Here is a 121,896-nt window from a genome sequence, read left to right as displayed (position 1 = left end):
GAAATATTGAGTGAAAAATCCTTTCCCCAATGTACTCTGGGCTCTTTGAACGGAAGAGACTTTAAAATATGTTTATAAATTGTAGAGATGCTATCTGAGTCTTCAAGACTGAATAGTAATTCTTCTGGAATAGAAACAAGGTGGAAGGTGAGGAAAATTGGGCAGGTTCTGTTTAGCAGTTTCTAGCTCGAAAATAGTGGAGGAATTGTGTTGATGAGAAGCTGCTTTTGAAGCATAATTGTTTGTAGGATGCAAAGTCATTATCTATGTACAAGTCTCTAAGTGTTTTAATCCCGGACATTTTCCCGACATTTAATAGTGTATATGTTTGAGAGGGTGGAAAAAGGTGATTGTTATATAGAGGTGCAACAGATAAAAGCTTTTCTGTCTTAAAGTGCTTCCTACGTTGGTTTCTATATTCTGAGGGAATGAAGGTTAATTGGGTTTTTAGTGTAATGACGGTAGTTTGTATTAACTGGGGCACAGAGCAGGGAATTTAAAGAAGTACTGCAAGATTTTATTTTTATTGCAGACCAGGCTTGTGGATATTCATCAATTTGTGTTGATGTCCAGGGGCCTCATGTATAAATGGTGTGTACGCACAGAAATCTTGCGTACGAACGTTTCCACGCTCAAATCATGATGTATAACACCTAAACTTGGCGTAAAGCCACGCACATTTCCACGGTACCTCATACCCTGGCGTACGCAATTTCTCCGCTCGGTTTTGCAGACTAGCGGCACCCAGCGTCAAAACAGTGCTACTGTTCCTGTGTGGTTACCCTTTCTTTCTTAGACCCACATTCCTGACTCGGCTTTATAAATACTCTGAAAATAACTGCATATTGTTTATTAGTGTAATGCATCTGATTGTAATTAACCTGTAGAAATATAATGGTGCGGGGAATAGCCATAGTATTCCAAATACCATAACTGCTTTAGCGTTGTTACTTTCACATCTTTTTCTTCTTTCAGCTGCTCCCGTTAAGGGTTGCCACAGCAGATCACCTTTTTCCATATTACTCTCACTGCACCACTCGGAGTATTTATATCACTGTATCTGAGTGGGGAATCACAGCAGCAGCTGATCGGAAAGAGAATTATCGGTATACAGTTTCAAGCACACGCTGCCTCAGCCACGGCAAAACGTGTCAAAGCCTTTCATGTATGGACCTCGCGTTTCAGAAACAGTTTTATCCCAAGAACTATAAACGCACTTAATCAAGTGCTCCTTGTAGTACTGTCTTTACTTATAAGTACAATTACCCCACTGTAAACTTGCACTACAGTTATAATATTGCACAACCTGCGCCACTTTATAAAACGCGTATGATGACAATATCATTTTTAAGATGAAATGCAGCAAAATATGTTGCTTATAGTATACAGATAAAACTTTAACTTCATTTAAATAATCTGTATTGTTAATAATTAAATATGTGAGGACACGGTGCTGCAGCGCTAGCTAGTTCATGGAAAGCTCCTGCCTTGCGCTGTATTATTGCTGGTGCTGACGCGACACTGGAAGGATAGATGGAGAGAATAATTAAACAGTACTACGAAGATATTTCAATGTTCCTTAAAAGTTTTGAAGAATCAGCGTTCTAAGCTTACAGATGGCTTAACGTCTATTACAGAGCTGATTGTGTGGCAATTGGGTATTTGGAGAAAGAAAAGTAAGGACAGGAATTGGAGGTTAGTATGTTTGAAAGAGACAGTACTTCTGTAATAAATTATTTCATCGAAGGTCACGCGTGGCGCAGCAAGCCTCATGCGTGAGATATGAACAATCACTGCGCCACCATGTTCCCAAGTTTAATAACATGCTTTCATTCCTATCATCATGAAAAAGATATCACGTATACATCTCATCTTTATTTATTCAGAGAGCTGTAAAATCACGAATGTAATGGATTCTGTGTCCTGTCGGAGAAAGAAAGAACGGAAGCACGTAGTGATTCACACACATAGAGCACATAGAAGTTCAAACATAGAACAAAGCATTTAATGTGCTACTTTAGTTACGATGGGATTTGAGAAACTAGTAAAATAAACGATTTTAAGATGAAGTTTATGATGTTCTACTTTAATGACAAAATAAACTACGTGATTAAAGTGGAAATTTCGAGATTAAAGTTGACATTTCGTGCTTTTTTCCCACTGTGTTCCTATTTTTTTTTCTCTGTACCCTAATAAGCTTTCATATGACACTCAGACGGTCCGCTACGAGTCGCCTTTTCACGTCGCGTTATACATGAGGCCCCAGGTCTTTATAGCTTGTATATTTGCTGCCCAGTAATAAAATTGAAAGTTGGGTAGTCCCCTTCTGCTTTAGGTCATTGTAGAGTCGCCCTTTGGATGTTTCAAATTCCAAACAAATGAAGTTATGATTTAGTCTAATTTCTTAAAAAATGATTTGTTAATGTATATGGGGATGCTCTGAAATAGCAAAAGCAGTTTGGGAAGGATCATTAGCTTAACAATATTGATTCTCCCCGCTAATGTAAGGGAGGGTAGACCATCTAGTCACGTCTTGTTTAATGTTTTCCATGCATACAGCAAAATGTTGTTGAAAAAGAGCTTTATATTTATTTGTGATATTTTCCCTTAGGCATTTAAACCTTATCTACTAAGATAAATGGGAAGGTATCCAGTCTGATATTACTTTCATCTAAATTGATTTTAAATCCAGATATCTTTTGAAAATCTGCTAATGCTTTTAGGACTGCTGGCATAAAATTGTGAGGGTCCAACATATACAGTACCATATAATCTGCATATAGTGACATTTTCTTTTCAAGTCCTTCTCTGAAAATCCTTTTTATTTCCAATATGTTTCAAAAGTATACAGCCAATGGTTCAATGGCAATTGCAAAGAGCAAAAGTGATAAGGGGCATCCTTGTCAAGTACCACGTTCTAGTTTGAAGTTATCTGAAATAATGTTGCTAATACAAACTGAGGCTTCTGGACTAGTATAAAGTAGTTTGATCCATGAACATACAGTATGTTTGGACCAAACCCAAATTTGTGCAATGCGGTGAATAGATAGTCCAATTCAACCATATGAAATGCTTTTTCTGCATCTAAAGATAATAGAATCTCTTGGGTGTTAGATATAATGGGTAAATATATTAAACAAACATCAAAGGTTAGAAAATAATTGTCTGCCTTTAATAAATCCTGTTTAGTCTTGTGATATTACAGAAGGAAGCACTTCCTCAATCCTTATGGCTAGAACTTTGGGCGAAAACTTTGAGGCAGAATTTTTTTGTCTTTAGCTTCTTTAAATGTTGCTAATAATAGTGGAGTTAACTTATTTGACATTTTTATATAAAATTCCACTGGGTAGCCATCAGGGCCGGCTGTTATTTAGCATCTAGTAATTCTGAAATTGTCAGGGATTTATCCAGTTTCTCAGCACTAAGAGTATTTAGCTGTGGTATCTTTAATGAATCAAAAAACTCATTAGATTGTGTCTTATCTTCTTTAAACTGAGTAGAATATAATGACTTATAGTACTCTCAAATTTTTGAATTATATTTCTATGGTCAATAATTTTATTTCAGTCTGTGATGTTAATTGCTGTTATTGCATTACAGACTTCCTACTTGCAGATTTCTTGTAATATCTTATTGGCCTTTTCTCTGTGTTCATAATAATGATCTCACGATTTAAAGATAAGTTAGTCCATTTATTTAGTAGTCAAGAGGTTAAATTGTGATTGCAAAACATGTCTTTTCCTATAGAGAGCCTCATTTGGACACCTGGCATATTCTAGATCTATTCTGATAATTTTGCTGATTAACTCATATGCCTTCTTGCTTTCCAGTTTATTTTTGTGAGAAAGATATGAAATAATATGTCCTATTAAAATGCCTTCAGAGTTTCCCAGAGTATACCTGCTGAAACCTCTGAGGATGCATTTGACTCAAGAAAATAATCAATTTGCTTGGATATGAATTCTGTACAGTTCTCATCAGCTAATGAAAGGGGGTTAAGATGCCAGCTGCGAGATGATTATGTGGGGCATAGTGATTTTAGCTCCATGATCAAAGGGGTGAGGTTGGAGATAACAATAGCGTCGTACTTACAAGATTTAATCATAGGCAAGAAATTGTTATCTGTAAAGAATTAGTCAGTTCTTCAGAAACAGTGATGCACTGGTGAGTAGAAGGAATATGCTCTTCAGTTTGGGTTTAGAAATCTCCACGGGTCTGAAAAGTTGTCATCGGTTAAAAACTGTCTAATTGTTTTTGCAGTGTTAGATGTCATTGCCCCTATAGCAGGATACCTATCTAGGTCTGGATTTAAAACACAATTAAAGTCACCAGCCATTGTGAGTGTTCACATTGGGAATCGATGCAAATACATTGTGGATGGAGTCCCTATAATCCACATTGGATGCATAGATATTTATTAAAATCACATTACGGTTAAATAAATTACCCAGGACAATCACATATCACCCTTCAGGATCAGATGCTACATCTGTTACTACGAATGAGATTGTTCTATGCATAAGAATACCCACATCTCTAGTTTTCTTTGTAAAGCTGGAATGGAATATTTGGCCAGTCCAGTCTCTGTGCAGCTGAAACTGATTCTTGCTTAATAAGTGGGTCTCCTGTAAAAATACAATTTTAGCATTTAGACCTGTTAGATGAGAGAATACTTATTTTCTTTTTCATTCATGATTGAGACCTTTAACATTCCAGCTCACAAAGTTAACTGTTTGGTCATGGAGACATTGCTTCTGAACTTTTGTTGGAATTTTGTATTCTTAATTTAAGATAGTACATTATTACATAAGACAGGTTTGACCAATGAAGCCTAATGTTATGTTGGCTCTTACAACTGTAAGGATTGAAAGGATAGTTTAGAAATAGCTTGATCTCTTTCTCTCCCCCTCTAGTCTCTCCGCCCCCCTCCCCCCACTTTGCCTCCACACGTGAGGCTAGACCACACTTCACAAAGTCCCAGTCCTCTGACATACCTAGAGACAGAGCACATACAAAACAATACAAGCCCCCCAGCAGCGACGCATAAGGATTAAAATATAGATATCTATTGATATTACAGAACCAAATACTATAAACAGAAAATATAAACTTAAACAGTATTGAGAGAGTAAACCCAGGGAATGATGTTAAAAAGTAGCCCTGGATAGGCAGATAGCATTTGATAGTAAGTCCTAATATAATACACCAAGGGTATGATGTTAAACAGTCCCCTTTGTGGGAAGAAAAAAAAATTACACATACATACACAAATACACGCATATAATTGTAATTAAAACATAAATAAAAAGTGGCTGAGAAGGAATCAGGATGTATAATTACGGTACCGGTATCATTGCCAGCAGATCAAACAGCAGATAAGGTTCTTCTTTGCCATGCCAGGACCCGATGCAACTCATGATCGTATTTCAAAAGGTTTCAGGATCATTTTTCTTAGCTCTTTTTCTGCTTCTTCTATAGAACTAAAAATGTTTAACTTGCTTTGGAATGTCCACTTTCAGTTTGGCGGGATACAAGAGACTGTATTTGATCTTGTCTTTCTGTAAGCGCTGCTTAATGTTGTAAAATGTGGCACGTTTAGCAGCTGTTGAGAGTGAGAAATTAGGGAAAATACGAATGTGGTTATTTTCAAATATAATCTCTTCTTATTGCCTGAGAAGTAGCATTACATATAATTTAAATTGTATTTTTTCAAATCACACAATGATAGTTCTAGGTTTTGAGGTATTTAATCCACGTATGCGGTAAGCTGTTGCTATCTTGATGTCTGATTTGAAGTCCTCTCAAATTAGTTTAGAGGATAGTTCAGCTATGAATTTCACAGGGTTTGGACTTTCATGGTTTTCAGAGAGACCTTTGATTCTGATATTGTTCCTTCTGTATCCATTTTCCTGTCAAGTTAGTCTGTCTCCAGTCATCAGAATTTGCAGCCATTGCTTTTCTGTCAGCGGTAGATTGTTCAGCTATTTCAATGCGAGTCGTGAACATTTGCTTAACATCTTCAAACTGAACACCGAGTGCAGACGCAATTTACTGTATCTTTCCTTTTTTTTCCAGCATATCTTTAAAGGTTGCCTTGAAGTGATTACTTAAATGTTTTCCTGGTCTTTAATATCCTGAAGCAGCTTCTCATTTCTCTTGTGTTTGTCCTTTACTTGTTTCATTTGTCTAAGATGAGACAAGAGCCACAAAAAAGAGTTAAAGAGACCTGTATAATTTTCCCTGGCTGCAAATGGATGAATTTTTAGTACAGATGTGTACAGGTTCGAGTCCAAAAAAGAACTGGTGAGGTTGTTTAAAGTATGGCAGAGGAATTGAGGTAATTATGACCAGAACCGGAAGTGACATCATCGGGCTTGTGACCGGAAGGGGTGTCTTCTGGACCAGAAGTGATGTCATGGAGGCCAGGCGGAATCTCCCATTTTAGGTCTGCAGTGGAAAAAAAGAAAGGATCAGTGCACCTTGCCACTTCCTGGTGTGGTGTGGAATTACCTTCCTTCGAGCTCTTTAGCTGCCTCCCATGCGCATGTGTGTGATATCTTATATTATTTATATCCTTCTTTATATTATTCCTGAGGTTCTTTATGTCTCCCCCAAGAACAGTGATCATTACCTTCATCTCTGACTGTTTGTTTTGGTCCTCTCCATGCTCTTCGGGTGAAGTAGCAAGCCCAGTTGGAGTCGGTGTTACGGGCTCGTGAGGGGTAGCTGACAGCGTGGAAGGTAAGGCCATTTTCAGTTTCACTGAACCTTGTGAAATCAGCGAGTACTCCTGGCCCCACTTGCTTCCACTTTCACTCTCAGCTGGAGACGATGCAGCGTCAGGTCATGGGAAATCTGTGCTTTCACCAATCTGTTCCAGGTCAGTCTCTGGCTGGCTGTACCTTGAGCTTGAACTTGAACTTGGTGCCTGTTTAGACTTGGATGAAGCCTTAGCTGTATTTTCCATTTCTTTCTGAGCCTTTTTTCTGTCACTCATGCTTATATATGCTTGCATATATTGTAATTGAGCCTCTCGAATTGAGTAAATACAGGATACTTCGGGATGCTAAAAAGTAAAGAAAAAATAACACCATAGCTAATGGAGTTCCGTCTCAGTTGTCCATCTCCTGTAACAGATGAGACCAACTTCTTGCAAATGTTTCATGTCTTTTTTTGCCACTTATCCCCTAGTCAGAGTAAGTCTGGACACCCGCATGACGCCAAAGGATACTCCTGAAGAAGAAGACGACAGTACATGCTTGGATGGATCAAGTGACAGTGATCTCGCCCTGTTGTCCACTCAGGAGAACTGCAGGACCTGCTCTGAGGACCCAGGGGAGGTACGAAGTAGAGGATGCTGCCATCTCCAGAAGATGTAACTTTGCAAAGGGTGGGAGAGGGCAGTAAGTGACCAAGCTGCACTCTTCATAGAAGGTAAGGAGTTGAGGTACATATTCCAAAACACCACCACAAAAGTAGGACAGGTGGAGCCAGCAGGCCTATTTGGAGGTGACCCCGACCTTCCTGATGGACCGTTCGAGTATGTGCCAGAGAGGCCCATGTCACCTGGCTTCCGGTTGGTGGGAAGGAAGAGCAAAATGCGAGTCTTCCGCCAGCCACCATATGTATTAATGGATTTAATGTATGGGAGATGGAGAGGGTCCTCCAACCCATACATTTCAGGTGCTCACTGATTTGAGAAACCTTAACAAGGAGCTGATGAAGAAAGTTGATGCCTACCTAAAGAGACATGGGATCGGACTCTTCATCCCAATAGATTGTCGGCACAAGTAAGTGTATTCTATACCATACAAAATACCGGAACTCTGTGAGAATTGTCTCTGGATGTGATGTCTGAAGGGAGGCGAGTAGCCGGAAGTCCAAGAGCAAGTGCTGGTGTGATGACTGATTGCTTGGCGGTGGGGAAGGATGAGCCGGAGTTGCGTTTTGTTGCCGGTGTGCAGATTGTTCAGTGCCTGACCAAATCAGCAGTGGTCACACACAAGTCTAAAGGAGTGCAAACAATACAGGGTCTCTCTTCTTGCCATAGAGAGACCCAGACTGTCACTGCAACCCAGAATAGAAGGAAGACCCAGAAAAAAAAGACTGGGTCTCCAAACAGTATAGCATGTGAGCCAGAACTGACCTCACCTGGGAGAAAGGTGGAGGACGGGTTCCCATCCTTTTCTCATTCCTGTAAGCCAGAAGAGGTATAACGATGCTTTGAGTGTCGTTGACTGGAATGCTCTCCCTATGCGTGGCAAGAAGATGCCAGAAAATGGTAGCGGTGCAGCGTCTTCCTGCCACTTTCTTGTTTATATCTTACAGGGTACCGCCGTTAACTGGCCGATGTGGATCAAGCCTCCTGGAAGAAGACAGCCCTTATGGGACAACAAGGCTCAGCTGAGGGAGGGGCTCTGTGATGGGCGGCTGTGGCTCCTGCCTACTGGAAGGAACAGGGAAGCAGATATGCACAGGACACTGTCTCCACTGGAGCTCTAGGGGGCAGCTCCCCTGGGTTGCTGTGGCTCCATGGATTCCCACAGGGATTCATGGGAGTTGGAGTTCAGGACAGCCCTGTTGGGTTCTGTGGGGGCTGCCAGGGGGAGCTGCAGAGCCCTACATTGGGCTTCCACCACACCTGGGAGAGATTTCAGATCTGGCTAACGAGCCACCTGGAACACTCCCAGGAGTAGCATAAAAGGAGCCACCTCACTTTACATGGGGAGCCAGAGTCAGGAGGAAGATGGACGAAATTTGCCAGAGAAGAAGTGGAGGCAGAACAAGGAAGAAGGAAGGACTGTGTGTTGTGATATTGCTGCTTCTACTGTGCTGTGCAGTGGGGAACGATAGTAAAGGCGCTTCCCCACAGTAATAAAGCCATGTTGTGTGGCAAGACTTGTGTCTGTGTCTGTCTCTGTTGGGGTTTGGGCAGCTGGAGCACCCTCTGGTGGCCACAATATGAATACTGCCATTGACTTGTGTCCTAAAAAGATTGGTTCTTTCTTTACATTCATTGCAGAGAGAAAAGGCATCGGCCCACTGCAATTCTAAAATTGATAAGTAGATTATAAAATAGATGGCTGGATTAATATCCACCTTAACAAAAATATAAGTGTCTGTGTGTCTGTCCAATTACTATGTCTCTGTCAATCCAAAAGAAGGTGCATCATAAACATTTGTAGTAATAAATACATTGCATTTATCATTCCACTAGATAGCACACCACAAACATTAACACTGCTTTTTACAAATACCATATGAAAAATCATATAACAGAGTCATATGTATTGCATGGTGCACTGCAAAGGTTAATGCAGAGGTTTATGTTAATTACTTAGATTTCAACCCATCTTGAAATAACAAAGCTAGTGTATGATTGATACTAAGATAGGTGGATTAGCAGATAATTTGGAACCTGTTATATCATTACAGAAGGACTTGGATAGCATACAGGATTGGGCAGATTTGTGGCAGATGAAATTTAATGTCAGTAAATGTAAAGTAGTACACATAGGAAGTAAAAATGTTAGGTTTGAATACACAATGGGCGGTCTGAAAATCAAGAGTACACCTTATGAGAGGGATTTAGGAGTCATAGTGGATCTAAGATATTCACTTCCTGACAGTACTCAGAAGCCATTAAGAAGGTTAACAGAATGTTAGGTTATATAGCATGATATGTGGAGTACAAGTCCAAGGAGATTATGCTCAACCTTTATAATGCACTGGTGAGGCCTCATCTGGAGTACTGTGTGCAGTTTTGGTCTCCAAGCTACAAAAAAGATATAGCAGCGCTAGAAAAGGTCCAGAGAAGAGCGACTAGGCTGATTCCAGGGCTACTGGGGTTGAATTATTAGGAAAGATTAAAAGAGCTGAGCCTATACAGTTTAAGCAAAAGAAGATTAAGAGGTGATATGATTGAAGTGTTTAAAATTATGACGGGAATTAGTACAGTGGATCGAGACTGTTATTTTAAAATGAGTTCATCAAGAACACTGGGACACAGTTGGAAACTTGTTAAGGGTAAATTTTGCACAAACATTAGGATGTTTTTCTTTACACAAAGAACGAAAGACACTTGGAATAAGCTACCAAGTAGTGTGGTAGACAGTAAGACTTTAGGGACTTTCAAAACTCGACTTGATGTTTATTTGGAAGAAATAAGTGGATAGGACTGTCGAGCTTTGTTGGACTGAATGGCCTGTTCTCGTCTATAGTGTTCTAATGTATACTGTACATACAAAAAAAGATGCTGCAAAAGCTAAATCTCAGTACATTGCCCTTGGATCAACGATAGTGTGCATTCATTGTAGTGTTGATCCCATGTTATTGTACTCTTGTAATATCACTAATTTCTTTTGCCATGTACATGCTAGCTGCCTACTAATATCACATTAATACAAATTGCGTACTAAAGCCTAGTCCCATAGAAATGTGAATCTTGGGACTCATGAGCTCCCACTACAGGGTGCTAAAGATTCACACTACAGCTATCAAGATGAAGGATTAATTGTGGTTACACAATTATTTAAGCAATACAGTGATCCCTTGCTATATCGCGCTTCGCCTTTCGTGGCTTCACTCTATCACGGATTTTATATGTAAGCATATTTAAATATATATCGCGGATTTTTTGCTGGTTCGCGGATTTCTGAGGACAATGGGTCTTTTAATTTCTGGTACATGCTTCCTCAGTTGGTTTGCCCAGTTAATTTCATACAAGGGACGCTATTGGCAGATGGCTGAGAAGCTTCCCAACTTACTTTTCTCTGTCTCTCTTGCGCTGACTTTCTCTGATCCTGACGTAGGGGGTGTGAGCAGGGGGGCTGTTCGCACACCTAGACGATACGGACGCTCGTCTAAAAATGCTGAAAGATTATCTTCACGTTGCTACCTTCTGTGTGCAGCTGCTTCCTGAAGCAACATGCTGCACGGTGCTTCGCATACTTAAAAGCTCAAAGGGCACGTATTGATTTTTGACTTTGTTTTTCTCTGTCTCTCTCTCTCTCTCTCTCTCCCTGCTCCTGACGGAGGGGGTGTGAGCTGCCGCCTTCAACAGCTTTGTGCCGCGGTGCTTCGCATACTTAAGCCAAACAGCCCTATTGATTTGTTTGCTTTCCTCTCTGTTTCCTTTGAAGAGGAAAATATGTTTGCATTCTTTTAATTGTGAGACAGAACTGTCATCTCTGTCTTGTCATGGAGCACAGCTTAAACTTTTGAAAAAGAGACAAATGTTTGTTTGCAGTGTTTGAATAACGTTCCTGTCTCTCTACAACCTCCTGTGTTTCTGCGCAAATCTGTGAACCAAGCATGACAATATAAAAATAACCATATAAACATATGGTTTCAACTTCGCGGATTTTCTTATTTCGCGGGTGGCTCTGGAACGCAACCCCCGCGATGGAGGAGGGATTACTGTATTCACATTGTTCTCTTGTATTATTTACACTATTTACACAAAATCTATTACATATGTGAAAAATCTTTTTCCATGCATAAAATTCATACATTCACAAAACATTCTGACATTACGCATTCTCATGAAAAACATTACAGGTAGCCAACTTTAAATGAATGGCATGCAGGTACTGTAAATAATTAAACATATGTTTACCTTCTTTATTTATACAAAACATTGCCACTGTATTTAGTCTGGTAATAAAAGCCACCTTGCCAATCTAGTTGTCAATTCTAGTAACTTTTCACTTTTTTTACCATGAGCTCAGTTTATCCGAATTGGTAAGTCATTTTTTCCTAGAGTTGTCAGATACCTTGCAAGTTTTCTTGGCCATTGCCATGACAAATAGATATTTGCATTGCCACTACCTCCTACATAAATGCTGTTATCTAATATGTGCCCTGAAGATGCTTTTACAGTATAGTTCCAATGAAAATAGCATGGCTCAACCTGACTAATCACACACACCATCAATTGTCAGGTGGTGCGTACTAACAATCTCTATATTCAGAACATTGTTGTGACGCTGTCTTGTGTCACAATAATTGAATATTTAAAAGCAGCAAGCAATAACAAAGCCATAAAGTTGGAGCCCTCATTGAACTAACAAGGAAATTGTTGGCATCACTACCTTCTGGCATCTGCAAAGTATCCAGCTACATTTTGCCATATTAGCAAAACAGAGCTATAATTGCAACCACAAAAGAGTTAACTGAAATGGCAACAGGTAATTTTGCACTGCTGAAACAGTGCCAAGAGCACTATCATGAACAGCTGCTGCCAAAGGATGGTATTCCTTGTCTTAATGAATGTAGTTCTCAAAGTAAATAAAAGGCAACAGAATGGAGAAAGGACACTGAACGGAAGCCCACTCATCTCCTTAGACCAGCAACTGGCAGTACAGATATACCATTTTAATCAGTTGAGAATTTGTGCCAAAAAGAGAAAGAAACCTATCTAAATGTTGCTTTGGGGGCCCCTTTTCATGGCAATTACAGGGAAAGGTAGGGCCTATAGTATAGGATTTTGATGATAATTATCATTAAGATGCTCACCGAGGAGGACACCATAATAATGTGGGATTTGAAAAAGTAATTTTAACTTGTTTAATTAATTATCAGTTTTGCTGTCAGCAATCCATATTACTAACCGAGAATGCTAAACCGGATGGACGCAGGGACATCCGGCCATGGGCCGTAGCCGCAAAAAGACGTACTGCGCAGGCGCAAGAAAGGGCCGCGAGAGGCGGACAAGACCACAGAAAAAAGGAGTGAGCAAAGAAAAAAGAGGACAAAGAAATGAGACGCCGCAAGCACAGAAAAAAGGAAAAGGCAAAGAAAAAAGTAGTCAAAGGCAGGCACCGCACGAAACCCATTGCACACGAAACTAGCACACAAAAAAGAAGAAGACGCTCGCGCACAACAGCAAGGCTCCCCCCCCTACAGGCACCGGACAGGATACACACCAAGAGGGGGATTTAACAAGCCCCTGGAACACAAAACCACCCCACACACCCTACAAGCAACGGACGGGACACACACAAAGAGGGGGAAGACGCTCGCGCAACAACAATCCTCACCCACACCCCCCCCCCCCCCCATCAATAAGAAGTGACACCCAAAGCCACATATCTAAAGGAAACGTCCATATTAAACATACGTCATCTCAAAACCTTCACACTAGGCAGCATAGGTGGATCTCCTTAAAATAAAGCACTATTAACCGTTCAACTGGAGAAAAGGCTCCATATTAACAGTGAGTGCGATCCTACTTATTAAATATCCATATTTCGCACGCTGAGGAACAAACAAGTCATGCATACACGGTCACGGGTGCAAAACGATTCGGATCGGATAACGGGACCAAACACACGAACACGAATGAAACCAAAAAAATACACGGCGGCGCATACAACGCGCTTCGGAAAATACGTGAGAAAAAATGTCTCGGATCAAAAAACGCAAAGCTCAAGTAACCCCGTTACAGAGACATGCCCAAATGGACAGACACATTGAACGTAGACGCATACAGCGCGCGTCTCAAAGTGCTGCATCGAAACAAGCACGATTTCAAAAGAAAGAGCTCGCGTCTCAGACATACAAAAAAGGGAGCAAAGCAACGCGCATATGACCGGCCAGAAAACAAGCAAGCAAGACTCCAAAAGCAGAAAGCTCAACTGACCGACATACAAAAACGGACAAGGCACGATACAAACAATGCACGACGTAGAGTGAAACGGACTTTGCGCAAAGCGGAGGCGGATCAATTAAAAATCAAAAATAGCGCGTGACAAATAATGGACATGCAACAACGCGGCACTCAAACACCACAAGCAAAACATGCCCGTCGCAGACATCAACGCCAGACGTCTGCTAAACGCTTACGCCAGTTGGCTGACAACGCTTTCAATAATGAGTCCACTATTGAGGGAAATTCATTGGGATTAATGAATGTCATTTGCAATCATTGTCATTCACTTAACTTCACAGAAGAAACAACTGGCAATATAAATAATGAATTTACACGTTGTTGTCAAAAGGGGCAGATTAGACTGCCTCCTTTACATTCATATCCTGAATATCTACAGAAGCTTCTAACTAACGATGTGCCTGAAAGTAAAAACTTTATGAACTGCATTAGATCCTACAATAGTTCATTTGCTTTTGCATCTACCGGAGTACATATCAGGCCACCAAAAGGCAATGGCCCATACTGCTTTCGCATATGTGGTTAACACAACGCACTATATTATGTCCAAAAAATATGAATGTTAATCACATTAATAACTAGGTCATTTCATTACTTCCTGGAGAGACACGGCTCTTTCTAAGCTCTGACAAAGTTGACTCTGATGACGACAATGAACATCTGAATTTCCCCTTAGAATATTTGAACACTATTAACCCGGACGGATGACCACAACACAACCTTACCCTTAAAAACGGAACAATAATCATGCTATTAAGAAACCTTAACACTAAACAGGGTTTATGCAATGGCACACGGTTAGTCGTCAACACCATAACACACGATGTTATTCAAGCAACAGTTCTTTCAGATTCACATGCTAACAATACTGTTCTCATTCTTGGAATTGACCTTACGAGTTCTGACCTAGAATTACCTTTTACATTGAAACACCGACAGTTCCCCATTAAACCTGCATTTGCCATGACCATCAACAAATCACAAGGACAAACCATGGACAAGGTTGGCATCTACCTCTCTGAACCCGTTTTTGGACATGGACAACTTTATGTTGCCTTCTCATGTGTTCGACGTTCATCTCACGTTAAAGTTAAAGTTAAAAATGATCCATGCCAAGGAAGACTCATTCAAAGACAAGACACCATCTTTACTACTAATGTTGTATACAAAGAAATATTCCAATAAAACATTACTCTATGCCAAACACTCTATTTTGTATTTATATAGGCATCATCCAAACCTGCACACTATTCTATATCTAATTCATACATCTCACTCTTTGTCATGCCCCAACGCCAGGGGTTGGAGAGCGAAGCGAGCAGGGGGCGGAGCCCCCTAGTACCAATAGCTAATCAAATAACTCAACAAGGCTCCTACTTTATTTACCTTTTCTTTTGTAGGAGGGCGGTCTCCAGACTTACAAGTGTGGCAGGCAGGACGCCCCTGCACTCTATATTCATGGGTAGCAGCCCTGGACGGTGCAATACCTCCCCCTGGATGCTAGATGGCCACCCCCCTGGGTTGGAGCGGTGCCTCGGTTTCCTGCAGGGCTCCATGGGAATTGAAGTTGGGTGCAGCCCTGTTGGGTCCTGGAGGCACCGCCAGGGGGTGCTGCAGCTGGGACTCCTAAGCCCGTATGGGCAGCGTATTCGCCACACCCGGAAGTGCAGCCGGAACTCAGCGATCAACCACCTAGAGCACTTCCGGGTGGACTATAAAAAGGCCCAGCAACCACCACTCAAGAGCTAGAATCGGGAGGAGGAGGACAAGGTTGCTTGGGAGGAGTGGTGGAGGAAGAAAAGTGTTTAATTGCGTTATATTTATGCTTGGGACTGTGTTGTGCCTATGGGGATTACGGGGAAGACGTGCCCCACAGGTGAAGAAAAAGAAATAGTTTATTTATTTTATGTGTGCCTCCGTGTCCAGTCTGTATCGGGTCGGGTACCTATATAGCGCCTTTTCACACAAGGTAAATGAAGCACACTTGTTTTAAGGAAGAGAATAAAACAATTCATTAAAAGACGCAAGGATTATTAGAATTTGATTAGTGCACTTTGTCCTATAAAGGGTAGTCTTACTTTTGTAAAAAAAAAAAAAATACCAGGCTAGAACTCCCTGACTCCATAGCCTCTATTAATGTTGACAGGCATGAACATGACTGAGAGAATAAAACTGAAAAAAACTAACTTTTACAAGTACCATAAATTTACACCCGATCTGATGCTGTTCGTTTTCAAATAATATTGCATTAGTGCAATGATGTTTTCTGATTGGTACTATTCAGGTCATCAAATGATTTCTTCAAAATGTAACATATATTTGTTTCATTCTTTTTTTTCCCAGTGCTGCATTGACATCATGCACCAGAAGGTGTGAGCTTATTCAGTGCGAACAGGAACAAGCAGGTGACCGGTTGCTGTGTGCTACAACATGCTTGACCTGGCGGCAATGAATGTACATGTACTGTACAAGGCATGCACAGGTCCACTGAGAAAAGGTGTTCTTTGCTCACCTTTCAGTGGAACTTCGTTGTCTCTTCTTACAAGAAAAGGCGATGGAAAAAGAAAAAGAGGATGCAAAATCGACAAGCTTCTATTCCAAGACCACCGCATCCCCCAGGAACGCAAACTCAGTCAGTATCAGGAGCCCCTTCAATGTATTGTGATCGTAACTGAGAGAAAAAAAGTGAAAAAAAAAACCCCGCTAACTTTTACAAGTACTATCAATTTACAGCTGTTACAGACACAAATGAAATGTATGTTTTTATTATATAACTAGGCTCACCCACGTTTTAAGGCGACCAACTTTTATCCTCAATTTGTGTGCGCTCAATCCTGACATCCGGCGCCGCCGAGAGTGGCAGCCTTTTCAGCAGCTCCATGTATGACTGTATGTGTATGTGTACTTTTCTACTTTTATTTTTCTATTTTTATTTATTGATCACTTTGTAAATTTCCCATTGGGATTAATAAAGTATCTATCTATCTATCTATCTATCTATCTATCTATCTATCTATCTATCTATCTATCTATCTATCTATCTATCTATCTATCTATCTATCTATCTATCTATCTATCTATCAATGTGTACATCAGGCATGTAAGTGTAGGGAATGAGAACATCAAAGTGCCCATTCATAACATCTCCCGAAAACCTAAGTTTTTTTATCCCCTCGAGTGCCTGTCCAAACTTGGAGTGTAGGACTCCATAATAATATACTTGAAACTCATAGGGAACAATTCTCCCGCTGCCATTAGCTCAGAAATGGTACCATAAGTTTGAGACTTTGACATTTCAGTGAGATACTGAAGCTCATTTGTATAAGAGATTCCTGACGGCATCCTTGTAAATGGCTGAAACCTTGACCAATTACTTAAAACATGTCATACAATGTCAGCGTGAATCTGTACCACTAAAGACGGAGTTTCATGCACTAAATAAGCTATAGATGAGAATAAGCAAGCACCATCTCCCCTGATATTTACTACGCGGTGAGGCATTTGTACTCAGTCAACATTAATTATTTCCAGAGACAAAATTTTGTCTATTTTTCCAGCGCATCGCGTACAAAAGCAAGGGAACGATGGGAGCACCAGAACTCTGCTTACATCGCGTCGCTTCGTACCGCAAGCCGCAAGTAGTAAGTCTGTGATAAGCAGAATACTGCTATGCTTTGCACGCACGGGACGGAAGAACAATCCCGACTGCTTTTATATAGTGTCTTGATATTAACAATAAGAGCAGCTCACTACTCAAAATGGTAAATTTGCGAGGCAGCCAGAACCGAACTGGTGGCCTTTTGATTACAAGTCAGCAGTTCTTACCGCTGCACCATGGAAGCTGTCGTATTATGCTTGCACATTTTGTGAAAGTGTTTATTTGATATTTGGACTTCAGGCTTCACACATTATACAGGTCATGTCTACATTTTGTCATTTATTACTAAAACATGAAAAATGTTTCTGTTTTAACAATGTGTTTACATAGATTGTTGTAGACTTGGAACACACATCAAATGTATGTGTTCCAAATAACAATCTATTATTTCCCCTCTAAAACTCCAGCACTTTCACTCCAACATAATCAAGACTTGAGCTGGGAGAACGTTTTGCCCTTTCTGTGGCAGTGGGGGCGATGGTATAGCAGGCTGCTTGCTGCTCATGTTGATCGACACATTTACAAGACAAAAGACACTGATGGAGAGGTGCAAAGGGATTTAAGGTGGGCCAGGATTACGTGTTTTTTTCGTAGGCTTTGGTAATTCTACTGTTAATTTAGGTAATTTGTGAGCAGATGAAGGAGTGCTTGCATTTATTATATTCTGTCAAATTTGCTGATCACAAAGGCACTTCAAAGAAGGAAGCAATGCCATTTGTAAATGATTGTCTTTGTTGGACTTGCTATAATTCCAAATGGAAATTGTAGTTAATGTAGTACCTGCAACAGGAGAAGATTGTGCTTGGTTATTAAAACACATGAAGGAAAAACATTAATATGTTTAGTTTTAAACTTAATAGTTTCAGAATCAGGCTGCATGCATTTTTCACCCATATCCCAAAGATGTGAAAGTTATGCTGACAACACCACACCTACACTGTCCAGGGCTGGCAAGTGAATTGCAGTGAATGCTGTCACAATAGGCTCCAGCTTCCTCTGGCTGTAACTGGATTAAACTGATTTGACAATGAATATATGGATAAGGATTTATGTACCAAAATATTATTTTACATACGGTACATTCATGTACAAGAAATTACATCCGTTTCAAATACTCCATTAAATCTTGAATCACAGAGGAAAAATAAGTAATATATTTTTATGTTTGCAGCCTCAAAATTCGGACCATCCATAGAGAGGTGTGGGGGCTATTTTTGGTCATGAAATACATTAGACGATGAAATGTAATAGGCACATTAGCACTCATTAAAATATCAGTACCAAGTATGCAAAATAATACTCCGAAGAGCCACAGCAGACTATTTTTAATATTATATTAACTTCACCATTGAGGGCAGTGAACTCACTATTTACATCCTCATAAACATAACTTCCTGTTAGTTCCTTTTAAGGGCGAGTACGTGGAATTTCTGCCTGTGAATTTGACGAGCGTTCACACAGTAAGCCAGGTCAAATAGAAGTCTGGTGAAATTAAAATGTGGATTTGAATCTTTCGAGTCATCGATTAGGTAATGACACGTGAATACCTTTAAAATACCGGATCTTCACGTCTTCAAAGACATGTACAAATAAGCTGCGAACTTTAGCCTCGTCAGAAATAAGCCTAAAAACATATGGCTGATTGACAACGAATGGGAGAACAGCAAAAACAACATTTAAAAGTGTTAATCCTAAAAACGTAATTTCGATGTTCAGCAAACTGAAACCACTTAATCCATGTCTTTAATCAATACCTATTTTAGCAGCATGCGGCATATGTCCGCTTTAAAAGAATTCGGCTAGATGCCAAAAGGACTCAAATTGCACTCTCGCTGCGCTAACACTGAAAGCAGATACCCGCTAAAAGCATAGTGAATGCTTTCAACATTTCCTTTACTGGGGTAGTGAGATGAAAAAGACACACTGCTCCCATGATTATATCATTAACGACGGAGATTTCAAAATAAAATAATAACGATGATCAGAAAAGAAAAGTAAGGTGGCGAAACAAGCCATTTGCAAATGAATTTCGAAACTTTTCAGCAACTAATAACTCAGGGAACACAGTACAGTAATGACAAGCGCACACCTCCTATTCCCAGAATGCATTTTACATACACACTGAAGCGGAAGTACTTAACCTTCCCATCGTGCATCTTGTTTTTGTAGGCTCGGCTTTATGTTGCTTTTTCAATTTTGACCATACTTTAAAGTCTATTCTGTATTTTTAAGTATAAAATAATCTGTCTGACGATCGTCATGGCTGTTGAACGCCAATTTCCTTATTCAGGCTGTTTCCTATGGATCTCTGTCTTAATTGTACTTGCTGCTTTTGGAGAATGCACCTCCGGTAGAAGGGTGAGTAAAACGTGTTGTCATTGAGACTAAGAAAAATAATAACATTTTAAATTATGCATGTAAATATTATATTTCCTTAATTAAATTACTTTCAGCAGGTTTTTCTGTTAATGTGAAAAAAACTTATTTTTAATATGCTACAGTAACACTTTCAGAAGAAAATTATCACCTTAATTGGGTGCTTTCTGCATACAATGCTATTGGATACTTTATTGATCTGCTGTGTGATCGAATCGTCCGGTTTTTTTTCGAGTACTTATTTGAAATCGGCATTCCAGTAAGAGAAAGGTCAATATTAGTAGCCTAGTAAATCACACATTTATTTATTATACAGTACTGTATATTTGTAGTTTTTTTTTTTTTAATCTAGTGTTCCTCGGTGAATTTTGGGGTAGCCCAAAGTAGTCCCGTTATTATTCATTAAGATTAATGAGAAAATTTTACAGAAAATAATTTTTATTTACAGTGACAATTTGCAAATGCTTATTAACTTAATCTAAATAGATAAATAGAAACATTTTGTAATTCCTGCAGTGCTTGAGCGTGGCAGAAAGAATTTTCATGAAATGGGACTTGCAAAGCTGTTTAGTTATGACATATGTTAGGGAATAACACTAGTGAAAGGCAACCCTTATTACAGCCACTGACCATTATGGATAGAAGAATGTGGCAAAATAGAATTTCAAAGCTTTCAAAGGGGAGGGGTGGGGGGGGTAAAAACTTTTAACAAATGAATGCATAGGAGCTGACACAGTCCTTGAATTGTAAACAAATAAATAGCAGTACTGTCTTTTTTTTCCCTCCCCTGCTGCTTAGTCATCCACGTGATGTTGTTCAAGTTCAGCACAAGTTCTTAATGAAGCTTTCCTCATTAGAGTTTTGACCATGTTATTTGTATACAGTATTACATTATTGGGGGGGGATGGTGTTTTTTGCCTCTTGGAATTAAAAAAAAAATATTGTAAATATATTGTAAAGATGCTTGTGTCAGCAGAGCAATGTTTTTATTAGATGGGCGGCCTGGTAAAACGGGGACATTTTGATATTCTTCAGATATTTATTGGGATTGTGACCATCACCTGGTTGTCTGGCACCCTAGTAAATTACAGTGTCAGTAAAAAAGTTAATCATTATAAACACATTAATGACAGGTTGTACTGGTCTTGGAACACAGAGAATCTATGTAAGAAAGGGCAGAGCAGGCTCTTTTTCCTTAGGAGACTGTGTCCCTTTAATGTGGGAAGAGATATTTTCTGTAACTCCGTGATGGCCAGTGCAATTTTGTACATTGTGGTCTGCTGGGGCAGTAGCATCATTTTAAGAGATGCCCACCAAATCAACAAGCTAATTTATAAGGGCAAGCTCAGGTATAGGATGCACTCTGGAATCCCTGGAGGAAGTGGCAAAGAGAGGGTTAAAAACTGAGCGACATTATGAACAGTGCCGCACATCTTCTCTGTGACAAAGTAACACTGAGTGCTTTCAGCCAATTAATTATTCAGCAGACGTATGTCAAAAAATGCTACTGGGGCTCATTTATACCAACAGCAATACATCTTCATAATGTCTCACTGTGACAGCCAAGTCAGAAGTTTTCTTTTTAATTTTCTTCTTTGTTCAGATCAAAGTATCCTATCTATCTATCTATCTATCTATCTATCTATCTATCTATCCATCCATCCATCCATCCATCCATCCATCCATCCATCCATCCATCCATCCATCCATCCATCCATCCATCCATCCATCCATCCATCCATCCATCCTGCAGGTAATGGAGCTTTTAGGTTGGTTTAGTGTAAGGTAAATGCTATGTAAATGTTTTTTTGCTCTCAGCTTACATGTCACAGTGTACTACATTCATTTTACACTTTTATAGTTAGGAGAATTATTTTATGAGGGGGGGGGGGGGGGAGAGAATAAGATGCTGGTGCACTGTTTCCATCCTGTTTGCAACTAACACACTTGGAAGACTTCATAAAGCAGAAATAACTTGTTAATGTATATATACATTAGGTTTCACCAAACGTCAATCTGACTTCATGATGGAGGACTGTAATCTCATGCTCAAGCAGCCAGCGAGACTTCCTATCTAGTGTGCACCTATCGGAGGTTAAAAAGAGGAAAATATACAAGTTGGTTTAGCCATTGTCAAGACAACATTAATACAGTAAAATAATTTGTAGTTGGAAGTTGCAATGAACCTTTTTCTGTTTTAAGATGTACAAGCTTGCAAATTCATCAGTGCTTTGAAAAGGGAGAGATCTGTTCAAGATATATTGATGTCTCGATAAATTTCCTGGATTTCAACAAAATTGGTCCACGGGGGGCTGAATTGTTTCAGACAGACAGACAGACAGGGGCTATTACAATAGGTGCTTCATAATGAATATGGACCTAAAAATGGATGAACAGATAAAACATATGACTTGGGGTGAAATAGGTATGTGGCAAATAGCTGTGCATATTCACTAGTTTCCAAGCTAGTAAAACCAGTTTATGAAAACTAGGAAGCTTAATTAAAATTTTGCTAATAGCTTTAAGTTACTTGTAATATATTAGAGAATATTATATATATCACCTATAATGTAATTCTTTGATCAGTTTCTGTTAATGTTAGCTGTTTGTGAAATTCAGGACCATTACATCTTGCAAATCACAGAAGGAGCAGGAGTTGAGTTTTCTATTCTGTTTATTACATTTTTCTGGGACAGTGCTGGTGGCATTAGGAATTGCTCGCAGATTTTAAGCTTATTTGAAGAGAACATTTCGGGGTGGGATGCTCCAGCTTTCTTGGTGCACTGTATGGTGTGTTTAATATCATAGTTTTCTGAACTTTTTCACTATACTTTTGTAGCTTTTAAAAATTGTTTTGTTAACATCTTAACTTTCATTTTTAGGGGTGAAACTAGCAACTGTTTTAATAATTGATTAACTGTTTAATAACTATTTCTAGTAGAGGGATATCCATCCATCCATTATCTAACCCGCTATATCCTAACTACATGGTCACAGGGGTCAGCAGGAACCAATCCCAGCCAACACAGGGTGCAAGGCAGAAAACAAACCCTGGGCAGGACACTAGCCCACCACAATTAGAGGGATATTTATCCCTAAAATGGTATTTTTTTGTGTTGCTTACACCTTTATATTGTTGGCAGAGAAAAACATGTAATGTTACGTTTTCATGCAGAATGGAAAGAAAGAAGTTTATGACATAACAGAAGTCAGTAGTGAACAGTGCTGTACAATGGCAAAATGTGAAAAATTAACAGAACAACAAAAATAAAATATTGTTTCTTGTGTCACATGATACACATGACTGTCATCCAGTTGCTTGCTCAAAACATGCAGTACAAATGCTTTTTTACTTTCTCATATACAAAATATAGGTAAAGTATTGTAATCATCCAAAAATTTGATGTTGAGATTTTGGTGAATCTCGATGTTTTAGACCACCCTGACTTTCTTGTATATAAAGTATAGGGAAAGTATTTGAATTCTCCGAAAATTCCATTTCGAGATTTTAACGAATATTGACGTTTTAGACCTCCATGAGTCCATAAATACCATTTTTGGAATTATGTCTGAGTGTCTGTCTGTCTGTCTGTCTGTCTGTGTGTGTATGTAAACACGATAACTTGAGTATGGTTTCACTTCAATAATATCCACTTGCGGAGCCACAGCACCATACGTCACCACAGTTGTAGACCCACAGTTACAGACCCGGAAGTGACGTCTCCATCTTTTCAGGGCTGACTTCGTAAAATTACTTTTGGAAGGTTTTGGCAGGTCTTGGCAAAGCCTGGAAAATAAAGTCGGGTCATGGACCCGTTCAGAAATGAAGCGATAAAAATTAGAAGGAAAAACAGTACATCAAACCTAATAATATACATCATTGTTAAGTTCATAGGGTTTCTGCCATCACATTGTGTCAAACATCAAACTAAACAATACAAATCATTTCTGTGAAATACATTATTAATGTTTACGTTGTGTTCGGGTCTGTGGGGTGCAGAACCATTTAACATGTCGACAAAATTAAAATCATCAAGATCTGTGTTAATTGAAATAGATTTTCATTTACATTCATGAAACGAAATATACATTATAATTACAATGTTTACACCACATTAGAGTTTAGTAAAACGTTAATAATAAAAGTGATTACGTTTTTTAAAATGTTCAATGCATTTGTGCAATATTGTTCTAAACCAATTTAGAATGAACATTTAAGTCAATCTAATATTTTTAAACATGTATGTGAAGAAAATGGCAATACATATTCTACACTGAATTATGCTATACTGTATATTAATTGCCTTATATAGAACTGCTCTAGTTTTTGTCACTTATTATTATAAACGATGGGCCATCAAAACAAAAAAAAAAGAAAAATACTAATAAGGACACAATTTATTTATATAGCACCCTTCCTATGCCCAAAATTCAGAAAGAACAACAGGATCTATATAACATTGGCTACAAATAATATCTTCACTAAATAAAGATAGATACAGGATATACAAAACATTCAAATAGAATAAAAGACAATAATTCAGACTAAAATACAACATATAATACTACAAAACAATCTTGAACAAATAACATAAATTGGGATAAAAATGCAAACCCAGAGTACCTGGACAGATAGAGGGGGTAAACTGAAAGAAGGGACAGAATGTCAGGTCTGTTTAATGTCTTCCTAAACAAATGAGTTAAAAACAAATGAATGGAGTTAGCTGATCTTATTAATTTCAAGAGGTGATTCCACAGTCAGGGCACTATACAGCTGATGGCCCTGTTGTCACCCACAGCGTGCAGGTTAGTGTGGGGCACAGAATCAGAGGACCTTAGAGGGCAGGTTAATAACAGAATTTTATATTCAATCCTGTAAGAAACGGGACAGTGAAGGTGCGGCAGGATGGCTGTGATGTGCTCGCTGTTGTTGGTTCTTGTCAGCACTCTTGCAGTTTTAAATCAGCTGGGGCCTCATGTATAAACGGTGCATACGCACAGAAATGTTGCGTTAAGGGTTGCCACTGCGGATCATCTTTTTCCATATTACTCTCACTGCACCACTCGGAGTATTTATATCACTGTATCTGAGTGTGAATCACAGCAGCAGTTGATCGGAAAGAGAATTATCGGTATACAGTTTCAAGTGCACACTACCTCAACCACAGCAAAAAGCGTCAAAAGCCTTTCCTGTACGGACCTCGCGTTTCAGAAACAGTTTCATCCCAAGAACTATAAACGCACCCAATCAGTCCATCAAGTGCTCCTTGTAGAACTGTTTGTACTTATAAGTACAATGACCTCACTTTAAACTGACACTACAGTTATAATATTGCACAACCTGCGCCACTTTATAAAGCGCGTATGATGACAATATCATTTTTAAGATGAAATGCAGCAAAATATGTTGCTTATAATATACAGATAAAACTTTAACTTCATTTAAATAATCTGTATTGCTAATAGTTAAACATGTGAAGACACGGTGCCGCAGCGCTAGCTAGTTCAGGGATTGTTCCTGCATTGCGTTGTATTCTTGCACTGACGCGACACTGGAAGGATAGACGGATAGAATAATTAAACATGTACTACGGAGATATTTCAATGTTCCTTAAAAGTTTTGAAGAATCAGCGTTCTAAGCTTACAGATGGCTTAACGTCTATTACAGAGCTGATTGTGTGGCAATTGGGTATTTGGAGAAAGAAAAGGAAGGACAGGAATTGGAGATTAGTACGTTTGAAAGAGACAGTACTGCTGTGATAAATTATTTCATCGAAGGTCGCACATGGCGCAGCAAGCCTCTTGCGTGAGATAGGAACAATCACTGCGCCACCGTGTTCTCATGTTTAATAACATGCTTTCATTCCTATCATCATGAAAATGATATCACGTATACATCTCAGTATTTTAATTATTCAGAGAGCTGTAATATCACGAATGTAATGGATTCTGTGTCCTGTCGGAGAAAGAGAAAGAACGGAAGCACGTAGTGATTCACACACATAGAGCACATAGAAGATCAAATACAGAACAAAGCATTTAACGTGCTACTTGAGAAACTAGTAAAATAAACGATTTTAAGATGAAGTTTATGATGTTCTAGATAGATAGATAGATAGATAGATACTTTATTAATCCCAATGGGAAATTCACACTACTTTAATGTCAAAATAAACTACGTGATTAAAGTGGAAATTTCGAGATTAAAGTTGACATTTCGTGCTTTTTTTTCCCCACTGTGTGCCTATTTTTTTTTTGTCTGTTCTCTAATAAGCTTTCATATGACACTAAGACGGTGGGCTACGACTTGCTTTTCACGGCGACTTTTATATGTGATTTCTTTTTTATTTCGGGCACTGTGCGACTTTGTGAGTTTGATCTTTCGAGCTTCTCTGACACTCTGTCACTCGATCAACTTTCTTTTGTTGATTATACCACTGTTTAAACCAACAAATAGTAGGTTTTTCCTTTGCCTCCACTTGGTATTCGCTGAAATTCTTATATTTTCCCCTGTGCTTTTCCCATTGTCTTTTCACAGAAGGCTATTTATATTGATTTCCATATTCAAAGAGGCGTAATTCTGGGAGGAGTTGGGGCGGGACAGAAGGCGCGTGCACGTGCGTTACTTTTCACGCTGATTGGGATTTATGTAGTGGAAGAACGTGAAATTTTGCGTGCGCACAGATTCCTGCATCTGGATTTTTCTGTGCGTACGCACAATCCTGCTTTTGTGCTTACGCCATGTTATAGTGTGAGTTCTACGCACGGCGTTAAACATGAGGCCCCTGGAGCTGTGATATAAGATTTTATTATTATAAAATTAAGATAACTTAATTATTGTATTATAAATTAAGGCATGAGGGTTACCTTGAACATGATTTAAGCTACATAGTGTCTGACAGTGTGTCCAAGGATTTCATCCTGATACCTAATAGCAGTCAAGGTGCCATTGTCTAGCCTGTAGAGGTCTGTGCGTCCCTCCATGGATATGCCTCCCCAGACCATCACTGACACACCACCAAACCGGTCATGCTAAACGATGTTACAGGCAGCATAATGTTCTTCACGGCTTCTCCAGACCCTTTCACGTCTGTCACATGTGCTCAGGGTGAACCTGCTCTCATCGGTGAAAAGCACAGGTTGCCAGTGGTGGACCTGGCAATTCTGATATTCTATGGCAAATGCCAATCAAGCTCCACGGTGCCCACTAGAGGATGCCGGGCCCTCAGGCCACCCTCATAAAGTCTGTTTCTTTTTGTCAGAGATCAGAGACATTCACACCAGTGGCCTGCCTGCTGGAGGTAATTTTGTAGGCTCTGGCAGTGCTCATCCTGTTCCTCCGGTCCTGCTGATGGGTTAAGGACCTTCTACGAGGGGCCCTGTCCAGCTCTCCTCGAGTAACTGCCTGTCTCCTGGAATCTCCTCAATGCCCTTGAGACTGTGTTGGGAGACACAGCAAACCTTCTGGCAATGGCACGTATAGTGCCATCCTGGAGAAGTTGGACTACCTGTGCCACCAACTTCTGTAGGATCCAGGTATCGCCTCATGCTACCAGTAGTGACACTGACTGTAGCCAAATGCAAAACTAGTGAAAAAACAGTCAGAGAAGATGAGGAGGGAAAAATGTCAGTGGCTTCCCTCCACCTGTTAAACCAGGGGTGGCGAACTCCATGCCTCGAGTGCCGCAGTGGCTGCAGGTTTTCATTCTTATCATCCTCTTAATTAGTGACCAGTTTTTGCTGCCGACTACTTCTTTTAATTAACTTGACTCAGGCCTCATAGTTGTTTCTTTTTCTTTAATTAGCAGCCAAACAATAATGGGACACAAAACAAGCCACCACATGACCATCTCCCCTGTGCCCATTACACAATATCTGAAATTAAAGAGAGATGATGGTCTTGGTAAGGTTGATCTCTCGGGTCACCAAAACATTTTGACGGTGCTCTTAGAAAGAACAGAAAAACAACAGTTTTCGAAATGTGTGCTGTGGCAGAATGAGAGCAGCAACAAGCCATGGAATTAAATAACGGGTTTAATTAACAGCAAGAATTGGCTTCTCATTAAGAAAGTAATTGGAGTGAAATTGGTTGGAGTTTGAAGCCCCAGTTTAGCTGGTCATCTGTTAGCTCGTTTCACATCTCATTTCTGCTTGGCTATCATTTAATGAACAAAGGAATTAATTCAGAGGGCTGAACTCTTCTAACAGGGCTATTAAAGTGATGGGGAAAAAGTTAATTAGCAGTGAAAACTGGTCACTGATTAGGAAAAGGGTTAGAATGAAAACCTGTAGCCACTGCAGCACTCCAGGCCAGCAGTTCGCCACCCCTGTGTTAAACCATTCATTCCTGTTCTGGGGGTCATCTCATTGTTGCCCCTCTGGTGCACCAAAGCAGCTGACACTGATGAACAAGCCCTTCTGCTACTTCACTGACCAAACCAATAGCCCACAAGTGCCATTGACTTGATGCTGTAATCGGATAAAAAAAAAAAAAAAAGTGTTCCTTTAATTTTTTTGAGCAGTATATTTTAATGTAATATTGTGGTTTTATAAATCACTACACAAATTACTGAAATACACTCAATGATAGTTTTGGATAGCCCCACACTTCAGTCTTTCACAAATGCAGTAGTTTACAAACATCATATTTTAATTTCTCTTTGAGAAGCATGAAAAATAATTGTGTTGAATCTCAACTTATGATTACATTTTTGCTACGTATGTACTATTGAGGGACTTTTTTTAAATCAGATGGTCACTTTATTTTAACAAGCAATGTAAATAACCTATTTATTCTTTACCCTCAGATCACATTTTATTTGTTTATCAAGCAGAACTGAATATTTTCATTTTCTACACAATACTGTAATAACTGTACAGGATAAAATAACACAGTGAGACACACAAACACACTCACTATGCATACATACTACAGGTGCTGTCATTGGTTCCCCTGTGGATTGGACTGTTGAATCTACACAATGGCTGTACATGCTGGGGTCTTTGGCACATGTCCCAGTAGAATGTGAGGTGTCACCAATGGTTTACCCTGCTCCTCAAGAAGGCTCTGTCTCCTTTTCCCTGTTCCAGTGTCAGCTCAAGGTTGTCGAGATGACAAAAGTATTTTTTCTGAGATGTTCAATATGTTTAAAAAATTGCCTGTGGTCAGCATCCAGCGTTAATGTTTTGTCTAAATTCTTCACTCCTCTTTTTGTAGCATTATAATCCATTATAATTTCTGGCCATGGCATCTCCTATCCCTGTGCAGATCACATTGTACACCAAGGATGTGTCATTTGTTTAGTCAAACTTCAATGTGTTCACTGGCCTGTTCTGTGTGGCCAGCAGTTGAGATGGAAGCTCTGGCTTATTTTTCCTTACTGTGCTAAGCATGGTTACCTTCCTCTTGAGGAGCTACTGTCCCAGTTTGTGTAAAAGTTATTGCATATGATGCTGTGGCCATGCAGCTTATGTCATGCCCAGGGCAACCCTCATGCCTTACTTTCTCACAGGATTTCCTCCATCTTAATTCCCTTTAATGAAATTACATCCTCTGCTCTTCTGTATTTCTATGCTTCCCCTTGAGCATGTTATTCATAGCTTTGGACTGGGTTATCATGCAGATGATTCTTAGATCTATTTCAGTGTTAAAAGTGACACTTCGTCACAGCTTTCTCAGCTCACAACTTGCCTCAGTGAAATTAAATTAAAATTAAAACCTGAACAAAGCACACTCTTTAAAATTAAATTGCAACATAATAGAACTCCTGCAAAGTGGCACTAAAGTGCAACTTAAGAAAACAAGCTCCTCTTCAACCATTCTTGGTGATGATCTCATCAGACCTTCTTTTACTGCAAAGAATCTTGGTGTCACTTTTATTCCTCCTTTTCTTATTTCACCCATGTAAACAATATTAAGAAACTTTCTTACTTCCACCTGTGTCACATTTCTTATGTTTGCTCATTCCTCTCCTTTTGTAATGCTGAGAATCTTGTGTCTGCTGTTAACAGTCTATAATTTGATTATGATTATTGTAAGTCACTGCTGGCAGGTGCCACTTCTAATCTTATATCACAGCTCCAGATGATTCAAAACTCAACTGCAAGAGTCCTGAAACGAACCAACAACAGTGAGCACATCACAGCCATCCTGCTGCACCTTCACTTCCCCCTGTGTCTTACAGGATTGAATATCAAATTCTGTTATTAACCTGCCCACTAAGGTCCTCTGATTCTGTGTCCCCCACTAACCTGCACTCTGTGGGTGACAGCAGGGCCTTCAGCTGTATAACACCCAGACTTTGGAATGACCTCCTGAAATTAATGAGATCAGCTGACTCCATTCATTTGTTTTTAACTCATTTGTTTAGGAAGACATTAAACAGTCCTGACGTTCTGCTCCTTCTTTCAGTTTATCCCCTCTATCTGTCCAGGTACTCAGGGTTTGCATTTTTATCACAATTTATGTTATTTGTTCAAGACTGTTTTGTAGTACTATATGTTGTATTTTAGTCTGAATTATTGTCTTTTATTCTATTTGAATGTTTTGTACAGTATATCCTGTATTTATCTTTATTTATTGAAGATATTATTTGTAGCCAATGTTATATAGGTCCTGTTGTTCTTTCTGATGGGCATAGGAAGGGTGCTATATAAATAAATTGTGTTCTTTCTTTTTTTTCTTTTGATGGCCCATCGTTTATAATAATAAGTGACAAAAACTAGAGCAGTTCTATATAAGGCAATTAATATATAGCATAATTCAGTGTAGAATATGTATTGCCGTTTTCTTCACGTTTAAAAATATTAGATTGACTTAAATGTTCATTCTAAATTGGTTTAGAACAATATTGCACACATGCATAGTACATTTTAAAAAACATAATTACTTTTGTTATTAACGTTTTACTAAACTCTAACGTGGTGTAAACATTATAATTATGTTGTACTAGACATTAAGCCCGTTACAATAACGGGCGCTAGAACAGTAGTGCATTCTCTTTGAGAATTTTCTTTACGCTCATTTTCCTGTTCCTCTATAGATCTATTTGCTCTTCTGAGTCTTTTTCTTTTAGCGTTTTTCTGACGCTCATTATCTTTTTCTTCTTTTTTGGGTGGCATGTTGTTAGTAGATAGTAACAGTAATATAGGCTTTTACGTCCGTAATATTTTCTCTCGCAGTAATACTGGTTTGTATTTCCGTAAAATGTCTGTAGTTTTCTCTGACAGTAATACTGGCTTTGATGCTCGTAATATGTGTTTAATTTTCTGTCACAACAGTGGGCAATCAGCAGATTCTCCCCAGCAACTGATGTAATGTGTGGCGTGTAGTTGATAATCGTGCTTGTGGCGTCTCTCCAGCAAGTACTGTGCAGTTCCCCAGCAAGTATTTTAATCTGCTGGCGTGCAGCTGATTATTGTATGTGTGGCATCTCCCCAGCAACGGATTTTATGTGTGCGAAAATAAATCTACTTTTAAAAGTCATCCTATTGTAATATCATGAAAATTCGTATATTTAAGAAAACCCCTTCAACGACTGACACTTTACTGGGCCAGGCTTCTTAATCACAAATCTGACATCCTCAGAGTGAACACTTGCACAACCACAAACACTAATCCTACCTCTTTGGGGAAGCTGGTCTCCGCGTCTCAGTACCCGATTGGATTTTTCGTGCCTTTTGTTTTAAGTCTTACCTCATTTCCAGAAATCGGATTGGATTGTCCGTGCGATATTTTATAGGTCCCGCCCTCTCTGTCTTGTGTGACGCGTCAGGCAGCCTTTGAAGCATCTGCTTTGAAGCATTACACCGTGCCCCATGCATGTGCACTTCACCAGAAGACATACACATACGGACACTGGACGCACACAGGGGTTTTATGAAAGAGGATACTTCATTTCATGAATGTAAACGAAAAACTATTTCAATTAACACAGATCTTGATGATTTTAATTTTGCCAACATATTAAATGGTTCCCACAGACCCGAACACAACGTAAATGTTAATAGTGTATTTCACAGAAATGATCTGTATTGTTTAGTTTGATGTATGACACAACTTGATGGCAGAAACCCTATGAACTTCACTATGATACATATGTATTTGGTTTGATGTACTGTTTTTCCTTCTCATTTTTATTGTTTAATTTCTGAACGGGTCCTTGACCGGACGTTGCTTTCTGGGCTTTGCCGAAACTTTCCAAAAGTAATTTTACGAAGTCAGTCCTGAAACGACGGAGACGTATGGTGCTGTGGCTCTGCAAGTGGATACTACTCTTTCACTTAGGTCAACCAAATTTTGCATACAAGTATTAGGTACAAAACGTACATTTCTATCAACTTTTGGGCATTTTCTGCTAACTGGAAGTGGTACTTTATCTTTTGTTCATGTTGCTGCACAGTCCAATTTATTTAAGTTTACTTCTATAATAATTGGTCAGTATATTATTCATTTGATTTGATTTGTTGTTGATTGTTGTTTAATGTACATAATGTAAAAATATAATCATTGTCTTGCAGTTTACTCCTCAAATATCTATCCCCATATCTGAGTATACAAGAAAGTCTAGGGGAGACCACTCCCATTTACAGTAAAATTTGTTAAATAGTTATGTTTTTGCAGTTATCAGCATGGACATAAACAGAAACCCTAAAGACTCATGGGAAGGACTTTTTGACTTTATAAAAACAATTTTAGCAATAATGTATTCATTTTACACGTGCATAGCATAATATCAATCTCTATATTACAGTTAGAGGTCCGTATGTTTTTGACAATGATACAGTTTTCATAAATTTGTCTCTGTGTGCCACCACAGTGGATTTGAAATGAAGCAATCAAGATGTGACTGAAATATAGACTTGCAGTTTTATTTTAAGGAATTTAACAAAAACATTGCATGAGCCACATTTTTAGAGTCTCAAACATATTTGGACAAAGTAACATAATCATGAATACAGTAATCCCTCCTCCATCGCGGGGGTTGCGTTCCAGAGCCACCCGCGAAATAGGAAAATCCGCGAAGTAGAAACCATATGTTTATATGGTTATTTTTAGAATGTCATGCTTGGGTCACAGATTTGCGCAGAAACACAGGAGGTTGTAGAGAGACAGGAACATTATTCAAACACTGCAAACAAACATTTGTCTCTTTTTCAAAAGTTTAAACTGTGCTCCATGACAAGACAGAGATGACAGTTCTGTCTCACAATTAAAAGAATGCAAACATATGTTCCTTTTCAAAGGAGTGCAAAGCAAGCAGTCAAAAAAAAAATCAATAGGGCTTTTTGGCTTTTAAGTATGCGAAGCACCGCCGGTACAAAGCTGTTGAAGGCGGCAGCTCACACCCCCTCTGTCAGGAGCAGGAAGAGAGAGAGAGAGAGAGATAGAGAGAGACAGATAAAAAAAATCAATACGTGCCCTTTGAGCTTTTAAGTATGCGATGCTCCGTGCAGCATGTCCTTCAGGAAGCAGCTGCACACAGCCCCCCTGCTCACACCCCCCTAGTCAGCGCAAGAGAGAGAGAGAGAGAGAGGGAGAGGGAAAGTAAGCTGGATAGCTTCTCAGCCATCTGCCAGTAGCGTCCCTTGTATGAAATCAACTGGGCAAACCAACTGAGGAAGCATTTACCAGAAATTAAAAGACCTATTGTCCGCAGAAACCCGCGAAGCAGCGAAAAATCCGCGATATATATTTAAATATGCTTACATATAAAATCCGCGATGGAGTGAAGCCGCGAAAGGCGAAGCGCGATATAGCGAGGGATCACTGTATAACATTCATTTTCATTACTTGATTGAAAATCTTTTGACTGCCTGGAACCCATGGTCTTCTCCAAGTGCTGGGTTTCCACCATAGTGTTGGCCTTGCCAGGCCTTTACTGCAGCTTTCTTCAGGTTCTGCTTGTTCATTGGACTTTCTGCCTTCAGTTTTGTCTTCAGCAAGTGAAATTCATGTACAATTGGGCTGAGATCTGTTGATTGACTCGGTTACTTCTTCGCCTTGTAAAATATTTGGTATGCTGTCAAAGTATGTTTTGGCTCATTGTCCATCTGTACTGTGAAGCGTACTCCTGTATTGGTTTTGCAGCATTTGTCTGAATCTGAGCAGTCAGTATAGCCCTGTACACTACACTACTGCATTTTTTGTCAGTAGTCATATCATCAATGAACACCAATGACCCCCTTCCATTGGCAGTTATGCATGTCCATGCCATAACTCTGCCTCCACCATGTTTTACAGATGATGTGGTATGCTTCAGATCATGAGTTATTTCTTCTCTTCTCCATATTCTTCTCTGTCCATCATTCTGGTACATATTGATCTTAATTTCATTTGTCCAAAGAAGTCTGTCACAAAACTGGAATTTTTAAAAATATTTTAAAGTCTAATCTGTCCTTCCAATGATTGAGGGTTACCAATAGTTTGCACCTTGTGGTAAACTCTCTGTCATTAATTTTGTAAAGTCTTTTCTCTTGATTATAGACAAAACAAAAATTACCAAAAAAAAGACCAAAAAACTATTCTACAGTAAGTAACTCGCTTGTGCAAAAAGGTTTTACCACAAAGATGGTTTCTAGCTCTTCTTTCTCCAGGTCAGAAAAAAAAGCTAAAAATGGATGCTTTTTGGTTAACTAAAGGAACAGCAGTATGTATATGTGTACTGGACATAATAAGGCACACATACTTTCACTTGCCAATAAATGGAAGACTACAGCAGTGACATTGGTGCTGACAGGGATCAATAATACAGTCAGGAAAAGCATACAAACAAAACATAAATTAATGTGCTGTGGAGGTTGACACACATGTACTGTACATGCAAAGTGGGTAGTTGACTTTACATAATATTTGCAACACGTGTAGGGCCCTATGATTTCCGCGATGTAGAAAACATGGACAGAATCGTGGAATTAACGCATAAAAATGGATTTTACACTTAAAAACAGAAATGTGTGGAGTTTATAGACTGAAGGGCTGACTCTTACAAAACTTCCCAATAAACTGAATGACAGAACTACAGATTATTCAATCATTCAGATACTATTTTTTTTACTATTTTGTTGTTTTTCAAGCAAAAGCAGTTCTTCGTAGACATTCAGTCGTGCATCTATTTGTGTGCATGTTTCCTGTATGATTTCTTGTTAAAGGCACGCAAATTAGTTAGCTGCACGAGACAGAAATGTCGAAGTGACCAGTATCAGATACCCTAACTACATAGAAAAAACTAAGAAACATGCGGTTAACTGCAAAATTGTGGGCACAGCAATATCCCAGCGACTTTTACGAATCTGAACAACTTTTCTGCAAGTTTTGCCAGCATACCGTAGACTGTACATGAAAAGATATCTGCAATGACCACATCAAATCAAAAATCCATCTCAAGAACAAGAAGAAGTTAAGATCAAAAGGTGTTCCCCTTCAGGTAACAATAGAGGAAATAAAATCATCAGATGCAAGATGCCAGTTTATCTAGGACTTTGTGGCCATGCGAGTCAGACATACCGCTCGAAAAAAATTACGAAAATGCATCCTTTCTTTATTAAGCACTGTAAACAAGGAGGCGCACTGCCAGAAAATGAGAGCAGTCTTTGTTAAACTCATTTACCCTGTGTCTTTAAACAACATATGGATGCCGTTCTTCGAAAGATTGGAGCAGTAAAATTTATGTTGTAGTTGATGAAACCACTGATCGCCAAGACCACATAGTTCTCAACAGTGACAGGTGAGTAAACATATTTAGCTGTATGGTAATTCTTTTATGTAGGCAGTTCTAATTGTACATGAAATTATATTTAACCAGTATTAACAGTCTTTCCCATAGAAAATATTATTGGTGAATGACACTGGTTGATAACGGGTTCCCTTTAAAAATTAACAACAATGTTTCTGACTCTAATAAAGTTTTGACTTGCGGAGACTGGGCATGTAAGGTCCACATTTGTCTCTACTATTATAAACTCTGCACCTACAAACCTGAGCAGAAGATCAGGCCCCTCCTCAGATGCAACGAGCCCTTAAAAGTGTGTCTCTCTTTTTTTTTCTGTTTAATTCCCGTATTTAGCATCTTGCAGATTAGTTTGCTTTTGCTTTGTAATTAATTAGTTTAAGATGTGCAGTAGATGAAGCTACAGATGTAATGATGCACGTTTTTAATCTGTAAACATTTAAGGTTTAAGAATCATTAGAAATAATTTACATAATTACAATTTCAGGTACTGAAGATCAGTACTTTTCCACCTTTACACAGGCAGCACTTCTGTCCCTACACAACAACCAGCTGAATCTTCATGACATTTTAGCAGTGGTTAGAGACAATGCATTATACTGTCTGAAAGCATACCAGGAAGTTTTAAAAGAGGTTATGCGTAACAGTGTACATTCAACCTGCTTGTGTCATGTCATCAGATTGGTGGGAGAGACCTGGCAGCAGTATAAATACTTTAGTGAGGCTGCATCACTAGTGATGTGGGTAAAGTCTGCCTTCTTCAAAAAGTCTGCCAGGAACCCCTGAGGCAGGAAACACCAGGTGGAATAGCTGGTTCGAATCAATAGGGTACCTCGCAGAACATATTCACCTCTACAAAAAGTTCTTTCTGGCCAAGAACACATCAGCTCAGGCTGTAACAAATATCCTAGACCCTAAAAGTGAAGTTAACCTTCATCACAGAAGGATGCATCAAACTCGTAACAGCTCTTACAATTCTGGAGGATCTGGGCTCCTACCTGATGAATGGAACTACAAAATAAGGTTTTGTTGTGCTAGTGTGCTGTTTCATTAAAAAGAATGTAAAGTGCCACTTCATTATTGTTTGTTTTGTTGCAGCTGTTCCTACTTACAGTAAAAACAAAAACCTCAAAAATCCAAATCAAGGAAAAATAAAATGGTGAAAACCGAAATTCAAAAAAAAAATAAAATGGAATTTGTGAAAGAGTAAAATGGATTCCATAGGGACCTACATGTGCAGTCGACATGGACACACAAAAAGTGGATTTGTGTAAATGGAAAGTATGAATTGGCACTCAAGCCTGCACCTGAGAAGAAGATTCACTCATGAGTACAGTGTACATAGTATGAAAGTTAAAGTGGGCTACCTTTTAAAGTGCCTCCTGGCTTGGCTTTCTCTGGATGAAATTCATAAGTCCATCTTGAGAGTAACAGAACAGATTCCAGATTTTGGCTGATGGTATTGGCTGCTGAAGGTCCTTAGCTTAAAACAGCAACTCATCATTTTAAAACATATTTTTCTCTGTGTAATGGAAAGTGGATAGAAGAGTGAAGGAAGCAGAGCTCAGCTGGCTCTCTTCTAAAACTGGTTCTGCATCATATTTTTAATATATAAAGTCTCTTGTTTAAACAGAGAAGGCCTTGTGTGCCATGTGAAAACCTTACTGAAAAGAACAGTACACACAGTGCTGTATAGTAATCTGCCTTACCATCGCAAGCAAACTGGTTTTGGGAGAGCTGAGGGCAACCTGACATCTCCAATATATTGAAGAACAGTACTGATACTGTCAGATCTACATTGCATTCAGTGAGACAGGAGATCCCTTGTTTGACAGCTGATGCCTATTCTGAGTATCTCGTTATCAGTTTGGGCTGGTTCAGAGTCTCAACACAAATCCGTTTTTTAAAACAAAATGATGCTAGATTTTCAACAATAGAAATAATATATGATCAATAAGTTTAGTCACCATTTGTTAACTAACATTTTTAACTAATAATTACTGTAAACCGCACCTTTCAAAGCATGTCCTGAAGATCATACATTTAATATATCTTATGTCTGTATTATCTTTTAATAGTGCTTATAATTGGATTGGCTTTAACTGCATTGATATGTTGTCCATCATTATACTTGCAATTTCAGACTGCATTTTGTGTGTGTGTGTGTGTGCACATATCGTCTGCATATGTATATGTGTATGCATGTATGCGTGTATGTATGCATATGTACAATAGTGTATGTACTGTATGTATGCACATCAGACTGGTTTGCCTTGTGGTTCCATTTTAAAACCACAGCATCATGAAGTAAATGACTTGTGAGTGGCCAGTGAGGAGGATTTGAAGCATCAGTTTGTAAACTTTGAAATAAGCACAACATATAAAGTGCTCATTTATACTATCAGGGAAATAATTAATAACACAGGATGTGAAGTATTGACCTAGAGGTGGACGTATGTTTATATTGAAGCCATGCCTAGTAAGTAGGATAATTCAAGTGGTCAAATAATCTTCAAGGATTACAACTGCTGGAGAACCCTGGACATTAGTTGGGCTTAGGGGTCAGAAACATACTCATACATTGACTCTGAATAGAAATGCATCTTCTGTATTTCAGTGGTTGGTAGATTGACCTGCTTAACGGTAGGAGTATGCAGTATGTATCATCTATGATAATATCTCAATTGTTGTTTTAACGATGTTCAAGCTAAAATTATCAAGTATGTCAATCACTTTGCAAAAAACAATCAAAAACATGCCTTGAGAGTACATGTATTCACCGTCTCATGTAACCTAACAGGATAGACTACTGTGTCTGCGCAAAGCAAGTGCAGAGGTGTGCACGCTCAGTGCACCACAAGTTAAGTTAGCATAGCTGCCTAAAATTGAGTGAGCAAAGAGCGCCAGGAGATAAAAGAGCTTTGCAATCTACGTCACTAGATTTAATTGCAAGACATGGATTATCCTCTCCACGTGAAGTTTGGTTTGGCTTTGAAGAGACTGATTTTGCTCAAAAGACGGCAATCTGCATACTATATTTGAAATTGGTTGCCGTTAAAGACAGCTTGACGACTAACTTGTTCTACCATCTGTGAACTAATCAATACACAGAATATCAAGAATACAAAAAGCTTCAGGAGTCAACTGTCCATGACAAGTCCAAATCTTCCAAAGTACAAGCACAAAAACACACTCAGCAAAATTTATCGGAATCATTCTGCAAAAAAAGTGCCATATGACAAGAAAAGCAACAGATGGCATGACATAACACACTGTCACCAATTACATCGCAAAATATGTGGTGCTAGTTCAAGTGGTTGACAGGGATGGTTTCAAACAACTTTTGAATACTTTAGACCCAAGATACACATTGCCTGGCTGTAAATATTTCAGTCAAACAGCTCTGCCTAAATTGTAGTATTCATGTTGCCAAGTTCTGATGCATAAACTGCAGAAGATTTCACATTTTGTTCCAACAACAGATTTATGGCCAAGCTGAACATCTGAGCCATATATCTTCTTGATGGTGCATTTCAACAATGAAACCTGACATCTGGAAAGCTACTGGCATTGTGATCGCTGCGAGAAGACCGCATGGTTTGCATGACAACAGCCAGCAGGGCCAGCATTGTCAGTGCACTACAGATTAGTAGCTGGTGGGGCTTCCTTTGTTTTGGACTTTAGGCTTCATATTTCCATTGGTGAGTAATTTGGGTTCCTCTGTAAAATGCATGGAGCCCCATAGATGTCGGGGGGGGGGGGGGGGGGGGGGGGTTGGGAGATCCATTTGGACGAATTACTTAATTCATCCCAACTGATTATTTTTATTTCCGTAAGAAGAATATGCATATTGGGTGTTAATACATTTGGATGAATTATGTAATTCATTCCATCTGATTATTTTTATTTCCATACGAAGCATATCCATATTGGGCACGTTTTATTTCACAGGCCGTCGTGGTTAGATGTCCTTGATTTCAAAGCGTTTTTTTTTTTCTTTTCCTTATTTAAAACACTTGCACAATTCCCCACCATCATTCTATCCCTGTGGTGGCAGAAGTTGTACCAGGTGATGACACAAAGGGTGGAGCAAAAAAGAAAAAGAAGAGTCTTTTGGCAGCTATCTCAAATGTGATATACTGTAAATCCTCTTGAGTGGGGGAAAACACAAGAAGTACATTTTCCCAAATTGGGGAAACCTGCAAAAAGCGACCCTACTGAGAGGGCTTTCAGCACTGGAGCAAATGTTGTAACATGTAACCATGTTGCTCTAAAGCCAGATGCTGTGTGGACAGTATGGTGTTTCTGTCACAAAACCTAATTATAAAATTCTACTGAGGAAACTATTTTATTTTTTTCTGATATCTTTGTGCAGTATATAACAGTTGTTTATAAATGATATACAGTGATCCCTTGCTATATCACGCTTCGACTTTAGCGGCTTCACTCTATTGTGATTTTTTTCTCATACATGCTTGCGTCACTACGCATGCGCTTTCTGAGAACTTTTATCTAAGCCCCACGATGGCTCCTAAACGTGCTGCTTTTTTCTAAGCCTTCTGACAATGAAACTAAGCGCCGGAGGAAGATGCTTACCATCCAGGAGAAGGTGAAACTCTTGGATATGATCAAAGATTGCAATACCCTTCAAAAGCCTCCTCACACATATGAAAAGACAGCGCCAGCAACTGCCTATCAAGATGTTCTTCAGCCGCGCACCTGGACACCCACTGCCTACTCCTAGTACTCCTTCAGCGGAAGAAGACAACGACGCACCTGCTGAAGATACTGCACCATCTGATGACTCTCCTAATGAGGTCATGCCTTCATAGGTTAGTGGTTGTGTGTAAGAACTGTGTGTGTGTGTAATTAAATGTACAGTACAATAATAATAATATGATATTTGTAACGTCTAATATGTCTTATTTTCTTTTATTTTGTCTAATATATTGGGTAATACGAGTGTAATGGTGACTAAAGGGTGTTATTTCATGTCTAGAGGGCTCTAATAATGTTAAAAAACGTATTTAGAAGTTCGTAAACAGGTTTTCTATAATCTAACTGCGAAAATATTCGATTTATAAATAAAGAATCCTACTTCGCAAAAATTCATTTATCACGGTTGAGTCTGGAACGGATTAACCGTGATAAACGAGGGTTCACTGTAGTTTTTTGTGTTTATTTTTCCCCTGTGTAATATTTGACAGACCTTTTTGGATTTTTACACTGTAGTATAGTATGTTCAATTTTTGTTCTTGCTTGTATTCACCTTACAGTGTTCACCTTACAGCAGAGCAGTTTGTTTATCCAGACTGTAATGTTTATGCCCTGTAGTAAAATTATAACTAGTATTTTATTCCCTTTGGATTTATATCCTTCTTACATTAGGAAAAGTGTCTATTTAAAATGCTCTCATTATAATAGTTTTGTTGGTCTTAGTGCAGTTTTTTGTGTGTAAATCTTGTAGTCCACATTGAAATGGTTTACTCATACTTGCACTGTTTAATCTCAGTAGGGCTAGCGATAGTTTTTATTTTTAAATTGATTTGAAAAATGCTTAAATCCTCTGTCACAAGTCCTCCTACTGAAGTCTGCATCTGTAATTCTCATAGTTGCCACAACTGGATGTTTGCGTTTGTTTCTCAGAGACCTCCAGGTCTGCACATGTACAGAGATCTACGTGTCAGACAAACACCGGTGAAGAGAAATGGCTGCTACTAATGAGCGCAAATGTAAGGCTGAAGAAGCCTCAATAATACTAAAACAAGAGCATGTTACTTCAGTCATATGGATATGGTTTGGTTTTGCAAGCTTAGACATGGAACAGACCACTGTGTGGTGCAAGGTTTGTAAAAATAAAATAAAATAAAATAAAAAATAGCTGTTAAAACAAAAACTAGCATCTGACATAATTGCATCCAGTGGAATGGGAGCAATGTGTTTCCTGCCAAAGTTCAGATTCTAGCTGTAATTGCCTTCCCAGAACTAATGTTAGAACACAGCCAGCTTTAGCTGCCTCATGGCCAGACAGGGCAGAGGTGGAAGGACATTACAGATGCGGTGGCATTTTGTATTGGTAAAGAAATGGTGCCTGTTTATACGGTAGAAATGCCTGGGTTTGTTAGAATGCTAAAAGTAATAATATTTAGCAGAGGTAGCATAGCCCCATTCATACAATGAAACACAGGGGGGAATTCACTGTGCAGTTGGAAAAAGCATTGTTTAACTCGGCAACAACGGATCTCTGGGTGAGCAGAATCATGCAGCCTTACGTGAGCCTGACAGTTCATTTTATTGATGAGGACTGGGCACTGAAAAGCATCTGCCTCCAGACGTCTTACTTCCCCGATGACCATACAGGGGAAATAATAGCTGAAGAGTTGAAAGAATCCCTTTTATCCTGGAAGCTCACAGAAGGCCAAATGGTTTGCATGACCGCCAATGCTGGGAAAAATATGATCAAGGCCTTGAAAGTCAAACCGTGGACTCGCCTTTAGTGCTTTGGACACAGGCTGCAAAACGCCATAGGTAAGTGGGTTGTATAGTCTACTGGGCCTATTGCCAATCACAATTAACACTAGAACCGCCAGTGTTCAGAACACCGGGACCGCCTTCAACCACCAGCAGTACGTATCACACCTTCCGTTTTTGTTAATGGGCCATCGCATCGGCATACCACTCACTCACCCATCAAGAAAACAATGAGATCGCCAGTAATCCTCACATCAGCAGAGTTGCTGTAACCCCCAAAACACCATAAAACACATAATACAGTCGTGTTTGTTGCATATTTTAGTGCTCATTTATTTAAGCATTGGTTTCCATGATCCCACACTGGTAATAAAATAAAAGCCTCTCTTTAATATAAATACCAAAAGAACTGATCACTTTAATCGCTATTAGAGTTGGGTATGGGTGGTCTTATTATTTTGAAAAAATATAAAATGTGTCATGTAATGTTTTTCTCGTGTTAATTTTATATTTCTCGGAGTAACAATGCAAATGGAATGACAAGCCACTTCAGTTGAAAACCGTGCATTTTACAGTTGTTTTCAAATAATACTCAGAGTTGCCAACTTTGATCAGCTGTCTGGAGTGAGAATTCTGCACACACACATTTGCATGTATATAACAGTTTTATTATCTTGTAAATAGTCTGTAGGGTTTGCAAAATACCTGAACGCTTTTGATGTAGCTAATATTAGGTTTATAATGGAATAATATAGATTTGCCGTAAGATTCCTTGCTTGAGCTTGAGAGTCTGAAAGCCAGAGTGTCACACTGGATGTGTGAAAGCTGGCAACCCTGAAGACGTCTGTTTTTTGTTTCACTTGACTTGATTTGTATAAAAAATATTACTTAGTACAGTTGTTAAAAAGCGTAAACTTTGACGAACATGAAATCACCAATAAACTATGTCCATTTATGTAACATTATATAAAAAACTTACTGCGTTTTGAAAACTTTTCAACTGTTCGATTTCAGGACAGAGCAACCACTCTGTTAGAAACATTATGGCTTTTTGATTGAGGGTGTTTGCTGCTGTTATTAATTAACACTAACTGCACATTAGCGCAACAAAAGGGCTGCACATGCCGAAACGCGTCTTGCTTTAGAGTTTGATGTTCATTGCCGTTGGAAATGGTGGTTCTAGTGTTAATCAGCCACAACTAGATAATTTAATCATTTTATATTCAAATAGCCTAAGTAATTCTAATTAATAATAATGTACTCTTCTTGTTACTATAGTGATTTAGTTTTTTTAAAACCATTTGTTTTTCTTTCCATTCACAGAGAATGCCGTGAAAGACAGGCGCATTGACCATGCCATTGAAGTGTGCAAGAAAGTCGTCAGCTCATTCTCCTTTAGCTGGAAAAAGTGGAGAGACATGGCAGCGGTACAAGCTGAACTTTGTCTACCTACCCACCACCTCATCTCTGAGTCTCCAACTCTGGGGGGTTCAAGACAACAAAGATTGAAAGAATGGTGGAACAAGAGAAGGCCATTGGGCAAGTGCTAGGCTCAGATAAAAAACAAAAACAAAAAAAGCAAGACACTTAGTACCCACATGGCAAGACATTGACGTGTTGTTAAATGGTGTGACTCAAACCACCTACAACTGAACACCAGCAAAACCAAGGAGCTGGTGGTGGATTTTAGGAGACCCAGGCCCCTCATGGACCCTGTGATCATCAGAGGTGACTGTATGCAGAGGGTACAGACCTATAAATACCTGGGAATGCAGCTGGACGATAAATTGGACTGGATTGCCAATACTGATGCTCTGTGTAAGAAAGGACAGAGCCGACTATACTTCCTTAGAAGGCTGGCGTCCTTCAACAACTGCAATAAGATGCTGCAGATGTTCTATCAGACGGTTGTGGTGAGCGCCCTCTTCTACACGGTGGTGTGCTGGGGAGGCAGCATAAAGAAGAGGGACACCTCACGCCTGGACAAACTGGTGAGGAAGACAGGCTCTATTGTAGGCATGGAGCTGAACAGTTTGACATCCGTGGCAGAGCGATGGGCACTGAGCAGGCTCCTGTCAATCATGGAGAATCCACTGCATCCACTGAACAGTATCATCTCAAGACAGAGGAGCAACTTCAGTGACAGACTGCTGTCACTGTCCTGCTCCACTGACAGACTGAGGAGATCATTCCTCCCCCACACTATGCGACTCTTCAATTCCACCCTGGGGGGTGGGGGGGTAAATGTTAAAATTATACAAAGTTATTGCCTGTCTGTTATACCTGCATTGTTATCACTGTTTAATTTAATATTGTTCTTTATCAGTATAATGCTGCTGGAGTATGTGAATTTCCCCTTGGGATTAAGAGAAAAGCCAAGCAAAATGACACCTTTTATTGGCTAACTAGAAAGATTACAATATGCAAGCTTTCGAGGCAACTCAGGCCCCTTCTTCAGGCAAGATGTAACATGATTGATTACATCTTGCCTGAAGAAGGGGCCTGAGTTGCCTCGAAAGCTTGCATATTGTAATCTTTCTAGTTAGCCAATAAAAGGTGTCATTTTGCTTGGCTTTTCTCTACATTCATAATGGCTAACACGGTACAACACCCTAGTACTACCCTTGGGATTAATAAAGTGTCTATCTGTCTATCTATCTATCTATGAACAGTGTCATTAAACCACTGCATGATTTTGTAGCGGGGCTACATAGTTAGTGTTGTCAAATGTTAGTACGGAGTGCGTCTTGTTTCCATTGTCCCGTTTGCTGTCTGTGTGTATCAGTAAATGCTGTCCCGATGATGGAAGAAGACCACAGCCTCAAACCTGAAAAACACCTGTTCACTATTAATCAATTACAGCCGTCACAGGACTATTTAAGCAATCAGGAGGGAATAGCCGGGAGAGGAGAGAAGGAGACTTTTCATTTTCACGATCACAAGCCATTTCTACCTGCTGTACTCCACATCGCGCATTTTCATCCAGTTTGTTTTTCAATCCGCCGGACTTACTTCAATACCCTCATCATGAGAGACCCCGGGGTTGGACTTCATCATCCACCACGCACCGAGGATTCACGGTGAGGCTGCTCCATTTTGTTCCGGAAAAATCAAACGACTCATTTATCGCTAGTTCAGTCAACCATATTCAGGACAGTTTTTATAACCGGACTCAAGTTCACGATCATTCCGTATATCATCATTTTTTGTTATTCGTGTTGTGTGTTATATGTTACAGGGGCAAGGGAGGGTTTTGTTATATTTATATATGGTGGTGTCTCATTGTTGATGTGGTGGAGGGATATTTATATTTATATATGTTTATCTTTCTATTTTTGCATTTGTCTTGTTGTTTGATTTAATACATTTAATCAGTATAATTTTACATACCTGCTTTTGTGTGTTTATATTTACACCGTCGATTGTGGGGAAAAGTGTAATTTGTTAGAGGTACGGCTTGATAGTTAGATTCATACTCAGTAAATTATCCAGGCCACAGGTCTTGGAGGTGTAGCTGCCAGCTGGGTAAGGGGTCGGTCGTTACAATTTCACTGTGCATTGTTTGCTAAAACCTACTTCAGCATCTCTTTCCTGAAACTGCTGCTCCACATGTTAAACAACAGTCTACTGAAGTCTGAGCAGGGAGAGACTCCGCTCACAAAAAAAATAAAAGCAACACACTAGATATCTGAACAAGAAATGCAGCAACCTGGCTACAGTTGATGTCTTTGACATGGCATGATTTGTAGACCACTGATTCCGGACAATGTATATAAAACATAAGGTAGGCAGAGTAAAGGAGAGGACTATTACAGAGCTACTGTCTTTGTTGGCCAGCAAGCCCCAACCCCTCCACCCCAAATCGTGCTGATCTGTGAGTGTACATCAAGAGGATCCTGAAGTTCAATGTGGAAGTTTGGAAAAGGTGCCCCAAGAAGATGCTGAGCCTGTGTCAGACGAAAAAAAATACCCTAGAGCTTCTTGAAGAACCCAGTGGCATTTGCCCTGACTTCTGAAGAAGACAAAATCAGAACTGAACTGTCAACTTACTTGCTGTGCCCTGACACAGACCCACTTCAATGGTGGAATGTACATGAAGCCAACTTCCCAAGGCTGAGTAATTTGGTTAGGAAATAACTTCTCGATCCCTACAACAAGTGCCCCTTCTGAGAGGGTCTTTAGTGCAGGTGGCAACATTGTGACATGCCAGAGGGCCAGAGTCTGTAGATAGACTTGTTTTACTGGCAAGAAACTTGAAACTTTAAATAAATCTGAGACAAAAAACAACAGGTAATTCATTGTATAGCTGTTTCACATATTTTATACAATAATCTTGTTTGGATCAAACACTGCCTCGGACATATGTTAGTCATTTGGTGCTGTTCTTGTTATTCTTCTGCACTTTAATGATTGAAGAATGTTTAACATTGTGTTATTGTTTCACTGCTACACAGTGTTGGGGGGGGGGGGGGTGCACACTGAAGACCTTTCTTATTTGTTATTTATAATTTAAGTTGTTATTGTTATATATATAATCAGGAGACGAGACAATTGCCAAGAGATTTTTTTTCCAAGTCCTGCCCTCCTCTCATCCATTTACGGTTAACAGCCCACGCCCATGGTCCTCTCACTTCTCATTCATGTGAATGCTTTTGTCAGACACAGTTCCTGCGCGCTCAGCTCTTATAAATTTTTACATTTTCCTCACATTAAGTTCCCAATAAAAGAAGACTTCTTATGTCCAATTCTTATTGAAGAATTTTATCCCGAAGGGTCACCAACAGAAGAAATGAGTACACGGTCAATCCTAGCACCGAGAAATGATGAAGTCAAATGAATTAATGCGAAAATTGTTGATCGGTTACATGGTAGATTGGTTAAATGCCTAACAATAGATTATTCTGAAACAGTTGGTGGTGATGGTGCGGAAGATGAAAACATCAACTTGCAATATCCCATTAGAATACCAGCCGAATTACTGTTGAAAGAAGGATGTATCGTTATTGCGTAATTTATGTATGAGTGATGGCTATGCAATAGGACAAAATTGGTTGTATTCAAAATTGGTCAAACAATTGTGACATGTAAAATTTTAACAGGCGACAAGAAAGGTAATGTAGTACATCTTCCGTGGATAACATTAGATACCAAAGGAGATCTTGATATGCCATTCATATTAAAACATTTACAGTGTCCTGTTAGAATAGCTTTTGCTATGACAATTAACAAATCACTGGGACAAACATTCAAAAAAGTCAGTTTATCTTTTAGAAAGAAAGAAACGATATTCACTCAGGGCAGTTACACGTGGCATTGTCACGATGTAACTCCAAACATGGAATCAAAATTCAATGCAATATTGACGAAAAGTTAATTCCAAATATTGTTTTTACTGAAGTTTTACAGTAAAAGTGTAAGTTTAAAAGTGTGTTAATTTCAAAGCCAAACAGAATGAAAATGTATAATTCAATGAATACCTGTAACGCAACATGAAACATAATTTTCTTTCAATTTTTTAGTCAGTCAGTCATTCAGCAACCTGCTATATCCTAACACAGGGTCACGGGGGGGTGGGCTGGAGCCAATCCCAGCCAGCAAAGGGCGCAAGGCAGGAACAAATCCCGGGCAAGGTGCCAGCCCACCGCAGGGCACACACACACCAAGCACACACTAGCGACAATTTAGGAACAATGCACCTAACCTGCATGTCTTTGGACTGTGGGAGGAAACTGGAGCACCCAGAGGAAACCCACGCAGACATGGGGAGAACATGCAAATCTAGTAAATTAAACATTGATTTTAGGATGAAGTTTAGTTTATGACATTCTACTTTAATGACAAAATAAACTATGAGAATAAAGTGGAAATGTCGATTTTAATCTCGACATAGTTTTTTTTTTCTTTTCTTCAGTGTTTCCGTATTTTTTTTTCTTCACTGTGGCCCTAATACGATTCCGTAGGGGTATACCACAAATAGCATTATAAATGCAAGTTGTAGTTTTATTATTTATGTATATAGCTGAGCTTGAAGCAAGGTTCATATTAATGCAGTTTGCCTTAATGATGGTTCAGTTGGTAAAGATCACCAAGTTGCACTTGTTTTATTTTATTTTAATTTGGTGAATACTGTGTAATGCACCTGGGCTTTGAAGTCTTGGAAGTAATAGTATTATTACTGGAAGTTGAAGTATTATTTATTGTATTGTTAATATTTATTAGTTTAAATATTATGCAGTTTAATGATGGTAAAGTTGTTTAAAAAGTCACTTTAACGTGTCAGTGGACAGAGATTGTTAACATTAACAAAGTGTAGTTGTCTTAGTAAATATTTTTTGTAAACCATGTTCAGTGCAATACAACTTTTGACAAGCACCTCTGGATATTTTACTAAGTCTAAATGCCTCTTTGGATGGTTGAAAATATGTTGTCAAAATTTTAGTTTAAGTTGTTTGCAAACTTTGTTCAATAAAAAGGTTCTATATTTTGACTGCATCTGTCATGCAATGTGATTCCTTCTCTTCATTAGTGACACCCCCTTGAAAACTATCACTTTATGGGGACAGGCAAACCTGTATTAATACTTGTGTGCACATTAAAATGTTTTTTTGTACAATGTACAATTCTCATGACAGTGGAATAAGTTATTCTTAGCCAGTAATTGCAGTGGAAAATGTGGTTAACATCTACTCATGCATGGGGAAAAACATACCATCCAATATCGTGAAACCGGTATAATTTTGAAAAATACCATAATATGGAATTTTGGTCATACCGCCCAGCACTACTACCCACTTAAAAAGTACTTTCATGTACTTTAGAGGAAAATGAGTTTTGAGATGGTCATATGCAAGGACAAAAGGAAGTTTTGACATTATTTATTTCAGTACTAAGTTTAAAAATGTACAAACTTATTAAACACAAAATCTGCTCCAATTTATTCTTAAACAGATACATTTTGTTCCTGTACAGTGTTGGCAAATTTTAGTATGTAATAATAGATTATTTTCCAAATGGGGACGTTTGGGGCTTTTCGAATGAATGATACACAACTTTACTTGTTGAGGAATTTGCAACCTAGCGCTAGGTATGATGATATAAAGTGCATTTGGCCCTGCAAACGGCCCTCCAACTTGCAGGGAAACCATAGGGGTTGGTGGCAGGATTGGCACTCCAACCACCATTTAAAAAAAAAAAAAAAATTCACACAGCTGTGAGACGACAGAAAGGACTGCTTTTTGCAATCTGCTCCCCTCGCATCAAGAAAGGGATGGGGGAAAAGCCCTCAGGAGCCCCATCCCCAGAAGAGTCAAAACTGTCAGAGAGCCAATGGGGTCAGGTCTGTTGGGGATCAGAACTGGCGTGGTCCTGAGGCGTCGCCCACTGTGCGGCAGCACTCTGGTCCCTATTTGTGATATGGAAATTTGCCAATCAAAAATGATTTTCCTAGCATCTGCTTTTCTAAGCTTTAATTTAGTAGTTGTGCTCTTTTACTTGAGGTATTATGGTAGTTGAGCTAGATTGTGTGTGGTTTTTTTTTTTTTCTTTTTTTTGTTGTCTGTAGGTTAAATATAAAAATACCAATTCTAACATTTTCATATAGAGCATAAGGCTTCTATGTGTCTGGTTATGCAGTGGCTTAGTGTAAAAAAAGTTTTGTGAAGAGATAAAAAAAAGTCAGTGTCGGGTTGGTGTTGCCCTAATGTAAATGACAATCCTTTGTTCAATCAACTTAGATAAGAGTTCAAAACTAAACCACATCAATTATATTTGATTTATGCTGCAAAAATTGTCTTGTTGCACTTTAACACCTAACAGACTTACTTTGAGACATATTGTTCATTTGCGATGATGGAAGTATTTGCCCCTTTCCTAATAATATAATTTTTGCATAGTTTTAAACAGTGAATGACTTCAGACTCTGTGACAAAATGCAACATTAGAGAAGGAAAATGTGAGTGAACACAAATACAGTTTTTACATCATTACTTACTTTCCTCAAGGAAGGTCTGTAGTGTCTCTGTCCATGTATGTCAGTTTCTTCCACCGGGTCTTCAATTCCATGTAGTAGCGGTACATTTCGGTGTCTTGTATGTCTGCCATACCCAGAGACAACCTTCTGGAATATAAAAACAAAGACAACAAGAACCGCATCCCCCTTGTTGTCACCTACAACCCACATCTTGAAACACTTAGAAAAATTATAAAAGAACTTCAGCCAATACTAAACAATGACCAAACACTGAAAAATGTATTTCCAGAACCTCCCCTCTTGGCATACAGACAGCCACCAAACCTGCAGCAACTAATTGTCTGAAGCTCCCTAAGTGAACCATCAGAAAATGGCACATCTCCCTGCCTACAGAAAATATGTAAAACATGTACGCAGATTTATAATACAGACCGTATATTTATACCACACTGCTGACTAGAACATCACATAAAGGGATCATTTTCCTGCAGATCATCTAATGTGGTCTACCTAATTATCTGCATGAAATGTCCTGACACTGCACTCTATGTGGGAGAAACTGGACAAACACTCCGCCAGAGAATGAATTTACACAGGTTCCACATTAAACGTAGCAACACAGATGTTCCTGTAGCGGCCCACTTCAACAGCCATGGACACTGTGAGAGGGACTTTAAAGTCACAGTGCTTATGGGCAACTTCAGAACACAGCAAGAGAGAAAAGAATGGGAAGTCAAACTCATGCTAAAATTTAATACATTAAAACATGGTTTGAATAGAGACAAGAGTTTTATGGCCAGGTAATGAGGATTGTTTGCATGTCTCAGACCGACACAGACAACCTGACTACAGATCCACATTGTATTGAAAAACTTATTAGAAACTTCAAAAGACTTTGTTGGACAGTTATCTTATCCAGAGATCTTGACCATACATTGTTCTTCTCTCTTGTTAAATGAACCCTAGCCTGAAGGAGTCTATTAATTTTTACATTTAAGATTTCTCACTTAAAGATTTACCAATGTTGTTTCTTGACCTAGTGCATATATAAACACAGGGAACTCCAGTTTCTATATTACATCTTGCCTGAAGAAGGGGCCTGAGTTGCCTCCAAAGCTTGCATATTGTAATCTTTTAGTTAGCCAATAAAAGGTGTCATTTTGCTTGACTTTTCACTACTTTTCTCAAGGAACAAAGTTATTCAGCACCCCATCACCCATGTTAAACCATAATTGTTCCTTGGATTCAGCTCTTGGTTGCAGCACCTTTATCAGCAATTATCACACCTAAACACTTCCTATAATATAATATTAGTCTTTCACATTGAAGACCTGCTTTAATTCTGACAAAACTGGTAGGTTTACAAGAATGAACTGCTCATATTGGGTCATGTCACATCATCTTTATTGGGTTCAAGGTAAGAATTTTACTAGGCCACTCCAAAATATTAATTTTGATTCTTCTGAGCCATTCAGTTGTACTTTTGCTTTTTCGTTTTAGGTGTTTGTTCTGGTGCATAAGCCAATTATGCTTCACTTTCAGATCATTGACAGATGAGCAGATACTCTCCTTACCCCTTTGAGCGTCTGATTCTTCAGCACCTCAGATCTGTCACATATTCCCTTCTCGGCCCACTAGTTTGCTTACCGAGCAAACAGGTCAGTTGAGGATGTAGTAAGCCTAGTTCTGCGCTACATCTTGTAGTATTTAGTCTCTCCAGCTACTTATATACATAATCTTATTGGTGTATTTTAGTTTTGCATTTAATATAATGGAGTTTCTCCATAGCAAGTATCTCAGTATGAAAGTGGACTATGCCACATGTCTCTGGATCTACGAGTTTCTAAGTAACAGATGTCAGGCATTGAAGATGGGCGGGTATCAGTCAGGGCCCCCTCAGGGCTTTATTCTGTTTACTCTTGCTTTAGTTCTAGTGACCCACCTGTTAAACTGCTGAATTTAGGTGATGACACCAATCTGATTGGCCTGATCACAAATAGGGGTGAAGTCCCATATCAGATGGAGGTGTATCAGCTTGCCAGTTGGTGCATCCTCAACAGTCTTAAATTGAATTCCATGAATAAAGTAGAAATGATTGTGGATTTTAGGAGAGACTTCTAGTTATAAAGGCTGTCACTGTGAACAGAGTGGAATCATTTAATTTTTTTGGCACAACTATCTCTCACAAACTAAACTGGGTGGAAAACATAACTGCTTTCATCAAAAAAGCAGCACAGAAAATGTTTTTTCTCCATCATCTTAAAGACCCTGACCCAAACAGTGCTAGTGCAGTTTTATCCTCCATAAGGTTGTGGTATGGCAATGCACATGCTGTTTCAAAACATAAACTGTGGCATGTTATTCTGACAGCAAAAAATATGGCAAGTCTGAAACTGGCCTCCACTGAGGTCCTCTATACATCACGAGTCAGGAAACCTGTTGGAAATGTAATCTAAGACACCCAGTCAACTGTCACTAAAATATGTTTGGTTTTCGGTTATTCAGTAAATCAGATCCCAAGGGGAAATTAACAAAGAATTTCATTTCCTTTCCATGTTCTTAGTTATTTATATAATGATTTTCTTGGTTTTAATTAATATTAATACCTGGATGGGGAACTTATTTTTCTTATTTTTCTTTTGTTAATTATTAGGTACTACTCTATTGGGTATACTTCAAAAACTGTTATATTTAAAGAAATTGAACAACAGTCACAGACACTCCACCATTGACACATATCAAACAATGTAATTTTTAGATCACTTGAATTGGAATCTGCTTAGTATGAAAGATATTGAGCCATCTACAAACCTATTTAGGCTACATTTTTAGCTACATGACATTGTAATGTACTATTTAAAAGCACATATTTAATGTAATCTACTAACAACTTGGTTTACAAAAATATTTAATATTTAAAATATTTAATAACCAACAATGTGATAACTAACTCTTGGATTCTGGTCACTCTAGCTAAGCTTAAACATACACATTATAACTCTAATTGCCACTCTTAACAGGTTCATACTTATTTTCCCAGAATTCCTGTCTATGTCTGTTTTGTATACACCCCAGAATTTTATCTAGTGCCAAATATGACATTCTTGGAAAACTGCCTTATGTATATTAGTGATCTACCGAGGTCATTTGTACCTGCCTGCTGTTTCAGTTACAGAACATACCTCACATGAGCTCTAAACTACAAATTAAGAGTTATCTAAATTCTGAAATAAAAACATGCTGAATTACAACACAGAAATATCAGGAGATACTGTATGTGTAGAATACTGTAAAAGCACATTTTTTAAGAGCATTACACCAGAGGTGCACTGATCAAAATTTTTGTGGGAAGTTCTGATCCACCAGTATTTCTGATTGGAAACCAGCCGATCTGAATCAGATTTCTGATTTGTTTTTTTTTTTTGCTGCTATGCTTATTCAAATATGTGATATGAACGATTTAAGCTGAGCCTGTGAATATTAGGATTCTGTTAAGTTCAGGTTGTTGTACAGTAGCCATTTAATTTATATAAAGACAAGATTACTTGCATCACATAAAAAACACCTTTTATTACGTATATGAAAATATATGAAATATTAAGTTTCAGCGCTGTAGTTTTTTTAAAGAAAATTTTTCTTTGAACGTGGCTGTATCTGAAAAAGTACCTTCAATTGCCATGAGTACACACATAAATGCATCATGCCATTAATTCATTTTTGATTCTGCTTGTATTTAGTATTTTATAGAAGCAAACTTATTAACACTTAACTACCAGAGGTCATTTAAAAAAATCACGCGAGATAGAAGTTCGCTCAATAACCGCTTACTTTGCTGTTCAGGCCTTTGAAAGCACCCCTGTAATATCATCACAGTGAACAACAAACAGCCAGAGCATATTCACTGCTTTTATTTTAAATTCACTTTTTTTTTTTCTTGAATGCATGTTAAATGTGATGATGTGTACTTTTAAGACACAACACTGAGCTAGTACCCACCCACAAGTGCCAAATCAAATTAGCTATGCCAAACATCCTTTATTTTAAATCCATCACGTCTTAACTTTTAACAAATTTTACAGATAGCAAGCCTGTTACTTTCAGACACTTTAAAATACTTATAGACATTTTAACAGATTCTACGTCACAAAACCAGCATTCTAACTGGACAATTTTTATTTAAAACTGATTGATTCATGCACCACTAATATTTTCATTTAAGCTATTTGACTCCCAATGTCCATTAATTGAATCAACGTGTGACATATATAATTTTTTTTTCCATTAGACAAATGGTGAAAACTTTATGTTCTTTAATGCCGTACAGCATGCATCATGGATAAATATTTTCCTACATATTTTATTAGTTAAATTATGTGTTTTAAGGGGGTCACTGAACAATAAGCCTACAGAATTTCATTTTGGTAATAGAAAAGGAACGGGTAAAACCTGTAGTCTGTAGTTTAATTATAAAAAATACCAAAGTTAATAATTGTTATGCAAGAGCTTAGTGTAAGACTTTTTTAGATTTGGCCGATCCAGTAACATGATATCAGTGATCAGTATCTGCATTAAAAAAATCCTGTTCGGAATCCTGTTCTGAACTGCACTGAAGGCACCTGATTGTTACACCATGTGTACAATTCCAACTTTTTGAAGTTTGCATATCTATTATGACAAATTTATGGATTCCACAATGTTTGAAAATTAGCCCGTAATCATTTTTGTTTTCTTTTTTTCCCCCAGTTAGGTGAACCTTTGGAAGTGGAAGTTGCTGGTCTTCAGATTCCTTTAGAACATTCCTTTGAGCTAGGTATGCTTATGGACATAATTTTGCTTTTTCTTTTTCTTGAGTCACATTTTTTAAAGATCGTTAAATAACAATAATCCAAAATCAACATGTTTAAATAACTTTCTATAACTCATTTTTAACCTGCATACAATGGGCAATGCAATCTCACTTTAGCCTTTTACAGTAATTTAATTTAAGACAGTAATACATCTCGACTAACATGGGCTTTTGAATAAATAATACCTAAAATCTGACACAAACAATAATTCTGGAGTGTATAGTTAATTACCAAGTAAAACTTTGCATCCTGGTGGTTGGAGACATTTGTTGTTGACTTACAGCTATCAGTCCCATCACTTTATGTCTTTTAAAAGCTGCTAGATATGACATGCCTTGCAAAAGCTTATATGCAATGCAGGGCTGGGTGATATGACCTATAAATAATTTCTCAATATTTTTAGGCAATTTTGCGATACGTGATATGTACCTCAGTATTCTGAAATCTCTTCTAAAGTACTTCAGAAACACTTGATTTAATTCCTGTAGTCCCTGCAGACTAGATAGATAGATAGATAGATAGATAGATAGATAGATAGATAGATAGATAGATAGATAGATAGATAGATAGATAGATAGATAGATAGATACTACTACAACATATGCCTGCATTAATCATTCTTGTTTATATTCAATAGTGATTTCTATTGGAACAATTTTAAACTTGTATTCAAAACAGGGGGATATCTCAACTAAGTTAAATGTAACAAAACGGTATTTACTCAAATCTGCTTAATTGCACACAACAAGAAACATTTCAAAACAACAAATTAAATTGCACTTTTTGTGCATAATGTTTGTGAAAACAAGTCATTTCACTTTTGAAAAAACATTCTGAAGAACAATAACAGTCATATCACATTACATGAATGGTAATATATTAAGACATACTGTTTTAACAATAGATCAATACTGTAGAACAAGCAGTATCACTTTCAGACTTGCAATTTTCATCATTTTTACTGTCCATTATAAGGACCTAATGCCAATACTGCACTTTTGAGTAATGTGCTTCAAAAGAGATTTTAGTGCCAGGAGCAATGTCACAATAACATTTCACATGATTTTCAAGGCCTTCCAATTAATTGGCCAGTTTCTCCCCTGGGGACAGTGACAGCTGGGGAGTTTGACTGGGACAATGTACCTATCACACCATAATAACAATGTCCTAAGGTGAGCTTGGGGAGGAAAGAAACCTCCTGTGGAGCAAAAGGGCAAAATCTCTCTTTGCCTGCTTCTACTTCTTTGCACACACTAAACGTCTATTGTTTCGAGTTGATCCCATGCTAACCTACAGCTTAATCCCTTTCTGTTTTTTTTTCCTCTTGAAATCTGCTAAAAAAAAAAAAAATAGTTTAACTTGCATAAGCAACATAACACCATACTAGGCAGCGGTATATTATGTGTGCAGTTTGATATAGCCGTTTGGGTTATGATGGCAGAGAGGTGTAGCGGCCTTTCAAGAATATGCATATATAGCAACGGACTGCAAGATTTAGAAAGTAGAGTAGCATAACAGCTATGCACACATTATTAAGGCCAGCAGGGTTATGATGATAGATAGGTGGGCTGTTATATCTGCCTTTCTGGTGTATATATACCGCAATGCGGCTAGCCCAAAAACTGGCCTGCCAGTATCAAAGTGTAAAAAGAAAAATTTTACAGCAATTTGTGCTCAATATATGCAATATTGTAATCTTACTACTTCCTACATAGCATAAGCTGCAATACATCAAATTTATATCTTTATATCGGCAGTCACTTGGCAACATTGGTATTTATACTGATTTAGAATTGTAGAACAATATTGATAGGACAATATTGTATGTAATAATAGTATGACAATATTGATGATAATAGGCCAATAAAGCTTCTTAATCCTATTCATCTTATTTCTCCAAAATAACAAGTAGAGATTTGTAGGTCCCTGTAGATCTACTATGTACAGTTCTACTTGGTAACTTATTCTGTATCTGCAGTTCTCTCTGTTATTGAAAAGAGCCTAAAGTCAATGCAACATTTACCCTTATCAAGTTACCGTCTGTGTCCTTTTGTTCTTGTTGAAGAATTCATTTAAAAAACAAAAGCTTCATCCACAATTACCCTTCATAATTCTGAACACTTCAGTTGCCATTTGTCATCTATGTTTGCTTAAATTGAAAAGGTTTAACTTCTTAAATATGTTCCGTTATCTCATGCTTTGTAGTACTGGAATCGGCCTAGTTGTTCTTTTCTGGACTTTCTCTAGTGATGCTGTGTCTCTTTTGTTATATGGAGAACAGAAAAACACCTGGTATTCTAGATGAGGCCTCTCTATTTCATTACATCTTATTGCTCAAGTAAGATCTCCCTTGATTTATAGTCCGCAGAGCAAGCTACATAATCTAATATTCTGTTAGTCTTCTTAGTCCATTCAGTACACTGCCTGGATGTAGAAAGAAAGAATCATGATTCCTCTGTACTTTCAGATTTCAGACTTCCCGTTTTGTACTCAAATCTCAGAGTTTTAATTCTTATGTGTAGTGTGATACATTTATTTGTATTAAATTTCTGCATCAAATTTCTCAGCCTGAATCCTGTCAAGAATTATCTTTAATGATTTGTCTAATTCAAGATTATCTGGCATTCCTCTTAGTTTGTCATCATCTGCAAATTTAACTAGCGTAAGGGCTTGAATTTCAGTGTGGAAATATGGGAATCACAACTGTGCTTTAAAAATCCTGCATGGTTCTAATGTCATAAGGGGGCGGGGGGGTTTCGGGGGGGGGGGGGGGGTCTGGGGCCTGCTTTTGTTTTTACCCTTTTATCTTATTATTGAATTACTCCAGAAGAATTACTGGCTGAAATCTATGACTTTTAAATGAAAATCAAATTACAATTCTGCTTTTTTTTCCCCTCACATAAACGCCATTATTAAAATGAATGTGATAAATGATCTGTTGTATCTTTGCAAACTGACCTTCTGTATGAAACACTTTACCACTGATTTATTTGCGTATGTTTTGACAGTTTTTTTATAGAAATATAAAAGGTAATTGACTTATTATATTCTTAATTTGTAATTTTATTGATTATTGACTGTTCCTTTACCTTTTTTTTTTAAAAAAGGAATATATATATATATATATATATATATATATATATATATATATATATATATATATATATATATATATAGATATATATATATATATATATATATACTGCTTAATCTGCTTTTGCAAGATGTCGTCTTTATGATCAAGCACTGAAAGAGCATAACCTGTACCTCTGCTTAAATCTGCTGGCCTGGGTACGTGGCTGCTGGCAAGCTTTGCAAAAGATCCTACCATGAATTGGCTCATAAAGTTGGAGTAAGTTAGTGCAGATTGTGTTGATTCTGACCCCAGCTGAGCTATATGATGTGTAGCCGGTGGCATAAATGTGCAGACAGGGGCTGTGGCAGAAAACCAATCCTACAGGCCGTATAGATTGAGCCGTGGAATATCAGAGCAATGGTAACAGTATTGGAGGGCAGCAAAAAAGGTGTCAGCCTTCATTAAACCTCATGTAAGGGAGCAATTGTCATACTGTAGAAACAAAAAAGGATATATTTAAAAAATATTGTAACATGGACATTAAATACTCAACATTGAAAGCAGAAATGCAAATGAATATTCATAAATTTCCAATATTTATTCAGTGGGTAAATTGTTAAATTGTATGTAAGTAATGATGACTACTTCAAAATAGTGAGATACACAAGTTCACACACTGTGGAATTAAATTGTAAATATATTAAGGAAGGAAATTTGTTCCTAAAATCTCTTTGAGTCTGAAAGCAGGTAGGAGGAAGATGTGCTTGTGTCTCTAATTTCTCTTTATTGAAAACAGAGCACCCCATTATAGCACTCTGCCAAGGGATAGCGCCTGAGAAGAGGTGTCCCGGAATGGTCACAGAACAATGAGAAAGTGTCACGCATTTATAGAAAATTGAAACCAGAGATTACTCTGAATGGTTCATTAGTTTACACACCCATACTCTAATTGGGTAGGAGATGTTTCCAGCAGAGAGTATAGCCAGCTTACATATTCACAATAAAAGTGTCATTCCACTATATCCTTGTCGTTCTCAAATATTTAAGTTTAGCTCCTGTCCTTCTTTTATGAAATTTTCTGTGTATGTGACAGCTGTCAAGTCTTACTGTGCACATGACACTTGTCACTTCTTAACCCATCTAGGACATTTATCTGTTTACCCAACCATTGCATCAGTCTCTTCATGCCTTTTCAAAAACAAACGCTTATATATTTTTAAATGTGCACCACAAACCAAAACACACCATGCATAATAATTAGGTTACCTTTAAATATATAAATTATTCTTTCACAACATCCTTAAACTTGCACCATAAAAATCAACCAACGAGTTGGTTAAAAAGACTCTATCTAGCCTTCATGTTCCAAAGTGGAGCTAAAAGGATCAGGCCGCACTTGTACACACATGAGCAAAAGTATACCTAAAACAGGGTCCAATGCTCTGCCCCAGAAAACTGGAAACAGGCTAGTAGCACCAGGAACAAAGAATATTTTACATACTCTAAAAAGAAATGTTTTTCTAGATAAGAAATTGCATTGAGAACATCATGGAAAACCTGAAAATGTGATTGTGATAACTAAATTGAGTTTATGATAAATATTTAGTTTGCTGAGGCATGTTTATTATTTCTTTGCAAACAGCACCAAGTATGGGGAAATTGGGGGTTATGGGCGGGGGGGGTATTCTTTAATCCAGATTGTTTATATATGTTAAAAAGAGCAGTGGTCCTTTATGGACATGACTATTAATATCAAGTTATTCAGAAAACAATCTTCTCACTATAAACTAATCAAGACAAATAATATCATTTGCACCTCTCTGATCATATGCATTTGATGGATAGATAGATAGATAGATACTTTATTAGTCCCAGGGGGAAATTCACATACTCCAGCAGCAAAAAAAAAAAAATTAAAGAGTAATAAAAAAATGCAGGTAAAAAACAGACAATAACTTGAATAATGTTCAACGTTTACCCCCTCTGGTGGAATTGAAGAGTCGCATAGTTTGGGGGAGGAATGATCTTCTCAGTCTGTCAGTGGAGCAGGACAGTGACAGCAGTCTGTCGCTGAAACTGCTCCTCTGTCTGGAGATGACACTGTTTAATGGATGTAGTGGATTCTCCATAATTGATAGGAGCCTGTTGAGTGCCCGTTGCTCTGCTACGGATGTCAAACCATCCAGCTCTATGCCAACAATAGAGCCTGCCTTCCTCACCAGTTTGTCCAGGCGTGAGGCATCCTTCTTCTTAATGCTGCCTCCCCAGCACACCACTGCGTAGAAGAGGGCACTCGCCACAACCATCTGATAGAACATCTGCAGCATCTTACTTTTTGTTATTTGTTTTTTTTGTTATTTGTTGCCTCTTTATAGAATTCCAACTTAATAGAGAAATAATATCTCCCAGTCTAAACCCATATCGACTGTTCACTAACATGTTATTCAGGATCACTTTATTGTTAGCATATGAAATGTACCAGAATTGAAATTGGTTAGGTGCATAGGTGCAAAACATGGAATACAAAACATAACCAACTTAAGACAACACAATTTCGACCCACCATTAACCTGACACTATGCAAACCAACAATTGACACTTGACACTATACAAATACAACAATTTCTTGAAAAAAACATTTACAAACTTCAGCAGTTAACTCAAATAGGACGAAAAACTATACAAAGTATTATAGATATCAATTAGTGCAAGCTGAGCAAGTCTTCTTCTATAATATGTTACTGTGGCTGTCTATTTTTAAATCACCTGTAGATCACAAAACCATTTGAACTATTGACCTGAAATTTGGTACACATATACTACGTGACCTCTACTGTCCACTTTCAGGTGATGATTTTTATTACTCTTCTTATTTTATTTTATTTTATTGTTGAATCAGCTCTTGGCAGTGGGCAGCAGGGTTGCCATGCAGAGCATCCCTACCACCTTCACCGTCACGTCCTCTACTTCTTCATATCTTAAGTCATTCTTGAGGCAGATTGAACCCTTAAGTGCCAGTTTAAGTGAAAAAATTAAGACAAACGTATGAAGTAATTGCAACACAAAAACTGACTTAATCAGTTTTAACGCGAAAAGATGCTGATGAAAGAAGAGAAGAAGCGGACCACTAGGGTGGAGAAAAGAAGAGCTGCTCAGGTAGCAGCAAGCGCATCAACCTCTGAGCAAAAGAATGCTAAACATACAGAGAGAGAGTAGGAAAACTATAAGTCAAGTGTATTCACTGCATGTTATCGTGCAGTCCGCCGTTACTGGTATGAAATATTTACAAATAGACAAACTGCACATTTACCAGTTATATGTTGCAAGAACTGTTAGGAGTAATGAACAAATGGCTACTTGGGTGGGTGGAGTCAGATGCAATCTTTTCTGCTCTCTTTTTCACTCTGGCGATGAACAGATCTTTTAATGTTGAAAGACAACAGTCAGTGATTTTCTCATCTGAACAGATAACCTGCTGCAACTGAGTCGTAGAAAGAGAGGAGGCAGAAGGAAACCAAACGGTGATGGAGGAGGTTCACAATACTTTCAATGATGGCCAAGTAAAAATTTAACAATATACGCCATGTTTCTTAAGATGGCATATAAGGAACAATTTCTCCCTGGCTTTCTTGATGATGGAGGTGATGTGCTTGGCCCATTTTAATGTATTAGTGAAAGTAGTCCCCAGGAATTTAAATGACTGAACCACAGACACAGTCTGGCCATTAATTTGTAAAGTTGGACAGTTGGTTACTTGTCAGTGAAACTCAATCTTCCTTTCCACTGAATAGCATTGAGATCCAAGTTGTTGCAAAAACACCTTTCTACAAGGCAGCCCAGTTTTCTTTGAAAGGAAGACTCATCATTATTGGAAATGAGACCCACTACGGGTGTGTCATCTGCAAACTTTAGGGTTTTTACTGATTTGTCCATGGATCTACAGTCATTTCTATAAAATGAAAACTGGAAAGGTGAAAGAACACAGCCTTGGGGGGAGCCTATACTAATTGACATTGGCTCTGATATATACGGGCCAGGTCTCACATATTGTTTTCCACCTGTCAAAAAACTCATAATCCACTGGTAGACACAATAGTCTAAAGCTAACTGGATTAGTTTACTCTGAAGCAACTCTGAAACAATGGTATTGAAGGCTGAGCAGAAATCCATAGGTGTTAGGCAAGTCTAGGTACTGAAGAATATAGTGGATGCATAAATTAACTGCATCCTCCACTGAACGATTTGCTCTGCACATGAACTGAAGTGAATCAAGGAGAGGATCATTACCTTAACAATTGTTTTCACTAATTTTCCCATGATGCTTGTTAAGCTTAAAGAGCCTAATAAGACCAGCTCTCTCTTTTTTTTTTTTTTTTAAATAAGTAAAATTAGAACACGTCCCATGTGCAATGATTTTTTGAAAGATATCCGGTGTGTGAGGGGTGTGTGTTTGTGTATATAAATATATATTAAAATATACTCACTAACCTCTGTAAGCACTCTAGGATAAATGTTATGTGGTCTCAGTGATTTGTTAGATTTTAGCTCTTTTAATCGAAACAAAATGTCTGTCTTGATAGTTTTTGAATTGCTGAATTCCTTAATAATCTCTGTAACTGCTGGAAGGTTATCTTCTTCACATGTGAATACATCAGATAAATGCAAACTTTAGAGCATTTGCTCTTTCATCTGTCAGTATATTTTAGTTTGTCCCTACCAGTCCTAATATACTTCACTCCCTCTCTGACCCTTTTTTACATTTAGTACTGTTTAGGTATATTGCCATCATTTAGCATTTAAAAACTTTTGCAAGTGTAATATCTATTATTTTATATCCCATCATTTCCTTACTGTATGCCGTTGAATCTGTCATTAGGCAACATTAGTTCCACTGTTCTTTGGCTTACCCTCTAATAACATATCAATATAAACTAACTGTGTCCCATGATATTCTTAACAATGGTTGCTATTATAATTTTTTTTAATACCAGTCATGATTTCTGTGACACAGTGGATAAAATATATAATTTTTCAAAGAAATATGTGGAACAATGTGCTGTCCGCATAGCCATCCCCTTGCACATCAGTGTATTTTATATTGGCTTATCTTTGGCAGAGTTGTGTTTTGATGACAGCAAGATACATACAATGCATCCGGAAAGTATTCACAGTGCATCACTTTTTCCACATTTTGTTATGTTACAGCCTTATTCCAAAATGGATTCAATTCATTTTTTTCCTCAGAATTCTACACACAACACCCCATAATGACAACGTGAAAAAAGTTTACTTGAGATTTTCGCAAATTTATTAAAAATAAAAAAATTGAGAAAGCACATGTACATACAGTCATGGCCAAAATTATTGGCACCCCTGGAATTTTCCCAGAAAATGCACCATTTCTCCCAGAAAATTGTTGCAGTTACAAATGTTTTGGTATACACATGTTTATTTCCTTTATATGCATTGGAACAACAGAAAAAAACAGGAAAAAAAGCCAAATCTGACATCATTTCACACAAAACTCAAAAACTGGGCTGGACAAAATTATTGGCACCCTCAACTTAATATTTGGTTGCACACGCTTTGGAAAAAATAACTGAAATCAAGCGCTTCCTATAACCATCAACAAGCTTGTTACACCTCTCAACTGGAATTTCCGACCACTCTTCTTTTGCAAACTGCTCAAGGTCTCTCAGATCCCAACAGCAATTTTGAGATCTCTCCATAAGTGTTCAATCGGATTTAGATCCGGACTCATTGCTGGCCACTTCAGAACTCTCCAGCGCTTTGTCTTCAACCATTTCTGGGTGCTTTTAGAGGTATGTTTGGGGTCATTGTCCTGCTGGAATGCCCATGACCTCTGACGCAGACCCAGCTTTCTGACACTTTGCGCCCCAATATCTTTTGGTAGTCTTAAGATTTCATGATGCCTTGCACACAGTCAAGGCAGCCAGTGCCAGAGGCAGCTAAACATCCCCAAAACATCTTAGAACCTCCACCATGTTTGACTGTAGGTGCTGCGTACTTTTCTTTGTAGGCCTCATTCCGTTTTCTGTAAACAGTAGAATGATAAACTTTACCAAAAAGCTCTACCTTGGTCTCATCTGTCCACAAGACGTTCGCCCAGAAGGATTTTGGCTTCCTCAAGTACATTTTGGCAAACTCCAGTCTGGCTTTTTTATGTTTCTGTGTCAGCAGTGGGGTCCTCCTGGCTCTCCTGCCATAGCGTTTCATTTCATTCAGATGTCGACGGATAGTTCGAGCTGACATTATTGCACCCTGAGTCTGCAGAACAGCTTGAATATGTTTTGAAGTTGATTGGGACTGTTTATCCACCATTCGGACTATCCTTCGTTGCAGTCTTTTATCAATTTTTCTCTCCCTTCCACGTCTAGGGAGATTAGCTACAGTGCCATGTGTTGTGAACTTCTTGATTTTGTTGCACACAGTGGACAAAGGAACATGAAGATCTCTGGAGATGGACTTGTAGCCTTGAGATTGTTGATATTTTTCCACGATTTTTGATCTCAAGTCCTCCGACAATTCTCTGCTCTTCTTTCTGTTCTCCATGCTTAGTATGGCACACTCAGACACACAACAAAAAGGTTGAGTCAACTTTTCTCCATTTTAACTGGCTTCAGGTGTGATTGCTATATTGCCAGCACCTGTTTCTTGCCACAGGTGAGTTCAAACGAGCATCATATGCTTGAAATAAAACGAATTACCCACAATTTTGAAAAGGTGCCAATAATTTTGTCCGGCCCATTTTTGGAGTTGTGTGTGACATGATGTCAGATTTGGCTTTTTTTCTGTTTTTTTGTGTTGTTCCAATGCACATAAAGGAAATAAACGTGAATATCAAAACATTTGTAATTGCAACAATTTTCTGGGAGAAATGGTGCATTTTCTGGGAAAATTCCAGGGGTGCCGATAATTTCAGCCATGACTGTAAGTATTCACAGCCTTTGCCATGAAGCTCAAAATTGAGCTCAGGTGCATCCTGTTTCCCCTGATCATCCTTGAGGTGTTTCTGCAGCTTAATTGGAGTCCACCTGTGGTAAATTCAGTTGATTGTACATGATTTGGAAAGGCACACACCTGCCTATATAAGGTCCCACAGTTGACAGTTCATGTCAGAGCTCAAACCAAGCAAGAAGTCAAAGGAATTGTCTGTAGACCTCCGAGACAGGATTGTCTCAAGGCACAAATCTGGGGAAGGTTACAGAAAAATTTCTGCTGCTTTGAAGGTCCCAATGAGCACAGTGGCATTGCATCATCCTTAAGTGGAAGAAGTTCGAAACCACCAGGACTCTTCCTAAAGCTGGCCGGCCATCTAAACTGAGCGATCGGGGGAGAAGGGTCAGGGAGGTGACCAAGAACCCGATGGTCACTTTGTCAGAGCTCCAGAGGTCCTCTGTGGAGAGCGGAGAACCTTCCAGAAGGACAACCATCTCTGCAGCAATCCACCAATCAGGCCTGTATGGTAGAGTGGCCAGACGGAAGCCACTCCTTATTAAAAGGCACATGGCAGCCCGCCTGGAGTTTGCCAAAAGGTACCTGAAGGACTCTCAGACCATGAGAAAGAAAATTCTCTGGTCTGATGAGACAAAGATTGAACTCATTGGTGTGAATGGCAGGCGTCACGTTTGAATGAAACCAGGCACCGCTCATCACCAGGCCAATACCATCCCTACAGTGAAGCATGGTGGTGGCAGAGTCATGCTGTGGGGATGTTTTTCAGCGGCAGGGACTGGGAGACTAGTCAGGATAAAGGGAAAGATGACTGCAGCAATGTACAGAGACATCCTGGATGAAAACCTGCTCCAGAGCACTCTTGACCATCTTTCAGCAGGGCAACGACCCTAAGCAAACAGCCAAGGTATCAAAGGAGTGGCTTCAGGACAACTCTGTGAATGTCCTTGAGTGGCCCAGCCAGAGCCCAGACTTGAATCCGATTGAACATCTCTGGAGAAATCTTAAAATGGCTATGCACAGACGCTTCCCATCCAACCTGATGGAGCTTGAGAGGTGCTGCAAAGAGGAATGGGCGAAACTGGCCAAGGATAGGTGTGCCAGGTTTGTGGCATCATATTCAAAAAGACTTGAGGCTGTAATATTGCTGCCAAAGGTGCATCGACAAAGTATTGAGCAAAGGCTGTGAATACTTATGTACATGTGATTTCTCAGTTTTTTTATTTTTAATAAATTTGCAAAAACCTCATGTACATTTTTTTTACATTGTCATTATGGGGTGTTGTGTGTAGAATTCTGAGGATAAAAATGAATTTAATCCATTTTAGAATAAGGCTGTAACATAACAAAATGTGGAAAAAGTGATGCGCTGTGAATACTTTCCGGATGCACTGTAGGCTGCATATTTTTAATTTGATTTCCAAGACTGGGTTCAACCACAACCAAGTTTAATCATCTGTTAGAATTTAGAGAGGATACTGAATGGTGCATTTTTGTACTAAAAATCACAGTTCCTTCTCTACCAAAGTTGTGAAGTTTTTATCATTGGTTTGTAAAATAAACAAAAAAAATACTAACAGTATGTAAAACTGGGCTTCCCCAGACGACTATAATGCTTTATCAGAAATTGATGAATGCATAATGTTTAACTTGTGCAATGATCTAAAATGATTAACATTGACTCTCAAAATGATATTAAAATATTTTTGTTTTCTTGTATCACTTAGATGACAGCATTGATTTCAAGAATCGAGCTGTGATCCAGCTGAAACCCAGTCGAGATACTGGTATCATTCAGTCTCAGAATCAGCTGACAGAGGAAGAGCGTAACAGACTGAGGGTAATGAAGTGAACTTTTAACTTGGCTACTACAAGAGTAGAATTTTTCACCTTTTCACTTTGGTAAAAGAAAAAAATAATAAAACAAGGATCTCGTACATTTAAAAGGAAGACCCACCATCTTTAATAATGGATTGATTTAACCAAGTTTTGAAAATGAATGAATAGGTGGATTGTATGGTATGAGTTTTGCATTTGCTCATTTTAAATGCATTTATTTCTATGCTGAGAGAAAGAAAAACATAACTTCTGGAATTTTTTTCAGTTACGTTTGGACATGTTAAATTTGCAAGCTGAATATAAGCTAGATTTTTTTTTTATTTCTTTTTTTATTAATCTTGTACATTTGTAATGTACATCAAAGTTATGGTTTTTTATGTTGTGTTTTTGTTTTGCTTTGAGATCAGAATCAAACTTTGTTTTGCTTTTTTCTAGGAAGTGGCCTCAGTAGATGGCTTATACAGAATTCGAGTCCCAAGATTTTCTGCTCAGAGTGGGATGACAGGTGGCTATGTTTCCTCATATGTTCGAGCTGTGAGTCCATTTTCTTTACTTTCCATTTTCTGACAAATTGAAAAGCTCCACGAAACCTCGGTTGTACATTCGTCTTTACTAGAATGAGGTTTCTCATGTGTAAAGTAAATATTGCCCTTAAAGTAAATGCTGGAAATGCAGTTGCATTTCAATAAATTATAATATCATCGAAAACTTAATTTATTCCAGTAATTCAGTTCAAAAAGTGAAACTCATATAGATTCATTACACGCAGAGTGATATATTTCAAGTGTTTATTTCTTTTTATCTTGCTGATTATGGCTTATAGTTGATGAAAACCCATAATTCAGTATCTCAGAAAATTAGAATATTGTGGAAAAGGTCAGTGTTGTGGACTTGTGGTGTCACACTCGACTTAGCTAATTAACCCAAAACACCTGCAAAGGTGTCCTGAGCCATTAAATGGTCTCTCAGTCTGGTTCAATAGGCCACACAATCATGGGGAAAACTGCTGATTTGACAGTTGTCCAGAAGTCCATGGACAACCCTGCACAAGGAGGGTAAGCCGCAAAAAGTCATTGCTAAAGAAGCTGTTCACAGAGTGCTGTATCCAAGCATATTAATGGAAAGTTGAGTAGAAGGAAAAAAGGTGGCAGAAAAATATGCACAAGCAACAGGGATTAACTGCAGCCTTGAGAGGATTGTGAAACACAGCCCATTCAATAATTTGGGGGAGATTCACATGGGCTACAACTGTTGCATTCCTTGTATCAAGCCACTCCTGAACCAGAGAACAATGTCAGAAGCATCTTACCCTGGCTAAGTAGAAAACAGACTGGACTATTGCTCAGTGGTCCAAAGTCCTCTTTTCAGATGAAAGTAAATTTGAAATCAAGGTCCCAGAGTCTGGAGGAAGAGTGAAGAGGCACAGAATCAAAGTTGCTTGAGGTCCAGTTTGAAGTTTCCATAGTCAGTTATGAGTTGGGGAGCCATGTCATCTGCTGGTGTTGGTCCACTGTGTTTTATCAAGTCCAAAGTCAGTGCAGCTGTCTACCAGGAAACTTTAGAGCACTTCATGCTTCGCTCTGCTGACGAGCTTCATGGAGATGCTGATTTCATTTTCCAGCAGGACTTGGCACCTGCCCACACTGCCAAAAGCACGAATACCTGGTTTAATGACCATGGTATCACTGTGCTTGATTGGCCAGTACACTCGCTTGACATAAGAGGAAGATGAGAGACACCAGACCCAACAATGCAGACGAGCTGAAGGCTGCTATCAAAGTGTCCTGGGCTTCCATAACGCCTCAATAGTGCCACAGGCTAATCGCCTCCATGCCACACCACATTGATACAGTAATTCATGCAAAAGGAGCCCCGACCAAGTATGGAGTGTGTACATGGACATACTTTTCAGTAGGCCAACATTTCTGTATTAAAAATTTTTTTTTTATTGGTCTTATGTAATATTCTAATTCTGAGATACTGAATTTTGAGTTTTTATTACCTGTAAACCATAATCATCAAAATGAAAAGAAATAAACACTTGAAATATATCACTCTGTGTGTAAAGAATCTATTTAATGTATGAGTTTCACTTTTTGAGTTGAATTACTGAAATAAATTAACTTTTCGATGATATCCTAATTATTGAGATGCATCTATATTAACAGAAGTGTCTTTTCTTGCTATCCTGTAGGATATGTTCTTTCTACCAAATAGCTTTAAAAAGTTCTGTATTTAATGTTATCTATTCTTTTTGTCTATGATAGCATCTGTTTTATTAATTCCTTTCTTATTGTCCATTAATTACTTGAGAAAATTTTCTAGCTACTCTGAATTTTTAGATTATAACTACAAGACAGTAATAATACAGGTTAGGTTATATGAATGAAAATTAGTACTTTTTTTTTTTCATCCTTCAATGACAAGATACTGCGGTGGGTTGGCGCCCTGCCCGGGATTGGTTCCCTGCCTTGTGCCCTGTGTTGGCTGGGATTGGCTCCAGCAGACCCCCGTGACCCTGTGTTCGGATTCAACGGGTTGGAAAATGGATGGATGGATGGATGGATGACAAGATACAAAGAGTTCCAGCAGAGATTTTACCTGAAATAATGATAAAAAGGCAGTATGTCTTTTGATAACTGATATTAGAGGCTGAAAAATAGCCCATCCCCTGCTCAAAAAAAAAATAACTCTGGTACAAAAACTTTCAAATAAATGTTTTACATTTACAAATAATATATAACAATAACAATATTAACTAAGCAATTACAACATTAATAAAATTATATATTAATTAGAAATATCAGTATAATTAAGACAATACTCAAAATTGAGAAACTAGTAAAATTATGTTTACAAAACCTTGAATTAAACAATAAAACAGTTATTGTATAATAGTAGCTAATATGAGTACAGTGAACCCTATTTTCGCGAAGTAGGATTCTTTATTTATAAATCGAATATTTTCGCAGTTACAGTATAGAAAACCTGTTTACGACCTTCTAAATACATTTTTTAACATTATTAGAGCCCTCTAGACATGAAATAACACCCTTTAGTTACCATTACACTCATATTACCCAATATATTAGACAAAATAAGAGAAAATAAGACATATTAGACGTTACAAATATCATATTATTATTATTGTACTGTACATTTAATTACATACACACACACAGTTCTTACACACAACCACTAACCTATGAAGGCACGAGCTCAGTAGGAGTCTCTTCAGGTTGTAAGCTGGAGCGCTGATCGCACCCTCAGAGGACACAGACGCCCCTGGGAAAACCCCTGAAACAGCTGACGGTCTACCTTCACATTGCTCCTTACCCTTTTTACTTGCGCTATAACGCGCGATAAACCTATCACGCGGTACTCCGCTTACTTAAAAGTATTGTGCAGTGCCTCTCAGCTTTGGAATTGGTTGTTTTGTTTCTCTCTCTCTCAGACATTCTCTGCTCCTGGCGGAACTGTCATCTCTGACTTGTCATGGAGCACGTTTAAACTTTTGAAAAGAGACAAATGTTTGTTTGCAGTGCTTTGAATAAAGTTCTTTTTTTCTACAACCTCCTGTGTCCCTGTGCAAATCTGTGACCCAAGCATGACAAGGTGGTGCAGTATCTTCAGCAGGTGCGTCGTTGTGTTCTTCCGCTGAAGGAGTACTAGGAGTAGGCAGTGGGTGTCTGGGTGCGTGGCTGAAGAACATCTTGATAGGCAGTTGCTGGCGCTGTCTTTTCATATGCGTGAGAAGGCTTTTGTAGGGTATTGCCATCTTTGATCATATCCAAGAGTTTCACCTTCTCCTGGATGGTAAGCATCTTCCTCTGGCACTTAGTTTTCATTGTCAGAAGGCTTAGAAAAAGCAGCACGTTTAGGAGCCATCGTGGGGCTTAGATAAAAATTCTCAGAAAGCGCATGCGTAGTGATGTAAGCGTGTATGAGAAATAATCCCGATAGAGTGAAGCCGCAAAAGTCGAAGCGTGATATAGCGAGGGATCACTGTAACTTGGTCAAATAAATAATCCAATTCCAGTAAAAGGAGGTTGTAATTAAGGAAGCACAACTTCTCTGCATTTATGCCATGGAGAGAGCTCCTCTTGTCCTCATAAATATAAAAAAAAAATAAAAACGCAATAAAATTCAGAGTTTCAACATTGTCTTTGTCCATCCATCCATCCATCCATTGTCTCCCGCTTATCCGAGGTCGGGTCGCGGGGGCAGCAGCTTGAGCAGAGATGCCCAGACTTCCCTCTCCCCGGCCACTTCTTCTAGCTCTTCCGGGAGAATCCCAAGGTGTTCCCAGGCCAGTCGAGAGACATAGTCCCTCCAGCGTGTCCTGGGTCTTCCCCGGGGCCTCCTCCTGGTTGGACGTGCCCGGAACACCTCACCAGGGAGGCGTCCAGGAGGCATCCTGATCAGATACCCGAGCCACCTCATCTGACTCCTCTCGATGCGGAGGAGCAGCGGCTCTACTCTGAGCCCCTCCCGGATGACTGAGCTTCTTACCCTATCTTTAAGGGAAAGCCCAGACACCCTGCGGAGGAAACTCATTTCAGCCGCTTGTATTCGCGATCTCGTTCTTTCGGTCACTACCCATAGCTCATGACCATAGGTGAGGGTAGGAACATAGATTGACTGGTAAACTGAGAGCTTTGCTTTTGGGCTCGGCTCCTTTTTCACCACGACAGACTGATGCAGAGCCCGCATTACTGCGGATGCCGCACCGATCCGCCTGTCGATCTCGCGCTCCATTCTTCCCTCACTCATGAACAAGACCCCAAGATACTTGAACTCCTCCACTTGGGGCAGGATCTCGCTACCAACCCTGAGGGGGCACTCCACCCTTTTCCAGCTGAGGACCATGGTCTCGGATTTGGAGGTGCTGATTCTCATCCCAGCCGCTTCACACTCGGCTGCGAACCGATCCAGAGAGAGCTGAAGATCACGGCCTGATGAAGCAAACAGGACAACATCATCTGCAAAAAGCAGTGACCCAATCCTGAGCCCACCAAACCGGACCCCCTCAACGCCCTGGCTGCGCCTAGAAATTCTGTCCATAAAAGTTATGAACAGAATCGGTGACAAAGGGCAGCCCTGGCGGAGTCCAACTCTCACTGGAAACGGGTTCGTCTTACTGCCGGCAATGCGGACCAGGCTCTGGCAACGATCGTACAGGGACCGAACAGCCCTTATCAGGGGGGCCGGTACCCCATACTCTCGGAGTACCCCCCACAGGATTCCCCGAGGGACACGGTCGAATGCCTTTTCCAAGTCCACAAAACACATGTAGACTGGTTGGGCAAACTCCCATGCACCCTCCAGGACCCTGCTAAGGGTATAGAGCTGGTCCACTGTTCCGCGACCAGGACGAAAACCACACTGTTCCTCCTGAAACTGAGGCTCGACTATCCGACGGACCCTCCTCTCCAGAACCCCCGAATAGACTTTTCCAGGGAGGCTGAGGAGTGTGATCCCTCTGTAGTTGGAACACACCCTCCGGTCCCCCTTCTTAAAGAGGGGGACCACCACCCCGGTCTGCCAATCCAGAGGCACTGTCCCTGATGTCCATGCGATGTTGCAGAGGCGTGTCAGCCAAGACAGTCCTACAACATCCAGAGCCTTGAGGAACTCCGGGCGTATCTCATCCACTCCCGGGGCCCTGCCACCAAGGAGTTTTTTGACCACCTCGGTGACCTCAGTCCCAGAGATGGGGGAGCCCACCTCTGAGTCCCCAGGCTCTGCTTCCTCATTGGAAGGCATGTTAATGGGATTGAGGAGGTCTTCGAAGTACTCCCCCCACCGACCCACAACGTCCCGAGTCGAGGTCAGCAGCGCACCATCCCCACCATATACAGTGTTGACACTACACTGCTTCCCCTTCCTGAGACGCCGGATGGTGGACCAGAATCTCCTCGAAGCCGTCCGAAAGTCGTTCTCCATGGCCTCCCCAAACTCCTCCCACGCCCGAGTTTTTGCCTCAGCAACCACCAAAGCCGCATTCCGCTTGGCTTGCCGGTACCTATCAGCTGCCTCCAGGGTCCCACAGGACAAAAGGGTCCTGTAGAACTCCTTCTTCAGCTTGACGGCATCCTTCACCGCCGGTGTCCACCAACGGGTTCGGGGATTGCCACCACGACAGGCACCAACCACCTTACGGCCACAGCTCCGGTCAGCTGCCTCAACAATAGAGGCACGGAACATGGCCCGTTCGGACTCAACGTCCCCCACCTCCCTCGGGATGTGGTTGAAGTTCTGCCGGAGGTGGGAGTTGAAGCTACTTCTGACAGGGGGCTCTGCCAGACGTTCCCAGCAGACCCTCACAACACGTTTGGGCCTACCACGCCTGACCGGCATCCTCCCCCACCATTGAAGCCAACTCACCACCAGGTGGTGATCAGTTGACAGCTCCGCCCCTCTCTTCACCCGAGTGTCCGAGACATGTGGCCGCAGGTCCGACGACACGACCACAAAGTCGATCATTGAACTGAGGCCTAGGGTGTCCTGGTGCCAAGTGCACATATGAACACCCCTATGCTTGAACATGGTGTTCGTTATGGACAATCCGTGACGAGCACAGAAGTCCAATAACAAAACACCGCTCGGGTTCAGATCAGGGGGGCCATTCCTCCCAATCACGCCCTTCCAGGTCTCACTGTCATTGCCCACGTGAGCATTGAAGTCTCCCAGCAGAACGAGGGAGTCCCCAGAAGGTATGCCCTCTAGCACACCCTCCAGGGACTCCAAAAAGGGTGGGTACTCCGAACTGCTGTTCGGTGCATACGCACAAACAACAGTTAGGACCCGTCCCCCCACCCGAAGGCGAAGGGAGGCTACCCTCTCATCCACCGGGGTAAACCCCAATGTACAGGCTCCAAGTTGGGGGGCAATAAGTATACCCACACCTGCTCGGCGCCTGTCACCGGGGGCAACTCCAGAGTGGCACAGAGTCCAGCCCCTCTCAAGGAGATTGGTTCCAGAGTCCAAGCTGTGCGTCGAGGTGAGTCCGACTATATCTAGCCGGAACCTCTCAACTTCGCGCACTAGCTCAGGCTCCTTCCCCTTCAGAGAGGTGACATTCCACGTCCCAAGAGCCAGCTTCTGTAGCCGAGGATCGGACCGCCAAGGTCCCCGCCTTCGGCTGCCACCCAACTCACACTGCACCCGACCTCCTTGGCCCCTCCCATAGGTGGTGAGCCCATGGGAAGGGGGACCCACGTTGCCTCTTCGGGCTGTGCCCGGCCGAGCCCCATGGGTGCAGGCCCGGCCACCAGGCGCTCGCCATCGAGCCCCACCTCCAGGCCTGGCTCCAGAGTGGGGCCCCGGTGACCCGCGTCCGGGCGAGGGAAAACGCTGTCCAAAATTGTTTTTCTTCATAGGAGGTTTGTTTAACCGCTCTTTGTCTCATCCCTCACCTAGGACCAGTTTGCCTTGGGTGGCCCTACCAGGGGCATAAAGCCCCGGACAACAAAGCTCCTAGGATCTTTGGGACACGCAAACCCCTCCACCACGATGAGGTGGCGATTAAAGGAGGGGACATTGTCTTTGTATTATTTTCAATTAAATATAGTGTGATATGGACACTGTATAGCGCTTGACCCGACACAGACTGACACTAGAGGCACATATAAAAACACTAAGACATTTATTTTTCTTTAGCTGGGGGGCACGTCTTCCCCGTGAACCCCACAGCCACAACACAGTCCCAAACCACAGTACAGTCACCAAGCACCTTCTTCTCTCACCACCACTCCTCCTCAGTAAGCTTCGTCCTCCACCTCCCGACTCTGGCCACCGAGTGGTGGTTGCTGGCTCGCTTTTATCAGGCACACGGAAGTGCTCCAGGTGGTTGATTGCTGACATCCAGCTGCACTTCCGGGTAAGGCGAAACAAGTGCCCAAAAGGGGCCAGCCGCTCCTGTTGCAGCACCTCCTGGTGGCGCCTGCGGAACCCCACAGAGCTGCACAGAACTCCAACACCCATGAAGCCCTGGGGGAGTCCGAGGCACCGCTGCAACCCAGGGGTGCTGCCATCTAGCAACCAGGGGAAGATATTGGGCTTCCCACCCTTCTCCCCCTGGCAGATGTGGTGAAGGGGCGAGCCCGGCCATCTGTCACAATAGGGTTTACATGATTTTCAAATTACTGCATTCCGTTTTATTTAAATTTTACGTAGCTTCCCAACTTTTTTGGAAACGGGGCTGTAAAACCGTTAAGCATTCATTGTAGCAAATAAAGACTGGTTTCCTTTCTTATTGAGCATCATTGAGAATAATTGCTCAATTTCTAATTTATATATTATTGTTATTACAGCAGCTTTTAAAATGCTGTATAAAATGGGGACTTTAGTGTAAAGAAAGTATAGGTGGCTACTCTGCCCTGAAAAAGCGCACTGCTGAGCAGAGGGCTGGAGGAGAAGCAGGCAGCTAAGGGTTAAACAAATATGTTTAGATAGATAGATAGTTTAATGTGTTTAGCTAATTACAAGCAGTTTTGTATGGGTTTCATATATACCTTAGTCATGTGAAATAATGCTTATTTCTTATAGTGTCACTTTCAATGTATAGAAAATTCCATTTTTGCGAAGAGCCATGTTTTTCAAGTAAAGACTGCATCACTGCACGAGTCATTAGCAAGTTTGCTTTGCAGATGTACCCTGTCACAAAAAGCAAAAATATTAATAATAAAGAAGTATCGAAAGGCCCATTAAAAATAAACATACACAGGGTTGCACACAAACAGTGTTTGAGTATATTAGAAAATGTACTTATTTTTAATATAGGTATTTAAACCCTAACTTTTGTATAATTTGATAGCTGTAATATAGACAGTCTTAGTAATAGGTCTTTCTTTGTTGCTAGAGCAGTGTTTCTCAAACTTTTTTGTCTGTTGGCACAGTAAAAAAACTAAAAAAATTTCGCGGCACACCAGGAAGAACAACAGTTGTTTTATAATAAAATGAAAAATTATTTTACCTGTTTTTAAGTATTACATTCAATGTGAAGGATGTGCCTGTTTTTGAGAGCAAATGCAATCTAATCGAGGCTCCAAAGTCGACAAACAAACTCGCATTTCAGCGTCTATTGTAAGAAGTCTCTCTCTTTTCTTAGACTTGATTTCAGTCAGTGCTGAAAATCCAAACTCACAAAACCATGAAGATGCAAATGGAAGAATTATTTTGATTGCTTTTAAACTGATTGCAGGATATAACTTGTTGATTGAAATCCAAAACACATCCAGGCTTTTCTCGGCAAAACTTGACTTAAGAACTGCATCGTTTTTTAAATCAATGAGCTGCTCTTCTTCTTCAGTTGTAAGATTTGTAGCTTCATTGTTTCCAAATGGATAGCTGACCCATCCATATTCATTACTTCCAACTGTTGGGAAGTAATGCTGCAATGCTGACTGCAGGTGTGTCAAAGTGTACAGAATTTCGGGGGTGATTTCTTTATTTGAAGCACATTCATTGTAAGTAGGAAAGCAGTCGAAGACTCCTTTCGAGATCTTACTTTGCCACAACGACAATTTTTCACCAAATGACTTCAGTTTTGAGGATGCAGTGATGATGTTTTCCGATGGTCCTTGAAGACTTAAATTCAGTGAATTTAATTTGTCAAATAAATCAGAGAGAAATGTCACCTTAACCCACCAGATCTCGTCATGAATAAAAAATCCAAAGTCTTTTTTTTCAGCCTCCAAGAATGAAATCAGCTCAGCCTTGAGTTGGACGACACACTTTAACACTTTTCCCCTGGAGAGCCAACGAACGTTGGTGTGATACAGGAGGCATTTGTAGTCTGAATCCATTGCTTCACAGAGCTGAGAGAAAAGTCGGGATGCAAGCGGTCGAGATTTGATGAAGTTTACAACTGTAATCACTTGATCCAGAACAGACATCAAATCTTTCGGCAAAGATTTGAAGTCAAGAGCTTCTCTGTGGATCATGCAGTGAACAACTAATACATTTGGATTTTCTTGACGCACAAGAGTGACGAATCCCTTTCTATTTCCCTGCATGGAAGGACAGCCATCGGTGCAAACGCTGACACAGTTTTTCCACTGTAGTTTGAAGAGCAAAATGTTTTCGTTCACCACATTGAAAATATCTTCGCCTTTGGTCGTAGTTTGTAAGTCTTTGCAAAATAAGAATTCGTTGACACATTTTTCATCCTTTATGAACCGAATAAAAGCTAGCAGCTGGGCTTTGCCGCTAACGTCAGTGGATTCATCAACTTGAAGAGACCACAACAGAGACACTTCATCGTCAGGCGCGTCAAAGTGTTCGCAGATTTGATCTTGTAAATCTGACGATAAGTCTTCAATTCTGCGCGAGATAGTATCATTTGACAAAGGAACTTTCTTAACTTTTTCGGCGGCATCGGGTCCAAGGATAGTTTCAACAGCTATTGCTAAAGCTGGTGCAATGACTGATTCAGCCTCTGTATGTGCTTTCTTGCGTTTTGCTAATAACTGAGCAACCTTATAACTTGCAATCAATCCCTTTTCTGGCAGCTTTAGGTAGTTCGTAAGTTTCTTAGCTTGTTTATTTTGTTGAGCCCTGATGTTTTCGAAGTATTCCTTCGGTTGCGCTTTTACAGCTGGATGTTTTGTTTCCAAGTGTCTCTTCAATTTGCTTGGAACAAGCGCCTCATTCGACAGAGCTGAATTGCAGATCAGACAGAGTGGCAATGGAGCATCTTCAGGTCCCGAAGATATGAAACCATATCCGATGTAATCTTCTTTGTACCTTCGTTTGGTTCCTTGCTTTTTTTTTAACGCTTTCGCAGTTTCATTCTTGCTAACGTATTTCTCCATGGATAACAATGAATAACACTTGATAATTTGTTATTATTAGCATACACCTAAAAAATTGAAATGAAACACATCGCTTATTATTATCGTTACCAATTCAAAAACTGCTGTGCGTCTGCTAGGGTGGCCTACATTTTAGTCATTATAATAATATATGTATAGTGGAAAATTCCATAACCTGAATAGCTAACACCCCTTTCCGTCAAAATGTAGCGTTCCGATTTAGCAGGGCAGAGAAAAGGGGAGAGTGCGGGCTACTATTACTGGTCGTTGCAAGTGGGGACGTCATCGCAACGTAGGATAAAAATTAAATTTTAATTTTTTTTTAATTTTGCACGTGTAGCGTTCTGAAAACCTGTATAAATTTCAAATATTTGTAGAAACTCCCGTGGCACATCTGCAAATCTTCCACGGCACACTAGTGTGCCGCGGCACACAGTTTGAGAAACACTGTGCTAGAGAAATACTATGTAAAATAAACAAAAATAGATCAACACCCTCTCCTTCCCCCTGAGTGAAGCTGTCTATCACATGTGTTTAGAATTGCAGGCTATAGTCTACTCAGACACAGAGTAATATATACTGTGAATGACTGCATTTCAAAAGTTGTTACGGATTATGTACATCTACCATAACACATTGCAAATTTGTCATGCGAACTGAATAGCTTTTTTGCTGTACTTGTAACATTTTTTTCAATATTTTTCAACTGTTTTATCAACTTTGATAAAAACAAGGACAAATTTATGTAGCCTATTCAGTTTGTTTATAAACTGGTTGCACTAACGCAGATTGCAGCCACTGAACTATTTTATGAAGAGATCTTTTTTTAATTTAAAGAATTCATGCAAAGGTAAAGTCGCATATTGTCTTAAGCATTTATATTTATTACCTGTGGCATAACCACTTTTGAAATCAAACAGTAGGATTACTCTTAGTAATTGTTAGTCTGTTAGTAATTATCACTCTAAGAACAATAAAATTCTTAAAAAAGAATGTCTTCTTGTTTCCAAAACAACCATTTGCGATATATTTTACTTGCTTAGATGCATGATTTTATATTAACATTAATTTCAAGTAGAATTTATCACTGAGTTTCTTTGTTATCAATGGCAAGTTATGTTGTTACTGTTGTATGGTATGTCTTAGAAAAGGATAAATCATTATACAATAATATGCAATGTTGATGCAAAAAATATTTATGAAAAGGATGGAATTTAGTTGTGTACATTTTAATTGAAAATATATCTACAGTTTTGATACTATTTTATGGTTTTATCTTGTAATTTGGCCTTGAATGACTTGAAAGGCATGATTAAATAAAATGTATGATTATTACTGTTCGCTATCCTAAATTCCATAATTTAAGAGATAATTGTTCCTGAGTCTTGAGGGAAGTCTTTACTGGTAGCATGCCATTTAAGGCTTTCACTGTTCCACTTGGTGGATTTTCAGTTTTAGCATGGCATTTATTTATTTGTTTATTTTTTTAACATTTTACTGAATTTATTAAAAGCAAGTAACATTCCATACAAGCAAGTCAAACTTCACAAAACAGAGTTCAAATCAAATCAACCCCGCACCCATAGAAAAAGAGAGAGGCCAACAGAGAGAGTAAAATTTTAAGAGTAGGAAAAAAAAAAAAATTTTAAATGCTTATTCTAAAATGTTTATCGATTAGATCCTGTCAGGTTTCAAAAAGGTTTTTCACAGATCTAAGTGAGAATTAGATTTTTTCCAATTTCAAATAGTATATAACATCAGTTACCCACTGACTTAAAAGAGGTGAGTTAGGATTCTTCCAGTTGAGTAAGATAAGTCTATGTGCCAATAGTGAAGCAGCATGCTATTTAACCTCCTAAGCATTATGTGTACCCCCAGAAAAACGAGCCACAAATGTTGATTTTTTTTCAACATGAAAACATGTTGCATGTAACAGAAACATATTAATACCAAAACATCAACATAAGTACAGGAGGAAAGGTATAGTATAGGTATAGTATAGTGTCCTCTGCTATACCGATGAAGATTTGTGTGATATGTTTTAAAATCGACACCAGTACATGCCTGATGTTGCAGGTGGAATAGCAGAAGCATGTTTCTTTGGTCACTTCTAATACATATACATACAGTGCATCTGGAAAGTATTCACAGCGTATCACTTTTTCCACATTTTGTTATGTTACAGCCTTATTCCATAATGGATTAAATTCATTTTTTTCCTCAGAATTCTACACACAACACCCCATAATGACAACGTGAAAAAAGTTTACTTGAGATTTTTGCAAATTTATTAAAAATAAAAAAATTGAGAAAGCAAATGTACATAAGTATTCACAGCCTTTGCCATGAAGCTCAAAATTGAGCTCAGGTGCATCCTGTTTCCCCTGATCATCCTTGAGATGATTCTGCAGCTTAATTGGAGTCCACCTGTGGTGAATTCAGTTGATTGGACATGATATGGAAAGGCACACACCTGTCTATTTAAGGTCCCACAGTTGACAGTTCATGTCAGAGCACAAACCAATTATGAAGTCAAAGGAATCGTCTGTAGACCTCTGAGACAGGATTGTCTCAAGGCACAAATCTGGGGAAGGTTACAGAAAAATTTCTGCTGCTTTGAAGATCCCAATGAGCACAGTGGCCTCCATCATCCGTAAGTGGAAGAAGTTCGAAACCACCAGGACTCTTCCTAGAACTGGCTGGTAATCTAAACTGAGCGATCGGGGGAGAAGGGCCTTAGTCAGGGAGGTGACTAAGAACCCGATGGTCACTCTGTCAGAGTTCCAGAGGTCCTCTGTGGAGAGAGGAGAACCTTCCAGAAGGACAACCATCTCTGCAGCAATCCACCAATCAGGCCTGTATGGTAGAGTGGCCAGACGGAAGCCACTCCTTAGTAAAAGGCACATGGCAGCCTGCCTGGAGTTTGCCAACAGGCACCTGAAGGACTCTCAGACCATGAGAAAGAAAATTCTCTGGTCTGATGAGACAAAGATTGAACTCTCTGGTGTGAATGCCAGGCGTCACGTTTGGAGGAAACCAGGCACCACTCATCACCAGGCCAATACCATCCCTACAGTGAAGCATGGTGGTGGCAGCATCATGCTGTGGGGATGTTTTTCAGCAGCAGGGACTGGGAGACTAGTCAGGATAAAGGGAAAGATGACTGCAGCAATGTACAGAGACATCCTGGATGAAAACCAGCTCCAGAGCGCTCTTGACCTCAGACTGGGGCGACGGTTCATCTTTCAGCAGGACAACGACCCTAAGCACACAGCCAAGATATCAAAGGAGTGGCTTCAGGACAACTCTGTGAATGTTCTTGAGTGGCCCAGCCAGAGCCCAGACTTGAATCCGATTGAACATCTCTGGAGAGATCTTAAAATGGCTGTGCACCGATGCTTCCCATCCAACCTGATGGATCTTGAAAGGTGCTGCAAAGAGGAATAGGCGAAACTGGCCAAGGATAGGTGTGCCAAGCTTGTGGCATCATATTTAAAAAGACTTGAGGCTGTAATTGCTGCCAAAGGTGCATCGACAAAGTATTGAGCAAAGGCTGTGAATACTTATATACATGTGATTTCTCAGTTTTTCTATTTTTAATAAATTTGCAAAAACCTCAAGTAAACTTTTTTCATGTTGTCATTATGGGATGTTGTGTGTAGAATTCTGAGGAAAAAAAATGAATTTAATCCATTTTGGAATAAGGCTGTAACATAACAAAATGTGGAAAAAGTGATGTGCTGTGAATACTTTCTGGATGCACTGTATATTATATATATACATATAGTAGAACGAGCCCCGGACACAGACAGGCAGACATGGTATTAAGCGCCACCACATGTTTATTTACAGTTCTAATATTTACAGTCAATAAGTGCACACACACACAAACCCCCAAGACTCCCCCAAAGTCCAGGCCAACACCACACTATGCCTCTTTCGCTCTTCAGGCCACCTCCTTGCCTCCTCCCAGACATCGTCCTTCTCCTCACCCGCGTGCAGCACTCGCCGCTGCGTCCGCTATTGGAGATCCCCTACTTGGTTCCGATCATTTATTTCACGGGCCTTTTCGGCGGGACCTCCCGTATGCTTTACGGGGTTGGCTCTACGTACCGTCCCCGCCGTACTGCTCCGGCCGAAGAATCCAGCGTCGCACTGTCCTGTCGTGGCTCGCAGCGATTGCACTGATGCGACTGCCTTCCTCTCCAGCTGCTGCAACTCTGCACGGAGGGCACTTAGCACATGCAATAATGACCCTGCAGACTGAAGGCACTCCTCCAGTACGCGCAGGGCCACAGGCAAGGACAGAAAGTCAGCCAACGGTGGGCTTACCTGTCCGTCAGCAACACACGTCGGCTGCTTCCTGTGGGCCTTTCCCTCCAGCCCAATCGGGTCTCTCCCCAGCACGTGATGGACATTCCTTCGTCCCGCCTCCATCCAATCATCAGGCGGAGCATCCTGCCGACTACGCCACTGTGAGAAGCAGCCCGGACACAGACAGGCGGACATCATTTTGTCACCCAACACACGTTTATTTACAATACTATGTACAGAAGTAAAGCACACAACCCAGTGCCGCCGCAGCACCAATCACCCCAAAGTCCAGGCCTTTTTCTTTGGTGCCTCTCTTCGCCGCCTCCACTCCTCTGCTCCAAGACTCTTGTCCACTTCCACCCGACTCCAGCCCTGAATGAAGGGAGGCGGCCCCTTTTATAGCCACCCAGATGTGCTCCAGGTGCTTCCTGGCAATCTTCCACTGGCAGTCCCCAGTGTGGCGGAAGTGCCGGCTGCATCCCCGGAAGCACTTCGGGTGTCCCTGCTTCTCTTCCCCCCAGTACTTCCGTGTGTGGCGGAAGTGCTGAGGTCAAGGGCTGCCAAGGCATCTGGGCGCCCCCTGGCGGTGACCACGGGCCCCTACAGGGTTGAGCTTCAAAGCTCTGTACCCGTGGCCCCCAAAGCAACCAGAGCGGTCGCCCCCTCATGGTCTGGAGGTGGCGCAAGTCCTCCTCCAGTCCTCCTGGGGGTCCCGGCTGGGTACAACCCCCAGCCACGTGCCACAATATATATATATATATATATATATATATATATATATATATATATATATATATATACATATAAAATAATTTTTTTTTTTTTTTGCTTGTGCATGAGAGGGTAAAATGTCAGTGCCTAATCTGCACGATCAACCCTGCTCATGTTGTCATTGTAGGGTACCACAACACAAGGCTTAGTAACTTAACACATTTCTCATGACATGAAGATTGACTGTTGATGCATTTTGGACAGTGCTTAGGAATTTAATGTCTGTCTTGTTGTTCCACTTGATTACAGCTATTTTACTGAAGCTTTACAAGGCCGAATTTACGTGACATATCATGGCAGTTTGATCATATCCGTACACTTTGTCATCACCATCGCTTGGTTTAACTAATGGTTCAATTTCAGTTTGTTGTAAAACTGGCTATATAGCTTTTTTGTTTACATGCTATGTTTTGGTTGAAAGCTCCACCCCACTCAGCAATATTGATGAGTTTCCTAAGAGTGGAAAAAAGCATTGAAATATTAATGACTTTTTAGCAGTGTGATGTTATTTTATCCATTAGATGGTAGCAGAATACTGTCCTGAGCTTTATTCAGGCTTAATACTATACATCAGATCATAACGCCTTAACCCAATAGAGACACTACGTTCTATAAAGTATTCTAAGAGAGAGACTCCAAGTAGGCTAAACCTTTCACTGCCCTACCTGCTGGATTTTCAAGCTAGTGCAATCACATTACTGAAAATGTCTGAAATAGTTTGATTGCCTGCAGGGTGATATAGACAGAGTAACACAAGATAAGAGTATTTATTCCTCTGCCATTATGTTTGGCTGCATCTGCGTAGTTAATGTGTTTCATTTCTTAAATTGAGATAACTCCTTGCCAGCCATATTATGTACCCAAAAGGCCAATATAACAGCCTGCCTAACTACCATCATATCCCTGCTGGTGTAAATAACGACCTGTGTACATATGGTACGCTACTCTACTGTTATGCTACTCTGCTGTCTAAATCTTGCTGTCCTTTGCCATCAAGGCATATTCCCAAAAGGTCGCTATACCTCTTAGCCATCATAACCCAGCTGAATGGAATACCATCCTTCGCTATATTAGATTATGCCTATAATATACCACGGTCTAGTTATGCTGTTATTCTACATATAAAAGTTGTTTTTTTTAGCTGCAGGTCAGTTTTGTTATGGAAATGATTTCAGAGCAACTCGAACCAATAGTTGTGAAATATGTGCAGAAAAGTACAAGCAGGAAAAGAAAGCTTTTGCCCTTCTGCTCCATGCAAGGTGTATTTACTCCCTGAGCTCACCTGAGGACATCTGCGTTACTGTGTGACAGGTGTACCGCCCTTGGCAAACCCACTCCTGTCCCTGGAGTGGGTTGCACTGTGCCTAATGTAGTGCTGGTGGCAGAAGTACAAAACCCACAGGTAAGGGGAGACGTGGGACAGATGATCACAAGGTGCATTGCTTCTAGCACTGACAACTGTTTTGAAGCATATTACGCAAAGGTGCAGTTTTGGCATTATATCTGTACAATAAATGGTAGAAAATTATGAAAATTGTGATACAGCTTATTCTATAGGATCACTCTGTAGTTCTAACATTGTTGTTTATTTTCATATAATAAATTTAACTTTTATAGATCCAGTTTTTTGTTTTTCAAAATTGTTGAAAATTACTGGGGAAGCCAGTGCATAAACGCTGGGGAGGGCAGGGTTTAAAGGGTTAATAAACTTTAGATCAAAATATTTTTTTCTTTCCATTTATAGTATGCTAGTTCAGTATGTGATCAATTGTATAAGTAGATTTTTTTTTACAGCAGTTGTCTTCATTTATATAGTATATGAAGTCCTAAAGTGTAAGTTTCAATAATATCTCTAGATTTGCTTTTTGACACAATTTGAATTTTCTTTCTTCTTGTAGTGCTCCATGATGGAATCTCATCTATCTGATGTCATAACAATAAACACTGATATTAGTGGAAACATCATTGGTGTTTCCATAGTTACATTGCCAGGATCATGCACAGGATCGGAAGTGGAGGATGTCGATTTAGAAATGTTCAATACCACATTGAGCATTATGGTTCCCTCATCTGCACCTGTGTGAGTTTCTGCCTTCATATTCATATTTTTTACTATTTAAATTGATTTTATGATTGAATCTCAGCAGACAACAGTTAGTGAATTTGAGCTTTGGTTTAAATAAATATTTCTTTCAGTCCTTACATTTATATATTTTGGGATTTGCTTGTCTAAATGTCCATGATTTTATAATGATTTGCCTGGAATGTATGTTTGTGACAAATTTCACTTATGAAGATTGTTTATGTTAATTAACTTTCGGGTTTCAATGCTGATAACTTGTGTTCTTTTAAACTGTCATGTTTTTTTACAGTCCAGAAACAGCTTTATTTATTGAACGTATGGAACAGGAACAAGCACAAAAAGCAAAAAATCCACAAGAGCAAAAATCATTTTTTGCTAAATATGTGAGTATTTATCCATCAGTGTTAGTCTGCTAAATAAGGTCAAGTAGGAGTAGCAACTAAGATGGTATGGAAAATTCACACTTAGTGCAAAGGTTAACTTTCAGTTTTCAGCTTGTATAACTGATTGCCAAATGTCTTTCTATTTATCTCCCTTGTATTTTTTGTCTGTTGTTCTAATCTCTTTGTACTTAGGTCTGGGACTGGAGTTGTCTGTGTTTTTTCCCCTATTTTATCCTTCTAATTTGTATATTCTCTTAAAATTTCTTGGTTTCTTTTTCCAGTGGCATTACATTTTGGGTGGGGCAGTATTTCTAATGGCCACGAACTCAGCAAAAGTGCCACGAAATTCTGGAGAGCGAGCTTAAAATTCAAGAGAAGTAATGATCTCTGTGTTCTGTTCACTTTGTATGTATTGTCAGATTTCTTCTTTATGGTGGTGGTTTTTTCTATTAATAGTTTGTGCATTTCCTGCAGCAGTAAGTAATCAGAGTTCCTAAAACCATGATTGTGCCCATAACAAGGTTAGTTTTTATAAAGTTTTACACATTTTATTCTTTGACAGATAAATTTCAAAGCATTGTGCAGATTTCCATCAGAATGTGAACTATGGGCTTGGGTGTTAACTACAGTTGCAGGATGTACAGACAACCTTTTCACCTTTCCTTTGCACACAATGAAATAAGAGTTTTCAAAGCAAACTGAAAATTATTGTGTAACATTTGGATGGGTTTTCTGGGTGATGTTTAGATTTTCAGTTTAAATCCAAACTTTCAAATATATTCCCACCTTCAGCATGGGCTAAGGCTGTATTGCTGCCTCGTCATACATTAAGGGTATATTAAATGCTTAGAGAAAGCCCTGTACATTTTCAAAACATCGTACTGTTCCAGTTGACAAACTAAGTATGGTTCAACAATTAGTTTTTTTGGTCAATTAATGGAAAAATTACCCAGTTGTATTCTTAATGAGTATTTATGGTCACAGGTTTTCATGTTCCTCTGCTTACTAGATTAGTGATTATATTCAGTTGTGTTACTTTGTGTTAAGCAGAAGGGGATGCTAAAGTATTAACTGGTCACTTCCACAACTATTATTGCAACAAAGAGAAAAAACTTCTCACAAACAATAAGGTTTATTAAGACAAAGGAAGTTTTGTGCAAATGAGAGAGAGTACAAAGTAAAACTGAAGGCTATTGTGCATGTCCATAATATAAAAGACAAAACATTACAGAGTTTTGAAACAGCAGCACTAAATCTTCAGTCACCTACAGTGCAAAGCTTGGAGGAAGGGACAGAAAGTAGGTGAGACCTAAAGAATGCAGATAACTTGATGGGTTATATAGCTGAATTAGAATACTGAGATGTGTAAGGACTAGACTTTGGAGAGATTTGACAATGACCAAAAGAATCTTGTACTGACTACTGCAGTTTCAAATTCAGGTAAATGCCAGAATGAAGCGATGCTTTGATAATATCAGCCACCAGAGGGCTGGGGGAAGACATAAAAGATTTAACCAATTATGTAGACATGGTGTCGAGCTGACAAGTATTAGCTCTTGAATTTGAAACAAGCATATTTATTAGGTCTGAATTTACTGGATCAAAAGCTAAAAAATACTTGGTAAAGTAGTACAGCATGGATACAGTAGATGGAGCAGGGAAAGTTACATCTGTAGAGAAACTGATTCCTTCATCTGATGAATAGACTGGATTTTGTTTTAAAAAATAATTGGATGTGCTTATAGATGCATCAAGTGGAACTATATTAGAAGGATGCAGTAGTTTGTTAATTATAGAAAAAACAGCTCTAGGGTTACCATTGGAGACAGCAACTACACCCATGTAATAAGTGATTTTAGCCTGGATAAGTGCCATTGTATAGCTGGCATCATGATCTTTACAGGCAGCAGCATGAACAGCTAGCCCTGTTTTCTTCCTTAAGCACTCCAGTTGACAATAACAGGTTTTACAGACTGAAGCTCTGCTTCAAACCAGGGCACAGGGTGATTAAAAAGAAACCATATATGTCTTTAGACAAGTCAAAAAATTTAAGGTATTTGTGAAAGAATTACTAGAATCTCAACCTAGACCCTGTACAGATGAAGTGGCTTGCTCTGTAGACTGTATGCTAAGCCATTCCATTATTAAAAAAAAAATAAATAAACTAACCACATTCAGATATCTGTATCTAATTGTATGAGAAGAATAGGGGGAGGCAAACAATTCGGCCCAGTGAATAACATGCCCATATGGCATGAAATACTGAGAGACCAACCAAATAAATGTGAATAAGAAAAACCAGAAGAACAAACAATATTATATGTGTGACTTTTAGAGTGAGTGCAAAATTGTTATATTAAATCAAAACACTAACAAAATATGGGTCTTAGAATCAACATGAATGTTTAAGTCATCTAATATGTGACCTTTTAGATCAGACAAAGAGCATGATAAATGATTAATGTAGGCAAACCACAAATTTAATTTCAGTACAAGATATAAGCCTTAGTTACATACTCAAAAATAAATGGCTATTACTCTGCTTATGTAATAAAGGAGCTGCAGATGTCTGAAGAGTAGTGAGTAAAATAATCCAAATTTGGAAAATAAAACGTATACTGTATTGTTAAAAATCATTGCGTACATCAACTTAAAAAACACTAAGCGTGTTGCTTTTGGAATTTCTGTCCAAACAACTGGATTTTACAGTACATAGCCAAAACATTTTATGATGCACAGCCCTGGAATTAGTTTTCTCTTGTGCCCCAATCTTGTGAGGTATCATTTCTGTTCGGTGCCATATTCTATAGCATTGCAAGCTTGTACTGCCTAGCAGGTTGTGTCACTTTTTGGAACGAAAGCAATATGTAATCTCTTACATATGAACAATCTCACACAACAAGTATTAAAGTTGCAGGTATATATATTTTTTTTTTATATTTTAGGAAAAAAATCACAAACACACTGTGCTAAGAGAAATGTATCCAGACTTTTCCAACACTGGACATACAATCGTCAAAGACCCCGCCTAAAGAATTTTAAGACCATTGTATTGTTCCAAAGGATTTCTTTTCAGCTGTATATATGTACAAATTATGTAATATAAAGCTGCATTTTAAAGTAAGTTAAATATACCTTTTCTGTTGTATCATATTTTTTTTCTCTTAATCTCTACCTTAGTTACTAGCCAAAATGACCGTAGTTTATTCCAAAACATTTGACCCATGCAATACAGGTGCTAGATGGCATTGTTCATGGTAAGGGGTCTCTTACCTGATATATTTGTAATTATTAACATTTTTTATTTTATTTTTGAAAAGAAAAACTTTGCAACAGCATACTGCATAATCAAACATTAATTGTAACAGATAAGACAATTTACTTCAAAATGAATCCTGAGAAAACAAAGGAAAAATAAAAATGGGGGGCAAAATTCAACCCACATCCAAGAGAAGTAGGGAAGAAAAGACACAAGCAGAAAACCTCATCTGACTTTTTACATTTAATGCAAACAATTGATCACCTTAGAGTTAATCATAGGCCCAACATGCTTAGTCTAAAATTTTGTTAATAAATTCTTGCCATTTTTTTTTTTTTTTTTTTTTTTTGGGACATATCTTCTACAGCCTATGTCACATTACACCTTTCCAGCGATTTCCAATCATAGCTTTCGTTTACATAATAGTGAGTCTGAGGCAGTTGCCTTGCGTTCCTGTGAAGCCGATTGCCTAATGTGAGATGCCCAACAACTGAGACGCTCAGTCTGCGACTTGCTTCAATCAATTTTAAAATGGGTTTGATTTTTCTCTTTAGTCTCTTTAGAGTGTTGGGCTGTGTGCAAATGAGAGCTGACAACTAGTGAATGCTTATCCGGAATTACAATGCATTGAATGCAGCAATGAGGAATAAGGAACATGTGTTTTGAATCTCTGATGTCTCATGTTTTATATACTAAAACAGAATTGAAAAAAGAAAAAACAGCAGAAACTGCACTTGAAATACCTGCAGCTTTTAACCCTATTGTACGGCGCCAAATCCATCAGACAGCACAGTGGCTATGAACCTCACAAACAGAAAAAAAAACTCCTCTGTCTAATATCTCATGTTTTATATACCACAAGAGAACAGGAAAAAAAAAGAAGTAAAGGGCCAAGATTGCTGCTGAACTCATTGCAGCTACAGTAATCCCTCCTCCATCGCGGGGGTTGCATTCCAGAACCCCCCGCGAAAGGTGAAAATCCGCGAAGTAGAAACCATATGTTCATATGGTTATTTTTATATATTTTAAGCCCTTATAAACTCTCCCACACTATTATAAACATTTCCCGCACAATTATACAGCATAAACCCTTTGTATTCTCTTAGATATTAGGTAAGATTCGTTGAAATTATGTATGTAAACACAGTTTATATACAGTAAAACCTAAATATTATTTTAAAGATATCGAGCGTCTCCGATATCACATATGTTACAGCCATTACGACAGACAGGCCACCAGCAATAAATACGTACAATGCAAGAAAAATTGTAAACAGTAAAATGTGTGTACAGTGACACTAAACTATGTACATGTAATAAGTACTGTACGTAGATAATTAATTATGGTTACTCACCAACAATGACACGACGACTTGTCCGATAACGATGAGTTTAATTTTACTGCACAACAAAGTTACAGCTCTTCTAAAGGAGCCTCTTCAGGCGACTGTGTAGCACAGCTGTTGTTCTTCTTCCAGCACTCTTCAATCCAAATCCCTAAAGCAGATTCCATCCAGACTACTGCCTTATCACGTCCACTTGCAACTCGTTTTGCGCCCTGGTTAAAGGACACTGCGGCTGTAGATCTTATATGCTTTTCCTCCTATTTAAATAAAAAGAATTGTGGACTCATTGATGCCGTAATGGTGTCCTGCAGCGGTGTAGCTGTTCCCTTCCTTCAACATATCCAAAACTTTTACTTTTTCTGCAATCATTTGCATCTTCTGTTGGTGCTTGGACACGGCCCCTGAAGCAGTAGCAGGAGCACGTTAATGCTGAATGAGTAAGATGAGACTTCCTGGTTAATGCAGCACTCCGTCGCTGAGCCAATCAGCAGCACACAGGAACTTAACTGCGTGTTTTGATTGGGTAGCTTCTCAGCCATCCGCCAATAGCATCTCTTGTATGAAATCAACTGGGCAAACCAACTGAGGAAGCATGTACCAGAAGTAAAAAGACCCATTGTCCGCAGAAACCTGCGAAGCAGCGAAAAATCCACGTTATATATTTAGATATGCTTACATATAAAATCCGCGATAGAGTGAAGCTGCGAAAGTCGAAGCGCGATATAGCGAGGGATTACTGTATTTGCTCTTTCTGCAGCGCTGGCTCCATCGGGCATTACGCTATTGGCTGTCAGATCAGCACTTGGTAGATAAATGTGACATGGGCTGTGATTTTCAGCTGTACAATTTGACATGGTTGCAGCGACAAGATTAACAAATGTATTTAACAAATCTGACATACCTCATGACAAAAAGTTGCGTGATGTGACATCTGCTTAAGACAAATTCAATTTTTTTCTAATTTGAGACAATACAGAATGTCACTTACACACGAAGTAATAAAAAGTCGATTAGGATTCATCTGTTTAAGCAAAAAAAGTCTACAGTGTGTACTAGTAGTGTGTTTGGTGTACTACTATTACCATTAATGAGTTAGTGATTGTGAAGGTTTTTGTCCATAATGATGAAAATATGGTGCATTCAAAAAACATATGCCCTAGTGATAATGGAGCTAGGTAGCAAAGCTTGAAAGTTGGATCTTTACCTGGATACATTTTAGACAATTTTAAACAAGATTTGTAGTTAATTTATGGAATGTTTAGTGCATGTAGAATTAGAGTATATTCTATGGATGGCAGAGCTCCACTCAGATGCTAATCGAAAGATCCCTATCCCACCATTTATTCCATTGGATGGTTGAAGGGTAGATTCTTTGAAATAATTTTATATATTGTTGAAATATTTTGTGGGTATTCGTCAAGACTAACCGGTATTGCCTGAGGGACAAATAATGGTGTGAAGTGAGGAAACCTGGGTAGGTTTCTTTTAACAAATTTTCTAATTTGTATATAGTAAAAAAAAGTTTGTAGCTGGAAAATTAAATTTATAGTGTAATTGTTCTTATGATGCATATAATCTGTATAATGATCTCTTAGTGTCTTAATCCCTGTCATTTTCCAAAGGTTAAACGCTGAGAAGGTTGAAAAGATAAGGGCTTCTCTACCTTAAAATACTTTAAGTAATTGGTGGGCAACTGGATTGCTGCTAAACGGACTATAATTAGTATAGATTGGAAAACAGAGCAGGGCATGCAAAGACGATTGGGAACAAGTCTTGTTTTCCATTGCAAACCAGGCCAGTGTATATTCATGAATTTCTGCCAGTTTCCAAGACGTTATTGTGTTTTATATTTGCCAACCAATAGTAAAATTGAAATGCCATGCTGCCTTCTGGTTTAGATATTTGTCGCTTCATCTTTTGGATATATGATCATTTTAGATTCCAGATGAGTGATGTTATGATTGTCTGTCTTCTTGAAGAAAGGTGTGTTGATGTACTGTATATGTTTATTCTTTGGAATTAACATAAGATTGAGGGTAGAACATCTATTAACATGTTGTTTATTTTTTTATATCATACTTCCAAAATTATGTTAAAAAGAACTTTATTTTTACTTTGATGGTTATTCCCAGATATTTAAACTGTTTTTATATTATGAGCCGGTAGCTAAGATGATATGTTGTACTACAAAAATCAAAAATTAATTTTGAATTAACTTAAGACTAATGATAGAGGTAATTGTGGGTCTGATATATAATGTACCATATCATCGGCATATAGTGATTTTTTTTCTGTTTTCAATCCTTTTCTGATAAGCCCCTTTATATCTGGTTTCTTTTGGAGAACTAAATACTCAGTCGCATGAATGACTATCATGAATATAGTGATAGTGGGCACCCTTGTCAACTACCACATTCTAATTTAAAATAATCTGAGTTATTAATATGGACTGAGGCTTTTGGACTAGTACAAAGTAGTATAATCAATGTAGATTTGTTGGGTTTGACCCTAAATAGAAAATGTATTATAGAAAATTGTCTACTATGCACTCTTTTACAGTGTATTTTGCACAGACTGACAAGTAATGTATGCTATGAATATTTGAGTTCAATTCTATACCCAAGATATTATTAGGGAGATCCCTTTCTTGGTATTTTCTAAGATTGTTTAGGAGTTTAGAAATACAATATTATCCATGTTACTTGCTAAAATATGTATTTTTGCTAATGGAATGTGGTCAGCACACAATATTCATGAAGATCATATCCATGACCTCCTACGGATACCAGAATTTGTTGGTGCTCAAGTCCGTTGTATTTGCATATAACCTACACACATCTCTAGATTACTTATAATACCTAATACAATGTAAATGCTATATATTGTTCAGGGAATAATGACTTTTGCAAATGACATGACAGTTTTCCAAAGATCTCATCGAGAGACCGCACTTTGCGCTCCCTCTTAGCCTTTGAGAGACTGCTTTGACAACTAATTTGCTTTTTATGAGCCGTTTTTTTCACAGAAGCAAAGGGTATACACAGTGTAATGCTAAGGACCTTATAGCACCTTACAGTCGGGATTACCGACAGAGTGGCTTTTGTTTAAAGAAATGCAGAGCAGCACATTTCACTGTCTGCATGTATGTCCCTGTCAATAATGACGATTTTATCACTTGAAACTTTAAATTGAATACTAAAGTGTACTGATTAACAAAAGACAGCCTTGTGTGTGTCCAAGTCATTTCTAGCCTGCATGGCTTTTTACACATGTGTGCATATACCGTATACTATAACCTTACCTAAGTTTAAAACGGGTGCCCTGGCCAGATGTCTGCAGGCTGATGGGCAGACTCAGTTTGATTGGCTTGGATGAGAGCCACTGTTTAAGAAAGTACAATTTCATTTAACTTTTTGGTTAGTGATTGTTTAGTCTTTGTTTGAGTGTCTTTATTTTCCCAAGTATACTGTATGTTATGGTTTTTGTGTTTTGTTTTAAGAGCTGCAGTACTTCAGTAAGTGTAAAGGTGGAAACTGTTTCTTGCATTGGTAATTGGTAGCATTTAGAAGCCGATGTAGGATAGGTGAGCAAGAAAAGGCATACCTTTTATAAAGGCAGTGATTACCAGAGAATGGGGTCGATTGAACCCAGAAGTAGAGTAAATGTTCTTGCAATGTGTGAGCAGAGCTAGCCAACTGAAGAGGAGTTTGGTGGCTCAGCAATTGGCTGCCATTTAGGAGCTGTAAGTACTCTCCTATGAGCCATTTTATTCATTCCCATTGCTAGGAGGCTACAACAGGGTATGTGTGAACTTTCTGGATTTTTTTTTTTTCCTTGAATATTTTTGATCCCCAGTTCGTTGAATCTGCTGATGTGGATAATTAATGTCTCTAACTATTTCAGAAGTTTGCAGTTTTAAGTTTGCAGTTTTAAGTTTACTGTAGTAGAAATTTTGTTTTCTATAGCACTACAGCTTAATGTTTATGGTTGGGGAGGGGTTAAAGCCAAAGTGGTTTAAAAATCATCTGTAATTTAATTTTAATTTGCCTTGAAAGACATTAATTCATTAAAAGACTGTACTTCTAAAGAAAAAAATCATTTTTGTTTTGCATTAAACATTTATCTTTTTTTTATCGCCTCCATACAACCATTTTAAGCATGTTTTATTTAAATAATCTATAATTATAAGAAATTAACTAATGTCTCATTGACAATTGTGTGCCAGATACAGATAAACCTGTAAAGTCTGGAATATGATTAACAGTTTGGACTCATGAGATTTAAATTTATTTTTGTGACTTAATAGAAGATGCAAGCAAGAGAATAGTTAGATGTGCAGTTTAAAAAGTGGGCCTTAAAGGTGGTTAAGTATGTGAAGATTTTTTTTTTTTTTTTAGAATAATACTTTCAGGGTGCATTCCCTTGCCCGTTTTGTTGAGGTGGAAAATTGGCTTTGTTAGAAAATACTCTAAACATAGTATTTTCACATCTCCTGTAGGATCTGTATTGCTCTGGAAACCTGTTCAAACACATTTGTACCTTGGTGTCTAGAATAGAATTAATAGCAATCTTAGACATTGTGATTCAAAATTAATATTTTGATCAAATATCCTAGTATTATTTATTTTTAATATTTATTGCTTGTCTTTTTATTCCTTTTATACTAATTGAATCCCATCTTTGCCCCCAAATCCCTTTCTTTGTCACCCCTTTTTTGTTCTTCAGTGGATGTATATCATTCCTTTAGGCCTTTTCCTTATGATGTCAGGAACTCAAGATCAGGGACAGGGTGGTGCTGGAGGAGGAGCCAATGGTGGAGGACGATGAAGAATGCTTGTTATCAATTTGTTATATATTTAGTGAAGGAACTTTATTTAAACTAAATTGTAAAACAAACTCTTGTAAATATACCTACTTTAATGACACTTTCCTAAAATCAGGACTTTTCGAATATGCTTATGCCTTTACTATATTAGACCTGCTGTTTTGCTATTCTATGGTAAATTCTGAATGACATTTATTAAGTCATGTCAGTGCCTGCATTGAAGTGGAATTATGTTCCTCTTGTAAAAACAATTCATAGTGACCTTTCATCTGTGCAAAAGAGGTAGTTACATAATAATATAAAATAATACTAATATAAAATAGCTTTTGTTGTTTTAAAGCTATAAAACATCCCATTGCATTAGCATGTGATTATTGTTACAGTTTACTTAATGTGGTCATTAAAATGTGTACCTCATTGATTTCAGTGTAACCTGCTGTAATAAGCAGTAAAGTGATTAGTTTTGTTTTAGAAAGTAGGTAACATTAACTTATTTTAAAGCAAGCAGAATATTGCCTGAAATTAAGCTGCTGTTAGAAACTTGTCATTGGTAGTAGTCACAGTTTACATAAATAAAATCAAGCTGTAAGTCAAGTGGGGATTAGCAGTAAATTTAAAAGTAAGTATACAAACTTTTTCAAGAAATATTACAGTTAAACATTTGAAATTAGTGCAATTTTTACTACTTTTGTATAAATGTAAAATGTCATGGAATTGTGTTAATGCAAAAATGTCACTGTTAACTGGAGGTGAATATGAAAAAAATATGGAAAGAATAATTTTTATTGTGAAAGAAAAAATAAATACAACATCAATGTTATCTGGGCTCGAGTTTTATTTTCTGATATTTTAATCTACCTTTTACAGTTTTGTCCTTTTTGTTAATTTAATTACATATGCTTACAGTTTTTTGTTTTTTTTATTTCATGATGCCTTGATACTTTTTTACATTGCTACATACAGTAGGACCTACCACATTGTAGATCTATAATATATATTGTCTAGACATAAAAATTACAATAAATGTACATTTCATTTCGTGCTGCGAAAGATCTTACACCCTAACCATTCACATGAAGCAGCTGTACACAGTGCCATTTGAGAGGAGCTCTGGCCGAATAAAACAACTGCGCCTTGAATTTGTGAAGGTGAGCCTTGCCTGGCATTTTTTGTCATTGTTGTTACAGTTACTGTATACAGTAACAGTATTCTGTTACATCATATGGTATTGCCTGCTTCACATCCGTTTAGAGTGTTCTGTAATGATAGAGTTTTGATGCAACAAAGCTTTTTATAATGGTTTATATGGTTTTGAGTGAAGTGTGTGCTTTCTTAAGAGTTTTTTGGTCTTTTTCACTTTGTGCTAGTGTTTTCAGGGTTTGTGTGTAGAGTTTTACAAAAATGCGCAGTGTATAACCAATCAGGAAAAAAAAAACTGTAAATCTGAGGTTGTATGATTATTATCATCCCACAAAAGCCCTTCCTGAAATACAGTTGAGTGTGTGTGTGTGTGTGTATATATATATATATATATATATATATATATTGTAAAAGGCGCTCTATAGCGCCCGACCCGGCACAGACTCAGGCAGAGGCACGTACTTAAATAAAACACGCTTTATTATTTCTTCAGCCGTGGGGCATGCCTTCCCCGTGTCCCACAGCTCAACACAGTCCCAAATACACTCACAATCTCTCTCTTTTCACCTCAGCAGCAGCACCACCACCACCACCACCACCACCACCACCACCACCACCACTCCTCCTTAGGCTTAGTCCTCCTCCTCCCGACTCTGGCTCTCTCGAGTGGTGGTGGCTGGCCTTTTTTATACCCCACCCGGAAGCGTTCCAGGTGCTTGATTACCTGGTCCTAATTGACCTTCCGGGTGGGGCTGACGAGTCGACCAGCTGGGCTGGAAAGTCCATGCAGCTCCCCCTGGCGGCCATCCAAGCCCCCAACCAGGCTGTGGAGGACTCCATCTCCCATGGAGCCTTGCGCCAGGTTGGGGAATCATCGTCCACCAGGGAGGGTGCCACCAAGCGTCCTGGAGGAGGTACTAAGCTGCCCATGGTGGCTCCCCCGGAATAGATGCAGCAGGGGCGTCCCTGCCGGGCATGGGACTCGGCTGTCCTTCACAATATATATATATACACACACACCTATATATTTCTCTATTATAAAAAAAAAAAAAAAACCTGGAAAGCAAAAGCAAGCAAGGCTACGATACATGATCTTCTCAGAAGACATTTAAAAGACATGTGAGACGACAGTGACTGTGACAGTGCGTCTCGCGGGGACCGTAAACATGAGACTTGGTGCCAAGAGATTGTCCCAGGGCCGTCTCGTGGGGACGTGGAACATGAGATTCTTGCAGGACACGCCCTACTTACAAAAGATATAAGAGCACACCCATCAAAAAATCTCAGTGGTATAAAAGCACGTAGTACACACAGATCATGTGCTTTCAGCACATATAAAGCGTATAAGAACAATACGGAGAATAGAGACCCAAAGGCGTTGGAGAGGAAAAAAAGGCAGATAAGAGATTATGAAAGCCGTGGAATTCGACAGGCTCAAACAAACGATGGCACGATACACATGCAGAGAAAGGTACAGAATATGAAAGCAGTAAAATTAGAAAGTATTGTAGAGACCCAGCTAGGTTGAGGGCTTTTTGGTTTTAAGTGACTATTAGGTCTGATTGAGGGAGGGCGGAGTACAACACGGAAGACTGATGGCAGGGTATTGATTGATGCGGTGGGGCGTTGGAGAGGGTGCTAGAAAGTTGTGTTTGGGGTTAGGAAGTTGGCGATTGTTCAAGTAAAAATTTTGTGACACTTTATCATGTCTGTCACTACAATATCAAAGAAAAGATTACCGCAAACAAAAGGTGATTAATCATCAGAACCAGGTGTAATTGAAAAAATAGCAGGACAAATCGAGGTCAGAAAAAAAGAATAGACAACAGTATTTTCGCATTCGCATCAATCAATGCAGAATACGTGGATTTACACAATAATGGACCATACGCTATGAGAATCTGTGGTCCTGGAACAGTTTAAGCAACGACAAGTTAAATTTCAAAGAATACACACGGATCACGGAGAAGCGATGCATATTTTAACAGGCAAAAAGAAAGGTAATGTATATATTCCGCGAATAACATTACACACCAAAGGAGACTGTGATTTGCCATTCGTATTAAAATTTTTACAGTTTACCGTAAACTGTAAAAATAGCTTTTGCTATGACAATCAATCACAGGGACAAACATTAGAATTAATTTTTTACAGAAACAGAAACAATATTCACTCACGGGCAGTTATACGTTGCGTTGTCACAATGTGTCTCCAAAAATATTGTTTTTAATAAAGCTTTAAAGTAAAAGTGCAAGTAATGAAATTGAAACAATTCCAAAGAAAAAAAAAAATTAAATTGTATATCCGATTAACCAAACACAGGGGTTGGCGAGCGAAGCGAAGAGATTGTGTTAAAAAAATGCTTTAGTTGCCTCACATTTTTATGCAATCATTTTGTTCACCCCACTGAATTAAAGCTGAAAGTCTGCACTTCAACTGCATCTGAGTTGTTTCATTTAAAATTCATTGTGGTAATGTACAGAACCAAAATAAGAAAAAACTTGTCTCTCTCCAAATATTTATGGACCTAACTGTGCATATATATATATATATATATATATATATATATATAATATAATATTATACACACACACACATTAATTGTTAATTGTGTGTAAATTAATTACACACCGTAATTATTAAATCGTTAATTTTGTTTAAATAGTGAATACTGTTATCTGTAAAATGTAAAATTGTTAATTGTGTGTAAATTAATTACACATGTAATTATTAACAGTATTCACTATTTAAACGAAATTAACGATTTATCTGTAAAATGTAACAAATACTTTAATGCATTTCATCATTAAAGTGATATCAGGTATAAATCTAAGGATTCTAAATGTGCAGAGAGTTGAAATATCATACATTTAATGTGTTCTGTGTGGCGATCTATTGCTGTTTGCTGCTGCTGTCAGGTCAGGAGGAAGCCCCAGAAGCTTGCAGGTATTAACAACTGGGATGACGTTTACGACGGTCTGCTTTAATGATAAAGTAAACTACGAGGTTAAAGTGGACATTTCGAGATTAAAGCCGAAATGTCCACTTTAATTACAAAATGCACCATTTCACCATGTCCTTAATTTTTTTTTCTCTGTGGCTCAAATACAGTGCTGTACATTATATTGCTGTTATGAAGTTGTAAAAAAAAACAGCACAAAAGATGGTATTTCAGACTTTAAAAATGTATTGTGTCATTATGATCAGGAATATGTGACGCTTGAATATAAAAGCACCACGAATGCATCTGTTTGTCGGCATTTTGCTTCACTACATCGAACCATTCATCAAACATTGAAGTGCACACATCAACCCTGGAGGATCCCCAAAGCGGCTTTCTGTCACATGTAGATAGTAAACAGAGACTCTGACATCACATTCCGACTTTTATCACACTGCGCCCCTGACTTTTTGTTGGTACTGCAGCTCACGCTCGCGTCACATTAATTTCTGAGGACCTGCTCAGAGGATGCGTCGAATGCTGGGAACGTGTGACAGCCATGATGCGTGCAAGTGCGCGTTCTGAGCGTGAATTATAAACAAGCCCTCCTCGCATGCTTTGAGAGTAGGAGAACAAAGCAAAAGGTCATCAGTATACTGAATTAGTGTTAAATTTGTGAATTTCACTCCATCCAGGTATCGTTTTAGACTGTGAAAACAGTGTAGAACTTTCGCAAAAACCCTGTGGAAGCACGTGTATGGACTTCCCTCTTATGTTAAAGCAAATAAGAAATAACTGTGAGTATATCGGCACTACAGAAATCTACAACTGTATTAAACATTCTCTGGTGGTATAGATGTGAAAATAGTCTTTGGATCCGGAACTACTGGGAAATATGAAATAACACATGCATTAATTAGTTTCTTAATAGGGAAAACAGGAGTGTTACAAGAACATGTGTATGGAATTATTATACTCTACTTTAATAATACAGTTATCACAAAATGTATCCCCTCCTTTGCTTCAGGTTTCAGGGGCATTGCGGAATACTAGGAAGAGATTTAGAAGAATCCATTGTAATATGGACACGGTCCACAGACAGTATATGATCTCATTTTTATCTTGTGCCCACAAATGTGCAGGGACTTGAGCTAAGAGGGGATGAGGTAAAGAAAGGGGCAATGAGCAGTGTCCAATGATTCAGCTCTTTAGGTGTCTCTTAAGTGTCAGAAATAGTAAACCAACATCTACTTCCTAGTTTAAGATTTCTTGAACCATGTTAAGATAATCCTTTGGGACTTCTGAATAGATTTTTAAGTACATACCCATTTACAAAGCAAGTCCCTCCTCAATAGATTGATGGGTGTTTCAGTGGAAAGCAGGAAGGTGTGTTTATCTTTTAATGGTCCCCACAGCATATATAAGTCTGAAATAACTGGAGTCAAAGTTAGAGTGTCTTCAACCCCTATTACTGTAAAATGTTTTTCTAACAGTGGAACCCTGTCAAAATCAGTTGTCTTAATGTTGGATTTTATTGCATCTATGTTCACTAGAAAGGGAACCGTATTTTCCTGTACTGTAAAATTATTTGAGGTTCATCTGAATCATTTTGACTAATGTATGGCATTAAATGAATATTAGGTTCCTCATTAGAACTCGGATCCACAAATTGCTATGCTTGACCTCTAGGATTCTGCATAGTCCAAGACACCATATTATGTACATTTAAAACATAATTTCTAATTTCCCATGTACCTGGATTATTTTGGATATTTCTAGGACATCCACCTCACCAGTGACCACTCTCTCCACAGATAAAACCAGGCATTCCTTGGTATGCGAATATAACCACAACCTCTGCTTGGGCCTCGCCCTTGATTATGGCTTTGGTGTCTAAAGGAGCTTTGGCCTCTATTACTTTGGCCAATATAAAACTGAGTTTAAGCAATTTATAATTTATCTGATGTTTTTTCTTTCTTTTCTTTAATCTGATTTAAATAAAATCCATGGATGTTGGTTTGGCCTGAGCCTTACTAAAAGTGTGATAGTCAATGCACTTTACTTTGCAATCCGTCAATAAATATATTAACAAACAGGCATACTGGCCCCACAACCTAGTTAGCATATTTCTCAAAATCCTCCTGTAACCTTTCCCAATAATCATCAGGTTCTTATTTAGACTTTTGCATGCAACCATTTATTTTACTCCTGTCAGTCTTAATAGGATACATTTCCTTCAACTTGCCTTGACAATTCAGTGAACCTATTATTTGAAAACAAATCCCTTAACTTTGTATCATTATCTGGCCATTCATTTAATTTAGCTTTTAATTGATTCCACACACCTAGTTTTAGAATGGCCATCATTAATTCTTCCATATCTCCCCATGTTGGTCTATGTGACATCATAACAATTTCCAAACCCTCTAAAAATGCAGTTATGCTGTTCTTTGAATTTCCCAGTTCCTTTATTATCTCCCGGAGATCCAAAGAACTCCAGGGCCTGTGCACTTCAACCACTGCATCCCCACTGGCATTATCTACTCTCCCAGTAGGAAGTCCCTTCAGTGAAAAATTGCAAGCCTCCTTTGAAAGTGCCTGGGCTTTTAAACTTTCTGAACACCTAAGTGCTTTTTCTCTGTCCTGTCCTAAATCTTGATATTCTGTAGTGGAAGTAACTTGAATGGCTGTGACTGCTAGCTGGACAATGGAAGGTTGTGCTGGGACAAGGATAGCAGCAGCAGCAGCAGCCTGCTCATTGTCATTATAAGGAGAAGGTAGTTGACATTCATCATTCTCCTGGTTACATTTTGAATTGCAATTTAATGTTGGGATTTCGGGAGTATTAGGGATTTGAGGGTAAAGGGATTTTGCCTGTTGAACCACCACAGAATTAGTATTGGGGAGCCACCAAGACTGCTTATGCTCTTGTTCCCATATATTTTCTTTCATCTTTTGTATTTGTTTCTTCTGATTTTTCAATTTACTAGCCATAATTGATTTTCTTGTCTGTCATATAATTCACCTTTCCAAGTATTATATGCTCTTTGTTTAGTCCAATTCTTTTTATGTTTGGACAATATATTTTGTAAATTAGTCCATCTGTCCCAGTCAATACTACCTTCCACTGGCTGCTGTGTTAATCCTGTAGTCTTTTTGTGACATTTTTTTTTATATCTGTTAACATCTGGCCCATATTTGTTAGTCATCTGTGTAGCCGGACTATGTTTACCCATGCTTACCTAAACTTTGTTTTTGGCCCATTGCCACTAAATTAATTGCAGTTTAGCTAGGAGAACCACTCCTAAATTTATCAAGGTTCCTCCTTGATTTTCTTAATTAATTAATACTGGTATATGTGTATGAGAGCTGTTCCCAGTACCCTTAAGGACCTACCTTGAGCCAAATATATATGCGCAAAAATAGAACACCTACTAGACCCCCTGCCAGTTTGATTTGAGAGCTCTCTGATAATGTCCTGTGGACAGACCTGAATCATGCATGTGAGAAGAGGCATATTTCAAAAGTCAAGTCTACCTTATTGAATACCGGCCGTTCTTTTTCTCAGTGAAGTCCTAGATCCCATGCTGCTGGAAAAAAAATCATCAGAGTGGCACTACTGGAGAGTGAAAACATCAACTCCCAGCAGTCCCTGCAGTGGCTCTGATTTGTCGTTTGCTGAGAGCGAAGGGGCTGCTGGTGACATGGAGGCCGGAGCAAGATTTAAAATGGGGCCAGTTGTTGTTTCGTGTCTGGAGTTACCTGTCTGTTTGCCTTCCTGTTCAATACCTGTGGATTCTTGTTTTGTCCTGGATTGTCCCCAGTTCAGTGTATAGACAGACTGGTGTCTTCCTGCTGCCTGAGGACTGTATTAGGATTTGTAGTCGACCTGCGAAGAAAGGAAAGCTCCTGATTCCATTCACACGTCATCATCTTAACAGGAAATACTGGTAGGACTGATCTTTACATTCATATACAGAGAGTTGATCTCTGGACTATCTATCTCCATCATTTCATTAAATCAGTTTCTGTTTTTCATGGACTACATCATGTGTGGTTTTTGTTAGTCGTTTGTATTTGTTGAATTTGTGTTTATTGTGTATTGCCGGAAGGGAACTGGGGTGGGATCGTTGTAGTTTGTATAGTTATATTTGTTTACTATTGTTTAATACATTCTTCTATTTCTGTTTTATTACCGGTTGCCTTTTGTCTCCGTGAGGGAGTGTGTGTGAGTCGGGCCAAGGCTGGGTGCGTTCCTGGTATCCCCACCGAAAAAACAAATAAATCACCATCAGACTGTGAGAATCTTAGCTGTTTTTTTTGTCCACTACAAGAGCAGTCTGATCCAAGTGCTGAAACCAAAAACTGTAGAAGAATGTAAATCATATTTTAATTTAACAAAGGAGGTATTTATTAGCATTAATGCTGATCCAGAACTTTAACATTAATGTCCTGTATACTCAATTAACATGGTGTACGCTCTTATAGCATGAAAATCTTCCCCCCACACTTGCCATTCAATAAATCAATCTCAAATTGCTTAGTATATACCAAACAATAGTTAGGTCATGTCTGGTGACTTTTTTGTGACCCATAGGTAGACCAACTTACACTTTGAGCAGCCCAATACCGGGTCGAGCAATAATTTAAAAATCTTTTGCTGTATCATATAAGTGAACTTTGCCACACACAGACACAAACAATACCTGGTTTGCGAGTGATGGGTGTCAACTACACACTCCTAGAAATCAGAATGTTACAAAATTTATGGTTGACTTTTAATCTGGTACGAAATCATACGTATGGTGTTTCACAAATAGTCACAAAAAAGTTGACAAAAATCATAGTAATTCTTCTGTATAAGGAATACCCAAGTATTATGTCTCAATCAAAAGGTTCCAACCAATGTGATGAGCCCTCCCACCGACCAAGCAAGCACGAGCTACAGGCTGAAAACCATCCATAGCATTTCACCATTCTTCTGATTTTTCATGTGCTCTTGTATAATACTTCACAAAACAACAGTAAATATCTAAAAGTGATACATTAGTACTTATAGTGGAATCTCCTGATCAAAATAAGTACAAGCATATTATAGTATGATGTATCAATCATGAGATATCCTATTAATAAGAGGTGGTACAGGCCACCTTTGGTAGATGCCACCTCACATTTCCACGTCATTAGCTCAGATTCAATAGGTCACACACTCACAAACCTTATATCATTGGATGGCAGGGACTATAATGTCTCCAACGATATGTAAATGTCCATATATAAGTCTCTTAAAGATGCCTAACACATCAACAAAAAACAGTAGCGGAACATTAAAGATAATCAATGAGCATCATTTTCACTTATTTTCCAGAAAAAATGGCTTCAAGTCGACTAAAAAGCACTTTGAGCAAGGTTTTAAAGGCTATCACTGAATACATCAATAAAGACCTGGCTGATTTTTGAGTCCAACACAGACAGCAGTTCAGAAGAAGAGTTTCCTGAATAAGTAAACTTGCTAAACAATTACTCAGTGTAATTTGTATTTAGTTTTGTTTTTATCAGAGTAAATCGTTATTACTCGAAAGTATTATATGTAATGTTATATTGACGATGGCACCATCAAGCAGCCATAATGTACATTTTATAATGCATAATATGTATATATTATATATACCTGTAATGTGCATGTACATTGCAATGATTATCTCTGCACCTCCGTTTATTAATGTTGCATGAAACTGTCTACACAAAGGTGTTTATATTTCAGAGTTTTTATATGATTCACTGTTTAATATTTAATAAAAGTGTTCTGAACCTGGATTTGCATTTGGAGAGATTTTGGATAGTGGAAAGGGATCCATGGTGCCAAGTGCTGTAACTATGTATTTCTTTGTGTTATCAACATGAAAATTTAGAAAGGTACAGTTGACATGTCCCAGAGATGATAAAACTGCTTTGGAATTACTTGTACATGATATACACTGTATAAGAAAACAAAAATTTGAAGAAAGAAAAATACTCTGGGCGCCTATTTTTTTTTCTAGTTTAGCAGCAGTTTCTAACACAGATTCTATCACATTTAAAAAGTTATCTGTCAGGTTTTAGTGAAAAATTGACTGTCCTGCCTTTATTTTTTGAATAATAAGGCTTTATTTTTGGTAACCCCAAACCCCATAAACCAGGTGGAGAATGCTGAAAAATGCGCTCAGGGTGCAAGAGACTTTAGCAAACATTTATCGGCTTTATTTCTTACAGAGATCATTAGTTATCTTATCACCAACAGCCTGCCCTTAAACTCCAAATACAGTATACTCCTTTAACAAGAACAGGACGTAAGTCACATCATCTTCATATAACACTAATGATCACCTGTGGAAGTTTGATATACCTAATAAGTACCTATCATGATACAGACTAGTATGAAACTATTTAAAATATATGAAACCCACTTCATTACTTATTGTTAAACAACAACATATATTTCCCTAATGATAGAGCAGAGTGCAAACCTTGAATAGAAACATATATAAACATAAATACAATATAAACTGAGCATGTGTTCTTCCACAATATCCAAATGGATGTATCTCAACCAATGTAAAAATCTGAACCATGGACCTATACAAACCAATGCATATATCTGAATGGATTTATTCAAACCAATGTATATATTGGGATGCCACTCTGGAGATCAGGGGCGCGCAGAGCAGCCCTTACCCGACACAGGCAGGCAGAGACACAGGCTTTTACCACACAACACTCGTTTTATTAATCTTCCCCTTGGGGACCAATCCACTCCGTTCCCAGTATTACAGCACAGTTCTGTTATACAGTACCAAACACTACAAGGTTGTGTTCTTTCTTTCTTTCTTTCTTTCTTTCTTTCTTTCTTTCTTTCTTTCTTTCTTCACTCCCTCTCTGGTAAGCTGTGTCTTCTTCCTCCCAGCTCTTGCCCCACATTAGCAGTGGCTAGCGCCCTTTAAATAGGCCCTGGAAGTGTCCCAGGTGATTCAGGTACAATGGAAATCCATTGCCAGATTCTTCAACTCTGTCTGGCGTCCCTCATGGGAACCCACAAGGCTACATTAAAGTCTCACTCCCAATCTGTGCTGGAGGAACCCGTGTTGATGCAACTGCCCAGGCGAGCTGCTCTCCAGTATCCCAGGGGAGGTAATACTTTGCAGGAGCTCTCTCCCCCAGTCCTTCTATTCCATTGGTCTATGGATCTGAACTGAATACAGTATATCTGAACGGATGTATGTGGTGTTATGGGTCCACAGCTCTTCCAGCAAAGGCCGTTTTGTTTTAAATAAATAATCGCCGCGCTCGCGGCTTAGCGAGGGGGTGTGGTGGCTGAAGCAAGCCGCAGGGTGATCTGCGGTATGGGCATTTCTCACCGAAGTGCACAGGTGAGGGACTGCCCACATCCGTGATTGTTCCTGTGGCTAATGCGCTGCAGCTGCCATGTCCTCTCCGCATATATAAAGAAGCGTGAGCAGGTTAAAAGGGAGAAGAGAAAAGAAGTAGAAGAGAAAAGGAAAGAAACAGAGGTTGCAGGAGGAGGCAGGAAGCAGTAGAGAGAGAGAGAAAGTCGGTGCGGGAGAGCGAGTGAGCGAGTGCAGGCTCGTGCAGCAGCTGTACAGGTAGCTTGGGTGGTAGGCCAACATCCGAGGAGTAGTAGTAGTGGTCGCTCCCGCAGCGTTGATTTTGAATGGCGGGAGTGACCAGAAGATGGATGACTCTCCCCATAAGGCCGCGAACGGCAGCGGGAGTTAAGACTTGGGGTGTGTATTTCCCAGTGTGGGCACCCCGGTCGCTGAGGAACCCAAGTCGCTGTCTGGAAGAGCCTACCGGAGCCAGGGGTCGGTGAGGCGATCCAAACAGCTGAAGCAGGTAGAGAGAAGGTCAGCTGCATGTAGGATGACTCTCCGGTAGAACAACCCAGATGGGTGTAGCAGGGGAGCCGCCAGGCTAAACAGAAGACATCTGGCTTTTTGATTTTAACATATTGCTTCCTGTGCTATTTTACCTCGTGGTTTTTAGAAGAGTTCGTTTATTGATTTTAACCTCCACATGTTTTTGGATTATTTATTTATTGAATGAACTGCACAACACTGTATTAGAACACTGATTGTTTTGATTGTTCTTTTGAATAAAAGCACTTTGCACATTTAATACATCATCCACTTGCTCAATTGTTTATTGCCTCACTGTCTAGCTCATCGGTGACATTACCGACAGTGTTGGGTTCAAGGGCTCCCTAATAGCCGATGGGAGCGTGGAGCCGAACCCGCATTGTCACAATGTATCCAAACCATTGTATGTATTCAAACCAATGTATCAAAACATATATATATATATATATATATATATGAACCAGTTTACACATACTTCCAGTTAAGTTTTAGAACACCTCAGTAGTTCCATTTTTTCTTCAAATTTAAAAGCTGAAATGGAATGAAAAACCTAAAATGGTGAAAAGGTAAACAGTAAACTGCTAGAGGTTTCAGAAGGAAATTTCAGAATATAAGAAATGGGCTATCTTCAGGGAATAACTACAAATTTCTTCAGTAACTACATTAAAAGAAAAGAATAAGAAGGTACACTTCAAAGCATGGACTAGCCAGCACAGTGTCCATACTTAGACCCTACTGGGTTAGTTGAGTTGAACTGGGCAGAAGGGTGAAAGGAAATCAACCTACAAATGCAACACATTCGTGGGAATTTCTGCAGTAATGTTGTGAAGATCTTTCTGACCAATATTTGATTCCCTTATAAAAAGAATGCCAAATGTGTGTTTGGCTACTATGAGCAAAATGTGGCCACTTTGATAAATAAAAAATGTGAATACAATTTTGTACACTTAATGGTTCTTTGACTTATTTATTTGCTATTGTTTATTTGTTCTATGCCCTGATTTCATGATTAAGAAATTAAACTGTGTGCATTTTCATAAAAACAGAGACTTTTTGACCCCGGAACCTGCTGACCAATGAAATCACTTCCAGTTTTCCAGTCTCCAAAGCACTGAAGCTAATGAACTCACTTCAGTTCCGAACTTCCCTGAACCCTCATCTTTCTGTTACTACAATATTTATATCTCAGATCCAGCTATGTTAGTCAGTTCTCTTTTGGCCACCTGTCTGTAAAGACGTCCTTTATTTTGCCTTTTTTTCAACAGCTTTTTCAAATATATGGAGTGGCCATCCCCAAACTTGTGAGTGTGTATATATAAATAAATCTATCCTCTGTATGTAATTTATGTGTTTACTTATGTACAACACTTCATTTTTGTGTGACTGTGCTGTATACAGTACATGCTTTTATATTGTTAAGTTTAAATATTTAAGTGAATATTTAGTATTGGTTAGTAATTTGGATGTGCATTTTTGAGTTTTAAACATTCATGAGGAGCGCAGATGGAGTACACATGATTTGATGTTATACTGTGTGAATAAAATTTTTAAAAAAAGGGAAATGTCTTCCTCATTCATCCATTATGCATTCCTTCAGCAGCAGAATTGTATATGGCCTTCATTGCTGTATTTATCACTTCATAATGCACCACACTTTCTTAATTAGAGACAGATCAGGACTGCAGGCAGGCCAGTTTAGTGCCCACACCCGCTGATTATGAAGCCATGTACTTGTAATCTGGGCAAAGTGTGGCTTAACGTTGTCCTACTGAAAAATGCAGGGATATCCCTGTAAATTATTATGTTTTGGATGACAGCATATGCTTCTCCAAAATTTGTATTTGTATTTCTGCATTAATGGTGCCCTCACATATGTGCAAGCTACCATCTCAGATGAGACTGGACCTAGAGAAGTCTGCAGCGCTTCAAAACAGTGTTGGTGTGATACAGGGTGGCCCACGAAAAAGTAGCCCGCCTTCCTGCCAGAGTGGCGCGCCGAGTGAATCCTTCCCCGTAGCACCTTGTCAACCAAACCCTTCCACCGAGTTTATTGGGGGACGCCGCGTTGGCGGCTTGCGTCACGCTTCCCTGCCCCCGGGTCCTGTTAGTCTGGGGAAACGGCGACAAAGGAGGCATCATATTGCCGGGTTGAAGGAACAGTAGAGGTGCGAACGTGAGTACGAGCGGAGCGATATGTATCCCATTCCACAAAGAATCGCGATAGTGGAGGCGTACGTTCTCACGGGTTCCATTAAGGAAACGCGGGACATTTTTGCTACAAAGTTTCCTACCGCTGGTGTCCCAGCAAAGCGCGCAATACAGAAGTTCTTTCTTTCTTTACGGAAGGCCGCCAGTAATACTATAGTAACGTGGGCTACTTTTTCGTGGGCCACCCTGTACCTTCTGCTTTGCATAGTAAAGCATTAATTTGCATCTGTCAATGTAGGAGCAAATGGTGCTGACTGACAACGGTTTACCAAAGTATTGCAGAGCCCATGTCATTATATCCTTTATAGATGCATAATGGTTTTTAAGACAGTAAGGACTGAGGGATCAGAGATCATGCATATTAAGAGGTCATTTTTGGCCTTGCTCTTGTCATGCTGAGATTTTACCAGATTCCTTGAATCTGTTTTATATTGTATAGAGCACGGGTATCGAAATCCGGTCCTGGAGGGCCGCAGTGGCTGCAGGTTTTCATTCTATCTTGTTTATTAGTGACCAGTTTTTGCTGCTAATTAACTTCTTTTGCCTTAGTTTTAATTAACTTGACTCAGGCCCCTTAGTTGTCTCTTTTTCCTTAATTAGCAGCTAAACAATAATGAAACACAAAACAAGCCACCACATGACCAGGGGGGTATTTTTCGTACGTGGATTACTCGTTTAGCCGGATGTAATTGTTGACGATTTGGCCTGATCCTGGATCTGTCAGTTTTTCAAAACTCTTGCTGGATGTTTTGTCATAGCAACACATCCAAATCCTCAAACCTGCTCAGAGCAGGTTTGTTTGATGTAAACAAGGATTAGCTCACACACTTAATCAGTGTCCGTGCGTGGAATTCATTTAGTCATGACTTCATCATTCATGAATGAGCAACCAATTGATATTGGTGCGCAAATTATAAGAAGAGAATTTCATATAGAGAGGGTTTTGCGCGATCGGCAAGATCCTTTATTGTTCCCGGAGGAAATTCTTTTCGAAAGATACCGCTTTAGCCGAGGGGGAATATTGTACCTTTGAAAGATTATAAATCTTTGATTTATTAGCACATTATATTCGAAGTCAAACTAGGCAAAGTCAGGCTCTCACAACCACACAGACAGTATGCATTGCTTTGAGGTTTTTTGCAAGCGGCACTTTTTTTATATACTGTAGGCAATGTGGAAAATCTATCTAAAAGTGCAGTTTGCCAGGCAATTCATAAAGTCTGTTTGGCTCTGAAATATTTCCTTCGGGTTTTCATAGTGTTTCCTGGACACCTGTGTGTGCAGAAAATAAAAGAGGCGTTTCATGCCATTGCAGGTAGGTAATACACAGGCAAAAACACCACAGTTCCATGAAGAATCTCACAATCAGCCTAACATTCTCATTACCCAGGATTTCCAAATGTGATTGGGGCACTGGATTGTACGCAGATCCGAATAATCAGACACAGTGTCTTCATTAAATATTTGACCTTCGTCAATATCTCGTTGGTCAGACACAGGTTCTAGGGAAGTAGTATAAGGCGTCACCATTATACATCATAAATTTTGACAGGTGTTTGTCCCGCCACCCTGGCATTTCCGGTACCCGCTGTATGCCACCTGATTAATGGGTCGTTTCCCTTGCGCTCTGGTCTCTGCCTGTTGTCGGGTGCGCTGTTTGACCGGCATTGGCCCTTTTGTCAGTCGTGCGTAAGGAAAATGGTCGGCTGCTCTTAGCCTTGATCCTAAAAACTGGGTCTGTTCATCTTTGTGATCCGAGCCTGCGCTTCGGGCCCCAGTAAGGCGTCAAAAGGTAAGTCAGCAATGGGGACGGAGCAAGCATCCTGCTCCTGGCTGCGAATAGCACCAGGCTGGGGTGTGTGTGTACAGAGAGTACAGAGAGCGTGAGTGACAGACCAGAGAGAGGATGTACAAGAAGGCTTTAGAGAGAATCTGTTACACACCCAAAGAGCCTGGCAGTGCATCCCAAACACACCCAGGGCATGCCGTTACCTTGTCCACCTTGTAAAACCATGCCCTTTATAAAGCAAGGCATATAGTAGATGATACCAAAGTGTCTTAAAACAATAGCTTTCAGAGTGGATGTACAAGAAAGTTTTAGAGAGAAACTATTACACGGGCAAGGAAAGCTGGCTGTACAGCCCAAAACACACCCTGGGCATCCCGTTACCTCGCCCACCGTGTAAAACCATGCCCTTTATAAAGCAAGACATATAGTAGATGATACCAAGGTGTTTTAAAACAATAGCTTTCAGAGTGGATGTACAAGAAAACTTTAGAGAGAATCTATTACACACCCAAGGAGCCTGGCAGTTTTGGTGGTATTAATAGCTTCTTGAGAAATGTATCAAATCGTCGGAAAAATGTTAAGCGAAAAAACGTGTTGGAATGGATGAGTGGACAATACACTTACAGTGTGCACAAACTAGCACGGCTGAGGTTCAAGAGAAACAGAACAATTGTTTCAACGGTCGATGACCAGTAGCAAGCCGATTTGGTAGAGATGTCTTATTACTCAAAATTCAATGATGGATATAAATTTATCCTCACGTGTATCGATGTGCTGTCAAAATATGCTTGGGCTGTGCCATTAAAGGCCAAGACAGGGAAAGAAGTTTCTCTGGGTTTTAGTTTGATCTTTAGACAAGGTCGAGTTCCTAAGAAGCTACAGACAGATCAAGGCAAAGAATTTCATAACACATTGGTACAAAAACTACTAAAACAGAACAATATTGTGCATTTTGTCATGAACAGTGATGTAAAGGCCAGCATAGTAGAACGGTTCAATAGAACCTTAAAGTCCAAAATGTGGGAATATCTTACATATGCCAATACTTTTCGGTATATAGATGTCCTGTCAGACTTTCTGCAGAGTTATAACCACAGTTTTCACACCACGATTAAAACAAGACCTGTAGATGTGACTCCAGAAAATGCTCTGAGTGTTTGGAAAATAGCACTTTGAAAATAGGGGATCATGTCTGAGTTTCAAAATTAAAAGGTGTATTCGAAAAAGGCTATGAGCAGTCATTTACAGATGAAATATTTATTATCGTGGACTGTTTTAAACGGATCAAACCTGTCTATAATCTAAAAGATTATGCAGGTGATGAAATTCAAGGGACGTTTTATGCAGAAGAGTTACAAAAAATAAACCCCGATGCTAACCAGGTGTACCGCATTCAGAAAATTCTAGGCACTCGTGGGCGTGGTAGAAACAAGCATGTATTGGTAAAATGGCTTGGCTGGGACAAGAAATTTAACAGTTGGGTCAAGGCTTCAGAAGTGAAAGATATAAGTAGGTAAGAAAGCAAGAAAAAAAATTTCTACAGTCAGAAATGGATTTTATGTAACACTGCCAAGTAATTTATCGGCCAGGACTTTTCCCAACAATGCTATAGCATCATTCACTGTTTAGCTAGCCAAGACAATAGAACTGTCCAGAGACTGGGAAGTGGGCTTGGTGGAACTGACTTATCCAAAAACATTCAATTCCATCACTCAACCAGCACCTTTTATACTAATAAATGAGGAAGCAAGATCAACAAAATGGATATACACTTTAAACAAAGGCTATTTCACGACTATAGATGCATTGTTGTTGGAAATTAATCATGTCATTAATACCATCCCGTCATCACCGAAGATAATGCTTAAATACAATCATGACAGTAGAACCGTTCACCTGATGGGTGATAAAAGTATTTTGCTCCAAGTGGCCGGGGAGCTGGCTTACATTCTCGGGTTTGAGCCAGACAAGCCGTCTAACAAGTCACTTCACCCAGCTGATATCACAGGTGGTTTTTCCACTATGTTCGTGTATACAGATATTATCGAACCACAACTTGTTGGAGATGCGCATGCGCCATTACTGAGATGTGTAAACATAAAAGGTGAAGACGGTGCAAATGTCACCATATTTTTTGAAAAGCCACACTACATACCTCTCGCCGTGCAAAGCTTCAATACTATAAGGATTGAAATTAAGACCAGTTCCGTTCCAGTATGGTAAGGTAATAATCAAGTTGCATTTTCGTCCAGCAAGATCTATCAATTTTTAAACATGCTTGTAACAAAAAACTATGGAGATCCACGCACCTACGCAGCTTATTACAAGACACAAGCGGGCAATGGACTATCAGGGTTTCATGGTTTCCCGGTCCAGTACGGCGGCAGCGTTGGTGGTATTTTTAAAGCACTCTTTAGAAAAGCAGTACCTCTGTTTAGGCGTGGGCTAGAAATTGCTAAACCTCATGTCAAGTCTGCAGCGAAAAGCATTGCTAATGATGTCATGAGTCACGTGGCAGGTGCTGTAATGAATAAAGTTGCAACACCCCAACAAGAAGGTTTGGGTATGATTGTTATAAAGAGAGGTATTAAAAGAAAAAGACGCACACCCCATCTAGCACTGCTCGGGCCACCTGCATGGCCCAGGAAGAGAGCAAAGAGGAAAAAAGCTTGACACTCTGCCAAAAGAAAAAGAAAGTCAACCAAGAGAAGATCCAGAACTAAGCAAAATTCTGGTGATATATTTTAACATGGCTTTTGTACACTGTGCGTCAGATGAATGTGCAAAATCGGAACTGGACGTATTTCACCTGTCACCAACACAAACCAGCATTGAAAAAAGCTACTATGTCGAAGTGCCGCCTCTCACAGAATTGTCAGAAAGTGCTCCACTTGAGTTTTCGATTGCTGGAAATGATCAATACTTGGACCTCAACAACACACTCCTCTACTTAAGCTGTAAAATAAATAAAAATTATGGAACAAATCTGGCCGCAGATTCATGTGTTGCCCTTGTAAACTACCCGATTGCTTCTTTGTTCAGTCAGGTGGATATTACCATCGGGGACAGATTGATCAGCCAGAGCAATAACTGTTACCCATATCGAGCATTTATTGAAACCGTACTAAATTATGGAGATGAGACTCTGAAAACACAATTTTCAGCTGGATTGTTCTGTAAAGACACACCCGGTGAACACGAAGGCACTGCTCTGGATGGACCAAATTTGGGCTTCAATAAAAGGGCTGCTTACATGTCCAGAAGCAACAGGGTTGATTTATTGGGTCACATCCATGCAGATCTGTTCTTTCAAGAGAAATTATTAATTAATGGGGTTGATGTAAAAATAAAGTTGGTATGAAATAAAGATGACTTTTGTCTGATGAGCAATGGTGACCAATTTAAGGTCACCATTTTATCAGCATCATTGTTTGTGAAAAGAGTTCAAGTCAACCCTGCAGTCAGACCGGGTCATGCTGAGGCCTTGATGACCAGCAACGCAAAATACCCAATTGACCGGGTTCAAATGAAAGTGTTCAGCATACCTACCGGTAGTCGTGTTTGCAACCAGGAAAACCTGGTTCTGGGACAGCTGCCAAAATTGTTTTTTTTTGGGATTTGTTGACAATGCAGCTTTCAGTGGCAACTTTACACACAACCCCTTTAATTTTAAACATAACAACATCAACTTCATGGCTCTTTACCTGGATGGAGAGCAGATACCCAGCAAGCCTCTGCAGCCTGATTTTGCTAATGGTCACTGTGTCAGAGAATATTTCCAACTGGTGGAAACCGCAGACAAGAGGATGAAAGATAAGGCCCTGTTAGTTGATTGTGAAGAGTTTGCTAAAGGCTATTCACTTTTTGCATTCAACCTAAGCCCTGATATTGAATCAACAGGACACTATTCACTCATCAAAACAGGCAACCTCAGGGCCGAAATAAGATTTGCTCAACCGCTGCAAGATACAGTGAATATTATTGTGTATGCGGTTTTTGACAAACATCATTGAAATTAACATGCCTCGGCAAGTTATTTAAGACTACAGTTAAGCCATAGACATGTTCAGACATGCAGCCTCTGGACACTGAGCAGCTCAGGACCACCCTTGCATCTGGGCCACTGACACGCATCCATTTTCTGGATGTATTCCCTTCAGATCAACTGCCCAAGGAGAAGTTGGTTGCCAGATCTCAGTTTATGATCGTAAACACAGACCCGCATGATAAACCCGGAAAGCACTGGATTGCCATTTACCTTGCAAATCATGGAAAAGCTGAATTTTTTGACTCGTATGGGATTCCCCCAGATTCTGAAATATTTCCCGAAGTTATTATGAAATTTTTGAAGATTAATGCTAATTGCATCACTTATAACAGTATTCAGTTACAGGAGTTTTCATCAAACAGCTGTGGCCACCACTGTGTTTTCTACTTGAATCAAAAAAGAAAAGGACTTACCATGAAACAAATATTGGACTTGTACCCAGGAGATGTTCATCTAAATGACCAGATTATTTGTTAGATACTTTCATCAAATAAAAAGGGGACAAACTGAAAATATGAAACTGGATATGTTTACCCAGAAATCAGAAATAAGTGAGTCGTGTGTTTGCTTTTGCTGAATATTATATGCAGAAAAAAAAAAAAAGATGTTGCAACTATCCGTATCCCCTTTGTTTGAAAATAAATAAATAAATGAGATATTAATCAACATAAAACGTGTCTGTGGTTATTATAGTGAATAGTCCAATAATCAGACAGATAAAAATTAATAGGGTCTGTATCTATACTAATAAAAGGCAAAGCCCTCACTGACTGACTGACTGACTCATCACTAATTCTCCAACTTCCCGTGTAGGTGGAAGGCTGAAATTTGGCAGGCTCATTCCTTACAGCTTACTTACAAAAGTTAGGCAGGTTTCATTTCGAAATTCAAAGCGTAACGGTCATAACTGGAACCTCTTTTTTGTCCATATACTGTAATGGAATGCAGCTCGCTGGCCGTGGGAGGCGGAGTTGCGTATTGCGTCATCACGCCTCCCACGTAATCACGTGAACTGACTATGAACGCAGTACGTACAAAACAAGGAAGAGGCCGTGGACATCGCAACATCACACAAGAGAGCGGCTCACGTGAACTGACTGAACACAGCAGGAGTGAAACAAAGCACAGTGTAAACCGTAAGTTTAAATTAAGTTTATAGAAATGCTCCCGCTGCCGTTTGCAATACCATATTCGCGAGATACAAGTTTAATGAGAAGTCACGAGGTATTTACATAAAGCCGCGGACATCGCAACATCACACAAGAGAGCGCCTCACGTGAACTGACTAAACGCAGCACGTCGGAAACAAAGCACCGTGTAAACCTAAAGTTTAAATTAAGTTCATAGACCTACAAAAGGTTGCCATTGATTTGAGGCAAGATTGATTTCTCCTGTACAACTATACGTTGCATTCTCAAGAGTGTGCTTGCATGGTTTGGTCATATTACAACCGGAGTGCTGAACTGACAACGTGGTATACAAAGAGAACTATAACAATCGTAATATGTATATATATGTAGATATGTATATATATATATGTGTATATATATGTAGATATATATGTAGATACTGTGAAAACATAAAAAGATGTAATTGAACAAAATGCATGTGTGTATAGAAAATAGGACAGAGTGATGAAACTTGTTTGTGTTTGGCGTGCGTGACAAAAAGCATGTATACTTTCTGGAAGTTTCTTTTGATGATGTGTGTGACAAGAAAATATACCTTTAGGGTAATGACTTTACAAAAACTGGAAAAGTACAATGAGTCAGGATGCTATTTTTTGCTTACATGGTCAACGATCAGGAGATTAGAAAGGTATAAAAGAACAAGGACATCTGCGCTCGAGGCAGATGAAGCGCGGTGTCCTGGGACTGTGTTTCTCTGACATTTTACCCTTGCCTGGTATGTATTAATAAAAGGTTTTTGACTAATTTTAATTTTCTTCTCTGTCTTCAGTCACAAAAAGTGTCCACAGTTTTGGCGCCCGGACGTGGGGCAAGAGACGGCCGGTCGACTCCTCCGGCGAGACCATTTCAGTGATCCGTCTTAACAGCGGACTGCCGTTAACTTGAGATATCCGGCAGCAGAGCATGCAGCTCCGGCAAAAGTTAGGACTGCCCTGTCCTGAAACAGTTCTTGCGTGAGGAGCCCCTGGTCTCCTCTTTGCTACATCCACGGTGACTGAACGGATTTCCAGACAGAGCTTGCACACTTCCAGGCTGGGGTAAGCACCGGGGGATTTCCGAATATTTTTTATTTTCTAAATAACGGGAGGGCGAGTTTCCTGTTGACCGTCTAGTCATACTCATATCTCAACGGGTTGCTTAAGGTGATGGAGACTTGAACCGAATCGGACACGAAGTCACCTGAGCTGGAATCCAGGGATGTGAGCGGACAGGCTAACGGGACGAGTAACGGGGGTGGTATGGAAATATAAACCGAAAAGAGCATAGATTGCAGGATTGCTGTTAGGAACGGAATGATACGTAGCGCTATGGAAGATATGTAGCTATGGAAGATATGTAGCGCTATGGGAAAATAAATAAATCTACATACGGAATAAGCAACAAAACCGTGTTCTCCTGGGAACTGGATCAGGACCGATAGTTAGGTGTCTCCCCTTGAAACTAAGAAGGGAACAGTTAGGTTTAGTGAGTGGCACACTTAATGCCTCGCTGATTCATACGTACAAGGGATTAGGCGAATCAGTATATAGTTGGAAAATTAAATACAGAACCCGGGAGAGCAAGGGGATATAATGGGAATTTATAACAGTAAGCCTGTTAATCGCCGCACAGGGGGATCAAAATCATTAATGCTGGAAGGATTATTTTCGGAGGATCAACAGACGCCCCGTAAAAATGGGTCTCCTAGAAAATTAATAGAAAAGAAGACAGGTTTAGATTTCAAGAAGGCATGTAAGAAACGGAATAGACAGAGTGGTGGGCGTTGGCCAATAGAGGGGACAGGAGATGTAAATAATAGTGGACCGTATCGAATCGATAGAAATTTAGAAGCAGTACCCCCTTTATCCTATTATTTTTTTTCCCTCCTCAGAACCAACCTCAGACACCTCTATTATCCCCTCCTCTATTCCCCATTCCGACTGTCCCCCCCTGCACTACAACTAGCAGAAGTTTCCCCTGATGATTCCCCAGGCACAGATCACTATGACCCCTCAACCCATCGTGATGACCCACCCTGTACTACACAAACCCCCGTCTCTAAATGCACTCGAAGTCACAAACCAGCTCCAACTTTTTTCTCTTCTGATCTTTCACATTCACTTACTTGCCCTTTAATAGAAGTTCCCAATCCCCATTATAACCCTGCCCATCCAGCTGGACCCCAAAATCCCACAACAGTTATGATACATCGGAATTGGGACATCCAAGAACTAAAAGATGTCGTGAATGCACTTTCAGATCCAAAGGAAGTAGGAGGACTAAAATTTGTTGAACAACTTGATCACTTAGATAGCATGTATAAGCCTAATGCTGCTGAATGGACCCAGGTACTTCGTCGAAAGTTTGGGACCACATGGGCCACTGTTAGCAGGGGTGTCCGCAATGACATTCCATGGGTATGGAACCCAGCTTTAACTCGAGGACAGGGGATAGGTGGAGAAGGCGAATTTAACCCACAATGGGAGGCGTTGAGACAAAATATTGCAGAAAAATATAAAAAAGGAACGGACTGGTCCCTTATTTCTGCTGCAAAACAAAAGAAAGACGAGACGGTTGATGAATGGGCACATAGGATTCAAGACCTTATGGCTAATCACTCGGGCTTGGGAAATGCTGATGACCGCACCCGAGCTGCAGTTCCACCTTTTGTTTCCGGTTTGCGCTTTGATATACAAAACAAGGTCTGCACTTCCTGTATTGAGTGGGAAAGTGCCACGTTTGATGAAGTCAAACGACATGCTGAACAGGCCGAATCGAACTCTCATGCCAAATTATTGGCAACACAGATGAACTATTATACCAGGAATGCTCCTGACCAAGGTCGAGGAAAAAGAAGGAGACGAGGAAAAAGAAGCAGACGAGGACGAGGAGGAGGACGAGGTGGTTTTAGAGCTCCTCCTGTTGACCACACTAAGAATCCTTTTATTCCCTCTCCCTTTAATTCCAATGCTAATTCCTTCTCTTGCTACGCCTGTGGTGAAACTGGACATTTTCGTCGGGAGTGCCCTCACAGACAGCAACAGCCCCCACCTCCCCTTATTCCACCTGTTTCCTCTGACACCCCTGACTAACAATACTGGCCATAGGAAAACGCTGGGACCTCCAGCCACTCTTTTCAACTACCTTTGCTCACTCATAATTCAGAGACTGATCCTTTACTGACATTGTTCGTTGATGGCACTGAGACTGTTTTCTTAATCGACACTGGTGCCACTCGCTTGCTGGCAAAGGTCCCTGCTTCAAACGAAAACTGTTACTGTGCTTCCTGCTTCTGGACAACCTCACCTTCTTCAAGTATCAAAACCTCTTCAAGTCCAGTCACGTCCTGGCGGACATACTTTGTTCAACCCTAAAGTTGTTGTGTCAAATTACCCCTTACCCCAAACCCTCTTTTACACACCATTCTCCACAAAGCCCTACACTCTTTTTCCCCTTGTTTTTTCCCAATTTACAGGCCCCTGACATTTTACACTGTACTGCCCAATACTTCCCTATAGAAGTAGACACCACCTGGCTAGAATCTTTCCTTACTTCTGGTATTTGCCCCGAAACCCTTCACATCTACTGTGTTTTTATTTCATCCACAAAGGCAGCTGCTTCTGTTCATTTTACATGCTCACAGCACATATATTATCTTGGCAAAATAGTGCCTCATATTTTTTCCTTAGCTAAATCTCACACTGTTAAATGGGGGGAAATAGGACCATGGGTGGAAAAATGCCTTGAAAGAACAGACTGGTTACAAGTTACTCCGGGTATTTTTGATACTCCTGACCATTTAATAACTAAAGTAGTGTTTCAAAGGATAGCCCATTGTGAGCCTCTGGTGATCCACCCGAAATCCTCCTTCCGCCCGCACCGTGCCCAATATCCTTTGTCTCCCGAAGCAGAGGCTGGCATCTCCGCCGTACATCCCGATCTCGTCAAACGCGGTACCGCCGATGGACATGGACCGTCATGCCTCAGGGATACAGAGAAGCCCTTTGTGTTTCTGGTTAAGCTCTTGCCCAAAATTTAGAAGGCGTCTGGCCGGAAAAAGGTAGTACATTGATACAGTATGTAGATGGAAATAATATGTAGCGCTACGGAAAGAAGATTGTACAATAGATACTCAGAAATTGTTGCTGTTTCTGGGGGAAAATGGCCATAAAGTTTCTAAGGTTAAGCTGCAGCTAAACAAAACAACAGGTTATGTCTGTTTTAGGTATTCTGGGCTACTACAGACAGTGGGTTCTAAATTTTACTGAAAGAGCACAGCCGTTGCAACAACTGGCTGAGAAGGCTCTGTAACCTCAAAGCTACTCTTTTATCTGCGCCCGCGCTAGGTTTGCCTGATCATTTCTCGTCCATTCACTTTGTTTCGTGGACGAAAAGCAGGGATTTATGAATTCAGTACTGACGCAACAACATGGAGATAAACAAAGACCGGTGACTTATTTTTTCTAAAAAACTGGATCCAGTGGCCGCAGCACTTCCTCCGTGTCTTCGTGCTGTGGCTGCAATAACAGAAGCTGTATTAGCAAGCACGGATGTAGTTCTCATGAAATTTCTTCTGTCTTTTTCTTTTTTTTCTTGTGACGTGTGTATTTGAGAGGCTGTTTTATGTTTGTTTGTCCTGAAGAGTGGAACTTGCTTTTCTTCAGAGTCCATTTGTTTCTGTTTCCTTTGCTGCATTGTTTCCAAATATAGTGTAAATATAGAATAATACTGGGGTGAAGTGTGTTGAAAATGGTATGGGTGATTTTGTGTGTTATAGAGTGTATTAAAGGGATCCCTATGAGTATCAGAATGTACTCTGTACTTTGTCAAATGTTACAATTGAAAAATGGAGCACCCTCAACCAGTTACGCAGTGGTCCAAGGGGACCGCCTGCTGGAAGCAAATCAAATTTCATCAAGCTAAGTGCACAAAACAGCTGAACTCGTAGCACTCACTCAAGCATGTCAGCTGTCCGAAGGGAAGATCGTAACAATTTATACGGATTCCAGGTATGCTTTTGGAGTCTGCCATGATCATGGAACATTATGGAAACTAAGGGAATTTAAGACCAGTCCTGGAGAGCTCTAACTAAAAACTGAAAAAGATAATTATCGATTTGTGTAATTGGTTTAGCGCAAATGAATTGTCTCCACTTTTGTTTAAGGCTTGTAAATATACAAAAGTATTTTTCCTTTTAAACCCTGATCAAGTTTGAAGGGAAAATGCTCTTTTAATAATATTGCATGAGAAGGGAGACAAGTTTTTTGGCGATAAGCGGAATGTGTCTAATTGTGATATGAATGTGTGTGTCTAATTGTGATATGAATGGAAGTTGTGTATTTTAGGTACTATAAAGGAAGAGCATGGTGACGCAGTGGTCAGCACACTTGATACGAATAAAGGTTCAAGCACGTATGTTTTCCTTGTTAATAATAAGCATGAAGGAAAAGACGCGTTTAAGTATATTGCATAGATAACCTTTAAGCACAAATTAAGACCAGTACTGGCAAACCCATCCAACATCAGAAATTGATCGAATCCCTTTTAGAAGTTATAACCAAACCATCGGAGCTAGCGATTGTTAAATGTCAAGCTCACACAGGAAAACAGGATCCTGCTAGCAAAGGGAATGATTTAGCTGACCACTTTGCTAAAGAGGCTGCATATAATAACACACCAATTTCTTTATTCCAACAGAGAAATGACCAGGACCCTGATAATTAAATTATTTCTTTACAGAATGCAGCCACGGATATCGAAAGGAGAAAATGGTCCAAAGAAGGGTCCCTCTCTGATGGAGTCTGGACTCATAAACACACTAACAAACCTTTTCTCCCAATGATTTTCTCTCTAGTCTTGCAGGTTTGCGAACCTCGTTGAAGGAAATCCACCAGCAGGTTGATCAAGCCTGGAGGACCAGCCCCCTTTCCAAGGATTTACCAATTCGTTTGGGCACCTGGATCCTGGTTCGAGATACTCGGAGGAAACACTGGCATCAGCCTAGGTGGAGAGGATCATTCCAAATTCTTCTATCCACACCACACGCCGTGAAAGTTGAAGGACTGCCTGCCTGGATTCACGCCTCACATTGCAAGAGATGGCACCCTTGATTGCTGTGCTACTATGTTTTTCTTTTCCCTTGTCTACTGCCCTGGTCACCTTGACTTTCCCGTTAGGAATCACCACATCAGTGCAGTTTGATTTCTGCTCTATTATCAACTGTGGGACTGGTCGACAAGCCCAGTGGACCGGATCTGACAAATACGTGTGTATGAGGGGAA

General features: G+C 39.4%; 1 protein-coding gene across 3 annotated transcripts; it reads left to right on the top strand.

Moving 5' to 3' along the window:
- The first annotated feature begins 19,457 nt into the window (after window positions 1-19,457).
- On the top strand, window positions 19,458-95,123 carry emc10 (ER membrane protein complex subunit 10). Of its 3 annotated transcripts, none has more exons than XM_028813632.2 (8): window positions 19,458-19,685; window positions 54,616-54,682; window positions 66,498-66,610; window positions 67,045-67,143; window positions 84,410-84,591; window positions 84,884-84,977; window positions 85,259-85,382; window positions 94,308-95,123. In XM_028813632.2, the coding sequence occupies exons 1-7, from the start codon at window positions 19,587-19,589 to the stop codon at window positions 85,340-85,342; spliced, it is 738 nt and encodes a 245-aa protein (XP_028669465.1). In that variant the 5' UTR covers window positions 19,458-19,586; the 3' UTR covers window positions 85,343-85,382; window positions 94,308-95,123. The 3 variants fall into 3 exon arrangements, with proteins under 3 accessions (XP_028669465.1, XP_028669464.1, XP_028669463.1); XM_028813631.2 differs by having other exon boundaries at window positions 19,459-19,685; window positions 85,259-85,354; XM_028813630.2 differs by lacking the exon at window positions 85,259-85,382 and having other exon boundaries at window positions 19,460-19,685.
- Window positions 95,124-121,896: the final 26,773 nt, after the last annotated feature.

This window comes from Erpetoichthys calabaricus, chromosome 11, assembly GCF_900747795.2.
Source record: "Erpetoichthys calabaricus chromosome 11, fErpCal1.3, whole genome shotgun sequence".
Classification (NCBI taxonomy): Eukaryota; Metazoa; Chordata; class Cladistia; order Polypteriformes; family Polypteridae; genus Erpetoichthys; species Erpetoichthys calabaricus.
The sequence above is the reverse complement of the archived record's forward strand: the minus strand, read 5'-3'. Positions and strand labels throughout refer to the sequence as shown.

Coding starts and splice junctions, on each gene's coding strand:
- emc10 (XM_028813630.2), top strand. CDS start 19,587: ATGGCTGTTGAACGCCAATTTCCTTATTCAGGCTGTTTCCTATGGATC. Junction 19,686..54,615: donor AATGCACCTCCGGTAGAAGG/GTGAGTAAAACG, acceptor TTTTTCCCCCAG/TTAGGTGAACCTTTGGAAGT. Junction 84,978..94,307: donor AATCATTTTTTGCTAAATAT/GTGAGTATTTAT, acceptor TTTGTTCTTCAG/TGGATGTATATCATTCCTTT.